This window comes from Thermobia domestica, chromosome 12, assembly GCF_964235325.1.
Source record: "Thermobia domestica chromosome 12, izTheDome1.hap1.1, whole genome shotgun sequence".
In the NCBI taxonomy this organism is placed as follows: Eukaryota; Metazoa; Arthropoda; class Insecta; order Zygentoma; family Lepismatidae; genus Thermobia; species Thermobia domestica.
This window is the reverse complement of record NC_137465.1, coordinates 68735441-68879619: the sequence shown is the minus strand read 5'-3', so window position 1 is coordinate 68879619 and position 144179 is coordinate 68735441. Positions and strand designations below refer to the sequence as shown.

At 35.9% G+C, this 144179-nt stretch overlaps 3 protein-coding genes across 4 annotated transcripts; all 3 read right to left on the bottom strand.

The window, feature by feature from the left end:
• Window positions 1–46914: 46914 nt before the first annotated feature.
• LOC145665991 (uncharacterized) lies at window positions 46915–48837 on the bottom strand. The gene has a single exon (XM_081733097.1). It carries the CDS (start codon window positions 48835–48837, stop codon window positions 46915–46917), a length of 1923 nt encoding a protein of 640 aa, XP_081589223.1.
• An 877-nt stretch (window positions 48838–49714) lies between these two features.
• LOC145665990 (uncharacterized) lies at window positions 49715–50425 on the bottom strand. Its single transcript, XM_081733096.1, has one exon. The coding sequence runs from the start codon at window positions 50423–50425 to the stop codon at window positions 49715–49717; it is 711 nt and encodes a 236-aa protein (XP_081589222.1).
• Window positions 50426–62442: 12017 nt separating this feature from the next.
• LOC145666496 (uncharacterized) lies at window positions 62443–112365 on the bottom strand. 2 transcript variants are annotated; one of them, XM_081733760.1, is made up of 5 exons: window positions 112240–112365; window positions 93948–94143; window positions 86172–86353; window positions 74912–75025; window positions 62443–62940 (listed from the first exon to the last, which is right to left on the bottom strand). In XM_081733760.1, the coding sequence occupies exons 2-5, from the start codon at window positions 94116–94118 to the stop codon at window positions 62769–62771; spliced, it is 639 nt and encodes a 212-aa protein (XP_081589886.1). In that variant the 5' UTR covers window positions 94119–94143; window positions 112240–112365; the 3' UTR covers window positions 62443–62768. The 2 variants fall into 2 exon arrangements, with proteins under 2 accessions (XP_081589886.1, XP_081589887.1); XM_081733761.1 differs by lacking the exon at window positions 74912–75025.
• Between the last annotated feature and the right edge of the window lie 31814 nt (window positions 112366–144179).

Sequence of the window (144179 nt, the reverse complement as noted above, 5' to 3'; positions counted from 1 at the left end):
TTAAAACAGTGTATCTTGAATAATTCAAAAACTCTAATACAAGAACACCTTGCAAAACGTGGTTAATTAGTTCCATAAACTTTCATGATGTGCAAAATTACGCTCTTCAGTGGAATTGGTTTAACACAAACATTAGAATAATAAACAGGTAAATTAGAAAAGAATTAACAATAAAATTAATTTATAACGAACAATAAAATTAGAATAATAAATAAGATCAAATCTTTATGCTACATCAGTATTTTTTTCTGTTCAACAAATATATTAAGAAAGTGTACATAGGGTCTAGTAAGATAATACGAAACCAAAAACCATACTTTTGAGTGTACAACAAAAACTGTTTTGGTTAGAAACGTGAAAAAAATCATTACATACATTACACAAACATCTTTGAAAATAACTCAGGTGCTTTTCGTTTATCACATTTCGTTTTCCTGGAAAAGAAATGAAAACATGTGTTTCGAAACAGCCTCTGCATTTAGTGCTAGTTTGAAATAGCAGTGGGGCTATTGTAAAACACCCTCGTAACTTACAGGATTGAAGACTCTAAAAAAAATACCGGGGGCTATGCTTTGGATGTAATGTTTCACATGACAAAACTTGGTGTAATTGGGTGATATCAATAAAAATAAGTAACTACTCCTGAGAAGTCCTGCTCGAGAATCGGAGAAACTACACCTGGAGTAATCTCCTCCCTCAATTTCGTATCAATAAAACAAGCCACTACTCAGGTCTAGTCTGCTCCAGATTTATGAACGTTTACTCGCGCTTCCTCTGCACGTAGCACTGAGTCGTATCAATAAAAGAAGTTATTACTCATTTCTCCCATTCATCGCGCAGTCATTTCGTTGTTTTTAACCTATGGCGTGTATCTTAAAAGCCATGAAACGGACAAGTAGCAACGATAGCTTCAATCAAAGTGCATTTGTGGATATTCTAAAAGAGTTTCCAGTGGTACTTTCAAAGTCACAGCTACCAGAAAGTAAACGAAGGAAAGCCGAAAGTTTGAAGGTAATTACACTGAAATGCAACGAAATATCAAATACATCTACGACTGAGACACAAATTCAAAAGAGAATCTTTAATATTCTAGCGAGAATAAAACAAAAATAAAAAAGAAGAAAAAAAACGGGAAAGAAGAAAGTAATATTGAAACCATGCGAATGAACCTATTTGAGCTGACGGATGTTGATTGGAATCCAGCAATATTAAGATTAACGCGACAAGCGCATTCACGTGTTGTCCAAGGTCTTTGTAGATTGTTTGGCTTTAAGAACGAAATCAGACACTTGGCTCCTTTGTTTTCTTTTTAATAAAGTCCAGCCACCCACGTCATAAATCACGTCCATCTGATTGCGTTTTCCACACCATACGTGTCCCATTCTCATACACCGTTTCTATCAACGTTGAGTTGAGTTGATTATTAGTTTAACGTCCTTTTCAGTAGCGTGCCTATATGAGACAGAACCCACTGATTAACGTAGAATCCAAACCACATGAGCTCCTGCCGGGAATCGAACGCGGGTCTCCTATGCCAAAGGCATGTACGCTAACCGCTTAGCCACGAAATAGCTCTTCCTATTAACGTATTACTCTCCAAAATACTAGGTTTCTTTAATGCCACTTGTGTATAGTCAAGTGCTCCGATAGCACCCGGAAATGTATATTGTTCTTGCCACTCTGCCTTTGCTGTTTGTATATTACGCACACTTCCGGAAACAATCCATTTTCAGGTAGTCATAGACAGTACTTTGAGCCACACCAGAATCCCCTGACATTCCGACCTTGAATCCCGGATCACTCACGTAACGCAAGAAAACCAAGGGCACCGATTTCTCTGTAAATTGGGGGGGGAGGGCATTCAGATGTAGAAGGTATATATATCAGGATTTTAAGACAAATTGCACTCTAATTATGCCAAATATTGTATATTCATAAATACAATAGGGGGCCCACATGAGCTTTGGGAGGCCCGGGTCTCCTGGCCCCCACAGGATCGGCGCCCTTGAAGAAAACCCGCATCTTTTCATCATTACGTAGTCCACCACCCCGAATTTCGGTTGATTCTCCTTATAAAATGTTGTGCTTATCACTACATTTTCTTTCATAAACTTATAATGCTTTTTGTAATCTCCATTTCCAACATTTCTATGCAGTTTATAAGTTTTTCTACGTAGTAAAACAATCATATACTCTGCCATATTTCGCACGGAGTCACCTATTTAGCTTGCTCCACAAATTTGGAGAAGTTACTAGCATCACAGAGGAGTCTTTGATTTTTATTGATATCAAACGCGTAGTAGTTACTCGGCTCGAGAACAGAGGTGTGGTTACTTCAAAAGGGCGGGGCTTCTCCGAGGTCAGCCGAGACGACTAGTGCTCAGTTCTCTTTTTATTGATACCAATGCGAGTAACTACTTCAAAATTGGGCGTAATGAGTAACTTCTCCGTTTTATTGATATCTCTGATAGTTACTCAGTTATTCCCTATCAAAAATTAAATAAATAATACATAAAATAAATAAATAATAAGTTCCTTATACTTACTTTATCAGTAATAACATTGCAAGTGATAATGGAAAGCAGACTTGGAGTTAAGAAAAATTACTTTCATTTTGTTTTCAACTTTTTTTTTTTCATGAAAAGTTGTATATCATCCAGAAAATATCAGTTATAAAATCTCATGCCGTTTCGTGATTGAACATGATTCCATTAAACGCAGAAAAATGAAAAAAGAAGATAAACCTTTCACAGCTTGTACTGAACAATAAGCGTAGACGCACACTTCTGTTGCATAACATGAAAAGTTCCAAGGTTATCATGTTCTCATTGGAGTACCTTACAAACAAATCTAGATTTTACACTTCAAACACATGAACAATCTTTCCGAAACAATACTTACCACCAGGCACGTAGCCAAGGGGGAGGGGCCCCCTTCGAGACCAGAAATGAAAAAAATTAGGGAAGGACGAAATAAAATAAAATGTAAAAAATAAGGATCAGCGTTAAAAATAAATAAAAAAAACTACAGGAAGCTTTTGGTTACTCTTTCTTATGACAAAATTTGTATTACTTGCAATACATGGTTGCGAGGTGGGTGATAGCCTATATCCCGGAAGAGTCATAGAAATTTCTAGAAAAGTTGCGGAATTCTCAGAATTTCTTATACTAGTCAGGGAGATTTCAAGCTTCCGAAAGCATAGTGCCGTTATGTAACAGCGTGGAATTTTTATCATAATTTTTCGTCATCACATCCTTGCAATGTCAAACATATTATTTCAAAAACAATTTTCTACTGCTCCTTTAACCTGTCATTAGAAACAGACAGTAGTTGACGGAATAATAAAAACAAAAATATATGTGGAAAGGAAGTTCTGTTAACATTTGATTCAACAGAAAAAGGAACGCAGATATTGCAAAATATTGTACAAACATTATTGAGTATGTACTTTTTATAATAGTGAATATGTACTTTTTATAATAGTTGAGGTCATAATGAAAGGAAAATTGTTATATTTGAATAAACAGAGGAAGAATGTAAATATTGTATAATCTTTTTCAATACTTTTATTTTTTTTTAATTTTACTCGAGATTTCTTCATAGTTTATTAAAATACTTACCAACATATGCTCACAAACCAATATATGTTGATAGTAAAGTATTTTAGATTGATCGAGCTCCTGGGCCTTCAGAATTTCATGTTACGCCCCCCCTCCCCGTTACGAAATCCTGGCTTAACGAACCAATATATGTTCCAGTAAAATTGTTTAGAATGATCGAGCCCCTGGTGTGATGACCACAGTATTTCATGTCACGGACCCCCCCCCCCTTCACGCAATCCTGGCTACGTGCCTGGTTACCACCATCATCAGACATTACCATTGCGGGAGTAGGCAACATGTCAATGATATTCGACATTTTAAGGAATTAAATGTCAGTTTCGACAAGTTAAAATGTTTTCTTGTTCATATCTTGTGTTTAAGGACCATCACTTGAAATTCATCATGAGGTAGGACTCTTAATGCTGTCACAATGGGTGATATGCATAAAAATGAGATCTTACTCTTTGCTCAAGATTTTGAGATTAATCTCAAGGTTGTATGCATAAAAATCGAGACATCGTGATGTCATTTGAGTTTAATCTCAGGTACCTGACTGAATGCTCGGAACTGACAAATCAAACTGTGATTTCTCACTTTTCATATGCATAAAGTTGAGTATAATCTCAACTAGCTGAGATTAATCACCCAATTTTGTGAACTACATCAGTACCTAGTTCACTTGTCTCACAGTGTGTTAGAGTGGGTCGAAATGGCTGAATTTATGGATGTGTAGCCAAGAAGAAAAGTGTACAAAGTTCGAAGAGACTCTGATGTGTATGACTATAAAAGTCTATGTAGATTTGAAAAACAAAATGTACAATGGAAGGCACAGCGTTTGCTTGGGAATTTACTGGAGACCAGAAGTGAATAATGAGTAGAAGAAGAATTTTTCGTTCTCGCGTTGCACTCTCAATGATAAAAAATACAATAAATAAACAAAAACGTTAAAAATAATGGCTCCACTTAGCGTAGCAGATAACTCTCTGGCCTTCTGTGCGAGCGGTCCCAAGTTCGATTCCCGATGGAGGCACTCTGACATATTCCCGGTTGGGCCAGGAAGAGACTTGGCCTGCAATTGTACTTTATTTCTTGGTAACTACTGGCCAGATCTGGGCCAAATTCGATGGACAAGTGGCCCATCCTCTAAGAAATAAAGATCCCTCTATTTGGTAGTCCGGCATGGCCAAGGACTGGCTAGGCTCGACAACAGGCTTTGTTCCACAGTTTTACACGCCGGAAGCTTCTGAGTTCGATTAATCTCGGCTTCTTAGTATATTATGCACGTAATTTATGAAAAAGTGTGTGATTCTCGAAGTATGATGATCCCTCCTGTCATCGTCAAATGACGTCACTATTTTTTTTTTTATTAGCGTACCCCTCAGGCCTCGTGGAGACAATATCTGTACGTGGGATTTATTGGGATTGTCCTGTTTCGTCTGAAATTATTCATTCAATTTTTCGATAAGCAGTTCAAATAATTTAATCATTTTTTGCATAATCATTCACTTTCAATATCTAGTTTAACCTAATGGCAAATGGCAAAACTATGAGACGTTAAACTATAAATTTCATTTTTTCTGAGACATTCTGGAGACACTAGACCAATCAGAAACGACCACGTGACAGCAACGTAGATAAACTATGAACCAATAGCTAATCCATCAACCAGGTACATTGATTACACCGGCCTACGTTTTCAAACTTAAAAAAAAAAAAAAATTAAGAGGCGATTTAAATGCACTGAAGTATGCTGAATTCAGGTTTGCAAACAGTTTTCCGCCATCACGTCAGGTTTTTTCTGTTATTTGTAAATTCTTTATATGTTTACGTATAAGGGGAGCGAAACAATTACTGGATTATGTTTGATAGTGCTCTGAGCGTTTGGTAACTGCATTGAATCAAGTAGTCTAGGGGTCACCCATAGGTCCTGTTGGATCGAAAAGGTCGAGAGCAAATTTTTACTTTATTTTATCTAATTGTACTAATGAATGATTTCTTGCTTGGTCATATGTTCTGAAAACCGTGAGCTATTTTTTTAGCAATATGACCGCCAAGTTCAAAGATCACCAAAAAATTACCTTATATCAGAAATCTTTGAAAATATTTAAAACGGTTGAGTATTTTGAAAAATAGCCTTCTACAACAGTTGTTCAGAATTAAATTTTGAGAAAATTCACTATTTTCGCCTTTCTGTAAGTGGCATAGCGTGATAAAAAATTTAGGGGCATTTTTTCCTAAGTTATCTTATAAACATCTGGACCATACAAATATCTACATGATAGAGAACTAAGTAGATATTTCAGGGGAGAAACTTGGGAGCATTTACCTGCCTCTTACACCCTCTCCCCTTCCCTCGACGCGACACTCTTGCCTCAAACCTAATTTTATCACAAAAATGCGCGCAAAGGGAAATACTGATATACTTGTATAACGTTAATGTGTATGCCATATTTTAGTTACTTTTACAGCATTTAGTTAAATATAAGTCACTGTAGCTTCTCAAAGGTTTTATTTCGTTTAGTAGAAGAAGTCGTACTGCTTTTAGCAAAGCTAGTATTGACTACTAGTTGTTTTTGTATATAATCTACATTTTTTATATCCTCTTTCTCTAATATGTGTTCTGAGTATGAATCCTATTTAATTAAATGAAAATAATTTTAATCTGCAAAGATACTTAAATTACACTCTTGCTTATAAGCTTATGGTTTCCTAGAAGGATTAAAATTTAATATTGCATTTCTGAAATATGTTTTAAAAATATTCATTTTGTTATTAGTATTATTAGTAACATTTTTGTCTTCATACAAAGAACTTACTTCCAGTTGATTGTATCGCTCCTTTATTTTATCTTAGTTTCTGTTATACCGAGCATTGGCGATAGAGAATACTGTAAATTTCGCGACGATAGATTAATATAAAAAAAGAAAAAAACAGTAAGTTGTTCAGTACTCTGGCGCGAATAAGAAACCCGAAGAGTCAACAAGAAAACAAGAAATTTGACATCATAAGGGAAACATCTGCAAAGTATGAGTGTTATTGACATAGCCAGGGAGAAAGAATATCCACTCGATCGCTTATTGTGCTATGAAATAACTTGAACTTCGTTCTTCCTAACAAAAGACGGTTTCCTGTCCAAATCAGACAAATCTGAAATGATACAGGAACTGGAAAAATAATTCTCTGAAATGATTACTTCAACTCTCTCTGTGTCTTCTTTAACAACTCCAGCCGTATTTGACTTCATGCTTCATGTCCGTGTTGTTGCTGCATCGACTGGAAGGTCATTGATGACGTTTGGACGTTTTGCACTTCATATCTTGCGTAGAATTCTATCGATAGCACAAGCATCAGGCAGAATAGATATATATTGGATGTGTATAAAGCAGTCTTGGGAAGTAGCGTAACGCAAGTAACGCGTTACTTGTAACGCGTTACTTTTTAAGTAATGTTTCCTAGTAACGCGTTACATTTTTTCCAAAGTAACTGTAACGGTAACGCGTTACAAATTTTTAAGTAACGTACCTAGTTTGCGTTACTTTTTTCGCGTTACATTTCGGATAAGTAACTGCAATATATGTATTTTTTTTCGGACACAAATATTTCTTTCCTGTAAGTGAATTTCTCAGAATGAAACAATCGAGCATGAACTACATATGTCAGTGACCGACAGTCATTGACACACAGAGTAACAGATAAGTTCGTAGTGCCACTTGCTGTTTTTGGAAGATGAGGACAGCCTCAGGGAAATCACGTGTACTGATTGCAAGCACCTGGAAGATTTTGTCGTAGATTTTGACAGCTCCAAATCAATACATTCAGTGATACCGGTAGTCTATTTTACTTTGATTGGTGTTGTTTTTATGAAGATGGAGAACGAAAATATTTTACCGTTCGAACATTTGAAAGAATACTTTTTTCTTAAGAGCTGAGGATGATGGTAGATAGAATTTAAAAGTAAAATTTCTGAAGTCCCCTGGTGGAAAATATCAACAAGTAGAGTGCCATAATTAACGATATACAGTAAGAGGTTAATATGAATAAACTGTTCTGATGAGCAGGCCTACTTTATTACTAGAAAATAGTTTGCTGATGGTATGTAATATTGGAGTTCTTTCAGACCAGTTTGCTTATCCTAGAGTCCCGTTGATTATAGAGTTTGAAACCAGCTTTAAAAAGCATGTATCGACTTTAGAATTACTGGCAAGTTTTGATTCACCCCGAGTTCATATGTTCTCATTTTATTGATTGTAGTGTTATGTTTCTCTATATTCTGTATTTTTAATTTTACATAACAACATTGTTATTATTATATAAATAGTTTAGCAGTATAATAATACGCAACAATTTTTTTCTAACGCATAAGGATGAGCACAAGTCAAGATAAAACTCGATTCGACTCGAATTCAAGTCGAGTTTCGAGTCAAGTCAAAGGTAATATTCTCGAGTCGAGTTCCAAGCCGATTCAGTTTATCGCGTCGAGTTTCGAGTCCAGTCGAGTTTGTTAAATGGCTCGTTCGTTTTAACTCGTCTTGAAATCATGGCCTGATTACACTGGAAAGCGAAAACCATAAGAAATGTAAGCTAAGCAGTAATATGGAATGCTTTTAGTGTTGCTCACGAGAGGGGACACTGTTCGCATCTCCTCTCGTCTCAATAGCGAGACCACAAGAGGTTTTTTATAACAAGCTCAGCTCTGCTCGGCTCAACTGAGAAGATAGCTCGAGCCGGCTTGCTTGGAGTGAACCATCGACTCGAACTGGCTTGGTTGGGATGAGCCATCTGCTCGGTTCGGCTCAACTGAGCCGAGGGCTCTAGCCGAGTTGGTTGGGTGAGCTTTTGGCTCGGCTCACTTCTCGGTTCAGGTCGATAGTGATTGAGCTGTGAGCCGAGCTGCTCGAGGCGTTGACCATTCTAAGCCCGGGCCGAGCAGATTTGAAGATATTTGGCCAGTGCCTTATAATTTTTAACAGTGTTTGGCTCAAGCTCGAATACTCAACCTAGACCCAAATTCAGAATGTCGTGAACAATGTCCTTGACTCCTAGACTTCACGACTAGCGAGGTTGGCAATCAACTAGTTTTTAGTATTCAAATACAAACCGCCTATCTTTCATGTTTATATGCGGTGTTCTTATAATAATAATAATAATAATAATAATAATAATAATAATAATAATAATAATAATAATAATAATAATAATAATAATAATAATAATAATAATAATAATAAGTTGTAATAGTAGTAGTACTGTCATAGATAATAATTATATTGTCTATGTAATATATACTTGAAGAGAGTACTCGAAAGTCGAGTTGGAGAAAATTTTTCGAGCCGAGTTCTCGGGTCAAGCTCAAAGATGTATGTTTCTAGTCGAATCGAGTTTCAAAGAAAACTCGCTCGTACTCATTCCTACGAGTAACGCAGTATGGCATTTTATCAATGTTACATTATATGAAAATGTTCATATAACAAGTAAAAATTTGTTCTTGTGTATTAATAAAGCGATTCAGAAGTGCAATGATAATAATAATAATAATAATAATAATAATAATAATAATAATAATAATAATAGCGGTGGTAATAGTAGTACGGAAAATTGAAGTAATATTTTTTTTTCACATATTTAAAGTTTCGGACCTAAAAGTAACGCGTTAGTAACGCGTTACTTTCGAAGTAAAGTAACAGTTACTTTTTGGGGCAAGTAACGCGTTACTAACGCGTTACGTTTTAAGAGAAAGTAAAGTAACTTGTAACGCGTTACATTTTTACAAGTAACTTACCCAACACTGGTATAAAGAGGATAATGTAAAATCGCACGAACGCCTCAGAAGATGCGAGAGTCAACCCACTGAAATTACCATCAATGGCGCGAAAACTCTCAATGACAAAAGATATGCATGCATTCTGGACATCTTCCCAAAATTAGTGCAGACTGACTGTTTGATGAAATAGTTATGAATTGCGAGGGATGGATGGGTATGTTGGTGGGTTAGAAGTTTGTGGGGCAAGATGCATTCGAATATTAAATGAGGAAATAAGCGATGTTCCTGATTTGCAATGCAAGCTAGAAGAAGCTGATGAGAGGATACTTGTTTTATATTAAGTATGTAATCTCCAACTCCAACATTAAGTGCCTAATTCTTGCATCCTCTTATACTGATGCTGTCATTTGTGCCTTATATTATTACCAGAAAGACTTCAGAAGTCACAGATTAGTAGAATGATGAGTATTATATGGGGCTGGGATCATTTCACGGTATGTCTCCATCCATATTCTTGCTGAATGTTTGCGGAGTCCCGTGATTGATGTGTTATCGGCAGCCCACGCTCTAACTGGACGTCACACTACACGTTGGCACTAAGAATTCTGCTGTTACCACTGCAAACAACATAGCACAGTATCTGACTGGATTCGGCAAAGAAGAATTGTCAGAAATTACGATAATGTCTGGATAATCCTTACTAGTGCAGATGATGTCAGGTAAATTCTCATCGATGGATAAATATAGAATTCACCAGTATGAGGCGTCTGGATTTTTCCAAATTACCGAAAACCTTATCTTCACTACATATTCACATCAGAATAGCTACAAGTGGTACCACACACTTGATTAAGCCTCGGAACTCGACCCATCTTAGTATGGCTACACAGGCAATGATGGCGAATGGATCCCAAAAATGATACTTGTGTGAAGTAGCTGTGTATTAGATGTGAAGAGACCACGTGATTATTGTGTAAACCCTTAGCTTAATTCGCTAAATTCAATTATTTATCAAATTGCATTTATCAACGACAGAACTATGAACTCTAAAATTCATCGGAAGAAAACTTTCATTAAGATTGTGCATTCCCAGACAGCCTCTGTAATCACATATTTGTTAATTTTCACTTTCGAAATTGTCAATAAACTCAACTAGTTTCCTTCTTGCCTTTCCGCATACCTTTAAGCATAGCCTGACACTTCCCCGTTCATTGAACGCCAGAGTAATCACTTTTCAGCCAGACAAAAGCACGGAGAACACATCGACAAGGGATATTCGACACACGGTTAAGATAGGTGCAGGATTGACGAGAGAAGAGGATCGCATCGTTGTAGAACAACCAGCTCCATAACTCAAGAATACCATTCTGTTGGTTCGTCACCGCAGATACATAGAGCTTAAGTTGAGACTAGTGGAATGAAGGTGTAAGACGACATCCTAAAGACGCATCCATTATCAAGAGAGAACTCAACGCCTCTTGGCGTTGAACAGGATAGTGATCCAGATGTTGACTGATTCCAGTTTGTCCGGGTTCCTCCAGAGAATGACGTTCATCGTTCCAGATGACCAGGACGACCCCAGACTTGTTGGACTTATCAGGCTAGTGCTCATTCCTTTATCTTAGTTAAAACCTTTCTCTTTGTTTTACCTTTCCCAGAGCTAGTCATTTTCAAAATAGAAACATTTGAATTTCATTTAAATTCAACCATAATTTTACAGTTATGTACCGTGTTGTGCATTAGTTTCATCCCCATTTTGTTGTGTTCATGTAAAAAGTATTCTGAGCTACAACTGATGGCACAGCACCGGCACATTTAGAACTCTTCCTATCGAATTTCTATTCCTCTGCTTGCAAAAATGGACAAGGAACACATCTTGTAAGTTTCATATTAATGTCATGTCTTGTCAATTCTGCAATTACTAAAACAGAGAATGTAAAAAGCCCTTCAGTTAATTTTCATGTTATAGAATCACGTCTATTTTTATAAAACTCATCTATATGCACCTATTCGTGTAAAAAATGTATATATTCTAAACAAATAACACCTCAATATCACTTTATTTGTTTATCGATTGCAATTATGTTCCAATTTAGTGTTGTACCCTGTAAAGAAAAATGGAAATAAGGTCTTTGCTTTTACGTTCAGTGTAATCAGTATTTGAAGTGATGAGTAAGGAAACTATTCGTATAATTAAAAAATAGTAAACAAATATCAGTATATATAACTTCAAACTTAACATGGTAATAAGCGAGAAAGTAATTTAAGTATCTTTGCAGAATAAAATTATTATCTTGTAAGAAAATAAGATTTATATTCAGAACTCAGATATAAAAATGTAGGTTATATACAACAACAACCAGTTAATACTGGCTATTCCAAATACAGTACAACTCATTCTACTAAATGAAATAAAACCTCTTAGTAATTACAGTGACTTATATTTAACTAAATACCGTAAAAGTAAATAAAATAAAATGTAGCGTACACAATTACGTTATACAAGTACATGGTGAGTCAAAAGTCCTTGGACACCTGTATAAGTTTGAAAATCGACGGGAAAAGTAAAAAGTGATGATGGGAACAGAGGTTTGATGAGGGGCCGCAACTTTTGGATTGTATGTCATTCATGGCCGCCATCTTGAAATCCGCCATTTTGGATTAAAGTCAATTTTTTTTAAATGGGAAGGGGATGTATGACACATCAAATACCACTAGCTTGAGCTCAGGAATTTAGTGATGTAATTTTTTTTTTTTTTTTTTTTTGTATCTTGTACAGTTTAGAAGTTATTAATGTTCAAAGGTGGGAAATTACCTTAATACTGAATGCTACAACACCTGTTCTACGTGTTGTCCATCCCGTGCAATGCACAACTGTAGTCGTCGCAACCACTCTGACTGCACACGGAGGAGAATGTCTCCTGAAATTTGGTCACAGACTTGTTGGATGCGTTCCTCCAGGTGTCTCAAATCACGGATTGTCTCAGCATACACTATCTGCTTAAGATGTCCCCATAGGTAAAAATCAAGGGGCGTTAAGTCAGGGGATCTGGGCGGCTACTCCACGGGACCACGGAGACCAATCCACTTCCCTGGCAGTTGTTCATCCAACCATTCACGGCAGTTGTCCATAGTGTGGAGGGGCTCCATCGTGCTAAAAATAAGATGGGAAAATGCCGTCAGCGTTCAGTGTGGCAGGGAACACAAGGTCCTGCAGCAGCATCAAATACTGTGGTGCAGTTAAGGTGTTTTAAATGAAAAATGGCCCAATGATGCGGGTGTCCCATATGCCACACCACACCATCACCTCCGCTGGACTATGTTCTCGACTCGGGTCAATCCAGTTCGGATTTACGTCACACCAGTATCGACAATAATGTCGATTAACCTCCCCGTTCAAAGTGAAATACGCTTCGTCACTGAACAGTATGCCCTTGGCAAACGCAGGATCCAGTTCGTGTTGTTCAGTAGCCCACATGCAGAGCTCTAACCGGCGATCAAGGTCATCCTCGTTCAGTTTATGTTGCATGTACAGCTTGTAAGGATGCCACTGATTGGCGTGCAATATCCGGACAACGGAGGATTGGCTTATTGCACATGCTAGGGACACACGACCGGTACTTCGTTTAGGATTTTCACAAACGACGCAACAACCGCCGTTGCAGTTTCCTCATTGGTGGCAGTCTTTGGTCGCCCACTACTTGCCCTATCTTGAACAGAGCCCGTCTCCCGGAATTTGGTGATCACGTGACCCACCGTGCTGTGCGATACCGGTTCTCTGTCTGGGTGCTGTCTGTTGTAGTCAGCTGCTATTGTTCGGTAGCTGCGTTCCCCTGATATAAGGATGATTTCGATCTTCTGTTCACGTCTCAGACCCATTTTAGATCACCTGGAACAAAGAGAGAACTGAGTCAGTATCAGGGTAATTTCCCACCTTTGAACATTAATACCTTCTAAACTGTACAAGATAGAAAAAAAAAACAAATTACACCACTAAATTCTTGAGCTCCAGCTAGTGTTACTTGATGTGTCATACACCCGCTTCCGATTTAAAAAATGACTTGAATTCAAAATGGCGGATTTCAAGATGGCGGCCATGAATGACATACACTCCAAAAGTTACTGCCCCTCATCAAACCTCTGTTCCCATAATCACTTTTAAATTTTCCCGTCGATTTTCAAATTATGCAGGTGTCCAAGGACTTTTGACTCACCCTGTATATCAGCATTTAACTTTGCGCGCATTTTTGAGATAAAAGTAGATTTGAGGCAAGAGTGTCGCGTCAGGGGAAAGGGGAGAGGGTGGAACAGCAAGGTACATGCCCCCACGTTTCTCCTTTGAAATATTTACTTAGTTCTCTATCGTGTAGATATTTGTTTGATCCATATGTTTATAAGATAGTTTAGGAAATAGTTCTCCCCAATCTTCTGATCGCGCTACGCCACTGGTCAAAAATATAAATATAGTAAATTTGCTCAAAATTTAATTCTGAACAAGTTTTGTAAAAGGTTATTTTTCAAAATACTCAACCGTTTTAAATATATTTAAAGATTTCTGATATAAGGTAATTTTTCGGTGACCTTTGACCTTGGCGGCCATATTACCAAAAACACTCACGGTTTTCAGAACATGGACCAAGCCAGGAATCATCCACTAGTACCATTAGACAAAGTCCAGTAATAAATTGCTCTCGACCTTTCCGATCCAACAGGACGTATGGGTGACCCCAGCACTAAAGGATTAATAAGTCACTTTAAAGGTAATAAAATATGCAAAAGTAAAATACAATCTAACAACCTGTATCTCTGTGTGTGACGTTACACTCTGAGTTGCCAACTTACTAAATTTATCATTTTTCTATATATTTGTGTATTTAGGATTTTGCCCCTCGCGACAAATCTTGCTGCATTTTCAAGTATGTTTCATGCTCTTGGAAGCGAGGCATGTGTCATATATGTAGGATAAAGAGGCCAGTCAAGCACAATCCAACATTTTGTTTGAATGTGTCGATCAGGTTAACATTTCTTCTTATGTAATTACATGAATATTATGAACAAATAAAGCATTCTTCTTGAAGTGAAAAAACGGATTTGTAACGAAATTGTACTTACCTATATTCAGGCCAGAAGCTATGGACGTTTCTTTTTACTGGTGAATGATCATTCCTGGAGTTACGTTTATGTTGTTCAGAATCTTCTCGCTTCAACGTCCAAGTACTCGGCCAACATGGGTATGTCCCATCGAGCTTGATATCTTCCCTCAATTTCTTTCACGTCCTGATGAAATCTTTCTCCCTGTTCTTCACTATGGCTTCCAGGTTTTTGGGAAAATAGTTAAGATGGGAAAACAAGAAGTGTCATTTCAAACTCATGTTGCAATCGAGAAGACGAAACTTTTCTAACGTGCCTGTCAAAATTTCTTCGTACTGGGAGTCTTTCACAGTTCCAAGAAGCTTTGCAACCATTTCTTTAAATGCATTCCATGCCTGTAATTATAAGACATTCATGCTGTCCGTAAATGTAGAGTCCTTCTTGAGTTTCCCGATTTGTGGCCCATCAAATATGTCCTCTTCACATAAGCCTCTGATAGATGTGGAAACATACGAGCAAGATATGTGTAACAAGAGCCGTTCTTGTTCAGAGCTTTCACAAATTGCTTCATGATACCGAGTTTGATGTGCAAAGGGAGAAATAAAACTTTCTTTGGATGAACTAAACTAGTATGTTTCACATTATTTGTTCCTGATATTAAAATTTCTTTTTCCTTCCATTCTTTTTGAAACCAATGCATGTCTCTTGCTCTGCTGTCTCATTTACATAAGAAACATTTGAATTTAGTGTAGTTCCCTTGTTTGCCCAGTAAGATACCGATAACTTTCAAATCCCCACAAATTACCTTGTTATGTTCTTGGTAACGACTTTTTGCAATAACATTTGAAAGGTTTTATAAGTTTCTCTGAGACTCAGAGAATATACTACAGGAATTGATGCATATTTACCACCATTATGTAGCAACACTGCCCTTAGGCTATGTTTCGACGAGTCAATAAACAAATGCCAATCGTTTGGATCGTAGGCATTCTCACCTAACTGGTGGATCAAAGCAGGAATATCAGAGCAATAAACTAGTTTATTCTCTTCAGCAACGAAATCAATAAACTCTTTTTCACTATTTCTGTACCATTAAAATGTGGTAACCGGAACCAATAAGTTCTTTTCCTTTAATCTTGATCCAAGCAATTCACTTTTCCCTTTTGTAAGTCCTAGGTGTCTCACTAAATTTTGTAACTCGCTTTGAGTAAAAACTTGAAGCATCATAGCTTCATTCAGTGTGAAATCCTCATCTTCAGTTGCAGACGACTCTAAACTAGGAGACTTCTCAACGTCTTTTAGCTCAACAGGTGATGTAACCATTTGGAACATGTTTAATAGCTGAAGGTAAGTTCGGATATATAATCTTTTTCCTGCTCTTCTTGTTAAATTCCTTTACCTTAACCAAAAATAACAGTCATCGTAGTGATTTTTTGGTTCTTGCCAAACCATTGGTATCCCAAACGGCATGGACGCACGTTTACCCATGTACGAGTTCTCAATCCTGTAACACATAAGGTACATACGAAATGGGGAGCCCACTCTTTATCCTGATCACCAAGCTTTACTTGGAAGTAAGCAAAATACCCATTTTCCACGGTGTTGTCTGTGACCTGTTGTCATGTAACATCCACAGATATAGCAGAAACTATCGGGATTGTTTACACAACGTCTTCTAGAGCCACTTTGAACAACTTCCATGTTGAAAAAACGCACTAAACCACTAGAAACTAAAATAGAACTCGACTACTTGTTTGCCGGTTTCCTGAACCGCGCACATAACTTAGCACAGTACTAAAGTGGCCTTTAGCGGATACTGAATGTACAACTACGAACTCTTTCCTATTGTCTATGCTTTAACTAATCTCAATTGCTGTGAAAATTCACGTCATGCAAATATTAGCAACTGAGAAACAGAAATATTGGGAGGAAAAATTAGATGATATTCTCTCACAGCGCAGCAAAGAAGGGCGATACAGATACTGCAAAACATGAATTTTATATAAACTGTACGTGATAAGGCAAAATAAGCAAAGTTTTTATAATCAGCTACTTTTACAATCATTTTGTTTTTTTAAAAAAATAGCACAATTCATCGAAAGACAAAATGATCACAGGCCTGTATTTTCGCAAATGACAGTAAAGCAGTGTGACCACCCAGTAAAAATATTTCGTACTAACCTACGCAGAGAAAATGTACTAGATCTGGGGAAAAAGTACTTAAACTTTACCTGCTTCCATTTCACTCTATTTATGACATTTTTCGATATTAATATTTCATTAGAAGGTTTTCAGCAGCTCGCTCTTCCCTGTGGGTAGAGGAGTGACACCCACATTCTTGAAAGAACCCCAACTTTAAATTTCTTAGGTCAAAATTTGATACAAACCGTGCAAACCAATTACAACCTCCTAATTTTGAGTTTACACCCTTAAAATAAAAATCGTGCAGAATCCCTGCTTAATTGTCTTATTAGAACTCACTGTAAATACACTAAAATAACACAAGCATGACAAATATAGAGAATGTAGGGCCAAAAAAAGAAAAGGAAAAGAAAAAGAAATATAAAATAAGCTTATTGAGAAAATCGAGTCTTAATTCTGTAATAGCCTACTGTTTAAACGGATCACAAAATACGTAATAGTGTTTACTGTAGCGATTTATTAGTTTTGGAGGAGGCACCTAAGTCCCACTTCCGCTATTGTAAATACCACTGTTGAAAAACATCAAACAGAAAAATGTTACCAGGATTTGTTGGTGAACGTATTAGAACACTAAAATATTATAAAAGGTACTAGATCTAGTACGAAAGTACTAGTGGTGGTCACACTGCAGTAAATTCGTTAGATGTTCATACTGGCGTCATCTGTTAGCATCGCTACAAGGTAAATCATGCTTCATGAACATTTAGTTCTTTAGTAATTTATGGATAACAAAAGCAAGTAGACTGTGTTTATTTGTTATGTTGCTAATAGATGGCGTATGTTTAAACGTGTTCTAGCTTTAATTGCTATTTTGAACGCATCAATATAACTACTGCAAACATTTGTAGAACAATGCTTTGTCCTAAAATTTGTCTATGGCAATGACACATCTTTGGTCGTAGCGTTTGAAGGATAACTCGGAGATAACATCATAAGCTATAACATTTTTACTCGTAATATCTGTAGAATGGATTTTTATAATCAATGAGTTTCATGATCTACTTTCAGAGACTATCATCACATTCTAGTGAAATTTGTAGGACCACTGCAAAAGCATGTTTTGAAACAAAAAAAAAAAAAAAAAAATCACACACTTGATGTAGGAGTGGTGAAGTTACGTGTGACCATATATATATAACATATGTATGCTTGACCATTTTTTCTATATCAAACCAGGACGAATTGAGGTCGAGGTTCTCAATTCGACCTCCCCCTCTCTTTTCTCTGAAGTACTTTAAAAACTTAAAAACTGTTTATAGAATAAAATAATTTAAGGCATTAGAATTTAAGTTACCTACTCTAATTAAACCAAATAAATCTAACCTAACTGAATCAACCTGAAATTCAGCCCTACCCTAAGCTAAATAGAGTCAAAGCGACTCTATTTGAAGCTTACAAAATTACCCCTCATGAAACTAATGTAAACTAACAATAATAATAAGGCCTAAGTAGACCAAAATATACGAGTAGTTCCTTAAAGTATTTCGAGGAGTTTTATAAAAAAAAAAAAGACACATTCTATTTAGTCTATGTATCTTATTATCTTTAAGCTAAACTAAAAGAAGAACATTTCAAACTAACATTGGTAAAAGGGATTGAGATAAGTTTTTTTTTTAATGAATGCAATATCTAGCGAACTTATCTTTTTGTTTTGTTATTTATAAGCTATTCGAAGTTTGCGACACGTCTATAATATACTGAGCCTAGAGGAGGCTTAGGCAGGGCACCACGTTTGCTCTTTGAAGTTTCATGGAGGCTGATGCAATCCTGGGGTGATACTAGCAATATATTCTTGTTATTTACTATGAATGTGTTAAAACACTTTAGAATATTCTAATTTATTTTCAAAAAACAAAAGAAGAGAAAAAAAGAAAATTAGTGAAATTAAAACAAAACAATTCGTTTAATTTCTGTGTAACGTTGAATCTAAATTTAACTTGCAGTTCTACCCTCTCTGAAAATTGTGACTGTTAAAATATGTTCTCTTTTCGGAAATTTGTACCTTTTTATTACAATGCTTTTATTAGCTTACTTTTCTGTTAATTTCTTTGTTAGGTCAAATGTTGCAACCTAAATTTTACGTATTTTCATATAACAAGACTTATGAAAATTTGTACAGATAGCCTTGATAAACCCGAAGAAATACAATATTTTCATATTATTTATCCTCTGGCTTATAGTTCTGCTGTAAACTTAATTAACTACAAATACATTTAGTTTGCGCATATTTGTACGCAATGTCAAGTTCTTGCTTTATTTTTAATATATGGCAGAGTAGTTCAATACTTTCCATAGACCTTTTAACGGAAAAGTTAAAAATTACTGCCTTCCATAATTGCTCTTTCACCCATCCAAAGCAAACGTTCGTGAGTAATGGTTAATATGAGGCCGTGAAAATAATGTTTTTATCTTTTGCAAAACTTTTGAATGACATTGTAAATCCCCTAAGAAATTCTTAGAAAATAAAACATTTAAACTCATATAATATTTTCAAGTTAATGAAGTTATGAGTAAAGAATTAATTACAGAATATTGAATAGAGATTAAGAAGTTAATATGAACCAATTTCAGAAGTCCTTGGCGTATAAAGCTGAGGAGAACAGCCTCTGTTGCGGAGTCGAACCTGGTCCTAGAGAAGGTCGACTACAAAATATATTATTTTTATTTCTCAAAATATATTATTTTTATTTATTTTGCTATTTGTCCATTAATACTAACGAGAAATAAAGTACCACATGCAAGCCATCAAATATAACGACGCTTATTCATTAGACAATGGGACACTTGCTAAGCAAATTTGAATTAGGTCCGGCAAGTAGTTAGAGAAATATAGTACCACACAGAAGTCAAGTTAAGCCGAGCCGAGTTTGTCTCCTGCTGAGCTCGGTCACTAAATATAGCAAGTTTTATTTCTTAGATGATAGTCTATTAGTTCACCAATTTTCGTTCAGATCTGGTCCGTACTTGCCTAGAAATACAGTAACATATTTAAAGCAAGTCAAGTGGGTCCCTAGCGGATATCGGCCACCAACATATATCAATCTGGCGAGAAACACCTGACACATCCAGAATGAAAATATAAGCTACTGTGTGATTACGCCGGGAGCTAAGAAATAAATAATAACGGTTAATTTAAAAAAAACTAGGAAATAAATGCATTAAAATGCGTTAAGAAGGTGATATTTGAGAAGTAAAATATCTAAATGGAACTAAGACAATAAGCTTTGGTGCATTTTAATGTGTAAGTGATATTTCTAATTGTAGACTTCTGATAATACCATTGCATCACTCTTAGGAAAGTTGTTCAATATTTTTGTCTTAATTGCATTTCGCTATTTATCCCACCAATATAAATATATTATTCTAATACTTTTTATGTTAAGTAAACTATCCTATGGTCAGTACTGTAATCTACTTTAGGATATTGTATCCTATTCTATTCGTATTAAGTCACCTCATGGGTATGTGGTTAGCGTACTCACCTTCAATACGAGAGATTTGAATTCAACTTTCGGCGAGGCGCCTTCGGATCAGAGCTCATGTGGATCGAACATCATTTACCTGAACTATATGTCTACGTCTCATACAGCTTCAGTGTTGAAAATAAAAGTTAACTTAAACATGCTGCTTCTCCCTCATTCATGTGTTAAGACTTACAATACAGAAAGTAAAAGAAAAAAGTGTGGCGTGGGTTTGAACCTTCAACATTGATATCTAGAGTTTAGAAAGTAAATAAGATTATTTTTATTATATTTTTTGCCGGAATTACATTTATTTATATTAAAAATAAACAACAGCTTCCTTCCGGATCAAGAAAAAGGAGGGACTGTAATTGCCTGCTGTGTGTTTTCAAGGCTTCACATTTTTTTTTTTTTTTTTTGTATTGGCTTTTTATACATCACAGCTAATACCGCTCCAAATACATGGTTATTTTATTGTTATATTTAATGTTCTCTTATTTTTTGTTATTACAATGATCGATTAATATTTTTTCTGATTTTTTAGATATCAAAAAGGGATTGAAAGTTTATTTTAATAAGAGTATGGTAACAACCAAACGGAATACAGAATACAAATCTTTCAGTTTAACGTCCCACAGTTATGCCGTTTAGGCTAAAGGAGACGGTGATTATGAGAAATGAATGAAATGGTGGAATGAAGAAAGTGGGAGGAAATGAGAGAACCCAGAGAAAACCCACGGTGTTTATATACCACAAAATTCACACGGCGCGAGCGGGCATCGAACCAGGAACCCCAAGCACTGGAGGTGAACGCTCTACCACTAAACCACTACGCCCCCGAACAGAGCACAGAGTATGATATATTGATCAAATCTTTTGGATCTACATTTCAAAATGACGATCTTAAGGTGAAAGATTTATGGGAAAGAGAGTAGAATACAATAGAATATGTTGGTTGGATTGGAGAATTCTTTTCAGTACTTAATCTATATCACACATGCATCTACATCTTAAGATGAAGTTGAAACCATCGTAATACGTTGAAATGTTCATGCTCTTCTGCGAAGACTCAAACCCGGGATCCCGTTCAACAAAGGAGCACACGTTAGTATCTTTTGTCTCCAAGGGTCCTCAAGGAGGCATTTTCTCTCTGTGAACTACTTAAGCTGAAATTCTTTTTGATATTATTCGATAACACAGAGGAAAGAAAACAGAAACTTCAAGAAGAGTTACAAAATACTGTTCAAAGAGATTGGAATTCTACTTTGGACACTGAAATAAATTATAAATACCATAGTTCAGATAAGGAATTAATAGCATGAAGGGTTACTTACCAAGAAAAAGGCAGTTACAGTTGTCCATGCAGTTGTTTCATCCTCCCACTTCTGGTCGTTTCTATGATCATTGCAACTCAACGTAAGTGTATACCATCATGCATATGGGTCAACACAATTCTTTTACACACTTTGAAAACTGGGAGGTGCGCGTCTTAAATAGAAACAGTGAATTTCGAATGGAATGAATTTAATGAAAGATGTGACAGTTCAAATAAAGAACTAAAGATTTTAATGCTTACCTAGTTTTAAGTCAATAGGTGACTAGAGACGCAAGTGCATTTTATTTATGTACGCTGGTTCTCTGTGGTGAAATTTTATACCAACTTATATTTTGTGTTCAAAACATATGACGATACATTTCAAAATAACTGGCATTTTAGTTCTTTTTTCGAATTTCATTCATCTTGATATAGGAATACTATATGTCGATATAGAGAACACATTATCACATGAATAAGTAACAGCATCATGTTAGTGATTATATGATTTAATTTCTTTATTTATTTGCTTGTTACATTTCTGGGTTTCTTTTGAACGAAAATTTTCTACATTTGTCTTACAAGCATAAGGTTGCTGTGATTGAAATATCCGTATGACGTGTGTCACTTAGAAAGGCCACAGCAATTGAAAACTACAATACCTGGTCAGTCAAACCTGGTGTCTTTGCTATCGATCAGCTAAGGATTTTATTCCAGGATGATTTAAGTCTGCAGTCTGCGCTGCGAAGAAGTCCATAACAGCACGTAGCATGATTCGACCCTGCCCCAACGATATTCTCTCCTACCAAAAAGTGATCGAAATGTCAGAAGAGGCAGTAGCCTACCTGGTAGGACACAGGAAAATATAGCGACTGAGAAAGGACTTCAAATACCAACTTATGTGTTTTCTTCCGTTGTCATTCAACAAGAATATATCATTTGTGTTGAGCATTATGGGCTCCTTGCGGACAAGTTTGCAATACATTTCATGCAATTCAACACTGTAACGATCTATAATGATGACTTTACTTAGACGGAGAAATATATAATGCTTCAGCCCACCATAGACCACACCAGCCAAAACACTTTCTGTCGAGTTTAGAAACAGTTCGAAACCGTTGACCACCACCATGGAATGGTATTGAGAGTGGCGACGATTTCTGTTTAACTTTGGGGGAGATACATGGTCAAATATCAATTACAAATAATAATAATAATAATAATAATAATAATAATAATAATAATAATAATAATAATAATAATAATAATAATAATAATAATAATAATAATAATAATAATAATAATTTTAATACAAATACCGCGAACCTAAGCAAATTTTAGGGGCCTGGACTCTCTCAGCTCCCCGAAGATAGATGCTCATGGATGTTGGTACAATTGATTATAATCTTAGTATGAATAAAATAAAACTTTCGATCAACTATTTCTCAATATAAATTAGATATGAATACCTAGAACCGGACAAGAATTTTAAGGTTATTAAAGTCTTAATGCAAATATTGAAGTTTCAAACCAAGCTGAAGGTAAAATGTTTAAAATGTTTTACTTTGAATGTTAGTCTTACACTTTAGAGCGGAGAGATACATCTTTCTTGCTCGTAAGTCTCTCTTTTGCAGGAAAACATTCTTCATTGATTTTTTTAAAAATACATCCAGTCTTTGAAGTCACAGAACTCAGAAACAAAAGGCTTTCACACAACGTTCTGCATTTTGGTAGAAATGATTGCTTTACCCAAGTGCATTCAAGTTACTATGAAAGAGTTGGGACGGATCAGGAAGCAGAAATAACAATAAAGACAATGCAAATAGGAAATGTTTTTCAATCTTTCATTGCAAGGTGAACTTTCTCTTTGGTTAAGATCTTTTGAAGAAAGGGCGAAGATTCGAGTTCCAGTTTAAATAATTTATAAAGTCCAATCTCTAGAATTTGTAGGGTAATATAAACCTTCATATATAAAATATAAAAAATGTCTTCTAGTTTGTAAAAGGAAACAGACACCAACCAAGAAAACTTAATAATAATAATAATAATAATAATAATAATAATAATAATAATAATAATAATAATAATAATAATAATAATAATAATAATAATAATAAATATTCATTCTACGTTAAAGACTCGCAACAGATAAGTACTGTGAAAGCGAATGCAATTTGTTCTGGATTTCTATATTAATTTTCAAATGCTGTTTTAATCTCTTTGAAACAAGTGTTATTAGAAATTCAAAGATGTGTATTTATTTAAAAGATAAATCCACATTTAATTATATTGGTAGGATTAATAATATATTTAAAACAATAATTTATTTTAATTTAATTCTTTGCTTATAGGTAGAGCCATTATAGTTGCGATGAAATAATATTAGCGTTTCAAGCTTCTTCTGCGGAGGAAAAGACACCATTCTAAACTATAAAATTAGAGCACTGCTCTAAGAACACCATTTATCGGAAACGTCACTACCCTCTTTTGTGGTAAGCTGGTGCCATCTCCCACTCTAGCTATCAAGATGGCTTCTCAGGAGACACCAATCAAATCTGAGAAAAAACTCACAATAGTCCAAGATTCCTTTTATCAGGGGGCAAAATAATCAGAGCAACGATCAAACCAGAAGACTTTCTTCTGCCTTTAGACAAAAAGAAGCAAACAGCCGCTCCAGTGGAGTTTAAATATAAAACCAACCATTTAAGCAGTCAAATGATTCGCAACCATCAACACTGCGTTGGTCGCGCCCTCCACCGTTACGTGAGTGGTCGCGCGTTCTACTATTGTAGAACATCAGTTTTTTTCTATAGTGTTGTGACTTTTAGCAATATTCGGTCTTGGGTATGTTAGTTATATTATTATACAGCTTTTAAAATATTTTTAAATTATTTTGTTTGATTAATACAAGAATATTGACAAAAATAAACATTAGGTATATCTTATTTAACATATTAACAATTTCGAACAAAAAATCTAATAAATATTTATGTATAAGTTGAAGTAACAGCATAAACCTTCTTCTATGATACATCATACAGGTAGAAAGATTTGATGTACCCTTTGTGAATGATTATCTACTCCAAGCAATTGTCACACACGCTTTTCTGATGGTCTGGGCACACCCATCGCTGGCATTTCCCAAAAGTTTTTTCTTGTTGAATTGTTGAAGGAACTGCCACAAAAGAAACGTTTTCTTATTCCGGGAGCTCTGTCTTATGGTAATGGAACACCTTGGCTGAAGCCAAGGTGAAGTCTTCTTCTGTGTCGAAGCTCTTTTGCCAAGGATTCCATGGCTAAACGTTGGCTTTCAAAAGTTAGATCTTGTAGAAAATTCTTGCGTCTGACATTCTCATCGTTCTTATTTACTCTAAATATATTAAGATCATTAACACCAAGTACGTTCATCATCAACTAGGCATGAAAATAATGCGTTGTGGGCCAAGCCTACGAAAAGGTGGTGTTATATTCAAATTGGGAGTTCATGAGTTCCTTGGGGTATGGGATCTACATACAAGCAAGAAGGTTCCAACTTTTCTCTCTACCAATATAAAACGCACGTATGTCGTGAGAAGGTGGTGTAGCAGGACCCGTGACTTCAACACTGGCTTGTACTGCAATGTTTCCTTCTTCTTCCGGTACAATGTCTGGTACATCTTCGGTAACGCCGCACTCAACTGTTCATTCAACAAAATCTTCCTCGAGCTCCTTCATGTCTTCGACCACTTTCACAGTCACTTTCTGCCTCCTCTAACCAAAGACGCACATGTTGTCTGTTATGTTCTGACATTTCAAATATATACAAGCACGTATTCCATAAAAATAACGTGAAAATGTAAAACGAAATAAATCACTAATACGAAACAAACCAGTACGTCAATAGTCGCGCGATCTACAATAGTAGAACACTGATGAAATCATGTAACAAATCGGATCATGTGCAAGAATAAGTGCTGAAAAAAGTCTGGAATGCATAAAAGGTTGTCAGAGAAAGGTATATAACCGCTCAAGGTCGCGCGTGTTGCCAACTGCTCAGGATTTTAAAAATAAAACACCTGTTCTACAATAAGCTTGAACATATAATAAATAAGTCACCATTGAAAAGAGATTTCACTCTAACTTTCAACAATGTTTACACTTGATAACACTTGTAACAAATGAATTCCTCATCATCGGCGTCGACGAAGACAATGATCTCGTCATATACCCATACACTGCAACGTTTACAGCTTAGCATGTCATCGATCTATTCTTCGGCACATAATGAACGATATACCTCGAACGCTCAGAACCGCACGAAAATGTGCTTTGAATTTACCCAAAACAGTTGTATAAGCCATTTGCATGCATTATAATGAGATATTTACATTATGAAAGACACCAATGTAGAACTCGAACCTGAGAACCCACATTGTCAACAACTAGGCCCAATTATAATAGACTGCCCTACTACAGAGGCTGGCATTGACCAAGAAAGAATAACAAACTCACACACACTCAAGTTGCCAGTTTCTAAGTATTTAACAACGTATACATGTTTTGTAGGGTAATGAGGGCCAGTAGATTTTTAGTGGGCGTTATTTACCGACAGTGTTCTCGTCATTTTATAAATCACTATTTACAAACATGTTTCGGACTATCCCAAATACTAAACACTATGATCGTCACAAATATACAAGATATTTTGCGTTAGCTTTATTCTATACTCAAGAGATGAATTTATCTTGCCTCTATAAATTATATCATCACATGGAAACTGACTTCTCAATGATTCAATACTGCCAGCGTTCCGTCTAATCAAGGACAGGAGGACGACCTCTCGCAAGCAGGCATTGTGTGAGTAATCGCTACTTGCAACATTGCCAGATTTTTCCTACAGTACTTCTAACATAGAAAATTTTCCACTGGGCCTTATTTCCATCCGGGCCATATTTTCCGCAAGTACCTTATTCTACACTGCTTTCTATATCTGATAAACATTTCAGCAACGGGCAACCTTAACCCGCTTGTAATCATAATGCCTCTGCTAGTGATAAAGGATAAGGGCATTAGTTTCTTCGAGAACTAACTTTGCTCACATTGTACATGAACAAATGAAGGTGAAGCACAATATATATAATATTGAATATCCAACTTAATGGCAATGCTTTGTAATTTCAAAACTGACTGAAAATAGTTCTTTCAGCCAGGAATTCGAATTTTTAAAATAAAAATTACTGTTTTTCCTCATGTGGAATATATGCAGGTAGACAAGGAACAAGATAAACATTTTCTTAAATTGTACTCCTTTTCCTTGAAATGATTTCAAAAGTGTGACAAGAACAGATAAAACATTGAAGTAGTAATTTTTCATGTCGTTCTAGGAGCAAAGAATAACCCGTATCTCAAAGAGATTTGAAAGACAAGAAATCTTTCCGAGTGTTAAAACCCTATCGACGATTAAAAGTGTATTGAAATACTCGTACTTTAGGAAACATCCTCGAGTATGTTCGGCAGTCTCGAAGTAGTTCAAAATTCTTTTGCCAAGAGAAGATGGCAGAGTGACAAGTTGCAAAAGCGTGCCTGTGATACAAATAAAACATTTAGCATTCGACAATTTCTCTTGAGTGGTCTGTCGTAAATGTGCGAAAATGCTTGATTCGAACCCTGGGTTTCAACGTGGATTTCGAACAAAATTTCGTTTAGAACCAGGGACGTCATTTCAGACTTCGCTTGAGGGGGGCAAGAACACCATCGACATTAGACTTCCACGTTTTGTACTAGTATATTAGTAGACATCGATTAAAGTCTATGTATTCTTCAAACCCTTGTGGGGGGGGGGCAATTGCCCCCTCTTGCTCTCCCTAAATAACGCCCCTGTTTTCAATCTAAAGTGAAGGTATTTTTTTTAAATCGGACGAGCCGTTTGGGCTGTACCCTCCTTATTCACCCAATGTTAACTAAAATGCAACGTTGCCATTTACAGAGAGGTGGATACATTTTGCAAGAGTATGGTGAATGAGAGCGTGTTTGAAATTGGGGCTGACCATCGACACGTTAGCATAAAAGACAGTAACTTCATTCACTTATGTTGTGGGTCCAGGTAAATGGCAACGTTGTATTTTCATTTAACATTGGGTACATAAAGAGTGTACAGTCCAAACGGCTCGTCCGACTTTTTAAAAAATAATCATTCACTTTAGATTGAAATCATCATATTTGGAGACGGTTTTCCCTCTTACATTTTGTTGTAACTCTGATAATAACAGAGTTACCCTATGTCAGGAGACTTTTGAGACATCCTATATATATAATTGTTAGAGAAACACATGGATCCGTCAGATCCACAATTTTTTTTTTTGTCCAGAAACACGCATAAGCAAATTTGAAACATCACAAATATCTACTTGAATTTTCTTTATATTTTCTGTCAATCGTTTGTAGTTACCAAATACATGATGCTTGAAATTGATCGACCTGTGTGTCTAAGAGCAAAACCCATGATCACAATGTCTGTGCTTATCAAAAGTGAAACTTTCCCCCCACATTCACTATATGTTTTTGCATATGCTCCATAATTTTAAGGACTGATATAGTGGATGCATTTGCTAAGAGATTTAAAAAAAATATCCAAATACTCTCATGTTCTTCCCTCTCTTGCATGTAAATTTTAATGTTACGTAATTAAACTCTAAACAGTTATAGTAACACAAACGACATCACCGAGATCACAATGTCGGAAATGAAGAAGTAGAAGCATGTAAATATTTACTTTTGCAACGAACTTGACAAAACTGTAAATTGAAAGCTATCGTGAACCATGACTAATAGGGTGGGCCGATTTTTTTTTATTTCGATTTGCTGAGTTACGAAAAAGTTGCCTCGTATTAGTGGTAGTCACAACAGAAATTTTGGAATCTTTTTGGTCAACCCCTTCCTTTGCCTCATCGGCCTTGGATATTTTTATAGCTGCGCCTATGCAACCCGCAAGACACTACGAAGAAAATTGTGCTGCAGATTTATTTATTTTTTTTTTTTAATTCGATTGGCCGGGTTGCGGAAAAGTTGCCTCGTGTTAGTGGTAGTCAACACAGAAAATTTTGATTTTTTTCGTCAACTTCTTCCTTACCAAAACCCCTTCTTTATTGTAATGTCGTGCGGGTTGACCAAAAAATCCAAATTTTCTGTGTTGACTACCACTAACACGAGGTAACTTTTATGCAACCCGGCCAATCGAAATTAAAAAAAAAAACACTTTTTTTCGGCTCATCCTAATGACGAAACATAGTGTTTTCAATAAGTATTGTTAAAGAAGTGTAAAAATTAGTCTGAAAGAGCTAAGAGTTCCCAAAACACGAGAAAGTAAGCGTGCAGGAGTCCCACATTAAGAAGATGCTCATCACATTCCATCGGTATCAATCATAAAGAAATTCCCAAAAAAAAAAAAAAAAAAAAAAAAAAAAACCAGTCAAACAGAGTTTTTGAAATCCTGAAGTATCTATGAACAAAAATTCGACGGCCCATTCACAATACCGCCAACTTGCCATATGGTCCCTTTTCATTAACACTGCACTAAGTCACCGACATTTGGTTGTCCATCGGCTATTGATAACATCCCTTACATATATTTTCCTATTTTTCCTCTTGAGTTCTTCCATTTCACGAAACTGAAGTTGGTTGAAAAGAACCTAGTTTGATGTTGTTGCAAGCATTCAAAGAGTTTCAACGTCAAGAATGTTCTGTAATGTTTGGAAAAGTTGAACGAGCGTTGTTTGTGGTGGGTTGAAGCACAAAAAATATATTTTGGATGATATACACCCAAAAGTTAGATTGCGTCTGCGGTTCCTATTTTCTTATACTAGTCTAGAAAATTATAGGAACACTGTATATTGTTTGAGTTAAGTGTAAATTAAATATTCATAACCTATAAATAGTTAGGTTCAACCTCCGTGGTGATAAAGGGTTTTATTCACCCGTTCTATTCTTGCCCAATTGCGGCACAGGGGTTTGACCAAACCGTGTGAAATGGGGATCTGAGAATATCTGACCGCTAAAAGCAGTCAGAGCTGATTATACCACATTGTACAATAAATAGTACATTATTAATTATATATAATATTGCGTTGAATTTAAGTAGTATATCTTTTCCACAATTCAGCTTTCCAGTGCATTATGAGTATATTATTTCAATGAATCAGTTAGTGTTCACTTAGCGTTGTCATATTACAAGAATCACCACACCAAAATGTAGGTTTGATAATAGACACATAAAGAAAAGCACATAACTCTTCTATCTTTATTGTGCGTAATATATGTTGAAGCTTGCCGTGGGCATATCGGAGAAAAAAGGAAAGCAGGGCATAAGAAGGAAACAATTTCAGATAAACATTTAAAAAAAAGACAATGAGGACGAAATAAGCAAAGTTTATTTTGTAGTTGTTGGTCACTTCAACATGATTTTCAGAAATTACGCAATGTGAAATATTTTCCCATTCACCCCTATCTAATGGATCATATCCTTAGACCTGCTATACACTATGAGATAAATCCTAGGAAATATCTTACTATTTATCTTAGGACAAATGTTACGACATACCTCGTAGGAAATCCTACCCTTTTGTGCCATACGGTATCCGGTCAAAACAGCACATGAAAAAAAAACGTGCAAGGACAAAAACAGTGCATGCAAATACCGAGTGGACAAAAACAGCGCATGGACAAAAACCGCGCAAGGACAAGAACAGCGCCTGCAAATACCGCGTGAGCGAAAACAGCCCATGCACAGAAAACATAGATGAGCATTTGGCACTAGGCTCGCTCGCACTCGAGCTCAATTCTTTCAACTGGACTCGCGATCACTTACCTCTATTGGGCTCGCGTTTCCGACCACTTCCCTCGACTGTTTTCGCAATCACTTGCGCTAGCGGCCACTTGGGCTCGCACTCACCTCTCTCGACTGGGCTCATACTCACTCGGGTTGCACTCACAAGAACGGGTCAAGGTATGAATTAGGTTGAGAACCACTGCCACAGGCTGTTTACAATTTTTATAGACATCCTTAGAAAAGATGAGTCAGCAGAAGTCTCATAAGTTTGACAACGGAGATATCTTTACTGTGTTTCAGGTTGAATAATTGACAGGCATTCTACTTACTTAAATATATATAAAGACAAAAAATGCATGGACAAAAACCGCGCATGGACAAAAACAGCTCATGCAAATACGGCGTGAGCGAAAACAGCCCATTGACAAAAACCATAGATGAACATTAGGCACTAGCCTCGCTCTCGCTCGAACCCACTTCTTTTAACTGCGCTCGCGCTCACTTACCTCAATTGGGCTCGCGCTTCCGACCACTTCCCTCGAATGCTATCGCAATCACTCGCGCTCACAGTCACTTGGGCTTGCACTCACCTCTCTCGACTGGACTCGTAGTCACTCGGGTTTGCACTCACATGAGCGGGTCCACATAGGAATTAGGTCAAGAACCACCTCCACGGACTAATTACAATTTATAGACATCCTTAGGAAAGATGAGTCAGGAACAATTACAGCAGAAGTATCTTACGTTTGACAACCGAAATGTCTTTACTGTGTTTCAGGTTGCATAATTGACAGGCACTGTTTTTAGTTAAACAGATATAATGGCAAAAACAGCGCATGCAAATATAGCATGGACCAAAATCAAGATGGACATTTTGCACTAGGCTCGTTTACGATCGAGCTCACTTCTTTCAACTGGGCTCGCGATCACTTACTCAATTAATCTCGCACTCACTCGGGCTCGCACTCACTTCCCTCAACGGATTTCGAGCTCGCGATCCCTTCCTTCAACTGGACTCGTGACCAGTTCCCCAAACTGGGCTGCGATCACACAGGCTTGCACTCAATTCCCTCGAATGGGCACGTGCTCACTACCTCTAAGTGGGCTTGCGCTCGCTTACTTATATAATTGTGGCTCGGGCTCCTGCATAATTGTAGAGCCAACGCCAGTTGAGCACGAGTGCCGAGTTCTCGAGCTTCGGGCCCATGAGTTTGGACATCTATAACAAAAACAGCGCATGCATGGCCCGTAATGCACATACTTTTTCCCAAGCAAACGTCGTACAATTCTTGATATCGTAATAAATAGTATTATGTTTATCTTTTTATATTGTGTTCTGTTTGTAGGTCAAGTCATCGGTTCGGTTTTGTATATACATAGCGGATTGGTATACAACTTTTCCCTTTATATCTATTACGTCTATCAAAACGAAACTTGATACATTCATTTTTTAACCCCTGTAGTATTTTTCAAGATACATTTGGATTTTGTGCTTTTATCTGAACCACTCCAGAAAACCAAATTTGATGGGAGGTATTTCTAAAGGGAATTTTTCCCAATTTTCCGTTTTTAAATACGTTTAGGGCGCCAATACATAGCACCTCTGGAGAACTTGTTTTATGCTGAAGAGAATGAACTATAAAGCATGACTTTACAACGAACAGTATTGATTCAATATCTTTTTTCACTGTGAGTCTACAATTTTTTATGCTAAGAGGATCAATGGGCTCCAGGGACTTATTCCATTGTTCATGGCACCTAACTTTTAGTGCATGAACATATTTTTGGTATGTTTATCGAATGGACTGGGTTTGATTCGGATGTCCGGAAAACACATACATGTATGTTCCTTGTGAGATTCGCATGTCATTTGAATACGACAATGCGGATACTGGATTGTGCTTCCGTTTTGGTTTTACCCGGGGATATATCGAGTGCAAGCATACAGTTTCTTTCTGCGACACGCGCAATGGCGATGTTAATGAAGGAGTCCTCCGGCCCAGAAAGATTAACACTCACTCTTCCATTCATTTAGCTACACTATTATAAACAATTTTTATTTCGGTATTCTCCGTTTTGTTTACTATTTTAATCATTTGTCCTAGTATATTGTTCTGTTATTACTTCTGATTAGTCATTTGTTATTTTGCTTAATGTCCTATAGTCCTTCTCATTAGCTATAATTTCGTTTATTTCTTTCCTTTTTATTTGATTTCTTCCCTGTAGCCATTCTTCCAGTAATGGACACCATAATACGTGATGTTCTGATGCGCCTATTTCTTCGCATTGACATGTTGGATGCTCTATTTGTCACATTTTACGTAACGCGTGACTTGAAAGGAGCACTTCCCAAGTATAACACTTCGATTTTCATAAAATTTGGCAGGTAGATACTACACATGAAAAAAATGAATACGTGTTCTTTATGTTCTGGGGAAAAACGGTTTTACGGGCAAAAGATTCCACCAAAAATTTTGAAACTTGACTCCCGAAAGGCGAAAAAAAAGTCGATCGAAGTGAACGAAATTGTGCACAGATATTGTAGACGTAAATTGAGGAAATACGTGTTTCGTATTTTCCTGGAGAAAACGGTTGAGTGCGGCATGGACGCCTCCAAACCTTTGATCACGAAATATCAAAAATGCTAGTAACAATATGTCAGAAATGTCTAAAGGAATGAAGAATCAGGATAAAACTTTGTATAGGGATAATAAGCAAAAAATAAACGAATACGAGTTTTTAATTTTCTGCGGAAAAACGGTTTTATGTGCAAAAGCCGCGACGAAAATTTTGGAATTGACCGCCCGAAATGCAAAAAGAAGTGGCCCGAAGTGAACGAAATTGTGCAAAGATGTAGACGTAAATTGAATTATTAAGTGTTTCGTATTTTCCTGGAAGAAACGGTTGAGTGGGGCATGGAGCCAATCAAAGCTTTAATCACAAAATATCAAAAATGCTAATAGCAGTATACCAGAAATGCCTAAAGGACATGTAGAATTGGGACAAAACTTTGTGTAGGGACAATAAACAAAAGATAAAGAAATACGAGATTTTTATTTTCTGCAAAAAACGGTTTTAAGTGCAAAAGCCGCACCCAAAAGTTTTAAATTTTTCCCCCGAAAGGCAAAAAAGTGGACCGAAGTGAACGAACTTGTGCACAGATGTTGTAGACGTAAAATAAGGAATACGGGTTTGGTATTTCTTTGGATAAAACGGCTGAGTGGCTCACTAACCCTTCCAGAACTTTGATCACGATATATCAAAAGTGCTAACTACAATATGTTAAAAGTGTCTAAAGGACATGAATAATTAAAAAAAAAACTTTGTTTAGTGATAATACCTAAAAATACACAAAATCTTTTTTTTTATTTTCTGCGGAAAAACTTTGTGGCAAAAGTTCTCACCCAAAATTTAGAAATTTGACCTCCGAAAGGCAAGAAGAAGTGGACCGAAGTAAATGAAATTGTGCACAGATATTGTAGGGGTAAAATGACAGAATGCGTGTTTCGTATTTTCTTAAAAAAAAACTCTTCGGTGGACCGAGGATTTGGGTGGCGGAAGGAGTACACCGAAGTGAACGAAATTGCGTGTAGATATTGTATATATAAAACAAGGCCTTCCATGTTTCACAAGTATCCCCTTCCGATTTTTTCAAATTTTCCAGATCAGCAATAAACACAAACAGCATAGCGTATTTTACAGTATTTCAGGAGGCGCCTTTAAACCTTACATTGTTTTTCCGCATAAACAAAAACATGTGTGGATTTATTTCCATCTTGCTGTTGATATGCTAAATTTGAAGTAAATCGGATAGGGACATTTGAAAACGGCCTTATTTACACATGTAATATCTACACACAATTTCATTTGCTTCGGTCCACTTCTTCCTGCAATATTACTGTGATATCTTTTTCCGGAGGGGGCCTTGGCCCCAACACAGTTTTAGCCCACAAATTAAAACACATTTCGTTTATTGTTTTGCAAATTCTCCCTACACGAAGTTTCGTTGCAATTCTTCATATCCTTCAGTAACTTCTGACGTATACTTATTTTCACTTTTAATAGTTTGTAATCAACGGTTCAGAAAGTCTGTGGCCCACCCAACCGTTTTTTAAGAAAAATACGATACATATATTCTCTCATTTTACATCTACACTATCTGTATACAGTTTCATTCTCTTTGGTTAACTTCTTGTCTTTCGGTCGTCAACTTTCAAAATTTTGGGTGGGGGCTTTTGTCCCCTAGAACCGTTTTTCCTCAGAAAATAAAAGAAAAATGTATTCGTTTATCTTTTGCACATAGTCACTACACAAAGTTTCGTTGCAATTCTTCATGTCCTTTAGGCACTTCTGATATATTATCACCTTTGATATTTCATTATCAAAGTTACGGAGGGGTCTGTACCCCACTCAACCGTTTCTTCCAGAAAAATACGAAACACGTATTCCCTAATTTTACGTCTACAATATCTGTGCACAATTTCGTTCACTTCGGTCTACTTTTTTTGCCTTTCGAACATAAACTTCAAAAATTTTGTGTTTGGGCTTTTGACTTATAAAACCGTTTCTCCGCAGAAAAAACGCATTCGTCTGTTATATTTGTAGTATCTTTCTGCCAAAGTTTTATCAGAATTGGAGTGTTACAATTGAGAAGTGTTACTTGTTAATATAGTCATGACTGGTAGGAATCAGCAGTAAGATAAAGTCAATAGTAAAGTTTGAAATACTGTAATTCAGCGCCATCCAGTCAATAGTCGGTTCAGCGCAAGAGCTAGTGTGATTTGCTAGGTTAGTCAGAATTATTGCCTTAATTTTTGCTTTGGAAAAGGATTGCATTGCGGGCCATACATGTACTGCTTTTTTCATAGGTGTCCAAACTAGAGAGCTCGACATTCATGAGCTCGGCACTCGCGCTCAGCCGGGTTCCGGCTGAATAATTGAGCACGATCCTGAGCGAGCCCAAACCTCAATGAAATGAGTAAGCACGAGTCCAACTGAGCGAGAGCCCAGTCGAGAGAAATGAATGCGAGACCAAGTGAGCGCGAGCCTCAGTGAGCGCAAGGTCAGTTGAGAGAAGTAAGCGCGAATCCTAGTGAACTCTACCCCACTTACAATTATTGAGAGCGAGACATTCCAGAGAATTGAGTGCGAGCTCAGTTTGTGCAGGTGATCGCGAGCCCGAGTGAGCGCGAGCTAAGCTGAGAGAAGTGATCCTGTGCGCGAGCCGTAGTTAGAGTGAGCATGAGTGAGCGCGTGCTCAGTTGACAAAAGTGAGCGCGAGTCCCAGTGAACATGGGCCCACTTACGATTGAGCGCTAGCCACTCGAGTGAATTGACTGCGAGCTCGTGTGAGCGCGAGCCCAGTTTGGTGTAGTGATAGTCAGCCCAGTTGAGAGAAGTAAACTTGAGCCCGTGTGAACGCGAGGCCAGTTAAGAATAGTCAGTGCGAGCTCGTGTGAGCAAGAACGAGTGAGTATGAGTCCTGTTGAGAGAGATCAGCGCGAGCCCCATTGAGGCAACTGGTCGTGAGCCCGAGTGAGCGCGAGCCCAGTTGAAAGGAGTGAGCTCGAGTGCGAGCGAGCTTAGAGCAAAATGTTCATCTATGGTCCACGGCAAAATGTCCATGGACTGTTTTCGCTCACACGGTATTTGCATGCACTGCTTTTGTCCTTGCGCGGTTTTTGTTCATGCGCTGCTTTTGTCCACGCGTTATTTGCATGCCTTATTGTGTACTTGCGCTGTTTTGAACCATGCGCTGTTTTTATCCTTGCACGGTTTTTGTCCATGCGCTGTTTTTTGCCCTTATATCTATTTAACTAGGAATAGTGTCTGTCAATTATGTAACCTAAAACACAGAAAAGACATTTAGGTTGTCAAACTTAAGGGACTTCTGCTGGAATTGTTTCTGACTCATATTTTCTAAGAATGTCTATAAAAATTGTAAATTCCTATCTTGACCCGCTCGTGTGAGTGCAAGCCCGAGGGAGTACGAGCCCAGTCCAGGGAGGTGAGTAGGAGCTCAAGAGCGAGTGATTGCGAGAACAGTCGTAGAAAGTTTTCGGAAGCGAGAGCCCAATTAAGGTAAGCGAGCGCGAGCACTGATGAAAGAAGTGAGCTCGAGCGCGAGCTAGCCTATTGCAAAATGTACATCTATGGTTTGTGTCCATGGGCTGTTTTCGCTCACATGGTATTTGAATGCTCCGTTTTTGTCCTTTGCGGTTTTGTCATGCGCTGTATTTGTCCAAACGGTATTTGCATCAACTGCTTGTCCACGCGGTATTTTAATGCGTTGTTTATGTCCACGCGGTATTTGTTCCTGCGCTGTTTTTGTACACGAGGAATTTGTATGCACTGTTTTTTCCTTGCACGGTTTTGTTCATGCGTTACTTTTGTCCACGCGGTATTTTAATGCGCTGTTTTTGTCTTTGCGCGGCTTTTGTCCTTATATCTATATAACTAGGAAGAGTGCCTGTCAATTATTCAACCTGAAACACAGTAAAGACATTTGGATTGTCAAACTTAAGGATTTCTGCCGCAATTGTTCCTGACTCATCTTTCTTAAGGATGACTATAAAACTTGTAAACAGTCTGTGCCAGTGGTTCTCAACCTAATTCATATCTTGACCCGTTCCTGTGAGTGCAAGCCCGAATGAGTACGAGCCCAGTCGAGAGAAGCGAGTGTGAGTCCAAGTGACCAGAAGCGCGAGTGATTGCGAAAAATGTTGAAGGAAATGGTAGGAAACGCGAGCCCAATTGAGGTAAGTGATCGCGAGCCCAAGTGAGCGGAAGCCCAGTTGAAAGAAGTGAGCTCGAGCGCGGGCGAGCTTAGTGCCAAGTGTTCATCTATGTTTTTTCCATATGCTTTTTTCGCTCACGTGGTATTTGAATGCGCTGTTTTTGTCTTTGCACGGTTTTTGTTCATGCGCTGTTTCTGTCCTTGTGCGGTTTTTGAATGTGCTGTTTTTGTCCATGCATGGTTTTTGTCCATGCGCTTTTTTGTTCACGCTGTATTTTACACGCTCTGTTTTCGCCCATCGATGTTATTGTTTGCTTGGTTTTGACCTAGAACAGTGGCATACACGCAAGGTCGCCCATCAGGGGGAGGCAAGGTGGGGCGCTTGCCCCTCTAGAGGAAATTGCACTTCAGAATATCGAAAATCCAATAGAATTTTTACATTAGTTACAGCAAAATTTGAAACTACTTTTGAAACGTCACTTATACTTGCCCCCCCCCCTTAGAAACCACAACATGGGCGCCCTTGCATACACATGAAAATTTTTTTCTGTTTCTCATTCTCCGAAGAGATGCCAGGTCTCATAACGCATACTCTGCCACCAATGTTTTCCAGTACCTTCTGTCTTACATGTCTGTTTTTATAGAGCGTTGACTATGTATTATATAAAAGGTATGCCCCTCGTATGTATTAATAAGTGAGCAAATAGCAATTTTGCTGCAGGGAGAAAACACATTTGTTTTCACTTTCTCTCACCTGATATCGCTTAAATCTAAATGATATGAATTATCTTTCCAAATAAAGCGTGCTCCAAACAATAGAAATCTCATAGGATAGTTTAGATCATACGAAATGACATGCGATCTAATGCCATACACGTTGGGATTTAGACTAAGAAAAATCGAATGATACTTCCTAGGATTTATCTCATAGTGTATAGCGGGCCTTACTGTGACGATAATTTCTTATTTTGGATTCAAACAAACACCTTCTACAGGAAAAGAAGAATCACATTTCTTTGAGTTCCTGCATATGAGGAACAGCAATAGGTTACAAGTAACAAAATACAAGCTACACATAGTAGTATTATACTAATATACTGTATAATGGGACCTTTTCTGATTCCAATTTACAAGACAGGTGGAGAGTGTTAAAGGGACCAACAAATGAGCAATTTCTACATTGTATATTGTAATGGCTTACATGTTTATTCGAAAAAAAAAATTACTGTTACGATTAGTGGAAAACTAGTAGCGCCATTAGCGGCGTGTGCGACCCATTGGATATCCGCTGGAAAATAGATGAGTTAGATATACGTAAAAAAGACCCTAATGTATGGGCCAATACCATGAAGAACATGGAACTAGCTTGGTCTCGACGCAAACGTATATATGATAAGTCTAAAGTTGCTACTTCATATTCAGTGGGTGACCAAGTTTTATTAAAGTCGCATTATAAGTCGTCTTTGGCTGACAAGATAACCAGGAAATTGTGCCCAAGGTGGCTGGGCCCTTATCGGATCGAAAGACTATTGGGGACTAACTCAATTCAATTAAAATCTGTTGACGATCCATTGGATATTAGGAAGGCTCATGCTTCTCAAACTAAACTTTACCGTCAACCTCGTAACGCAGGTGTAACATGAGGTGTATTTCGATAAACAATAATAAACAATAACAAATTTTGGGTATATTCTTAATTCTGGTCTAATTATACATACATATATGTGTGTGTATGGATAATATTTTGGTTATATTATTATTTAATAATTGCAACTAGATGTTATGGCGTTAAATAGTCAGTTTTAATTAGTCTCTTTCAAATGAATGGTTTTTAGAGGATTTTAATGTGTTTTTGAATTTTAATTATATTAGAAAATATAAATATTGTTATTATGTTTTTGTCAATGTATTTGTTATTCTGTGCTAATGTCTGTTTTTAAATTCCAGGCCTGGAAAAATCCTTAAACCTTGAATGTTTGTAATCGTGGAAAATATCATATACTAGCAGCGTTCACCCCGCTTCGCTGCGATCACCCCGGAACGCAATAAACTTTGTTACTTAGATAATTTTTACTTTTTCGCTTTCAAGTGATATGATAAAAACCATAGAAGATTGCAGTAAATGTTAACATTATATCGCCTGTCATTTATGTTAACCCGCCCCGCTTCGCTGCGGTCACCCCGGAACGCAATAAACTTTGTTACTTAGATAATTTTTACTTTTTCGCTTTCAAGTGATATGATAAAAACCATAGTAGATTCCAGTAAATGTTAACATTATATCGCCTGTCATTTATGTTAACCCGCCGAGTGACACGGTCATGCGGGTTGCATATAAATACGTTAATTTTTATACCTATGATGAACTAACAAAGGATTTGTACGTTATGGACACTTGAATGGTCAATTATCTCAAGACACTGGTAATTAAAAATTAAAGTGATATGATAAAAACCATCTAGGGTCCAAATCCTAATAACCCCCCAAAAATGAAAGAAATTGGTTCAGCCGTATTAGCGTGATGAGCTAACAAAGGATTTGTGCGTTCTCTTTTATATAATAGATGTATTTTTGGATATACGTATGGATTGTAATAGGAATGAATACTGGAGTTGTAATCTAGATTGGTATGTCTCATATTATGAATATATGTACGTCGTGCATGACCTGTTTGGATTACTATGGATATTCAAAGTAGGTTATTTATTTATAATGTATATGCTTGGTTAATGGATATATATATATTCTATTTTCATTTTGTACAAGTAAGGTTATGAATTTCTAGGAAGGTATTGACCTGGGACTTTAGAATTTACTAATATTAGGTATAGATGTAGATAGAATGTAAGGATGAATGAATGTTTGCGTGAATGGATTATTAGGGGGATATTTTTATTTTCTTTATATATTATTTGGAATGAATAGTAGGATGAATTGGAATTAGTATTAGTAGAATAGATTCTTGGGTTAATTATGACTAATGTCGACAAATAGACTATCATCCTTCCGGAAAATCATAATGATTTTAAGGGGGGGTGTTAGTTGATGTAATGGCTTACATGTTTATTCGGAAAAAAAATTACTGTTACGATTAGTGGAAAACTAGTAGCGCCATTAGCGGCGTTATGATGAACTATCTTGTACATGATTTGGTGTATAACAGGCGAGCGTCATAATGAAGCTATATTACAAACTGGGAACATCAGACCTTGATAATGGATTACGTCAAATTACTGTACTAGTTCATGGTTACCTTCGGGTCTACGTTTGTGATATGGAATGGAAGTCAATTTTATAAAACACAATATAAGCATAAAAGTTAAGTGTATGTTTTTTTTTTAATTTGTGTATTCAACTCATGTGTAGTTCATCCTAGTTCTATATGGTATACGTTTCTTAAAAGTTATAGTTATGTGTGGAAAAATTAAATATGTGATATTTAAATTAAAATCTTTGGTGTTGTTAAGTGGGAAGCAAGTAAGTTGGCACAGTTTTCATATATTACGTACTTATTTAATCTGCAGTATTGGTAAGTTGTAAAATTTACATATTATATCGCTATTGTTTAAAATATTTAATTTGTAAGATAATTGGGACCAATTTGCATATATATATTTTTTTAGTGAGATGTAGTAACCAGCCCTTCAGGCTTTTTGTAAGGTCCTATTTGAACAAGATAACGCCAAAGTTATTGTTGGATCTACTCAATTTTGATATTTAATCATATAAATTTGTTATTAAATCACATGGATATAGTTTTTCTTTTTCCTTAATTAGAATCCACTGTGTTTTTAGATTTATAGATATATTTATGTATATGAATCAATTCACTTTGCAGTCTCTACAAGAGAACGGAATTTATCGTATTTGCGATAGTTTATGAGGATTGGTTAATCCAGTTCGCATATATATATATATATTCCTTTTGATAGATCCATACCTGCCTTTATTATTAATTATAAAATATGAAGGGAGTTTTAAACACTCCCTTTCCCAGGAACGATATCGAAGTCTGAACTTATATCGGGTAGTAGGTACGTTTCAATATACGAGGGTCATTCCGAAAGTAAAGAACGTTTTTGTATAAACACTTTAATAACTGATATACAAAGGCGAAATTTGTGTTACATACAATGTGATACTTAAGTTACTTTTTGACATAGTCGCCGTGTAAATTTAAACACTTGTCATACCGTGGTACAAGTTTCTCTATGCCTTCGGCATACACAGTTGCCGCCAAACTGTTGAACCAATCACTAACAGCTTCCTTAAGTTCTTGAAATTTCAGGAAAGAATTCGTGCAGCCCATCAATAGTGAATCGCCTATCCTCTTGAATTTTCCGCTCAGTTCTTCCATTGAGTTCGTCAGCCACAACAGAAGGCCGGCCCGAGTGTTCGTCATCGTGCACATTCGTCCGTCCGTCATTAAACATAATGCAGCACTTACGAACTGATGCTTCATTCATTACATTTCCATACACCTCAGTGATTTGTCTATAAATTTCTATCGGACGCACTTTTCTTGCATTCAAAAATCTTATCACACTAAGAAACTCACACTTGGCGGGATCCGTAATTGTATCGCACATTTTACAGTCGCACAGGGAAGCAATAACGGACCGTAGCGGATTGCAGCTGGTGCTAGACTGAGGCTAAAGCATGCCCAGGTCAATAACCCAGCGGCAGCGGGGGAACACGCGCAGGCGCTAGCGCAAAACGTTCTTTACTTTCCGAATGACCCTCGTATATTTCATTTTTCGAAATTCATTTACGAATGCGTATTTCAACTTCTTAAGTGGCAGACACTATTATTACATCAGTGGAAACATAAATTGTCGAAAACATTAATTAATTAATAAGGCCCATTCACAGAAACTCGACAAAAATAAACATATCAGCTCTTAAGATAGACTGTCATCAGAATATAAACATTCATTATTTTGTTAGAGAAACAAGATCAGAAAACTACGAGAAACAGATAAAATAATTGCAGAAATAGGCATAAGTGAAAACTTGTCTACTTCTGAAAGAGAACAATATCATGTAGTTCTTTCTCTGCAAATATTGAAGCAATTCTACCTTTGAATCTGTATCAAGGGAGAGAAATTTCACTAAAAGCATGAAATGTTTCTCCTGCCATCCTGTTTCTCCAACATAACAGAAATTTCAGCATTTTTGAATTATACTATTAACACAATATTCAGATCTGTCTTAAGGTTTTTTTTAATCAATAATGATCTTCCCTTTATAAATATACTTGGAATGTTTTAGTTGCTGGAAATGCTGAGAATTATTTATGAATTACTTTGATATTCACTAGTAGATTAACATAAAAATATTTTTTAATTATCCCTTATTTTTACTTAACAAAATTTAACGTTTTTTGCTGAAGGTGATTCATCATGTTGTGCAAATCACTATATTGCAACTGAAAATAATATACTGAAAAAATTTGTTGTTCCGATATTAATGGGTCTAATTTTAAATTAGTGATTACTTTGGGTTTAGTTTTCTGTTTTAATTTTCTAAAAATAACTTGTTTTTTTCAAAATACTGTGAGGTTTTTTTTTTGTTTTTTTTTTAACACCCAGGTGTGGCTACTCTCAAGATTTGATCATGAAATGACATATATATACTTGGACTGATGTTAGAAAATGATGTCAATAAAACATCCATTACAACGGGATATCATTTCTTGCATATGAGTATGCTTTATTAATGTATTTTTCTTTCATTTAATAAAGCAATATACATACGATTTGACTTCTTTATGTGTTATAATATTATTTGTGTGTTTGTTAGTTGACTAGAGCTTTGTGTGTCCTTCGGCGCAGAAGCTTTAAGAGGGGTGGGCCGACAGCTTAACGTGGGATTCGAACCACACGATCTCCCATCGGGAAACGAATCTGGATCGCCCATGCTAAAGACAGGTACGCTAACTTCCACAATAGAGTTCATATTATTTGTTTGTGTACCGTATATGCGAACATTGTAATATATATGCCTTATGTGTCATTCTTTTTTCTCTCGCAAAATAAAAGCCTTCCAGTATCAAAGAAAAAACACCTACATCTTTGCAATTTGCATAGGTCTACCAACAAAAAAAAAAAAAAAAAAAAAAAAAATAGATTTTTTATATTTATGAATTACACTAACACGTACACTCCTGTTCACATAAACTTGGCAACTCGTTCAGAGACTGTCCAAAAAAGTTAGACTAGATCCATCACAATTCCCGCAAATCTATACAGAGGGAATTTAAGTTACCCTTCTTCTAAAACGGAAGAAATACGTCACAGCAGAGTAACCAGAAGCATATAGTATGCTTTTCTGTCATATCTCAGTTATACATGTGTATATAATAGAGCATTTCTTTAAAATGCGACTTTTGTCTCTGTTCATACAAGAAGTGGATGGTGAATGACACAAGCCACTTTGTGTAGTTACGCATAAAAGTACTTTCACCTAAACAGCTTTATCGTTTCTGTAGTCCCATATAATTAATATAAGAACTTGCAACCCTACTCGCAGCACACAACAAGATGAGAGGCATGACGCAAGTAAGATTGTCAGACTTACCCACTCGCAAATAACAGTATATGGACAGATTTTTAAAATGAAGTTATCTTGCAGTAGATAAAAGAATTAAGTGAGAATGACTGTTCGAGAAAGAGAGAGAAAAGAAAAAGAGAGAAAGAGAGGCAACCAAGAAATTTTTGTCGCTTTTTCATCCACCACCTTCGTACATCGATATATCACCTAAGACGTACCTGGAAGATCAAAAATAGTTCCCATCAGCATCGACGACCTTCTGCTAAAGTTTTGGAAGGCCATGGATTCCATCGCGGTAGAACTTGGTGGGCCATGAAGCGAAGAAGATATCAAGTGCATTTGCACCTTTACTAAGGATTTGAACTAGCATCCTCCAAGGTGATTGTCCAAGAAATAAAACAGGTGATAATCGGACAGTCCGGGAAATATCTCGAATGCAATAGTGTTTCCAACCCAAGGCGTAGAATGGTGTCCCGGTTCATCTTAGCCAAGTAGGACTTAGCGTTGTCCTGTAACACGAGGATCCCTTTGCGATTCAGACTCCAGATTTTTGAGTTTTTTTCTTGAACACGGCACAACTGCTGACAGTACACAGTTGTATTGATGTTCTGTCCAGTAGGTAGCAGTTCTCAATGCACGATGGCGCGAGCAGTCCACCAAACACACAGGAGGACCTTCTTCTAGTGCAGTCCTGGTTTCGACTGTTTTGGAACCGTTTCATGGGATGCTAACTAATGGTGGTGGGGACGTGAAGCTACGTATAGGACCCACTTCTCATCACATGTCAATACCATGTCCAGAAATGGCTCCTTCCTCAGACGAGACAGTAAAGAAACACAGGTGTCTGTTCGCATTGCCTTCTGACCCGGAGCCAAATCACGTGGGACCCATCGACCCAACTTGTAGTGCTTCCCAAGTTGATGGAGGTGTTGCCGAATGGTTTCTCCACTCACACTGAATTGTTGTCCCAGTTTCTCACATGTGTGGCCATTGTTCGCTTCAATTACTGCCCGAAGATCTACATTTTGAACATGTGTTGGTCTTCCGGCATGTGGTGCGTCTTCGAGTGTTTCATCACCTTCCTTAAGCTTGTTAAACCACCGCTGCACTGTCCGCGTAGTCACGACACCCTCATGAAAGGTCTGGCATATCTTCTGCCCCACTATAGCGGAGTTTGATCGCAGTTTGAATTCGTCAGGAGGCCCTGTGTTCATTCTATCCTTACACAAGTTCAAGGTGTAACTGAACTGCCAAAACCAGGCAGTATGTTGGATATACCTACACTAACAACTGACCTTCGCCTTATCTCCATTCGCATTCAACTCACGGTGTAAGGGCCAATTGAACACAGACCTCCACAAAAAACGACAGAACTTTCTTATTTATCTTTATGGAAATAGAAAAATACCAAAAACATTTTTCAGTTAACTTTCTCGAGTTAGGGTAAGTTTGGCAACATTAACTCCATTGTTACCACGTTGTTCGTAGGTGGAAGTAGAACTCGACTTTGGACTTCATTCCATAGTAGTTTTCATCCGAAACCCAAACGAAACCCAAAATTAGTATATTTGCGTTGCGATCCCCAAATTTTGCAATGACCGATACGGAATGAGACCTCTTATGACCTGTGTTGGGTAGATTATAGTGGTATATTTTTGTATATTCGTTCTGTTTATCTTGTATTCTTGAAATATATTCCCTACTAGTCATTACAAAATTCTTCGTACGGCAACGCAACGCAAAATTACAAGTAATTGTTATAATTCTTTATCGATTATTGAGAACTAAATCGCTTATTGTGCGTTGCGTTGACGGAAACTATTACATAATGTGCTCGCTTTTTTCGATTTTCTTGTCGTTGTTGATGATGTTATTTGTTATTGTTAGTGCTATTCGTTAAACAGCCATTTTGTTACAAGTGTTGAGATTTCTTTTGTGCTGTTTTATAGACTGTGGCTTCGAATTCTCCATGGTGTTATAAGGAGGAAAAAAGAAAGGGAAAACTTCAATTAAAGTTTATTCATAATTCCGAAGTTATGTAGTAAAAGGGGGTACTGAAACTATGTCAGAAGCAGTTAAGAAGTCTTCTGAAGCAATATTAGGTGGAACCACAACTATAATGAAAGTTTGACAGAAATTCTATCGTACAAACTAAATGAAAAATTTATACTTTACACAAGAAAATGCCTAGGGCCGCATTCTGCATGGGTCTTCCCAAAATTTGCTGATCGCAACGCAACAAAGAAACAAGATTGGATTGGAGTTTAGCCTCCTGTTCAGCAGTGAGGCTATATCAGATTTGAACCTACATTTTAGCGTGAAATTCGAACCAAACCACATGAATATCCGCCAGGAATCAAACCCGAGCCTCCCACGCCAAAGATTGAATTGAATTGAATTGAATTGAATTGAATTTTCTCTTTATTTCAGCGGGCGAGGTTCAGCCGGAGGCTGCTCTGCCACCTAACCCTTGTCATCATTACAAAGAAAAGAAAGAAAAAAATAAAGACACAAATAAGATACAAGATACAAATAACAACATAACATGATACATTCAATAATACTAATGATAAATAAAACACTCAGTAAATGTAAATAAAAAAAAACAAAAAAAAAACTATACTCATACTGCTAGTCCAATTTCAAACTGTAGTAAACCTGTCATGTGTGCCAATGCTTTGTCTCTGATCTCTAAATAATAATGTTTGGAGTGATGATTTAAATAGATTATACGGTTTGTCAGTGATTGACTTTGGTAGGGAGTTCCAGATTCTTACTGCCGAGATTGAAAATGCCTTCTCCGTTATTTTTAAAGAATGCCGGGGCATATTCAGCTTATTGCTTCCTCGGGTATTGTAACGGTGAATTTCTGATCTACATGTTAATTTATGATGCAAGTAAGGTGGTGCTTTATGTGAATTTATTTTGTATAGTAAACAACAGTATCGGAGATATCGTCTTCGGGACATGATTAGGATATTGTTTTCATTAAGTACCGGCAGAATATGCTGAGACTTCCTGTAATTGAGAGAGAAGCGTATAGAGTAATTCTGTATTTTCTGAATTGCTCTAGTATTTTGAGTGGAGAGAGAACTACCATATATTGAATCGCAGTAATCGAACAGAAGCAAAATCAGAGTGTTAACAAGATATAGTCTTGTTTCTTGCGATAAATAGCCTTTCAGTTTATAAAGCTGTCGTAAGATGCGCTTAGCTTTAATACACTGTTCAGAAATGTGTTTATTCCAGCTAAGCCCTTGGTCTATTATTAAGCCTAGATCTTTAACAAAGGGAGAAAATGGAATACTGGAATTCACTACAGTTACTTTTAGGTCATCAGGGTTGATTTTGCTCAACTGATGTGATGTTCCTAATACAGTGAAAACACATTTTAATGGATTAAGTAAAAGACCATTCTTAAGACACCAGTTGCTAACAGCTGAAAGATCCTATTAAGTAACTCTATTGTGTCCATAATATTTTCAGGTGTACTACTGATGAAGATCTGGGTATCATCCGCATAGAAGTGAACTGATGAATGTTTTATGACTGTAGAAAGATCTGCTGAAAAGAGTGAAAATAATAGGGGACCTAATATTGAACCTTGCGGAACTCCTGCCTTTATCAGGGATGGGGTAGATACCTGAGTCTTTTCTCCTCTTAGTATTACTTGTTGCTGTCTACAAGAGAGATAGCTGTGGAACCATTTAATAACTGATTCCGAGAAGTTGTAATATTTCATTTTGGCCAGTAGGAGTTCATGATTTACTAGATCAAAAGCCTTCGAAAGATCCAACAAGACCAAAACTGTTACCATTGAATTTTCTATTGAATTCAAAATTGAATCTGTAATTTCTAAAAGGGCTGTGGTTGTGCTATGTTCTTTACGGAAGCCGGATTGAGTAACAGGCAATACTTCATTTTTATTGATAAAAGATGTTAATTGCTGAAATGCTACCTTTTCTAGTACTTTGGAGATAATTGGAAGTATACTGATGGGACGAAGCTCATCAAGCGACTGTACAACTGTCTTCTTGGGCAGTGGAACCACCTTCGCTCGCTTCCACAGTTCTGGAAAATAACCTTGAGTTAATGAATAATTTACTATGTGAGTAAGTGGAGTTAAAATAAACGGAACAGACAGTCGAAGCATTTTTCCTGTTATTCCATCAAATGCACATGTGTTGGATTTAATACTGTGTATTGCAGTTTTAACTTCTGTTTCGTTTACAGTGTGAAACTTAAACGTTTCAATATTGCTATTTAGTTTATGCGATGAAAACCAATGCGTTTGTTGATCAAGTACTTCAGTGCTTGTCTCAGACATTTTATAGACACTTGTGAAATGTGAATTTATAGCTTCAATGTCATTTACATCATCTGGAAGAATCAAGCATGAATCGCTTTTACCTACACCAAGATCACGCAAAGTTTTCCAAATGTTACGTACATCATTAGTAGATCTCATGCGATCAGAAAAATACGCAGTCTTTTCTTGTCGCACAACAGTAGTTGTGAAGTTACGCAAACGTCTGTAATCCTCCCAATGCAACTGATTCTTCGTTCTTTTATGTTTTCTGTAAGCACGGTCACGCAACTTCATTAAAAGTTTTGTGTTACTTGAAATAAAGGGAAGAGTGTTCTTAGATAGCCTTTTCGTTTTGAGCGGTGCATGGTTATCAAAAATGTCAAGTATAGAGTTTTGTAAAAATTCAACTTTATTATCTATTGTTTCCATTTGAATAATATCATCCCAGTTGTTATTTTGTGCATCACGATAAAACGATTCGGTATTAAATGAAGCGTAAGTACGACACTGAATTACTCTACTGGGAGTTTTGGATATTGTATGAAGCTTGAGAGTGACGTGAATTACGCTGTGGTCTGATGTTCCAATGGGTGGACTAACTCCAAACGAGTGTACCTGTTCCGGGTTGTCAGTAATAATTAAATCTAGCAAAGATTCGGTAGTTTCAGTGACTCTCGTGGGTTCATTTATTAACTGTGTGAAACCTAATATGTTAATAATAGATTTCAAGTAAATAGTTTCTTGTTTATCTGGACAGAGTTGATCGCAATTGAAATCACCAACAACGAATATTTGGTCGACTTGTGGATATAGTTCCAATACGGCATCTTCGATCGCTGACAATTCCCTATATGGTATGCTGGGAGATCTATATACAGCAGTAATACCAATTGACAAGTGGTTCACATTAACAACAAGATTTAAAATTTCTATATCTTGATAAACATCGTTAGATTGAAAGTCAACAACTTTCACTTTAATATGTTTTAAGTAGTAAATCAGCATGCCTCCACCCCTCCCTTTGTCTGCGAATGACTGAATATCCTGGAATCTCAATTTGCCTTGTACTTATAGAATCGTCCAACCATGTTTCCGATATAATTAAAATGGAACATTTTGTGGAGACAGCGAGTAGCCGTACTTCGTCAATTTTAGGAAAAAGAGAACGGACATTTGCATGCATAATCTTAAAATTTGACGAAGCAGCAGATTGAGTAAGGATCTGAAACCCCACATTGTTTATGTTTGTACTACCCATGTTCAAATACAAAGATTATAATTAAAATGTATGTAAAAAAAAACACCATTAAAGCAGTAATTGAGCCCTGACGAAACTGAAACGCTACACTGACACACATGACATGATGACTGCCTTTTCTACCGATAAACATAAAATAAAATACCATAGAACATAGATGACTAAACTTACAGTAAAGAAGAAATAACAGTATGGGAAAAAATTGCCTTATAAATGCAGTTCTAACATAGGCGTTTTTGTATTTGTCACTTAACGCACACTTAATAAAACAGTGCTTAAAATTTAGCATTTTCATCGTGTTGTTAAGTTGTTAACTTCATCGTGTCCAGTTGGGATTTGTAACGTGATGAGTAACTAACTTACAACATTGGTACAAGTACCCTTGTACAAGTTCAACTTCTATATCCACTAATATATTATAAATTTGTCAACTCACGGTACACAGATAACAAAAGAGCAAAATTGATTTCGACTTACCATAGTTGTCCTTTAAAGTATAAAATATATTTATAACATAGAACAGAACAGATAACTGTAACATAAATACACTTTTGCACTACCTGCAAGTTACACACTTTTGCACTACACACAAGGTCATCATTCACACACTGTAGAGTGCAAACGTTACAGCTCCTGTAATTGAGAAGCGTTCGTAACGTAGTTCTTTTTGCCATTGATGATGACAACAATTTTTCCGTCCCTTGTATACACATTCTTGGGGTCAAACTTCTTAAGTGCCTTTTGCAGTAGCTGCAATCGTGAACTACATAAATCTTCTCTTATTACAATTCCAGAGTTCTTTAGCTTCCGTTTCTGATTAAACACTTCAGCCCGTGAGCGATAACTAACAAATTTAACAATAATTGGCCGTGTACTACCAGGCTTCTTCTGTCCTACTCTATGAGAACGGCAAATGTCCCTTGTACTTAAATTTACGCCCAGTCTCTTTTCAAAGATTTCCAGTGCAAGGTTGTCTGTGTTTTCATTTATCTTCTCAGGTACACCGAAGATCCTTAAGCTGTTTCTACGCTGATATTGTTCTAACTCATCTATATTTTCCTGCAGATCACTTATTTTCTTGTCTCTTTGTACCAACTCTTTCCGTAAGTCCTCAATTACTTCAATATTGAAATTTAGCGTTTCTTCCAAACGTTCTATCACAACACGCGTTACAGATTCAATTATTGAATCAACGATTAGCTTCATGACTTCAGGTGTCTGCACCGTACGTTTCACTTCATCACATATATCCTTCATAATTTCTGACCTACTTGAAGCTGCAGCCGGTGACTTCAGTCCATTGTTTCTGCTGTTATAACGAGTGTTGTTAGCCATTTTGCACAGTAATTCTATTAAACTGATTATAATTACAAAGATTATATGTTCTGTGTGTTTCTTCTTGATTAAAACACTGACTAATTGTATTCACGCTACATTATATGCGAATATATGAATATAAATTATATGATTTTACTGGAGACGATGATATCAAACTTTCACTACGCCGCCATCTTGGTTTTTTTTTTGATAAAGATGCGTACGCTGTCCATATAGGAAGAAGAAAATCTACACAAGACTTGAGAAATATGACACGTTCATCCAAGCAGCAATATACACTGTAAAATTCATATATGTATAGGAAAACGAGCTTCCTTCTTTGCGAAAAATTCAACCTATTGTAGCAGAAGACGATGCAGCGCATGCTCTTGAACATAGAATTTAGATGTATGTCTCGTAAGCAATATTTTAAAGTGTAACTATATAATAAAACACTATCATTATACTGCTTAATATAACATATTTAGTGTTTGTGTAGTTTACAAGTAGTATGTGGGTCATTGTTAGTTGTACGTGTGTCACTGTTAGGATAAATGAAGCAACAACCTTGATTACCACCTTCATCAGATTGACAACGAACGATAATCTTTATAATGCCATATAAAAATGTCATTTTCTGGAAACTATTGACGAGAATTTACCTTCAAAGTATGTCATTTTGATCAGCTTGATGTGACTTAGCCATTGATATACAGTTTGTATCAGTCAATCATAATGTTTGGATGAATCTCATTAACCATACCATACACTTTTATCTTCTTAGCCTGCCTTCACACTAGGATATTGTGAACCTCTCACGTGAGCAGCTCAAGTAATTCTGTAGTGTGAAGGCATTTAATACGTCTGCGCCTCTCAAAATGTCGTGATACCAAAATGGCAGCCATGCTAAAGTTAGAAGAAGCTGCAGCTTTAATTTCCGCCATAAATTGCAAGAAACAAATAAAAGAAAATACAGAACAATGTGGATTCATCCTATAAATCGATCAAGACTGGAAGAATATTCTATTTACAGTCTGTTTTCTAAAATGAGAAAAAATGAAAAAAAAAATTTCAATTACTTCAGGATGTCTATATCTTCGTTTGGCGAACTGTAGATACAGGTATAATTATGCATTTTATCAGAGCTACACCAAAATAAGAAAATTTTCAACATCAAATATTTGAACAATTTTCTCCATTCAAACTTAGTTCACGCTCACGTCTGAAGGGCTCTCACAAGACGCTCACGTGTGAAGGGTTCCAGCCAGCTATACTGGCGGGGTGATTTTCATACCAGCTCAGAGCCACGACTCACTTGCACCGAAGCTCATGTGTGAAGGCGTACATTTAAAACAATTCAAAGCTTGCAGCTGCAGCTCACGCAAGCGGCTTACAGGATCCTAATGTGAAAGCTATCTAGTAACCAAACTGTTATCGTGCAGCATAAATTTTTAGGTTTCCAAAAACAACTAGTTTTCTTCGATTTTCTTGAAAACTTCACGTGAAGAATTACATTCACTTATTCCATTTTATTCAGGTCAATGAGGTCAAACGATTACTATATGTTGTAGTTTTGAACTTTTTCCCGTTAAATGCTAATTACGTTTTAGAACTTCATGTTCTGCTGTATGAAATAAACAAGTATCAATCATTTCTGGATATCTTTATCAAATTAATAAAGTAGATATGTTCAGATGAAGGCCCATAGGAGTTATAGTGATCACAAGTAGTCGTGAAGCTTGATCTAGATTTACCAATTTCAACACCCAATAGAACGGGTCGTCAACCTCCATTCATTAAATGTTGCCAGTATCGTCTCTAGTGCTATACAGAGTAAATTTCCTGAGGGTACAGTGTTGTCGGATTGCCGTTGTGTTTCGTTTTGTTGTTGATAGTTTGCTATTATTATTGTTACGTTATTATTGTGTTTGTCTTATGGTTCTTCGAATGTTTTTATTTTCGCTTGTTTAACATGACATCTAAGTTTGGCAACATAGTTGTGCACTTCTACTGTTTCACTTTTTCTCAAGTGTGTGTTCGGAAGGCAGCTCCAAGAATTCTTCCGATGTATCACACATGAAGGAAAGCAGTTCTATGTTCGTGTAGAGTCCATGCTTCACGAGTCGTCAGGGTTTCTATAACAGAGCACAAGAAACGAAAACAGTACGACGTTTGCGGTTCTATTTCTCTTCTAAAAAAATAAAACTTCTCGTCTGCTCGCACTACATACACTAACAAAATTTTATGTTTACATCAACCATAGGTTTTCTGAACTATAGCAGAATTCAAGATAATCTCTAGAACATTATAATCCTGTTTCAAATTTAAAATACAGAGTGTTGCACGTTCAAAGTGTAATATGTGGGTTTGTAAATGCTAATGAAACCATTGCATCATCACATTTTGTGCAGATTATGCTCAAACATCTACCTTTATAGACAGTGATTAATCAAAGTATGCACTTTACGACTTAGGCTTGTCACAAGTATTGGATTACAAACTTCTGGAGTAGGGTAAATCCTACCACACACTTACTTCATTTTGTCCTTAATGAATTTCCAAGTTTTCATACATATGAATGAAGGACTAAAGAAAACAAAAGATAATTGATACAAGAATTGTTGTAGAAATTGCATTTCCATTTTCCTCGCATTAATAGCTCCAAGTTAGCTCAAATAGGTAAAGAAATGTTTCAAATTGCTAGTAGAATATAAAACGATCTTGTATGATTTATGTCTATTGTAACTCCCATGTTAGCAATTATTCCTTGACTAGTATATTTGAAACTTGAGGAAAAAGTCTTACACATTTTAAACTTTTCGAAAACAAGTCCCTATTTACGAGGCGCTGGGCTGGCAACACTGATGAAGTTGAGTATACGCATGGACAGTCCTAGTATTCTGTGCTTGCAACAGAGACAGAATCGTCCGAATGGAGTTATGGACATGCGAATAGCAGTAAAATGTAATTGTTGCCGTAATACAAAACTCCGCCAAACGTGAAATGAGGTATGTCGTACGATTTCTGAATGCCAAAGGACAGAATTCAGCTACAATCGATAGGGAATTGTGTCAATTTTGAACCGATAGTAATGAGTGAATTAAAGATTAGGCAATGCTGCTGAGAATTTTGCGTAGGACGTTCTAATAGTCTAGCGGCGAAATTGAGTGATTGGGGGCTTAGGGGGTACAACATCACACATGAGTGCCAACTGATATATTTTGATTTATGGGTCCCTAGGGAACATGAAACTCCTTGTTGGCATTCTTGAATTTCTAAAATTACGCTAGGAGCCGCCATTTTGCAAAGTGATAGCAGTTGTTAGAAATGCACTACTTTATCTGTAAATATACATGAAAGGCACTCAATATGCATATATGTTTGTATGATATGAGGTTGTATAAGTTAGGAAAAATTATTTGAAATGTGATATTAGAATGCATAAAATATATTTTCAATATGGCGTCCAAGAATTTTCAAAATGGACGTAGTATTTTTACTTATTGACCTAGTCAAGTTTGATATTAAACAATACGTTTAAAGGGATGCGAAATTCAATAAAGATGTTTAAAATGAAGCAACAAGCATGTGAAACAAGATATTGTGGCTGACAAAACCAAAATGTTGGCCATTGATCCTTTCTTGGGAACGGAAGTGAATAAATGTAAAATAAATACATCATCGTCTATAATACTTTGTAAAAATTTTAAATGATACAAAGAAATAACAACTAATTATAGGGTCTATATGATATGAAACAACGCCGGTTTTAATGAGACAATAACATGAAAAACTTAAATGCAAAACTAGAATAGTTTCATTTGATTAATGACCAAGAAAAATGATGTTACACAATCTGCATCAACATCATCATAATCAACTATGTTACTTGAGTACGGATTTTTACAGCCTGTGGTACAGCTACATGCTCCATTAATACAAAGTAATTTTTAGCAAAGCATTTGTATTTCACGGTAGCACATTCGTTACACTTGTATGTCACAAGTTCATCGCAATTTGATGGCACGAGAACTTTCGTTGTAACGACCGATTTAATTTACCGTCTTGCAGTTTCCATCAAATGGTGGTCACCAATGACAGTTGTTGCTGGGCAACATCAGATATCAGCCAGTGAAATGCTTGGTAGCGAGCTCGCTGGATGTGGTAGTGTAGAGAGAGCATCAGCAGTTGGTGAAAGAACTTCGAGATCTTTACTTCCTTTCCAAAAACGTGGCTTCTGACTTCTTTATGTTCACAAGCGGTGATGATGGAAGGTGTAAGCTACAGACAAACTCCTCCGCTTTTCCCAGTGTGGCTTCGGTTAGTTCACCTTTCCTCAAAAGGTCAAGAAGAAACGGCCAGTTCTTGAAAACCATGCAGTCTTTTTCTCAATGCCATTGAAATTACTAACAAGTATCACAGCCTCTAATGCTATGAAAGGCTGCGATATTATGTCTCAATTCATTAGGCAATACAATATCATGGACAGCAATAAACCTAGGTTGACTTCTTGTTCTGGCTTTAAACCATATTTCCTTTAGGAGTAGATCTGCAAACTACGTCAAGAGTACAAGAATACCTCTGCCATTGGAAACAACAAGTAGACGTTTGAATACCCATGAAGAATTGGCACGCATCAATCCCATGAAGACATACTTTGGTGTTACCTTCTTTGTGGTTCGACTTTAGCATCGATACGTCCCTCTGTGTTGAACACGGAACCGCTTTTGCTTCAGTAAACCTATTCGATACTACTATTTCGTACGCTTCCATTTGTTTCTTATTTCTAATCAAGTGTTCAGACAATACCTCTGCCAAATTAGCTTTGTTCTCTGGCATACTTATGAACTGGTTATAATTCTTTATTATTGGTACGTCAGCATTACGGGAAAGAACTCGCCTAACTGAAGAACCTTCTGTTCCTTGTCTTGTCTTTCGAGTGATCGACTTGATGGAGATATCATAATATTGATCAAATACATCCTCTCTAGCAGAATTGGTGCTTAAGTTACGGAAAACTTTCTCTGAGTATCTGTCTGCATCCTCCGTAAGTGAAGAGCATCCTGGAATTCTTCCCAAGGCCTGCACAAGTTGTCCATCTATGAGGGTGCATGTTATAACTAGATGGTGGAGATAACGTCACTACCCTAGCTGCCAATATGTGAATGAGTTCGAACTTGCTACATGTAGTACGATCATCCTTGCAATCAGCAACAGACAATGGGACAGGAGTAGGCTCGTGGTCAAGAATAGATTGCAGATTTATTTCTCGAACTAATTATAGCAACCAGCAATCAATGAGAAGTGTCTAATTTTGTTTGACGTTTTCTTCTTTAGCTTGCTGATCTGTCACTAATATTCTCCAATGTCAACGCCTTGATATGTTTCAAAGACTTATGAAACTTCTAGGGTGTAGTCATCAATCGGTACTGTACAAAATTGTTAATAACGTCAGTTCCTCTTTTGTGTGTCGACAATAAAGATTCTGTAATATGAGGTGGGGCTAGATCACGTGTCATATAGACATCACATTTTCTTGATTTACAGAGAAAACACCGAATTTCTCAAATTCATGTACAAGCTTTCTAACATCCTGTTCATCTCTTTCGCATGTATATTTTGAAAGGTCCTTGGGTTCTGACCAACAATATTCATAATCCTTCACTCCAAGACCAAACATATCATAGGTCTCCTGTACGACCCGGTTGCGTTCGTTTACTGTTATACATCATCTTTCTCTTGCGCAATCGTTCCTGGTTATTCCGACCAACCCACCTGCAACTTTACTTACACGGTTAATGTGTTCTAATGCATGGTTAGGTCATATAGTGTTGAAAGCATTCTGTTTTTTTTTTTTTAACTGTAAAATTATCAGCATGAAACTGCCCAAATATATACGGATGAGTCTTAAGTAACAGTTTCATATCGGCTAAGTAGGGAGTTCCCCAATGGACTAATTGTAATGGTTGTAGGCAGCAAACCATTGAAGCATCTTAGTAAAGGATTAGATGTGAAGATCCCAGTTTCATTCTCCTTCTGCTCTAATAAATTGGAGTAATATTTTCACCATACTCATATATTGTAGCCAGACTTTTGATAACGATTACGCCAGAATACAATTATCACACAATGCTATAGTAGCGATTTCGGAGAAAAAGTTTTTACTTGAAATTGAGTCAGTAGTGCAACTTGTGAGGGTTTCAACTCAGTGCATAACTTTAAATTGATGAACAAATATTCATAATCTTGTTTCACATGTTGTTTGCTTCATTTTAAACATCTTCATTGAATTTCGCATCCCTTTAAATATGTTGTTTGATAACAAACTTGGGTAGGTTAGTAAGTCCATTTTCCATACGACGTCCATTTTGAAAATTCTTGGACGCCATATTGAAAATATATTTTATGCGTCCTAATATCACATTTAAAATAATTTTTCCTATCTTATACAACCTCATATCATACAAACATATATTAAATATACATATATTGAGTGTCTTTCATGTATATTTAAAGATAAAGTCGTGTATTTCTAACGACTGCTATCATTTTACAAAATGGCAGCTCCTGGCGTAACTTTAGAAATTCAAGAATATCAACAAGACGTTTCATGTTCCCTAGGGACCCATAAATCAAGATATATCAGTTGGCACTCGGTAACATGTCGTACCCGCTAAGTCAATTTCTATGCCCCTTTTCAGAAACCGCCGTCAGACTATAATGTTCATGATATTGTGCTTAGCGGAAGGCCTAGCGTTCAGACGAACGATCTGATGGAACGCAGTGGGATGCAATCGCCGGTTCGTTAAAAGAGTTTCCATAGGTTTCTGCAAAAACAGTGCATCGAATTGTGACTGTCAAGCAGGATTACTACAAACTAGGCGAGGTGGATGACAAAAAAAATATGGTGACACTCACAAACATCAAAGAATGACAGCTACACTTTTTTCCTTTCTTGCTTGGGGGAGTATAGAAACTACCTTTCTCCCACATAGAAACGGAATAAAATCTGAATATCGTATGCCACTGGTGAGTCAAAGCAGCAGTAAACGGAGTTGTGGTACTCTGGATCTCCTAAATCGAAGAAATTCAAACAAACATCAGTTCACAACATCACTGCAACCGTGTTTTGAGACAAAAAAGGTGTGATTCTTGGTAATTCTTGGAACCAGGATAAACAATTACAGTAAATGTGTTTGCTAGGCACGGAATAATCTATGATGTGCTATCCAAAATTGGTGGAGAGGAACGTTGCACTCTGAAATTTTTCTGATCCATGACAACGCCCGTCCATATACAACTGCTCATACTGTTGAAACAATTCATATTGAGGAACTATTCAATAAATCTCCTTACAGTTCCAACCTTGCCTCCAGCGATTTCTTTCTTTTAAGAAGTGGCTTGCATCGAATCGTTTCAACGACAGTAAAGTGCTCAAGTTCGGGACTCTCTGATGACAGATATTTATACAGAGTGTACGTATATGGAAGCTTGTGTCACGCTACCAGAAATGTTCGTGGTAACTACGTCGAAAAGTAGTCAAGATACAGTCATTGTCAAAAGTCTGAGCACACTATTGATTTTTCAGACTTTTTTCAACTAAAATACTCTGTGTCAGTATAAAACCATTTTTATTGGACTCGTTTCTGAAAATAAATAACGCTATTCGTATGAGGATGGTCTTGTTGATATGGAAATGAATTTCTTGAAGAAATTGCTTGGTAATAAACAGACAACTAATGAACAAACACCTAACATCAGCAATTGTTTGATGATGCACCATTTCAACGACATCTAGTGATGTGCGTATGAACCCCTGCCAGTAATGTCTCTACTTCAACGAACAGTTGTGTATGCAACATTCAAACGTGACGTAGTATGGCCAAATTGAATACAAATCTGTAACATGTGATCTTACTTACGTCACTCGAGCAAACCAGTTCAATTGCGCGAGGAATGTCCAAATACTATAAAATGCGGAAAAGAAAAAGTTAACTAAAAGTAGAAACATGCATTCAAGTGGCTATTTTGAGAGAAGAGTGCCATTTGCTTCGGGAAAAAAAAAATCAGTGATCGAGGGGTGCAATGCGTCGGACTCTTAAAAGAGGGTCAAAAAGTGGTTTAAATATTATTTGGAAGTGCACAAATCGACCAAATATAATAACTTCTCTTAAGGATAAGTTCAGTAGAGAAACAAGCAAACGGAATAAACATTACCCACTCCGGAAGATCCAACACAACTATGAAAGAGAAATTTCCAATCGGTATCAAATAGGATGGTGGTCCAGCGCCTTGAGATCTATTGTCTTGACTATAGGATTGAGGTAAAGAAACATACCTTCAAGCAGCAAACAATATAAAGAAGATTTCCCTGAGCCAAAAAATAAATAAATAAATAAAATAAAATAAAATAAAGACTGGAGCGATGAAATATGAATGATGGCATTCTGGTTCGTATCTACAGCAAGACACAGAGAAGATAACATCACTATTTGGAGATGCTACACAGACTTCCAAATTGAAAAAAATAGTTCGAATTAATAGAATAATTGACAAAAATGTGTTTCATAATGTTTAATTAAGGCGTGGAATTCAACCAGGAACATGAATTTTGTTTAATAACTTTTCACTACAGCAAGATTACCACCCCAAACATTCATCCAAGCTATCCAATAATTATCCGTAATGCAAAGAAGACGCTTACATCACCCAACAAATGGAATAAACGCCATAGCCACCGGATTTGTTACCCATTGAGCTCTTGTAAGATGAACTTGACAGGACAGTCCGTAATTAGATTACAACGAATACTGAAGGTCTTTGGAAGGCTTTTCAGCTACTGGAGTTGCATAGCTTCGCAAAAGTTGGATAAATTAACCAAACAAATGCCTGAAATTTGTAACGCTCTTATTAAGGCTACAGGTCTGTATTTCATTCCACGTATACATCTCAATAAATTTGTCTCAGTGGAAATAGAATGATATGTTTTATTTTTATATATACTAGCAATGACGTTTATTTTAGAGAACAAGTCCAACAAATTGGGTTTTGTGTAGATATATGCAATAATTAAAAAGAAAATCTGAAAAGTCAGTAGTGTGCTCAGACTTTCAAGAATGACTCATATACTCGTATACCAATTACAATAAATTTATTCTCCTAACATTTTCTTGTCTTTCTAAATATCGGTGCGTGTTTTGACATGTCTCTCATATGATTGAAGCATGAAATAAGTTGATTATTGTATTTTAAACGTATTTATGCTAACTTTCAAACAATATTTTTATGTTTGCAAGTCAGCAGTGACGACGCCAGAGGGGAAGCAAGGGGGGCGAGCGCCCCCCTGGTGGCTACTCCTGCCCCCCTGACTGCCATCCAGACTGCCCCCCAGACTCCTACAATCATAAAACATTCTACATATAGTATTTTATATCAGTATCATAACCAATCTCATTGTCAAATTGTAGTCTACTTTCCATGCATTTACTATGTGGCAGATTAGTCCTCAAGCTTTCTTTTTTGAGCATCTGGGTATGCACGCATATTTCTGTTCTCTAATTTAGCGTCTTTTCCGGTAAATTTTAGTTACAGTTCAATCTTATGAATTTTAATTACTGTGCCTAGCAAACAATAGTAGATTTGGTCGACTTGTTTTCTTCTTATTGGATCAACTTCGATTAGAAATAAAAGAAAGGTAAAACCAATTACATAACTTGTTTGTATTTATCCAGTTTTGAAGTTTTCAGTTTCATATTTTGTTTTATTTAAAGGTTTTATACTTCTATTTCCTGAAACATTATTCTCGGCTTTCAATATTCGGAGGATGAGCTTATAACAGCTTAATTTGCGACTACCAGGGCTTAATTTTTTGAAGGAAAAAAGAGTTGTGATTTCCCTTCCTGCAAATGATAATAATAATAAATGCATGAAATTAAATTGATTATTTATTTAGCTCCCAATAAAACGTACTGTCAGAGTGTTGATCTTTAGTTAGTAATTGGTATGCGCTAGCTCCCTTACTTATTTTGTTTCAAAGTACTGACATGACGTCTACCATATTGACTAGAAATGTACGTGGAGCTGCTGAAAAATTCGTAGCCCAACCCAGAAGGAGTGCAAGTAGAATGGTGAAGTTTTACTTCTTCTACACTTCTACACTACCCCGAGAGTCAATATACTACCTTGTACAGTGCTCCAGTTTGGCAGAAGTTAAAAAAATCTGGAGACTTCCTCGCACCACTGTTCGTAACACTACCCTTATCAGATCTAAAGTTCAATCAGATCTAAGTTTGGGAAATAAATACAGGCAATAGTTAGACGGAGCTAAACCTGGGGAATAAGGATGATGATCTAGACATTGAAATCCTAGATTATGCAATGCTAATTGTGTTCGCAGGGGTTCGATGGACAGGTGTATTCTCTTAAAGAAGCACAATTCCTTTCTTTTCATTTTCCGCGGTGTTGAACTTTGAATTTTTCTTTCAGTTTTGTGAGTAATGTAGAGATTCTGAATTAAATATCTGACCGTTGCGGAGGTAGTCTATGAGTACGACTAGAGACGCGCACGAGACGAGTCGACACAGGATTTTCCTGACAAAATTCGAGTCGAGACATGGCTCTTCCAATAGAGAAATATACATTTTTCGAGTCAAGACATCACTTTTACAGCACATTTTCGAGACGAGATAGCCACAAATCTTGTCTCGTGCGCATCTCTAAGTACGACTACATACTTATCCCAGAAGAATGTTGCAAACAGTTTTTTCAACCTACTTCTGTGTCTTGAACTTCTTGGAGAGGGAGAAATGAGTGCTACTACTCCATTGACTGTTGATCATAGTGGTACAACCATATTTCGTTCATAGTTACTATTCGTGAGCGAAATGATCAGCATTACATTCAAATTGGAAGAAGACTTCTCTTAATGCCGTCACTCTTTTATTCTCCTGACAGATTTTTTGGGAACCATTGTGTCAAGAACTTGCGCATACCCAAGCCATTCTCAATTATGCTACCGACGCGTTCCAAAGAAATGCCCACAATCTCTGACACAAGTTTTACTGAGACGGTAAAAAGTGGGGAACGGGGTTGCAGCCACACCTCAAACTATAATAAGTATATCGTGAGTTTACTATACACTTTAAAAAGTGTATAAATAATAGCTTAAATTATTTTTGTCAGTCAAAAACTGGGGTGGCGTAGGAACCTCGGCCCCAGGTTATAACTACCACTGGCTGAAATGCTGCAATTTTCAAGAATAAGGTCACAAATTGCATCCATGATTTCGGGAACAGTCACTGGATGTAAAGTCATCCTGGATGTAAAGCATAATTTGTTGAGAAACCGCCACGTTTGAACTAAGCCATCACTTCTTCACCACTGTATATAATGGAGGAGAGTCCCGTAGTGTTTCACTGACTTTCTCATTAATTTACTTTGGTGACTATCCTTGGTGGAACAAAAATGTTATAATAGTTGTGATCTGGATGTTCGTGAAATTCGCTGTTTGGGCACACATAATCACTTCAGATGCCTGAGAAAACAATAAGAATTTCATTATTAATATGAAAATTTGTTGAAAACATGTTTTTCAAAACTACAGTTTCATCTTTCTACCTAGTACCTACACTCCTTCTGGGTTGGATTACGAGATCTTCAGCAACCCCTCGTAAATTTATATATATCGGCAGTTGCATATGCCGATAAGACCAAAATATTTAGCAAAGGCAGGGTAGTGGGGGAGCATATAGTACTAGACGAATTTGTTACTTGTAGCAAACGCGAAAGTAATTCAATTTAGGTTTCAGAAGTTGCATTGAAAAATATTTCATGTGGAGACGTTACTTATTTGTTAGTTACAAATTTTAATTGAAATAAGTTTATCATATAGGCCTAATATAAAAACAACAACGAAATACACAATGTAAAGTAAGTAAAACATAATAAATGTCATTTTTGGTGTGGAAAAAAGCCGCCCCCCTCCCCGAAAATGTATCTGCCCCTCCTTTGCCCCCCTAGGAACTTACAGCTGGCGTCGTCACTGCAAGTCAGTCGTGTAAATCTTTAACGCAGGGATGCAAATAAGCAACGAAATTTTGCTAGCCCAAGAAAAAAGCTACTAGCTCACATCCAACAATAGAAATAATTTACTTAACTTCGGTATTTTAATAGTGATATTAAAATCTCGCCCGCACTAATGAACCACACGCTCCGGGCGAGTAAGGTGAATGGTTATTTGCATCCTTGCTTGAACTACACTAGGATACGTGTAAATATCCCATACGTAGCAAAACTTAAGTTGCATTTAAGATTCAAACATTTAAACTGCTTGGTTTGGAAACGTAATTGACTGATCATTTAATTAATTAAACTGACATTTTCTTAATTCGCTGGAAGAGTTTGTTTTTGCCCCAAATAGGGCATATGGACATCTAAAGAAAGTCTTGTCGCAGTCCCTCAACTCTGAACCAATTCTTACTGCATTATCATATTCATCAGGCACTGTAGAAAAAGATTCGTTAAATTGTGGATACCTGCAAGAAATGAAGAAGTCAGTTTGAAATTAATACAAGGAATAAGATACATTTTGTCTTAGTTTATTTAAATATTTCTAACAGATTCCATACTTGCTTATACCTCTGCAATTTGCACTGATCCTGTGACTTATTCACATTATCCTAAACTTTGAAACACCCTTACTACACATCACAAAGTATAGCAGAAACATCTTTCTGTATGAAAAAAGTATTTTACAAGTAATTTATGAACATTCCACCACTCCAATTTCCATTACATTTTCCTTACTACAAAACCCTGACTACTGATCATATGCTATTTAACTTAGTGACCATCTGACATACATAAATTCTTGGAAAATAAGTAAGTTAGGGTTGAATTTACTCTAGAATAGCCTATTTGCCATAATTTCACAACTTACTTCACCGTAATTCATTTATTACAGCATCGGATTGGCCTTCAGTTACCATCTCTCATGGGTCTCCTTCAAAGGAACCCTTTGTGTCAATATAAGAGGGAAGTTCCTGAAGTAAGTTTCGTCATTTGTTTTGAACTAGAAGATGGTATAGTAAGTGAGACAAACAATTATCATAATAAACCACACCCGTTGCTGGTTCAAGGATGGAAGCGAGCGTAAGCGGAGGTGGAATGACGCATGCACAGAGCATCGAAGAAGAGTAAGTAGCAGCAGACCGACGTGTCCAAGGCTTTTTGAGTATAAATCACGATGGCAGACAGACGTGTGCTGACAACGTGGTCGCCAATAGAGGTGCGTGCTGTTATCCGGTATGGCTGGGCACATGGAATTATTATGTCCATCATCCATGAGCTCTTACATACCGTGTATGGTGAAGAGGTCATGTCTCGTAGTAAAGAGATAATGTAGATCACTGTGCCTACAGCCCCGATCTTGCCCCATCGAACTTTCACTTGTTCGCTGTATTGCAACCTATACTCTCGGGACGTCACTTCCAAAACAATGCTGATTTGGAGTAGGTTGTGCGCAATTTCTTGCATCGCAAGGCACCGAGTTTTAAGGCGGTTTGTACCTCTTCGCTGAATCAAGTTTTCCCCTATCTAATAACATTGAAACTTTTTTCGCGTTTTTCTCACCAGGCAATGAACAAATCTTCACAAAAATTTGCATGGAATCAGGTTGATAATAAAGGATTCATTATATGAGCTTATAATTTTACTAAAAGCCTCCAATTAAGTCATTTATTCTCCCCTTTTTTCATGTGAAGATTTGCAACAACGCATTGACGATACTGCGTTCTCTCTTCTAGCAGGTTGCGGAGAGCAATTGCGGAGGTTACTTTGAAGTTTGAGCATTGTCCACAGCTGTAAGGGGACCCTTTCCAACAATGACATATTTATGGCATTTCAGTGAAGAGGCGTTGGAGTACGTTTTCTTTTCTGAAAGCAGAAAAAAATAAACACAGCGAGAACAAATCCATTCTTCTTTTACATTAGCTTTTCTCTCCGTCATGTATAGGCAGTTGTAAGCAATTAGAAACAAACTGTCTCCTTTGAATAAAGATACTATTAATGTATACAAAAGCGAATGCCACTTTATTATTATTATAACATTTTTTTACGAAACATAAATAGACATAACTTTCTTGACTCCAAGTAATAGCATGCTAATAACCTTGTAACTTTCCTATTCTATCTATACGTATATGAGGTATTTATTACAAACTTCTAAACTGGTAAATGAAAAACTACTTCTATAATAACGTATCTTACTAAGAGAACCATTTGTATTTTATTTATTATATTTCAATTTAAGATAAGGTGTAGGGTTTGTAACAACAAATAGTGCTCAAAATAGTACAAAATTATCTATTACCAGTTAACTTCAATTTTAGATCAAACATAATAATGAACAACAACACTAATATATATATATATATATATATATATATATATATATATATATATATATATATATATATAAGGTGGTACAATGAGAATTTAGGAAATCAATTGATCTGACTGAAGATTTATTTAAATCTATTTTATAGAATATTCTAGATTTGTTTAGCTATATTCTTGTTAAATGTAGATTATTTTTTTTAAAAAAAAATCTAGTTTTAATCTATATTTGTATTCTTTCTTTCCTCTCTCATGAAGTATACCCAGAACTTTTGTCAATTTTTAAAAGTTGATTCTTAGATAAGTTTCGAGAGTTGTCAGTAAAATTTCGTTAGCATCTTATTTGAACTACTTTTCAAAATGGAATGTGTACATTTATAACCAAAAAAAAAGAAAGTTTTTATATACAGGGTTTTCATAAAGTCTGGACGGATTTAATTTGCTTATAATTTTCATAAAAATGCTCATAATGAAATCAAATAAAGTGCAAACGGTAGCGGAAGAATTACATTTTTAGTTGGCAACACTGTTAGATAAGCGGCAACTCTGAACACGTTGAGAGAGGGAGAGGGAGGGCAAGGGTCAGTTTCTTACCAAATTCCATCCATTGTTGTTTTCATTGTTGTTTCAATGTTGACTGTTAAAAGTAAGTTGTAAGTTGTATTGGTGTGTGTGTCTTTTAAAGAAATAAATAAATGAAAAACTCCTCTGAGAAGACTATTGTTTTTACCGTATCAAAGATGGCGTCGGTGAAAGAGAAAGCGCAATGTGTTCTGTGGTACGCAGAGCTAAAATCACCAATTCTGGTGTGTCGAAAGTTCATCAAAGAGTTCAAAAAGCCGGCACCGACTGAGAGTGCAATCCGAAAGTGGCATGCTAAGTTCTTGGAGACAGGAAGCGTCCTGGACCGTCCTCGAAGTGGGAGGCCGCCAACATCGCCTGCAACAGTGAGCAGGGTAAGGGAAAGCATCATCAACAGCCCACAGAAGTCGATTCCTAGACGGTCCATGGAACTCGGAATTCCACAGACAACCGTGTTTAAGATAGCCAAAAAGACGACCAAGGCCAAAGGTTACAAAATCAAGATAGTCCAGGATCTGCATGATGAAGATTTGGACATCCTGTTCAACTTCTGTGACGCCATGCTCAAGTAGTTGGAACATGGCTTCCAGCGCCGCCTACGCGAATGTGTGGACGTAAATGGCGCCCAATTGGAGGTGTGGCGGTGAATGAACTGAGCTGGTGCAGATTACAGGTAAAAATTTAATCCTTCCGCTACCGTTTGCACTTTATTTGATTTCAATATAAGCATTTTTATGTAAATTATAAGCGAATTAAATCCGTCCAGACTTTATGAAAACCCTGTACTGTAATGCTGTAATCTCACTTTAATTTGCCATAGTATATTTTGCTTTCTTTTTGCGTGAATATAACATTTGAAACCAAATTATTTCTTTCAAAAATTATACATGAAATGAACATTAAGTTTAAAAAAACTATGACATACTCATTATATAAATAAATGTGAAATGTTACTATTTTGTTTGATTTCTTTGTATTGATACTTCGAGTGTATTTTTGGACACCTATGAACAAACTTAAAAAGTGGTAAAGCAGTATAATTTAAGCAAGTTACTTACTTGATTTGAGACAATTTTGGAGGGAAGAGTTAGAAATTTTACTAATATTTTTTTCTTTTAACTTTTCCTGAATTTGTGTTTAGCGTAGAGATGCAAAAAAGCCGGCTTTTTTGAATCGATGGTTTTTTTCACATAAAAAGCCGGCTTTTTTGGGAAAAAAACGAGAATTTTGGAAATTTTGGCTTTTTTCAACTTCATGATTTTTCCATCTAAATAGCTTTCTTATAGTATATTCTATAGTTAGATAAAAATTCCATGACCTGAATGTGATATTTCGCTCTGAAATTCACCATCAAGATGGATGGAGCACATGTTTACGAATTAAAGTTAACATGAAGAATGTAGTATTTGAGGGTAATTTTAGAGGCTACTTAACTTTATTTTAACTTTTGAGTTATCGACATCTTTTTTCTTCTCTAGTTTGTCATCCGTGTTTCATTTCTAAGAGCTTTTAGTACTCTAGCTTCTAGCGCAAAAGTTAAACTTGACCGTTTTTCTATTTATCCGTCAAAGCATACGTTTTTCAATATATCCGTCAAACCGTACTTCCACATTTCTGTTATACTGTAGCTGTGAAGTGATTTAGCAATAATTTTCCGGACACAACCTTGAATACCAATTTATACAAATAATCAGTAGCGAATTTAGAAAAGTACTTTAGGAGGGTTTTTTCTGATTGTTTCGTTTCCTAAAAAGTCCTAATTTTATTTGGGAAGTGCTTGAAGTTTATGAGTACAGGCATAACTAATATTTCGTTTCGTTTATATGTTTAGCAATAATCTTCCGGATACAACTTTAAAAATCATTTTATACTGAGAATCAGTGGCGGATTTAGAAAAGTATTTTGGGAAGGATTTCTTACTAATGTTTAGTTTTTTTAAATATTCGTAATTTTTATTTGGCGGGAGCTTAAAGTTTATGAGTAAAGGCATAAATAATAGATATTTCGTTTGTTGCAGACATTCCGTAACTTTGGGGAACGGGCTTCAGTCCGAAAGACCGTCCCCCTAACCTTCGCAAAACCGTCACTGCTGGTAATTAGTAATAATAACGATTTAAAAACAATAAAAAAGGAAGTCGCCCAACTCACAGTACACGCACTATTTCTACATTCACAGATGGAATGAAGAAAAGCTTTGTCAGAATGGTCGAATGCTGGTTGAATCCCGGACTTCCCGAGAGAAGCGCAAAAGCTAATCACTCAGTCATGTTTGTTGTGCAGTTGTATTTAGCTTAACTTAAATATATTCCGTAGTCTTTTTTTCTTGGGGGGGGGGGAGTTCCGTAATGATATGTTGAATCCCTCTTGTTAAAAATTCAGAAAACTTGAGGATTGGGTAAACTGTGATGGTGGTTCTATAAAACTTAACTGTAGAATTTCAAGAATATACAGAACCAAAAGCTCTAGATGTGCAGCCTTTAAGTGTATCATATAAATCTAAGTATTTCTCTTATGTTTTATTTTAATTTTATTTTGTTTCAAAAAGAGGGTATGGAATATTTTGAAGTAAAAATACTACATACTATTTTGCTAGTTATTTGTGTATTCTTTAAAAAGAAGTGTTAACTTTTAGGGTTGGCTGGTTTACACCAACTTTTTTTTTTTTTTTTTTAATAACTGGTTTAAATCACAAAAATAAAAAGAATGAAAAATGCGAATCGTGTGAACTTCATGGTGACGTTTCCAGATATCAAACTACCTGCAATAGTTTTATTTCCCTTTCACCTTTTAATCAAGGTGTCCCATGTTCAATTCTCGGTCGAACCACAATCCTTCTTTCATGCGTAACCCAAGTAGCGGTTCGGATGTCAGTTTAAGCGAAAGTCTTCTCCTTGATAACCTCGGTATTTCGTAAGGATGTTAAGCCTAAATATACGAAACAAACCAAATTGTATATTTCTACATGCCTAAATGCGTGTTGTTTTATAAAGAAGCCAATATTGCTTAATTGATAGAAATTGGCAAAATTTATCGATTACTTACGTAGCTTCCAACATAGCTTGGATTGGACTTTCAATGATATCTACGTACCGGTACTAAATTTGTAATTTAATACCTCAGTTTTAGCGTACTGATTATGGTACGTTGACCTTTAAATTTTACATGCAAAGCAATAACAGGATTTTCCCGTTATTGTCTTACATTTCAAGTAATGACGGGATTTTCCCAATGGCTAGGGCGGGAGATTCTCAAATTAAGAAATTTACTGACCGCACTTCTTTAAGCTTACGGGAGTTCTTCCGGCATAACCCCGCTGTTGCATAATAACATAAAGGCGAAACAAACTTAGGCTATTTCTGTGAATATGTAATATAAATACATAAAGCAAAAAATCTAAGTCAAAAAAGCCTGGTTTAAACCAAAAAAGCCTGGTTTAAACATCCCCCAAAAGACGGGTTTTTGGCATTTTCAAAAACAACCACGGTTCTTGCCAACTCTGCTTACTTTTGTATATAGGAGGTTAAAAAATTCTTATTATATACATTGGTTAATCCTGTGGAATTCATAATGTAAATATGTTGAAGAAAAATTGTTTGAAATATTTTTTCGAAATTCATAGTTTATTTTCGATGTTTTATATTATTATCAGCATCAACCACTAATTAAATGATTTTTTGTGTTATAGAGAAGCGATACAAAGTCTGTTTTATCAATTTAAAGCAGTATTTTGAAAAAAGCCCAAAATTTCCGAAGCAAAAAAGCAAAGCAGAAAAAACCGAGTTTTTTTCCAAAAAAGCCGGTTTTTTTCCGAGCCCTTGCATCTCTAGTTTAGCGTGGCCTTGTGAATTTTGTTTACCTTCTTTTTCAACGTAGAAGCTTGCCTAGGGGCTTATAGATATTTAAATTGTGAACAGGGCTTCGATTATATTTAGCATTTTGATTATATTACTTGTTTATTTATTTTTCTAATAACTTCATTTACACAATGTTGTGGCTTAATGTAACAAAGTATTCCATCACATACTTTTATACTCATACGGTAATGTTTTAGTTTAATATGTATGACATTGACAAATTGGTGTACTTCAGCAAAAAAGCCCTATATTTTAAAATGATGCATAAAAATAATGAAAAATTAAAATTATTCTGTTAATAATATGTGTTGTACTATTTGCATGTGTGTTGTAACTATAGATGAAATTTCGCGTTCCCCATCTGGAAAACAAATATTTCATATTTAGAATGCGTAAGTTACAAGGTTATTGTTATCAGGTAACACTAATAAGTACGTATTCCCTGTCATCAAGAAATAAGGCCCTATTCATATTTCCAAAAGTAATAATAAGCAAATGACGTTTGTATCTACATTAAAAGTATAGTCTATATTTCATTATGTATCGATGTTTTCTTGTGTAGTAAAAAAAAAAAAAAAAAAAAAAAAAAAAAAAAAATCCCTGATACTACGTACACTTCACATTCTCATACGAATGTACTCTGTTAGAAGGGTAATGTGTGCTCAGTTCTTCAATTTCCCAATTGCTTCACGATTATTTAGCATACAACATTCTATAGTACTATTCACAGTTGTCGAATACATATATATATAATTATTCCAAAATGCTACCTCCACTGGTTAACCTGTTTGTGTGAGGATACAAAAGGCAAAGAGCGCTGGTGTTTTCAATGTGAAAACCCAACTGGTGTCGGCAGCGCTGCCAGTCTCCGTCAGGGAAACAAACCAGCAAGGGGTAATCGATGTGGTGACCACACATTTTAACTAAGTTACTAGTGTCAAAGCTGCAGTGATATTCCCTGCTCCTCACAATCTCTTGTGCCCCGGATTTCCTATTATTATCATTATTATTATTATTATTATTATTATTATTATTATTATTATTATTATTATTATTATTATTATTATTATTATTATTATTATTATTATTATTTCACTTGGAAATTTGAAAATGAAATCTTTAGTTTTACGTCCCACAGATATGCCGGCTAGGCTAAAAGAAACGATGATGATAAGTAATAAATGAAATGGTGGAATGAAGAAAGTGGGAGAACCCAGAGAAAACCCACGCACACGGTGTTTTCCCTCCACAAAGTTCACATAGCGCAAGCTGGGATCGAACCAAGGATCCCAGGCACCACAGGTGAACGCTCTACCACTGAGCCACCGCGGCCCCTACACAGGAAAATTATCTCGTATCACACTCGTCTGCTAATTTATATTTGAATAACCAGGCACTTTGCTAGGTTTGAAAGTAACCACAAAACCCCGAATGAGACTGGACGAATATATTAAAAGCAACAGGTTCACCAAAGAAAATAAATAGCGCCCACTCCTTCTCAGTGCCATAAACCTGTCCTCGAAAAAGACGAGGTCTAGAAAATTTCATTTCACAGATGTGATATGGACAGAGTTTAAAAACCAGTTTTAAACGGCTAACCCGAATTTCTCGCACGCTGCTAACACAAACAAGAAGAAACAGAGATCGCACTGTTGCAAATCTTCACATGAAAAAAGGGGGGAGTGTATAACTTAGTTGGAGGCTTTTAGTAAAATTATAAGCTCATACAATGAATCCTTTATTATCGACCTGACTCCATGCAAATTTTTGTGAGAATTTGTTCATTGCTTGCTGAGAAAAACGCGAAAAAAGTTCCAATGTTATTAGATAGAGGAAACCTCGACTCAGCGAAGAGGTATTCTAGGATCAAAATATTCTGTGACAGTACCAACCGCCTTAACAATTAGTTTCTTCAAACTGATTGCACGCTACGACAAATGTCTTAATGTCTGAAAATAGTGCAAATTGTATAGTTCATGATGCCATGGTATATTTGTGTTTGACAATAAAATATCCGTGTGAAAAAACTGACAAAACTTGTTGCGGGATGTTCCATATATATATATATATATATATATATATATATATATATATATATATATATATATATATATATATATATTAGCTGAAATATCCGTTCCTCGCACGGAAAGAACAGACTTATGGACATATTGTGAACGTTCAGATACGTTCGTTAATGAGTGTGAAATAATAAAACCTTTGAGAAAGTAACCATGTTACAAGGTTCATTTCAAATGGGTGCGGCGATTTCTGAGATGGATTCACAAATAACATACAATATCACTTTTAATGTGAAGGAGGAAAAATGATAGAAAATGCTTCTTTCCTCTTAAAATAGGAGCTTTTAAGAACGCTGGGACAAGTCTGCTTATTTTTAATGAGTTTATGTGCTGTGTTTAATCTTAACTTAAGGGATTTATGTGATACTCTGTTCTGGGCAATACATTTGAATCATCTTTACATACCCTTAGTATAAATATTGAAAAAAAAGTCTTTCTTATTCATTGTTCTCGTATTAAAAGGAGTTTCCTGTCCAAATTTCATATTTCTAGATATTGGTGGGTTCTGAATTTTCACCTAATTACTTTCACACTTCCATATAATCATATACAAGGTGTTTCAAAACAACACCGACAAGGTTTTCGAGGTGATTCCTGACATCAAGATAAAACAAAAGGTATAGACCGACCTGTGTGCACAAATGATCTCTTTAGGAGTTATAGGTTGTCGAAAACACACACACACACAAAATGAATTTTAGAAGTCCATTGTCCCAAAACTACGGGACCTACCGTAATCGGATCAAGACTTCACATAGGAACTTACACGTGACCTATCAAAAAATCCATGTTTGAGGATCCTAAGGTACGCACACAACAATTTTTATTAGGCAGTTTGACTAATATGATGTTTTGCAGTACTCACCAAATACTTCTACAAAAATTATTGCGGAAGTACCGCAGGATTCTGAAACTTGGATATTTGAATAAGGCATATGCATTTATTTTTTTTTTTATGTTTTCGACAGCCTATAATTCCGAAAGGAAGCATTTGTCCAACCAGATTGGTCTATACTTTTGTCTTAACTTGGCGTCAGAAATCACTTCCCAAATGTTGTCGGTGTTGCTTTCAAACACCCTGTATATTACCCCCTTCCCCTTGCAGGAGCGGAAGTTTCAAGTACGCCGAGATAAATGTTTCCCTTATTTTTGAAACTAAGAGTTTATGTAACTAATGTCAATCTCCAACTTACATATTTTTTGAATAAATAATTGAAAATCTCAATATTATTGAAATTGTCCCCCTTACCATATTTAGAAGCAAATTCTTGGAAACGCTATATACATGTTTAATTATTTTTTATTTTATAAGTTGTATAAAGATTTTCAGAACTCCAACCTAAGCAAATCTTCACAATAGGGATTTTTACAATAAAGAGAGGGAAATTTGGATATGATAGTGATCACCATATTTTACTCCCTAAAGAGTCTAATTTTCAAAAATACTAAAACACGTGTCTCATTATTTGTATTTAAGAGTTTATATGCTGAATTTCATTACTTTTACCTAAACAAATCCCCACATGCGTCAATTTCGTAAATGAATAAAGGGAAATTTCAGTATTATAGAAATGTATTCTCTTTTTCTCTTAGAAGTGGAATTAACTACTCAAAGCTCATATTTTTTATTTCCATTTTTAGAGAAAAATTTACAAACCGAATTTCACACCTCCAACTTTTTTTTTAAATTTTAGTTTTAAGTTAAGAATTTACAAATGAATTTCACATCTAAAACTTGACTGTATTCCCAAATTCTACACCTTGAAAGAAATGAAATCTTTGAGTTTTACGTCCCACGCTTATGCCGGTTAGGCTAAAGGAGATGAGCCACTAAATGTATTTGTAGTTTACAGTAAGAGATTGCAATATAAGATTCCCCGAAGCTTTTAATACGGGTCAGAGAGGGATACTGAAATATGATGTCAAACCAAAACGTTTGTTTTTGATACCGTGACGTATCAGCTCATTTTTGTATTGTTTAAAGCGTTGTATCTCCGTAACGAAGAAATATTTTTCTGAGATTTTTGGTATGTGGTATGTTGAAGAATAGTTCTACACGATGATGTCTTTAAACTACAACTTTTGGTCAGAAAGGAAATGTCTATTGAGAAGTGGAATAGATTGCTAGAATTGTTAAAAAGATGAAATCTTTGAGTTTTACGTCGCACACTTATGCCGGCTAAGCTAAAGGAAACGGTGAAGATGAGTAATGAATGAAATCGTGGAATGAAGAAAGTGGGAGGAAACGGGGGAGTCCCGAGAAAACCCACGCACACGGTGTTTGTCCACCACAAAGTTCACTTGGCGGGGGCTGGGATCGAACCCGGGACCCCAAGCACGAGAGGTGAACGCTCTACCACTGAGCCACCGCGGCCCCAACTTCGACACCCTGTGAATAAATAAAGAGAATTTGCAGTATTTAGTAAATTCTCTCTCCTAGAAGCGAAATTTTCGAAAATGCCTAAATTTTCCTATTTTTATTTAAGAGTTTACAAACTGAATTTCACATCCTCAGCTTAAGCGGACCCTCACATTGAGCACCTTCTCAATACAGAAATAGAAATTTGGTTCTTATAGAAATGATCCAACTTTTCTCCCTTAGAAACAGTTCGAGAATGTTGAACAACATATTCTCTTATTTTTGTTTAAAAGTTTATATACCAAATTTTACATTTCTAACTTAATCAAATTTCTCGGCACTTCGTAAATAAATAAACGGAAAGTTGAATAGGTTTCAAATTGCCCTCTTTTTTCTATTGCTGCTGAATTATCAGAAATGCTGAAATACCTATTTTTTAAAAAAATAATTAAAAGTCTATGTAAGGAGCTTCAGATTTTGAACTTAGGCAGTTCCTCACATTCGGCACTTTCTGATTAAACAAAGGGAATTTTAAATATTTTATAAATGTTCCTTTTTCTCTTCTTTCGAGCGGGATTTTTGAAAACACTGAAACATGTGTTTCCTTACTTTTTATTGAAGAGTTCTCTTGACGAATTTCATCTTTCCAAATTCCGGAATTCGTAAGATACACTGTTCTTGGGGGAAATTTTGAACTCCTTTTGCCCCCTCTTAGAATGGGTATTTTTGGAAAATTTTGAATAAACACTAACGATACTTCCGCATTACTGATTTTTTTTTTTTAGTTTTGCAGATAATAGAGATTTTCTCGAAAGTATTACTGTATTCAGATGCAGAGTTACAAAAGATTTATTTTGCGTAAATGAATGGTGAGCCCAATAAAGTACAATATGCGGTTTTAACCTAGCAATGTGAGGCAATTAAAGAAACACAGGTGTAAAAAGTTAGGAACAACAGCAATGGGAATGTATGTGCTGACCACACAGAATCTAGTAGCTACGCGCAATCTGTGTTGAAATCAATGTTAGAATCCTGAAAAATTTCTTAATAAGTGAAACATTAAAGACAAATAAAACATGCGAATTTATTAAATTAAATTTGAACAATGAGAAGAATGTAATACGTTTTCAACTTCAAATTATTGTCTTACAAAAGGTCTTTGGTGCGCTGCGTAACAGCATTTCAAAGGAGTTTAAATTGGCTTGCATATTTATGTATTCACATTGTACTTTACCTTAATATTACAAGAACTAGTTCTCCTATGACGTCAGACGAGATTCTGCCCATAGCTGATGCTTCACACAATGCTTTCAGAACACATTCCTTTCCAGAGAATTCTTGACTGAAACTGAAAGTAATTCATTGACAGACTTTTTCTTGGAATTAATTAACTAACAAATAACGTTGATTAAGTTACTTTGGCTTAATTCGCTGAAAGCTTAAATTAAATTTATTATTATTGTTATTTAGTAGATAACAAATAAATAATCTAATGACAGACCAAATTTAATAAAAATGAAAAGGCGATATTACAAAGACTATGCAATATCAATAAGGACATTAATTTCATGCATAAATATTTTTGTTGTAAAGATTGCTTGGAATGCGTCCAATACAGTTATTAATGAATTGTTACTAAAATGAAATGAAATATTTTAGTTTACATCACACGTTGTGCTCTTAAGGCTAAGGGAGACGAAGAGTAAATCGAGTGAATGATAATTGAACAATTGGTAGAATGAAATGAGAAATGGAAGGAAATGAGAGTACCCAAGAAAACCTATGAAACTACGCTATCCACCACAAACTTTCTTGGACGGGAATCGATTCAGGGATCACCTGTACTAGAGATACGCGCTCTATCACTTAGCTTCCATGCCTCCCTATGATTTGTTAGTAAATTATGATGTAGAAATAAGACTACCTACTCAAATGTAAACGATATGTTGAGAATTGGTTTTACCAGCTGGAATGCATGTCTTCCATTAGTGGTGCAAGTATAGAGTTGATAAGGTAGCTCAAGCTCCCCCATTTCCGATGACAACTAAATAACAAGACTTGGCAATACAAATAATGTTATAAAATGTATTATGTTGCAGTAATTTTATTTTCTGTATTTCTAATTTCTTGAATACATGTAAACGATTAATGTGAGGATATAACTTTGAATGCAGCTGATAATTAGAAACCCACTCACACACAACTCAAGCAGAGGGGCCGCAGTGGCTGAGCCGTACAGTGTTCACCTCTGGTGCATGGGGTCCGGGGTTCGAACCCAGATCCCGTCAAGTGAACTTTGTGGTGGACAAACATTGTCTGCGTGGTTTTCCTCTGGGTTCTCCCGTTTCCTCCCACTTTATTCATGAAACCATTCACTCATTTCTCATAATCACCGTCTCCTTTAGCCTAGCCGGCATAAGCGTGCGACGTAAAACAAAGATTTCATTTTTTAAAACAATTTTAGCAATCTATTCTACTTCTCAATAGACATTTCTTTCTGACCAAAAGTTGTAGTTTAAAGACATCATCGTGTAGAACTATTCTCCAACATACCACATACCAAAAACCTCAGAAAAATATTTCTTCGTTACGGAGATACGACGCTTCAAACAATACAAAAATGAGCTGCTACGTCACGGTATCAAAAACAAACGTTTTGGTGTGACGTCATATTTCAGTATCCTTCACTGACCTGTATTAAAAGCTTCAGAGAATCTTATATTGCAATCTCTTGCTGTAAACTACAAATTAATTTAATGGAATAGTGAAAGGAAAAGTGCCAAATTAGTTAAAATATTTACTGTATGTAAACGTAACGTTTTAATAACACCTATTTTCCTAGTGTAAAATACATTAAAGGTCATCTGTAATGTTCTATCATTACAAATATTTTAAATACTTGTACACTTAAACAGGATTACCTTATTATTGTATTACACAAACCATTAAGAGTCTGAGTACTATATCATTCAAATTAAATCACGTGCAGATTGAGAATATCTAACAAGGGACATCACCCAGGTGTCAGTCCCCGACTTCAATGAAATTTTGTTTTCTGATAGAGGGCATGTATGCATTATTTGTGATGACAGAAATTTTTGTCATGGTGCATGTTTGTTTTATTTCTTTAAAAATAATTTTTAAGAGTTGTGATGTGGTTATTAGAGATTACTACAGAAGTCTCTTACTACCCTTCGTAAACGGAGTGTTAATAATAATAATAAAAAAAAACATGTAGATACATATAAGGCCTAGGGGGAAGTCGTATGGTAGGTATAACCTTGACGGCAGCCATCTTGAAATCCACCATTTTGAATTTAGGTCATATTTTTAAATGGGAATTGAGTAACATGATACATAATTTCTGGCTAGAATTTAATCAGGAAAACAATGGTGAAGTTAGTTTTAAGATGCACACATTTGGACAAAAGTTACAGGAATATTAATTGTTTTATACTTACTATGTGCGTTAAGTCCCTTACCTCCGCTTCTAACCCGCGTATTAATGATAATAAGTGAATAAAAGCTTCGGTAATACATATTATGCCTAGAGGCAAGTGTTAGGTAAAGTTAACCCTGACGGCAGCCATCTTGAAATCCGCCATTTTGAATTAAAGTGAAGTTTCGAAAAATGAAAACCATGGCATGTGACACTCATTTTTATAGCATTTTTTTTCAAAAAGGCAATGGTATGCTTATTTTTGTTCTATAGTTAACTAGTATGAATTTAGGACTGCTTCTTATATGCACCAAACCTCCAGTATTCGATCTTTTAAATTGTCAACACTCATAATTTTCATCGCATATTTTAAGATTTCAACTCGTACTTTGCAATTTTTGCCATGGCTCATGTTTTCTAAATTTATTACGTTTTTTTAAGAGTTGCGATTTGTCAATTCATGAACAGTGTTGGGATAAGCATCCTGCAATCTTTTTGAATTTTGAAGACTTGCAATGTAATTATTTATTTCAAACCACAATACATGAGGAGCCTATTGACCTATCTGATGTAAAGAAATACAAATGAAATTATAACAAATTGTTGTTATATGAACACAAAATAATCAGGAAATGTAGCTTACATGTTGCGCAAACTAAAAACAATAAAATATTTTTAATAAACACAACTTTTAAGGAAAGTATGAATGATAGAAAATATCAAAGAGGCATAATATGGCTGTTCTCAACAAGCTGTTTGTACCATGGACATAATATGAAAACAGGTAACTTGTTTATAAAGATGTGTAACTTAATCGAGTTCCAGATCAATGCTGATTACAATCTGTAAATGGACTAATATAAACAATTTACTATACGTATGTTTCATTGGCTAAAGCAAGGGACAGTATGAGTGACGATATTATGGTGAAATAATATTGGTAATGTATAAAGTAGTCCGATAATAGCACTGGTGATTTCTTACAAGGAACCCTAGGTATCTATCAGAGCCCGATTTTCATGAAACTTTGTATATAGAGAGAGTACCTCGGGAAACACGCACAGCCAAAATTGTAGCTGCAGAGTCCAAGACGTTGGGACACTAGGGCCCGAGAAAGATCAAAAGTGGAACGTCAGTACATTAAGGGCATGGTGAGAAAATGCACGTTTTTCTTTAAAACTAACCATTGTAGCGACACGAAATGAGCATACATGGATACGAGATGGTCTATATGATCTGTTAAAAGTTATAAAAAGAATATCCGCCATCTTGAAAGAGGCCATGTTGAAACTGGTACGATTGGTGTAAATGAGAAGAGGGTCATGCGATGCATTAATTTGAAAGTAAATAGCCACAAAAACCTGTTGGTGAAGTATGTTGTGGTATTACATTATTCCTGTGCTTCTGGTAGAGTGGTTTAGGTACAAGATAAGCAAAGTGTATCTCATGACACTCAAGCAGATGCAGGGTATGGAGCGCTATAGGTGGACTGATATGACGTTCTGATTTCTGTTCGAATTAAGTCAAGTCTAATAAAAAGTTACAAGCTAATGTCAACCATGACATTAATCTGAAGATTGAATTCGTCATATCAGCACATCCACACCAATTACATGTTGACTGTGACACAAATGGTGTAGTGCTAAAATTATATTTCGCTCGGTATTCTAGTTCCACTGATCCCACTCATAGCGCTCCATAATGTGCATCTGCTTGGGGTCATAAGATACACTTTGCTCATCTTGTACCTAAAGCACAGGAATAATGTAATACCACAACAGACTTCACCAATAGACCAGAAGCACAGGAATAATGTAATCCAACAACAGACTTCACCAACAGGTTTTTGTGGCTATTTACGTTAAAATTAATGCATCGGATGACCCTTTTCTCATTTACACCAATCACACCAGTTTCAACATGGCCTCTTTCAAGATGGCGGATATTCTTTTTATAACTTTTAACAGATCATACCGACCATCTCGTATCCATGTATGCTCATTTCGTGTCGCTACAATGATGAGTTTTTTTTAAAAAAACGTGCATTTTTTCACCTGTCCTTAATGTACTGACGTTCCACTTTTGATTTTTCTCGAGTCCTAGTGTCCCAACGTCTTGGACTCTGCAGCTACAATTTTGGCTGTGCGAGTTTCCCGAGGTACTCTCTCTATATACAAAGTTTCATGAAAATCGGACTCTGATAGATACCTAGGGTTCCTTGTTAGAAAGCTCATGGACATGATTATCTTAAGTTTGTGGGTCCTTGTGTTGAACTCGATAATAATTTAGGTTATTTTTATATGGGGAAGTGTTTATTTTTCATGTGTTAATTTCCTCTGGCTCCTTCCTGAACGCATAACTATAGAATCCACGACGAACTTTCATATCAGAAATTAGTACTCTGCTATCAAGTTACTGTGCTTTTATGTTGTTGGGTTTTCTTAAGAATGAATAAAATTCGTTTTGTAAGGTCGGCCGGTGACTCAAACATGAGAACATTAATTAGTTTATTACCTCAGGCTGCAAACAATGTCAATAATATTGCAAATTAGTACACTGCAACTTTGTCATAAAATATTCAAGTACCTATTCCTATTTTCAAATAATTGGTAATAAATAGATAGACAAACAGCTTTCCTTTTAAGGAAGCCTTAAATTCTGTTTGTTTTCTTATTCTTCATGTTATTAGCAAGGTCGTACACATTTGAAAACCAGGTATTGTATCTTTCGCTAAGCCGTTTCGTTCCTGAGTGGGGCAGGCATTTTCTGCTGTACCGACGTATGACGTACATAGTGGTCATTGTTTAAGTGCACTAGTAGCAGACCAGATTTCAATCTCAAATTTCGACTAGTTAGAATCATCACATAAGCGAAAGGAGGTGTTCTCCGTAATTAGCTAGCTTTGAAGTACTTTTTTAATGCAATAAAAAAAATCAGTCGAAATGCCCGTTGTATTAGATATCTTAGTAGCCTAGGCGTAACACTGCGACAATTTTTGTGATCTTTGCTCTCAGGTTGCCCACAATCTGATTTTATTTCATTTTATGTATTTATATATTTTATTCTGATCAGAATAAGTGATTGGCTTTAAACAACTAAAAAGTGCTGTACACTCCGTTGTCCGTGGTGATCCCGATACTTCACCCGCCTGATGCACTTTTTTTTTTTTTTTTTTTTTTTGGCTTGTTTACAGGTTAGATGTTATGAAGATTCATTCTAACGTTTAGTCACTACTAGGATTATGGCTAAGGGTTGATCATGAAGGCTCAGCTACAACATTCTTCATCCTTCCTAAAACTTTCAGCTGTTTGCTTAGACTATTATGTGTTCAAGAAATGAGCAGTCCAAAATGTAAGATGAATACAAGTTAGTCTCCAAAAAATTATCTCGCTCCTCCTGTCTTAATCTTCTCCCTACGAGTCTGTTTACTATCTTCTATGAGATCTGATCAAGGTAAACCATTTAATAACGTTAGAAAACATTGTCTTAAGATAAGTGATTGGCTTTAAACAGCCAAAATGTGCTGCACATTCCGTTGCCCATGGTGATCCCGATACTTGACCCGCATTCGTGAAAATGCTCGCTGAACCACACCCAGACATTGTAACTACAGTAGTATGACCTCGCTTTTTCTACACCTTATATACGCAAATAGGGTTACCATAATTTTGTAATTCCAAATCTTTCAAATTGGGGCACTTTGGTGGTAAGTTGACGTCCACTACTTCCATGGTATAGAGTATCTAATCAGCAAAGAGCCACTTTTATTTCATGCTGCCGGATGTATCAGTAATTATTTATAGGAACATGCATCTTACGAGGAAACGGTCTCAAGTGTAAACAACCGATTTGGCTGGGGTCCGGATATGTGTTACGGGTGACCAAAGTAGGAGACACGTATTTTGGCGTTTGGACCCATACGCATAAATTTCCGAAATACGGGGCCCCAAAATGGCCCTACATGCTATAACTAGGAAGCGAATGACGTTACTTGTATACAACCGATTTGGCTGGGGTCCGGATATGTGTTACGGGAGACCAAAGTAGGAGACACGTATTTTGGCGTTTGGACCCATACGCAAAAATTTCCGAAATACGGGACCCCTACATGGCATAACTAGAAAGCGAATGACGTTACTTGTATACAACCGATTTGGCTGGGGTCCGGATATGTGTTACGGGAGACCAAAGTAGGAGACACTTACCGGTAATTTGGCGTTTGGGCCCATATGCAGAAATTTCCGAAATACGGGGTCCCAAAGTGGCCCTACATGCTATAACTAGGAAGCGAATGACTTTACTTGTACACAACCGATTTGGCTGCGGTCCGGATGTCTGTTGCGGGAGACCAAGGTAGGAGACACGTAATTTGGCGTTTGGGCCCATAGGCAGAAATTTCCGAAATATGGGGCCGCAAAGTGGCCCTACATGCCATAACTGGGAAGCGAATGACGTTACCGCTACAGAATGTTGGCCTGGGTTGGAATATGATATAATATATCCAAAGGTATGAGACTTGTGTTTGTTGTTAGGTCCCACAAAAAGGAATGTCGAATGTACAGGGTCCGATATTGGTAGATTTTCAATACGGTCATGAAGTTGGCATATGTGATACCCATGCAATTCTGAACAGATGTTCAGCTGGAACGAGCCGTCGAGGGGCATCTGCTGATCACGAGGGTGTCAACGGAGCGAAAGAATGTTTGCCTTTTTCGCTTGTATTTCTATGGCTAGGATGTGTGGATACCGGGCGGTACACTTTTGTGCAAGAGAGTGAACATTAATATTGAATCGATACGGCGTGTGCTGTCAGGAAACCGGGCACAGTGGCGGCAGTAAAGTTTGCCGCCCTGTCAGGTTTTGTCGGAAGATAAACTACATGTCTTCGACTTGGGCTTATAATAGCCATATCCGGATCCCAGCCAAACCAGTTGTGTACAAGTAACGTCATTCGCTTCCTAGTTATAGCATGTAGGGCCACTTTGGGGTCCCGTATTTCGCAAATTTCTGAGTATGGGCCCAAACGCCAAAATACGTGTCTCCTTCTTTGGTCTCCTGTAACATATATCCGGATCCAAGCCAAATCGGATGTGTACAAGTAACGTCATTCGCTTCCTAGTTATGGCATGTAGGGGTCCCGTATTTCGGAAATTTCTGCGTATGGGCCCAAACGCCAAAATACGTGTCTCCTATTTTGGTCACCCGTAACACATATCCGGACCCCAGCCAAATCGGTTGTGTACAAGTAACGTCATTCGCTTCCTAGTTAAAGCACGTAGGGCCTCTTTGGGACCCCATATTTCGGAAATTTGTGCATATGGGCCCAAACGCCAAAATACGTGTCTCCTACTATGGTCTCCCGTTACACATATCCGGACCCAAGCCAAATCGGTTGTGTACAAGTAACGTCATTCGCTTCCTAGTTATAGCATGTAGGGCCACTTTGGGGCGCCATATTTCGGAAATTTCTACGTATGGGCCCAACGCCAAAATACGTGTCTCCTACTTTGGTCTCCCGTAACACATATCCGGACCCCAGCCAAATCGGTTGCGTACAAGTAACGTTATTCGCTTCCTAGTTATGGCATGTAGGGCCATTTTGGGGTTCCGTATTTCGGAATTTTCTACGTATGGGCTCAAACGCCAAAATACGTGTCTCCTACTTTGGTCTCCCGTAACACATATCCCGACCACAGCCAAATCGGTTGTTTACACTTAAGACTGTTTCCTCGTTAGATTTAAACAATGTGACTGAACTGTCTGTCGTGACATGGCAAGCTCTAGTAAAATTCAATTGCATTATAAATTAAGATTATGTATATATCTGTTAATGTGGAACTATCTAATTCCAAAAGTAATATTTTAGAATAAAGTAATGAAGATAAGATACACATTAAAAAAAGGTGATGAGATCATCCCGACTGAAAACCGAGACAAACTATAAACCGGAGTAATATTACAAGAAGAACCCTTAAACCGAGTCGTTCAGTCAAAATGGGACGTATAGTAACCCAACTTATACATTTTGACAAGTAATGACAGCTTTAAAATTGAATTCATTACTTTGTATTACTATTTCTCCTTATATGTTTCTTTTGTTGTGTTCCTTGTAAAATTCTAGTAGAAAATGGTACCTCGTGCCTCCATTTCGTTTGAGAAATGTAAATGAAACCTATATTGCAGCTACCAAGAAGGGCGCCATTGAAGTCATCTACAGCAACAAGGTTCTCCTTGCCGTGGCACGTTTTACGTTGAAGCTCTATTTTATCTACGAATCTGTAATATGGGAAGTGTGGGATACCCTGTATGTACTGCTATATATTCATATATTGAAGCTTAGTCTTAACTCAAAACAAGGTAGTAAGTTTTTTTTTTAGGAGGTTGAAATATAATTTCTGTGTAAAAGAGGTAGCCAACTCGTCAACCGCGGGATACAATTCGACCTGCAAATCGTGAGAGGTAGCCCATGATATTCTATGAGATATTATTTGTATCGGTCATTTAATGGTTACCTCTGGCAGGCTATTGAATACATGACTCTTGTCTACAAATGATCTTCAGCGTATTAATTGGCTACCCACCAAAGAGTGGGAGATCTAGCTTAGTCATAAATTCTCTGGAATGGTCAATTCCTCTCAGATGCTAGCATTGACCCACCTCGAAATTTCGATATCATAAGACTCTGAAATCGATGCAATTATACATACAGTAACGCGTAGATCAGTTGTGCTATAAGCAGTTCAGCTGACTTCTCTACAATATAATGATGCATACCTTATAGCAGCAATTACATACCTTATGTTACAATTGTTATCACAACATATTGGTATACGTAGAATAATGCTTAAAAATAAATATAAGTACCACCTTATTCTATTTTGAAATAATTAAAACAATGAAACAAACACTGCAGTTTCGATGTTGCTATTAAACTGTCACTATAGTTCTAAATCGGCAAATTCTCTCCAAGCTAGAGGCATGTATTAGTCAGGTGATAGCACAGGTATTAGTATATCTATTAGTGTGACTGTCCACCCTTGTGGGAAGCGAATATCAAGGAAATTTCGAACTTCCTTGTAGAAATGAGGCGGTGCACTGCTTTACTGATAGTAATAGTTCACGTCTTGTTGTTCGCCTTCATCTATCTGAGGAATTTAAAATTTCCAACTTATCAAGATACACGATACCAGTGACAGTGTTCTCCATGAAGAAAAATGACCTTATACTTTAAATTTGCTGAGGTCTCAAAACACATTTACCTTTGAACTGTAACGAGTTCAATGGTTTGAAGTGGGTTTTCGCTGCCGCAGATTCTACAGTTGCGGGTGTTATCCATGCCACTGATATGAAATACACTCTCATCGCTGAAGATAATTGTGTTAAGAAATGTCTCGTCTTCTTCTATCCAATTCTACATTTCCACACAGAATTCTCCACAAGCAATCTTATCTATACTAGTAATTTGCTGTACCATTTTGAATCTGTATGGTTTCAAGTGTAAACGCAAAAAAGGCATTTTGTGAAATATCTGTCTTGCGAGACATATGCCGCATTGGTTCATTGAGATCACGGACAAATCTTTCCGTAACCTGTTCGGCAACAGCAGCAGCAAAGGGCGGGCGATCTGGCGAACAGAACAACCAGTCTCAACATTATTCTTGTGCCAACTGTAAATTGTAGGAATGCTAGGAGGCTTCTTACCTTGTTCCGTACTGAATCTATGCTGAACAGCTGTTGCAGAGTTCGTTTTATGAAATAACAACACACGGAGCACGTTTCACACCTGTGGAAGTTGTTATTTTATGAATGCACCACGGTGGCACTCTCAGCGACGGAATGTGATACTACGGCATTACACGAGTCAAACTTGAAGTGTTTTGCTACAAATTTACCCGTATATCGGTTCTCTAAGTTATTTCAATATATTTTTATATGCTTTCAAAATTCTAATATCCTTTTTGACGCACAGTGTATATGATTGTACTTGTACTAAACTAACTAGTAAACTAATATAGAATTTTCATCTTCCATAGCTTATTTGAACTCTTGTTCTCAACTTCGCTTATTTATTATCACTAATCTTTTCCTAGTGAGAGAAGTGAATCAATTTGGTAGGCAATTAAATTATCATGATTATGATTATTATTATTATTATTTAAGTTATCAAAATTAAAATTACAGTTGTAAAATGTCATTTCTACCTACCAAAGCAGTTTTCGTTTATTTCAGTTGTTAACGCTCGGTAAAAAGGTTAATGTGATGCAATCGTGAGTAAACTATCACATTTATATTTTGAGTGATTTTTTATTTTTCCTAATAAATTTAATTTTGAGTAATAGAGAAAAATAATGCAATTCCTTTACTTGGACTGGTTTGTTAGTTGACTGCCATATTATTCTCACTTTTGTTGGAGAACACTTTAGTTCGACATTCGAAGTGAATCCATGTCTCAACTATCTTAATAATGAAGAAAAACGTTAGCTTCCAAAGAAACAGACTAGTCAAGAGGGCGGAACATATGGTACCACACTCTTTTCAAACAGTATGATCCTCCATATCATTGGACTTATAAGTATTATTTATGTCTTAAGCGGTTGTATCAAAATTTGATTGATGCAAGTGAATTTGTTAATTCATGTTTACAACATAAAATTCGCCTGATGCACTTTTTCTGCTTGTTTACCTTTCAAATATTACAAAGGTTCATTCTTAAGCGCATAGCTACAGGATTGATTAGAGAGGCTCAGCTGGAACATTCTTGATCCTCCTTGAAACTTTCAGCTGTTCGCTTAGATTAATATGTGTTCAAGGAATGAACATTAGAAAAACGAATGTGAATACAAGTTAGACCCCAAAAGTAATCTCGGCAACCCTATCTTAATCTTATGGGTACGAATCTGATTACTATATTCTTTAGGATCTAATTAAGGCAAACTATTTAACAACGTCAGAAAACATTCTCTCTTAAAACATACACAAAAATACATTTTGAATTCGGAATTAATTTCGAGAACATAATAAACCAGAATTGAAAAATCATGAAGAATGAGCTTACGTTTCCAGTAACCGCCCTATCTTACTGTATAGATCTCTTCGTTCTCTGCGATGAAGATAAATTTCTTGGTATTTCTCCAGAAACATTCGAGAATCGGGTAGCTCATATCCTATTTCTGCGGTTACTCCATAACTAAGGTCTCTGCCTGGTATATTTGCTCCTGTGTCTATTTCAATTTCAATCTGGAATAATCAATAATTACAAGCTGTGAATGCATGAAATATGACCTAAATTGAGCATGAAATATGCTGAAGCTAAACTGCATTTACTCTCCAGTACATACTTTTATAGAATTAATTTATAGACTTCCTGTACATATTCGTAACCTATTAGACGGTACTATTTACTATTGTTAGGCTTGTCTGATGGATTAATTATCATTATACTTAGATTAGTAAAATAAAATCTTATTTTACAATTAGATAAATAAAACGTTTGGTGTTCCATCTGTGTTGTGCCTTATTTGAACTGACATTTCCATCCATCTTATATTCTATTTGAACTCATGTTTTATGGTCCATTTTTCTTTGAAACGTCAGTTGAAATAAAATACAACCCAGGTCGAACATAAAAAGTTTAATTTATTTAATTATAAAGATATGCATGAAAATTATGTGGGACATAAAAATTATTTTATTTGAACCTGTAAAACGTTTCATGATAAACTTAAAAATCATGGTTTTGAGACTAAGTGTTTTAAGTTCATGCAAAATTTATAGGTTTGCACTCTAGAAACGAGTAAAGTTAAAATAAAGTTAAACTTGGCATGGCACAAGAAACATAACTCTTGTTACATAAACCATATTAAAATTACCTCCTATCTTACCAGAATCATATGAGGAAATTATCATGAGTTGTGCAAAATATATTACATATTTGTCGTTTTTATAGTTGCACGCATAATACACACAGTTGCATAAACAATTTAAATAGTTGTATATAACATTCCGTGTTACGAGCGAGCTGAACAGAGTATCAGAAGGATAAACAGCAACGTCGCCATTTGCAATTTCAAGAACGAAGAGTCTTAACAATTGTGAATATGCCCGAAGGAATAGCAAACCAGTTATTAAAACATGGACTCTACGTGAATTAACAGAGAAATGTGAAGGAAAATTTATTTATGGAAGTTTATGCATTTTCTGATAATCAAATGTCTATAATTTTCATTAGCTGTGTTCCTAGTACAAATAATTATATGATATGGTAGCACTGGCATTCATGTAACTGCTGTTAGAAAATTCATACTCAGAACATAATTTTGTGAAGGATTATAGAAAATACAATACGTTGTACTCGTACGTCTCTTGGTACAAATATCAAATATACCACGTAAACCTTTGCTTATAGGAAAAAGTAAGACTCAACACAAATTCACACTGTTAATTGCTAGATATTTCTGATATGGGATGTTACAAAAGTACACATACTTTTCCAAAGACTTGGTCTCTGAAGCCCACTTCTGTAGAACGGTGACGAGTTTTGAATATATTTTTTCTTCATCCTCGGCTTTCTTTCCTCTCCATTTGGTGAGTTTCATTCGTCAGACTCATCTAGCCAAGAGCGAACGGTACTATAATCTGACTGGAGGCCAGCTATACCTTGACTATTATCCAAAGGTGTAGTCAAACCTGCAAATCTTTCATTTCACATCTATAGGCGTAACACATCTTTTCATTTGGGCGTCAGCCCAGAGGCGGATTTTCGATGGTGGACCCACGGCTAGGCTAGGCAAACCGACGAAAGACAAGCATTCAGGGTTACTTCAAGTTTTCGATGGACCTTCCGAGAGCAACACGAAGTTCAGGATTCGAAAGGATCCCAGCCACAGCTCTTCAACTATTATTAAATCTCAGAAACGACGAGGTTCTCAGGCCTCAATTGCCTCTGTAACTTCAGCCATCTCTTCTCGTTTTGTCCATAGCCGATCGCTACGTCCATCTGAAGAGACAGACAGTTACGCCGAACGACTTTAACAATCACTACCACCGAAAAAGCAACATATACTTCTATTCCGGATCTAGGCCAAGTCCCAATACACATAGCTACATCTTCTAATCATACTGATGGATCTACCTAAGATTCAGTTCATTCCATGTTATTCACAAATTTCGACGTGAAATTCAGCAATGCGAAGTTTGTCGCCATCTAACTGCGCAAGTACCTCCCCCGGCAGCTATATCACAAATCATATATAAGAGGAATAGTAAAATTTTAAAGACACTGGATACAACTCCTCACTACGGTAGAAAACAAAGTGCCTATTAATGAAAGTGCCTAACACTTTTGGACTGAATGCGAAGATATAATCATTGAACTCTTCCATTCGTAAGCAGCCTCCACCACCAAAACGATCACCATTGTTATCTGTAGTTATTCCAGGGGTTGACCTCTCTTCTACAGATGAAGAGGTCCAAGAGGAACTCAAGCTAGAAGGCAATACCATTGCGAAAGCACTGCAAATTCGAAACGACCAAGGTCCTACTTACATGGTTCGTGTACTTACAAACCATCAAGACACCATCGACGAGCTATTGGCATCAGGAGCCTACATTTATAACCAGAAACACCGAGTAGAGTCATCAGGAATACCAGTTCCTATGCCAATCCGCTGTGCGCGCTGTCGATGCTCATCAGACGTTCGATTGTAAAAGTTCAAATAAATAATGTAGCTACTCTGCTGGTCCCCATAACACCGAGACTTGTAATAACTTGCAATTGCCACCAAAATGCGCCACTTGTAATGAACAGCATTCGCCTACAGTTACAAGTGTAAGGCAAAGAAGAACCCTATTTAGAACCATCCTGAACTCGTCGTTCCTTTGTGACCACCGACACCAGTTCAAACCACTCCACATCCGATTGATGCTCCTGTTTCATTAGACCAGTTACTAACGTTTCTAACACTAGCTCTGCAAAATATACATCCTTTCATTAGGCCTCATATCCTACAACAAATCATAATAGCAGTAAAAACCACCTTCCATGTCAATTTTACTGCAACTTATTCCGGCAATACTGTCCATTTCCATAAATCACATGCCACTACTCTCTATTAATATAATGGCTTTAACCTTTCTCTTTCTCAACATCCGATCACTACCAAAGAACAAAATTTTATTTGAACAGCTTCTTCTTGAGGAGCATGTAACAGTCTTGCTTAATGAAACATTTCTTACACGCTCTCGCTCTTGTCGTATACCACGTTATACCATACTCCATTCTGCAAACCCTCTACCTACACTTCGAGCTTATGGGGGAGTGGCCATAGGAATTTCTTCTCACATCCCTTTTCGCCAGCAACACTATACTGCAACAGTTGTTCCCGAATACCTGATTGCCACTGTTTATTTCAAAAATATCATAATCACACTGGTAACTATATATATCAGACCAAACCCTCCATTGCCAGAGCAGTTCGTACAATATATCTCCAACACTTTCAATAGATGGCTGACTTCAATATGCATAGCCGCAGCGATGGTGACCGGACCAATTTTCTTAACTTTATAACGACTCACACTACTGGAATTATTCTTGACCTTCCGCAAGCTACACGCCCCATCTCAAACACCAAGCCTGACATAGTCATCGCCTCAACAAACCTTATATCACATTGCAATGTCGAAATCCTTGATCTTCTGGGTAGCGATCATGCACTCATCAAGCTAGTCTATAAACCATGTTTAACTACAACTAGTTCTTCGTTACCATTGCGAGCTAAATGGAATCTGTATCGTACACATATTTCAGACCTCACCAGTGATCTAACCGAACCCACCACAAGCGACGATTTATATCAGACTATAGACTACATTACCTCTGCAATCCAGGAAGCCAGCAACTTGTACATTCCAACCACACAATCCGTTCCCTATCAACCTAAGCTTACGCCTCAATACATCACTATGATAAAACGTCCACGCCAGTTCTAACGAGACTATCTCCGCACTCGCAATCCAGAAGCACTCCGACATCACAAACAACTTCAACGTACAGTTCACAACTACAGTACGTCAAAGTATATAAAATTCGCTCCTGGGTGAAGACATGCAACAATCTTTCCGAAACATCGCATCCTACAAAATTCTGGACTCGCTTTAATGCATTGTGTGGGAAATTCACTACTATACCTTACCCTATTTTATTAAGCGACATACCTACTTCTACCGATCGAGATAAAGCGAATGCATTTGCAGATCACTTACAAGAAATTTTAACACCGTCATCTGACAACGCACCACACGCTGCAGACGGGTTAATACCTCATCGTCACAACTTCAACCAAGTATTACTCATATCTTACCTACTAATGCTGCTGTCTGCTCCCATCACTGTTCACGAAATCTCTCTAGTTCTTTATAATAAACAAAACACTGCACCTGATCTCGATAACGTGACATATCGCCATATCAAAGAATGCCTATCTCGCTACTGCTTCTTCTTGCGAATGTTTACACACTCGTACTGCACACTGGCTTTTTTCTTTTAGCTTGGAAAACATCTAAGAAGCTCATGTTTCCTAAACCACACAAACCTCAGCAGAATATTACATTCTATAGACCTATTCAACTTACTTCCACCTTCAGTAAGATCTTAGAGCGTATTCGGGTTAAACGATTACATCTTTTCATAGCCTATCATAACTTACTTCCAGTCACACAAGTAGGCTTTGGACCAGCCTTCTCTATCAATGATCAGCTACTCTGACTCACAACGCTCATTACACAACATTATATTCAGCTCAATCTTCCTGCTTAGTGTTATTTGACTAGGAGAAAGCATTTGACAAGGTCTGGCACCTTGGACTTATATACAAACTTCTCAAATTCCAGCTCCCAATCGTATCACCTATATCTCAGTACGAGGCAGTTTATTACATCCTATCTTTCTATTCTATGGAGTACCGCAAGGGTTGGCTTTTTCTCCTTTATTATATCTTCTGTACGTAGCTGATATGCCCCGATTACCAGATAAAGTCTATCTCTTCCAGTATGCGGACGACACGGCTCTTCTAGCACTTGGAACAACTATTCAACAGATCAACACTACGTTACAGACTGATATCGATGGCTTCTACACTTGATGTACTTTCTGAAGGCTTACTATAAACGCAGCTAAAACTCAGGCCATAGTTTTTTTTTTTTACCACCCAGACGAACTTCCAAATTCCGTAGAAATCCACGTAAACTCTCTCTACACGTTGATGGGGTGCCTATTCAACTCAGTAATACTGTTACATATCTTTGAATTACATGACCGCCATCTTACTTGGTTGCAACATCTGAAAACCGTTACTACTAAAGCCTACAATAGACTTAATCCTGACTGGTAGCACTTGGGGCCTTAAAGCACACACCATACTAAATACGTACAAAGTATTCTTACGACCAGTCTTCACATACGAATTTACTGCTTGGTCAGCTACCCCGCCAAAGTTCTAAAATAAACTTTTAATCCTAGAACGCCATGCTTTCCGTACAGCATTCCGTATTAAATTACCTAGTCCCACACAAGATCTGTATAGTCTAATTACCTTTCCGACTTTACAGTTCTACATTGAAAAACTGAGGCTCACTTATATCGCCAAACGTTTCGAAACTCGCCAACCTTTACTTCAAGATACAATGCTTTATTTAGCACTTCATCCAACACCTCACCGTTATTACTATCCTCCACTTTCGCTTCTCTTCACATTATATCACTATATTCTACCACCATTAGACCCTGCTTTATTTATTATCACAGATTATGTCATTCATGAACATCTTCCTCTCATTCACCCATCATTTCGAGCACAGTGATTACCATTATTTACTAATATGGGCCTCATACGTTTTCATTGCCTAGAGCTACTATGTCGTACGTATCATGCATGCTATACCTAATCCTTCGTTATGATCATTAATATTCTTTGCTTATAATATACTGTCTGCTTATTTCCTTATTTATTTCCCTATCAATAACAATCACATACCTCTGTATATGCAAAGTAACGTTTCTTTTCCATCTATTTATATAAATTATCTCATCTTAATTTTCGTGCTTCTATTGTTCTTATATTTTGCTTTATTTTCTCACTTATATATATTTCTATAATTACCATATTTATATTTATGTTGTGCTCAATTATACTTGTTATGTTAATGCCCATATGTTATTAAAGCTAAACCCACCATTCATGTATGATTATGATCGAAAAGATCATAATGTCCTAGTTCTAGTAATAAATAATAAATAAATAAATAAATAAAGTACTCTTAGCCTCCCATGCCTTACTCCTCTACCATAATACCTTCACTTCTCCCACCTAAGAGAGGATGTAGCCCTCCAAAAGGGAGCTAGCCTATGGCTAGCACTTTCAAAATAATGTTATAACAATCATGTTTATTGTAAGAGAAGCACAAAAAAGGGAGATTGTAACGACCATAAAATATAATCACAATGAGGAGTACCCACGTTGCACCAAGAAGCTTGGCGTTTTTAGAATGACTACAACAATATATCTCTTATCGTTGCTACAGCCACAATAAATCTTTTGATGGTCTTAACAACCGATCTATATGGTATTTCCAACTATGAGGTAGTTTTATAGTTACAAGTACTATAATTGACATAACTGTTACAATAATAAAAATGACTAGGACAGCAATACATTTTGTTCATCCAGCTATATTTTTTTTTAACAATATAATATTGTTCTCTCCCAGCTGTGAGGCCCATCGCACAGTATGACACTTCGTGTGTCAAAGACCCGCCACATTTTTATTCTTTGTCAGACTTGTCGCAGTGTAATTCTGCGAATTACATTAAAAATACCGTGCGACGAAAAATCCTCAGATAGTATTACTAAGTAACAAGAAAAATTAGTTCAATAAAGATCTCCGCCGCTATACACACACTGAGGAAGACCAGTGATGACATCATACAGCTCAAACCTATCCACTGCCATGTACATTCTATCATTCTAATTCTGACCTGTGGAGGTTTCGACCTCGACAATCGAAGATATTTTTAAAAAAAAAAAGTTAACACGATTCCTTGAATTTCGTGCCAAGTTTCATGGTTGATTGTACCGGAAATCCTTCAGTTGATAACGTGATATAATTATACAGTTCCAAGTGACTGGTAGGGCATTCTAAAGATGACCATTGGGTATATTGATGTCAAAAATTTATGTTTGAAAATAATTAACGATTCGGTGAATTTAGTGGCAAGTTTAATGGCGAATTCCAATTTTCCCTACGTTTTCGACTGTTGACGTCATAGCGTATATGAAGACTGACCTCCAGGTGATTGGTAAAGAATTCTAATGGTAACCATTAGGTTTCTTGACCTGGAAAACTTAAATTTGAAGACAAGCTGATTGTAATTAGGGAATTTCATGACAAGTTTCAAATGTGGTTCCTTTTTACGAAGAATTGCATCCTGATGAGATGATAGGACTTTTCTGGCAAAGACTGAACTTCCATGTTTGCCAACAGGTATTTTCTTCTGTTAATCATCCTCTATCAGGATACCAAGTTGCAATTCCCCCCTACGGGGGAGAGTGTTTCACCCATTGGCATACCGTCTAATATCATAAAATGTTTTCGGAATCTCAGCATCAATACCATAAGCATTTATTTCTAACAATATTTTTTTCATTGTGTTAAACACTAGAAAGTGAGTTTATCAAGGTCGGGACTACTTTGTTTTTGTAGAAATCTGCTTATTACAAAAAATACAATTATATTAAACCGTATACTTATAAAGCCATAAATAATATTTACTTACAGTAAAACTGCTACCCTCTGGAAATGCGAGATGTCTTCTCTTCCGCGATTTCTGGTCATGTTTGCTGCTTTTTATCATGACATCTGTAGAAAGACGCTGCAGACTTAGGTATTCATCTGCCATGCATTGTAGGAAATAAGTTATCAGGAAAAGCAAACAGCATTGCATCATATAATCACTCCAGCCCAACTTTCAACTAAATAGAAAAAATAATAAATTTATTAAACATTTAAGAGTGCTAAATATTTGTAATACCTTTGGTATCTAAGTTTTTAATTTACATGAGGAATATTTGTTTGAGTATACTTTTGAGGTTGACGTCAAAACTGAAGAAAGTCGTCCCCAAACGAAAAGAAAGATCAATTTCAAGGTTTCAATTATTTTATTTGTTTCATTACAAATGCCTAGACAAGTACTTATTTCACATCCTTCTGTCTATACCTTTGTCTACATGTCATTACATCTAGGTTATTTGTTGTACACAATTCTTTCTCGAATAATATTCTAATCCCCATCTTTTTCTGTTCGTAGTGGAGAACATCGTGTCTGTATGTTTTCTAAGGGGTTCTCTCGTTTCTTTCCATTTTTCATTCCGCCAATTCTTTGGTTATCATTTGTTGCCATTAATCATATGTCTGCTTTAGCCTAAATATCGTGGCACGTTAAACCATAAATTTAATTTCATTTCACATTTTTCTTCTTTTAATTAGTTCCAATATTGCTAATTTTGCACAGTGTTTGTTTTTTACTTCATTCTGCATTACACCCACATTTTGGAAGTCTCTAGCTGCATTTCGTCGCTTCTTAATAAATTACGTGTTTCGACTTCATATACACTCTCCACACGAAATATTTGCTTAGTTTTTTCTCCTTAACCCTTTATTCCATATGTCCTACCCCACTGCCCGTAATGCCGGTCACGCAAGCGCTGGTTCCGATGTCCAGGTCTGCAGCCCCGAAAACATCCTTACCGTTGACAGACGTGTGACATTACATCAGACTGGAGGTGGCAGTTGTTGCACAACGGTGATTTTTCTGTTCGACGCCCTCTGTCCACAATTGTTGGAAATAGGAACATCAAACACGGCCCATAGATCGCCACCGGATTGTTCTCCGGAAAGAAGTTTATCTTGAGTCCATCGGATGGTGGACGAACAAGATATTAGTTTTAGAAGTCATGTACGACTCATCAGAATTGAAAATACAGCTTATCAGTAAACAAAATGTAAACAAAAGTTTTATCAGAGGCATGTATTAACGAATAATTAATATTCAGAATTTCACAATGTGGATTTGTAAGATTATTTTATCGAAATTGCTATCGATGTAATAATTACATCACAATACATATGTAACATGAATTACGAAATTATTGCTGCAATGAAACGTATTAGCAGACATCATACAAAATCAAATTTGATATATATATTACAGAATCTCAAACAAATAAGTGAAGAACATACATAATAGGTTATATAAGAAAGTATAGGTAAGCAAAGCAAACCATATCCCCATGTACGCAACTTAAGCTGATAATTCGTTAGATTAAAGTATAATAAACAATGGAACTAAATTATCATAACCATAAGTATGGTCATAGTTTATGATGGAAATTCAATCGTCATAATCACCAAACTATTCAATTACTATTTGTTTATTATTATCAAATAGCTCCCTTCCATTTATTTACTTTATATATATACTTCTTTATATACTTCTTCTACAATTACTCATTTACGTATAATTCATTTTACTTATTATTCCACACATCATAAATTCCTTGTTGTTTTATTTATTATTCATTTCGTAGTATCTTTTTTTTAAAATAGCAATTACGTCATGTATATGATAGATGATGAAATGACGATATATATATTGTAAACTCCATATAATTATTTACTGCTGTTTATTTTAAAATACGGCGATATTTAGTTCCATAGTATTCAACGTACAGTAAAATATATCATATTATCAATGGATTGTTTATATCTACCTAAGTTGCTGTATTATCCTGGGATACTGAATATGATATGAAATGAAAACATGTTCTATCGGAAAAAACTGTTGATTTAGCTGTTAGACCTAAAGCTGAGAGTTCCAGTTAGTCTTATAACTTCATTAAATTTAGTACAGATTCATTTTGGGAAAGATTACGTATTCAGGAGGCTTCACCTCCTGGACAAGATTAAACTGCTTAGCTAAACATCATTTTGTAATGTTCCCCTTCAAATAGCTTTAAATATAATATGAAAAAAATACAAGTTACCGATGGTTTTGCTTCGTAGCTATAATTCCATTTTCGGTACTCACAAAGTCCATCAAATTTCCATCTAACTTGAATTTTATAAATTTTTTTGGAATTATATTTCTCCTTCCAATAACAAAACCACAGAATGTACGAAGTTACTTAAAAATCGACGTTTCACTAAGAACACTCAAACTTCATACATTACGAACCATTTTTTTTAATACGCATATTATTTAAATTTTTAACTTGCTTTTCTCTTTTTCGTATTCAGGTGCAGAATTTATACACATATCACCTAATGTTTGAAAACACTATTATAACTAGAAAACAAATTAGAAGTTCATTCCTATAAACTGGATTAATATTACAACAAAACTTGAAACAACTAAAACATGAAAGTAAATAAATAAAATAAACTTAAATATCAACATAAATATGAAATCGTACTGACATAACAACTGTGCAGTTTTATAATGATGATGACAACTGTACAGGTTCACTTTAGTGGAGCAGTACAGTTTTCCCCCTGATGAAAAATGAAAAATTTTATATTTTATGTAAAATTTTTCATAATTGAAGGTGTATTTCCTTTTGTTTGATATTTCACTAATAGAACAGCTTTCGTGTCATCAGATAAATTGTACAGCTTTAAGTTACGAAAGTTCTGTGTTCCTGCAGCTTGTTGGTCTAAAGTTTTTAGTGTGGCACAATTTCTCAGGATTTTATCGATTATATATGGTCCCACATAACAAGGCATATACTTTGCTGTTTCTTTCTTAAGTGCAGATGATAGATAATGAGTTCTTCGCATTACCCAGTCTCCAGTTTTGAAGGTTACTTCTTTAGAGTTTGAAGATTCGTGGTCCTTCTCGAGTATTGGATTTTGTACTGCTAACAGGCGGTCATTTAAATCTAGCGGATACAACTCCTTTGGCCACTGATATTGCCTTTTGAATGTTTCTACAGCAGAATATGACAGGCAGAGTTCTGCTGGTATTTGTTTAGTTACTGTGTTGACAGTGTTGGTCAACAGTTCCTGGACTTGCTTTAACATTAGACTCCAGTTGGATTGGTATTGTGCGCAATAAAGTCTCATCAATCTGTTCAACTTCCTATGGCGCCTTTCGACAATACCATTAGCTTGAGGTGTATATGGAGATGTCTGTCGATGTTTGATATGGTGATCCTCGCAGTACTTTTTCCAAGTACGAGACAAAAATTGAGGTCCCTGATCAGTGATAATACTTTCTGGGTATGGGAAGACAAAGAAGTAATTTCTCTCCAATGTTTTTATTATTTCTGCTGTATGCGACTTCTTAATCGGGTAGAAACAAACAAAGCGTGAATAAATGTCGACAACAGATAGAATGTACTGATAACCACGACTGATAGGTAGCTTACCTTCCAAGTCAAGACATAATCGCTGATGAGCATAATTAGCAGTCAAGTGATATTCCTTACTAGTAACCTTTCGATTGTTATATTTCGTTTTCGCACATTGCAAGCAATTTCTTATACATCTAACCATGTCAGATTTCATAGTTTTCCAGAAAAATAAGGATTTACAGAATGCTAAACATTTAGCCTGTCCAAAATGACCTTTATTATGTATTCGCGTCACTATCATTTCAGTCAAACTTTTTGGTACTACAAGCAACCAACCTCCTGTTTTGACATTTCGCACAAAAATTACAGAATGATGTAATCTGATGTACGTATTGTTAGGAGAGTTTTCCAATTTCTTTCTCAAGGTTTGACAATAAAGATCTTTTTGTTGCGCTTCCTGAAGTTCTTTATAGTTTAATAATATAGGGTTCTCTTTAAAAATAAAATTTCCATAGTATAGGAAAATATCTTTAGATGGATGATAAAGATGTTGGTTTTCCACAGAATTATCCGTAGAGGCTGCGATTTCGTCCATTGTATTGATATAATATTGCGTTACGGAATTCGATGATTCTGGCGGGAATCGACTTAAGGCATCTGCTACGAAATTTTCTTTCCCTGCTATGTGCTCAAAAGTTAAGTCGAACCTCTGAAGTTTCAATATTATCTTCGTAGTTCTAGCATCTAAGTTCTTGAGAGAGAAAGCATATGTTGCAGCATGGTTGTCACAGTGAACAATCGTTCTTCGTCCAAGAATAAAACTGGAAAATCGTTCACAAAGGAACAAGACTGCTAGCAATTCGAGTTGGAATATCGACATAGACAGTTCATGGACTTTTACACGTCGGCTAGCATAAGCTATTATGGTAGGATCAGCAGAATTGTCTTGATATTGAGCGAGATAACCTGCTAAATTTTCATTACATGCATCACTAAAAAGATGCCAATCAAGGTCAAAGTTTGGTTGTCCTAATGCTGGCGGTTCACTTGCCAGCTGTCGTAGTTTATCAAACTTCTCAAACAGTTCAGGTGTAAATTTAAAAGGAACATCCTTTCTCAACAAAGCATATAAAGGTGCTGTCAATTCAGAAAATTTCTCAATATGGCGATGTCTCCAACCTAATATTCCAAGAAAGGATTTTAAGTGTTTTCGTGTCTTCGGCACTGTAAAATTTCTGATGGCCTCATTGGACTTTGGGTCAACTTGTATTTTATCACCACTGACGATGTGTCCTAGAAACTTTATTTCATTAAGCACAAACTTGCACTTCCTGAAATTTAAGGAAAAGTTAGCTCGATCGAAGATATCAAATACTCTTTCTAAATGAGCGAAATGTTCGTCCAAACTAGAAGAAAAACATAACACGTCGTCCAGATAGACAGTAACAAATGACCTCGTGCTCATATTAAAGAATTTGTTCATCGTTTGTTGGAATACAGCAGGAGAGGAACGCAGACCCATAGGAAGTACTTTCATACAGTACTGACGGCCTAAATAGACGAAACTAGTGTACATATAAGATGATGGATGCAAAGCCAGACCGTAATATCCAGATGTACAATCAAAAGATGAAAATATATTTGCACCTGACAGACGTGCCAATATTTCGTAAATGGGCTCCACTTGAACTTTAGGTGCGATTACTTTCTTGTTCAATCCCCGCAAATCAAGGACTGGACGAACGCCTCCTGAAGATTTTCGCACGCAGTGCATGGGGTTTCGGTAAGGAGAGGATATCTCTTCCGCGATACCATGTTGCACCCATTTTCCAAGCTCTTCTTCGAATTCTTTTCTCATTGCCTGAGGAACGCTGTACAATTTCCCAACTACTGGTTCTTCGTCAGTCAACTGTATCTTGTAAGGTTCCGTTCGAATCCTCCGAGGGTACTCGGTGAACATGTGCCGGTATCTTAACAACAAACACAGTAATCGTGACTTCGTATCTTCTCCTAAATCCGCTCTGTCGTTCACGAAGTTCTTCAATTCTTCTTCTGTTACATTGGGTTCCGGTATTCGTACATGCTCATCATTTATAGATGGTTCCGGGACTATATAAGAATAACAACTATCATATGTGGAATTCGTATTTGATAATGACAGCTGCATAAACGTTGGTTGCGAAACATCGATGGTTACGGATTGACCTACGTTATCTTCAAGAGTAATCTTCTGATTTCCATTATTAATTATACATTTGAACTTTTTAAGAAAAGGACTACCAAGTAATAGATCCGGTTTCATATTTTTAACTACAAACACTGGAACCTCAAACAGATGATTTTGAATTTTAACATTAATTATTTGTAATCCTTGAACTTGGAAGTTTTCTTTACCCACAAACGTTCCCAAACATACGTTAGAATACGGTTTAAGTTTAGCAGATGGAAATTTATTTGTTACTTGTTTCCAAATTCTTTCTGACAATAAATTGAGTTCAGCTCCTGAATCGAAAAGACAAGTTAACGGAATGCCTCCAATACTGCCTTTAACAGATGGAGACGGAAAACAATCTTCAGGGTTCATAGTTCTATTTGTATCTTCATCAATTACAAAGTATACCTGATAGTATAGTTCTGTGTCATATTTAGAGCTAATAGCACACGTATCTTGTTTAGTAAGGGGTAAATGTTCATTTACGCAACCGATTTCCCCCTTTAGAATTGGTTGCGCTAATTGTTTACCTGACTGGTAGTGTTGTTTAAGGCAGGCGATATGGTAGAATGCTGTTCCAAATTTCCATTTCCTGAGGAAGTCTTTGGTTCGTTTACACTACATGTCTGTGTAGCGCTTGTTTTTCCGTATGGCCTTTTCCATGGCCTAAATCCATAGCTTCCTCGGTATTGTCCTCTTCTATTACCATATCTCCAATTATCATTTCCTTGACGATTATAATCTGAAGCCAACGTGGGACTTGGTGGCTTCACATTAAGCTCATTTCCAGCAATATCCGTCTGTACCGAGGAATCAATTCGAAATCTCTTGGCATAATTCACCTTTGGAGATCGAAGGAAAGGTCTTCTGTTGTCTCGGTTGTGACTGTACCTACTAAACGAGTTGAAAGTATTATCATCTACTTCTTCTATATCAGTTAATCTCAGCATTAAGTCATCCAAATTCTTACTTGGTGTCGCTCGTAAAATTTTCGCATCAGCTGGTGGAATGCTGTTTAAAACTAGGTCCATAAGCTCGGCATCATCAGGAGTACTCGAAATACTCTGATATCGCTCAACAAGATCCCACGCGAAATCAGAAACTGAGGCATACCTTGACTTGTCATAACGCATGTGTTGGAGTTGTCTTTTATGGGCGCGCTCTAGACGAGGTGATAAATACTGTCGCCTAAATGCTTTGACAAAATCCTCGTAAGTATTAAATTCCTGGCGTAAGCTTCTGAACCAAGCGCCTGCACTTTTTGTTAGGCATCGTTGTGTTATAACTAGCTTCTCTTTCTCATGTAGCTCAAACAATTCAATTGTTTCCGTTAACTCCTCTAGAAATGATTTTGCAGCTCCGGAATTCTGTCCATTAAATCGTGGAAAATCACGTAAATCTTTATATTTGATCTTAGTTAAGCAAGCAGATGAGGTATTAATTCCGGGATTATTTCGATTATTACTTGATATCAACATGTTTTCCGGCAGATACTCTGAATTTGACGTATTAGCGACTGGCGTATCTTCGTTACTAATTGGTGGTGAAGTAGCATTACTATAATTTATCGTTTGATAGCTGGGAACGGTGTTTGTATCTGGATACAAGGTTGGGCTGACAATAGGCTTAAGGGTACTCACAGTATTAGTAATTGTAGTAGTAACTATTGTGTTAGTGGTTGTAACACTGGGTTGAGCTACAATTGAAGCCTGATCATTTGTGAGTACTTTCACTTCTTTCTCAACCTTTTGCAACCTCGTCTTCATTTCATCCTCTAATTTTCTCAAATCATTTGAATTCTGGTTAACTACTTTCTTTACGTCTTCGTTTTCCTTTATAAGATTCTCCAATCTTGACTCGGAGACTTCCTGACACTCTATGATATCTTCCAGCTTCGATTCGATATTCTCAATACGATGTGTGCGTTCTTCTTCTCTTTGCTTAATATCTCGGATTTCTCCATCCAATCTTTGTACTGTCTGGTCCATATCTCCTCGAATCTCTTCCCTCAGTTTCCTAATATCATCTTTCAACTCTCTTTTCAAGTCATTGTTTATATCCACTACTTTGTTAAACTTCGAGTTAACTTCACACTTCAGTTCAGTAAACTGTTGTAATATCAACTTAAGGATGTCATCTGGATTTGAGTTCAAAGCCTCCTTTGGTTTTCCATTATTATCATTTGTATTACCACTTTCTGTCTCATCTCCTATAATTAGATTGTCATCCAATTCTTCATTTTCATTTCCAGTTTTGTGTGCAACAACAACAACATTCTGGTTCTCCATAGAATTTTCAACTTCCGTACTCGTTACATGTGTTTCTTTCTCTGTTCCTAATTTCAAACTGTCTTTTCCTGCAACATCAGTTACTCTACATTTCCGACAAAACCATCTAACACTTTCTTCACTAAAATGATCATATTGATCATCAGGAATTCCAACACACGAAAAGTGAAACCAGCCTTGGCATTCATCACATTGAATGGCTTTTCCATTTTCTGACACATTTATCTGTTCGGCTGATACACTAACGTTACAACACGTATACACTGATTCACTGTCCACATTGTCCTTACTTTTCGAACATAACGCCATTATACACTTTTTCTTAAAAATCTTCTCCAGTTGGCTATTCCTCTGAATACAATCTTCCCCTTTAATTATGTAAATCTCTCTTCATTACAAATAAATTTATTTTAATTTAAACGGCATTTGCTTACCGAACTTTCTTCAGAGCGTACTAATGTTGTCGTAACTTCTCGACGGACTTCTTCCAAATTCTTAGCTCCAAATTAAGGATACCAAACATCCTGGCTGGGTCGCCACTCTCTGTCCTACCCCACTGCCCGTAATGCCGGTCACGCAAGCGCTGGTTCCGATGTCCAGGTCTGCAGCCCCGAAAACATCCTTACCGTTGACAGACGTGTGACATTACATCAGACTGGAGGTGGCAGTTGTTGCACAACGGTGATTTTTCTGTTCGACGCCCTCTGTCCACAATTGTTGGAAATAGGAACATCAAACACGGCCCATAGATCGCCACCGGATTGTTCTCCGGAAAGAAGTTTATCTTGAGTCCATCGGATGGTGGACGAACAAGATATTAGTTTTAGAAGTCATGTACGACTCATCAGAATTGAAAATACAGCTTATCAGTAAACAAAATGTAAACAAAAGTTTTATCAGAGGCATGTATTAACGAATAATTAATATTCAGAATTTCACAATGTGGATTTGTAAGATTATTTTATCGAAATTGCTATCGATGTAATAATTACATCACAATACATATGTAACATGAATTACGAAATTATTGCTGCAATGAAACGTATTAGCAGACATCATACAAAATCAAATTTGATATATATATTACAGAATCTCAAACAAATAAGTGAAGAACATACATAATAGGTTATATAAGAAAGTATAGGTAAGCAAAGCAAACCATATCCCCATGTACGCAACTTAAGCTGATAATTCGTTAGATTAAAGTATAATAAACAATGGAACTAAATTATCATAACCATAAGTATGGTCATAGTTTATGATGGAAATTCAATCGTCATAATCACCAAACTATTCAATTACTATTTGTTTATTATTATCAAATAGCTCCCTTCCATTTATTTACTTTATATATATACTTCTTTATATACTTCTTCTACAATTACTCATTTACGTATAATTCATTTTACTTATTATTCCACACATCATAAATTCCTTGTTGTTTTATTTATTATTCATTTCGTAGTATCTTTTTTTTAAAAATAGCAATTACGTCATGTATATGATAGATGATGAAATGACGATATATATATTGTAAACTCCATATAATTATTTACTGCTGTTTATTTTAAAATACGGCGATATTTAGTTCCATAGTATTCAACGTACAGTAAAATATATCATATTATCAATGGATTGTTTATATCTACCTAAGTTGCTGTATTATCCTGGGATACTGAATATGATATGAAATGAAAACATGTTCTATCGGAAAAAACTGTTGATTTAGCTGTTAGACCTAAAGCTGAGAGTTCCAGTTAGTCTTATAACTTCATTAAATTTAGTACAGATTCATTTTGGGAAAGATTACGTATTCAGGAGGCTTCACCTCCTGGACAAGATTAAACTGCTTAGCTAAACATCATTTTGTAATGTTCCCCTTCAAATAGCTTTAAATATAATATGAAAAAAATACAAGTTACCGATGGTTTTGCTTCGTAGCTATAATTCCATTTTCGGTACTCACAAAGTCCATCAAATTTCCATCTAACTTGAATTTTATAAATTTTTTTGGAATTATATTTCTCCTTCCAATAACAAAACCACAGAATGTACGAAGTTACTTAAAAATCGACGTTTCACTAAGAACACTCAAACTTCATACATTACGAACCATTTTTTTTAATACGCATATTATTTAAATTTTTAACTTGCTTTTCTCTTTTTCGTATTCAGGTGCAGAATTTATACACATATCACCTAATGTTTGAAAACACTATTATAACTAGAAAACAAATTAGAAGTTCATTCCTATAAACTGGATTAATATTACAACAAAACTTGAAACAACTAAAACATGAAAGTAAATAAATAAAATAAACTTTAATATCAACATAAATATGAAATCGTACTGACATAACAACTATGCAGATTTATAATGATGATGACAACTGTACAGGTTCACTTTAGTGGAGCAGTACACATATCTCTGAATGAAGTGTTACAATCTATTATTTAATATTTTGCGTGGAATGTTTTTCTTTATACGGAGAGAAAAGATTATAATAATAATAACATCACAATGAAAGACGATTAGAGAAATGAAGGGTGTGAGGCAAGAACATGGTAACCCACAATTTTGAAATTGCTGCGTTTTGCAGCACCCGATAGAGAGTAAGGAATACCGCTTCATTTAACCTTATCCGTTTAATCGTTCGTGTGTAGTTTTATGTGAAAAATCAGATTTCCGACTTTGAAAATGAATTGTGAAGCAGAAAACCTCTAATTTTTTTTAAAATAGTAAAATTGTGGGTTACCATGTTGTTGTCTCACACGCTTCAAATTAAAAATATGAGTACTGAGGGGAATATGGGTAGCTGAATAAAGTGAAACATCAATATGGAAGTGTAAAGAATAGCGGAAGAGAAAACCACAATATTACGTAATCAGAAAAAGAAACTGATTAGGAAATTGAGAAAGTTCTTAGGGCCGAAATAAAAAAAAATGTAAGGAAAATTACGAAAGGAAAAATTCCATTTTATGGATAATAATATACTTAGATAAATGTCGTGTCAAACATTAATGAAATTTAATTTGGAACATATGAGCTGTTGTCAATGGAGAATATTTTGTTTTGAAGTTTGTTGGATGAATTTAACGATGAAGTTAATAATAATAATACAGAAATGCTAATTGTCAATTTCTCGACTGCAAATCTCACAATCAATATGGAGACTAGTTGAATAGGCTTACTAATACTTACTTATTTTTTTTTTAAATCTACAACGACATATTACAATCTTAACGAACTTTGGAGTCGGTAGGTTTCTTTAATTAATTTGAAATAAGACACAAATGCTTAATTTCATAGGGTTTGAAAAATAATAAATTTGGAACACAAACAGAAAAATGTCTTAGCTTATACCGTTGCATATATAATTTAAATTAATGATAATTTAAAATTCGAAAGTAAAATAGATGCTATCTGCACATTTCAAAATTAGTAATATATTTATGATTCTTACTGATATAAACATACAATCTAGTAATTTCAAACAACAGTTTAAATAAGATTTTATGGTGATAATAATAACTACAGAAATGAATCCTGAAATAAAAAAAATTGCTAAAGATATTTAATAAAGATCTCGCTTTTATTCATGTTCAAGAAAGACCATTGTATTGAAAATGAAACTGTTATTTTAAAGCAATGGTTGTGCATTTCTAACTGTAGAAGTAGAGGAAGTTATTTTTATTCATACTTGGTTATTTTTCATACATCATAATAAGATATTATATGTAACTAAAAGAAAATAACCAGAATTTTTTGTTTCAAATGCCATGTCGGTTAGTGTCGAAAATTCATCTCTGTTACTGACAAGATTATAACTCATTATTCTCAACGACGAAATGTATCGAGTACCTCACTAGCATCTACCTTCAAATCCAACACCTTCAGGAATGTAGGAAACTACTTGAAGTATGATACATCGAGATCCAGCCTACAAAGCCAGAAATAACTACGTTGAAACATCACTGAGTTCAATATGGCCAGCTGGCTGTCATTAACCCTTAGTGGGCTAGAGAGATAACAAGTTAGATTCTTTGAATAACAATAAACTTAAATAAATAAATAAATAAAAATAAAATAAAATAATTAACGTTCCACGGTTATGCTATTAGGCTAGTGGAGATTATGAAAGATAAAGTGAAAGTAAAGTAAAGTAAAGGTACAGGTAAAGTGAAGATTATGAAAGAATTGGCGGAAGAGAATATAGAAGGAGTCTCGAGAAAACTCACGGACATGACGTTATTGACTACAATCTCATATGTCCTATGATCGTTCCATTGACCCCTCACACTAGAGATAAGCACTTTCTATAAAATAAGGTACAATTTTGAAATTGAGCGTTTTTTTAAGCAACTGCAGATTTTGTTTCTGTTCAGTGATGAAAATGCATCCAAAGATTATGCTCCGAGCCTAAGAGAAAATGTAATGATGATAATGAATGAAATAGTGAAATAATGGTAGTGGGAGGAAACGGAAGGACTCTATCAAACAATATGCACACGGTATTTATTCACTACAAGGGTCACTAAGCGTCAGTTGGGATCAAACCAGGGACTTTACGCACCAGAGACGAGCGATCTATTACTGACCCACCATAGCTCTCAAAATTTAATATTTGATTGTGTTGTTCAATCATATTTTCATTAGGATCATGCACTGAGATTTATAAGATTGTGTTGTTGCTTTTAGTACATTCTCCTCTATCCATTACCTGACAAGATGACTCTTGGACGGAAGAGCTGTTTTATGTAACAATGTGATAACAAAAATGATTATTTTGTTTAAGTTCGTTAACTGAATCGGTTAACATCATTACGGGCTACGGTGACTTTAATTGTGACTATCTATATTCCACATAGACATAAGAAATACTTTTTATTTACTTATTCATTTATTTTTGCAATAAGAACCTAGAGCGATTCTCTCGTGCGAGTTTTATAATGGAAAACTGATTAGTGTATGCTTCAATATCAGATTTATCTTAATAGGTTGTGTTATTTTACTCATACATTTTTTAGTTTTACAAAAAAGAAACTTCTCGTTATCTATTTTTCAAAAACTACGCATAAAGATTTTCACTCATTCTCACCATTTTGTTTAATTCAATGAAATATATCGATTGTTATACACACCAAAAGTACATGCTGGTTTGTTCTAAGGCCCATATTTCTGTCATTTCAGGAAAGCAACTGCCGTGTCAGAGACCTTCATCCTTCGTCTGAAACCAGTCCAGGTTTTGTTTACTGGGTGGCAGCAGTTGAACTACAGTACCTGAATGAATAAGATGTGTTTCTGACTCTGCCCAGGAGCATGGAATTTTCGGTTGAAGAGCATCGTGTAATTGTGAAATTCCTCGCCGCAGCTGGACGTTTTGCACCCGATATTTTTCGCAAATTGGAGGGTGCGTGTGATGATAGTGCTTTTGCAAAAAACAGTGTTAGGTAGTGGGCGTGAGTTCCAAGCAGGACGAACGAGAGTGAAAGATGAGCATAGGTCTGAATTCCAAAAACAGCATAAACTGACGCTAACATTGCCCATGTTAAAATTTTCTTCATTGAAGATTTATGATACACTGGGGCTAGCAATGGGAACAATAGAACGAATAGTTACAAACCAACTGGGTCTAAAGAATGATTCTCCTCGCTAGGTTCTACGAATGCTTAATTAGGATTAAGAAGAGGCAAGGATTCGATCAAGTGTCGCAAATTTGACACGCTTCAGAAAAGAGAGATACGATTTCTTGAAAAATGTGACAATGGATGAATCACAGATTCCACTCTTCAACCCAGAAACAGAAAACCAATCGGTGTAATGGAAACTTACAGATTCACCACGCCAAAAATAAATAAGTAAATAAAAAATAAATTTCGAAAAAATTGCGTCCAACGAGAAGGTGCTGCACGTTATCTTCTGGGATTCCCAAGGAGTGATATGGCCTCACCTTGTTCCGAAAAGTCATACAATTATGAGCGAGTATTTTCGTACACTTTTGCATACAGAATTTTTACCAAAATTGACTAATAAACTACCACAAATGGCAAATCGCAATTTTATCTTCCACACGGACATTGCACCACCACACAGTGCTAATGTTATGACTTCGTTCTTGACTGACCACGGTATTAAACTTCTGCCACCCCACCCCACTCACCAGATTTAGCCCCGAATTACTTCTGGTTGTTCCCAAGCGTCAAGGGTGCCATTTTGCCAATACATCATCCCTGAGAAGTGCTATTTTCCAGTATCTGAAACATACCCCGAAAGATGACTAAGTCATATTCTGAACAAAATGTATGTAGCGATGACAAATGTGTATCCATCCACAAAGGGAAAGTTTATTGAGAAATAGACTTAGGTGAGTTCCCTGTATTTCCTTGTTTTTGGAAATTAGAACAAAACAGCATGTACGTTTAATGTGTACCTCGAACGTTTCATTTTTGGACTTTTTTTTCTGTTAAACGCTATTCATATTGTAGAATATTCACTATTTACTTCGCGATGGTTTCATGAATACGGAATTTTTCTTTGCTTTTTAACCTACCAAATAGTTAGGAGTCTTTAGCTTCATTTTGTTATTTTTCAGAAAATACAAGTGCTACCTAGAAACACAGTTCATTGTTAACTCATCACGTGAATCACAATATAAAAATAAAATGGTATTTCTACAGTACAAGGCAGAAATTAGAATAATTAAAAAATGCACGTAAAGCATCTAATTAATTACTTCTATACACAATGGCACTAACTTTTGCGTTCAGTAACAGATGAAATAAAGTCTGGACGTTCCGCTACATAAGCTTTCTCTCTGAAGCACTAAGTCAGAAGTGATGTCAGCTTCTTATTAATGTCATTATAAACTTTATATATATTTTGAGATGGTTTTGATAATTTGTTGCTTTTGCGTTCACTGTTCATGTATTCATATTATGATATTTTTAAATATGTATATTGCATTTTAAACTATGTACTTTTGAACTAATCAAAATAATGGATCTTATGGACATTAAATACATTGCGAAATTCTGATTATTTTGTGAATTTTTATCCATGCTTTCTAGTTTTGGAAATGATACACGAACATACGTGAAAATAGAATTAATATAACCATATGTTGAAAGATGTTAAAGCAGTACATTTGTAATTGTGGGTAGGATGTGTATCACTGCTGGGACTGTTTTTATCAATATTAGAAGGAGATACAATCTAATGTTTGCTTAAATGAAGCTATAAACCCACGTTCCAGTTCTGCAGAACTATAAATTACACAGCCACAAACACACAAAAGAAATAAAAGTTGTGTGCAGCGTCCCCAGAGTATACATTCCATATATTTAGTTACATAGAATTTAAATTTCGAAACCCCAGGACGATTGTTCACGTCAATCTTTTTATGGGCGAAAAACTAGCGATTTTGGATAGGAAAGATACACGTAACACAGCCACACAAAAAAGTTCTGTGCAGCGGATCCCAGCGCTTGCTTTCGATGTATTTTGATGCACAGAATCCAAATTTCGAAACCCAAGGATGATTGACCGTATCAATTTTGTTTTATGGGCGAAGAACTTGTGTCTTCCCTATTCAAAATTACTCAAGTTTTTCGTCCATAAAAGAAATTGACACGATCAATCGTACTTGAGTTTCGAAACTTGGATTCTGTGCATCAAAATACATCGAAACCAAACGCTGGGATCCGCTGCAAAGAACTTTTTTGTGAGGCTGTGTTACGTGTATTCTTCCTATCCAAAATCGCTAAAGTTTTTCGCCCATAAAAAGATTGACGTGGACAATCGTCCTGGGGTTTCGAAATTTGGATTCTGTGTTATCAAAATACATCAAATCTATACTTTGGGGTCCGGTACACAAAACGTTTGTATGTGTGTGTGGCTGTGTTATTATTGGCCACGGACCACACATTTTTAGCGCCATGAAAGTTCGCTTTTGTCGATTTTCTTGGAAAATATGCATTAGAATTTACCCATAATTATGTCATTTTGTTAAGCTTGATGTACCTATCAACTAGTGTATGTCTTATCTTTGGACAATATTTTGATCAAACACAAAATAAAGTTTAAGAATTAGTTATAATTTTGCGCTATATCTCATTAAGCATACTACCTATTGCCATTTTGCTAGTGTCGTAAAGATCTTTATATACACTCATCTCCAAAATTATTGTCGCATGTATATAAATAAGTTGTTGTAGAAATAAAATTTGATAACAAACTCGCCAGGTATTTCTTATAATGTTAGTATGTGTATAATCGGCAAAGCCATGTATGTGGAAAATTTTATGTCAAAAGAGCAGTAAATAAGAACAATAAAACGAAAATAGAACTTTCTTGTGCATTTAGCAATATTTTGTTTTACTTATTCTAATTTTCGTATTTATAATTCTTTTCCTACGAAATTTACCACAAATATACATTTCCCGATTATACACATAATATCAGTATTAAAAGTACCCTGCAAAATCATTATCAAATTATATTCTTACAATAACAGTTATAGGTATGCGAAAATTATTTTGGACATGAGTGTACATCGATATTAGTCATCTTACTAGGTGGCGTGATTTTTGTTCATCATTTTTTTAGGTTTACAAAATAATTTAATTTTCCAATTTTCTCCCAACTATGATGCAAGAGCTTTCACACTGACACATATCATTTGTAATACTCACTGAGATCAATCGACCGGCACGAGACGTGTGAACTTTGGACATTTTTTTTTTCGTTAAATGCTAAAAGTATTGCAGAATTTATTTATTTTTACTGAGAGATGATTTCTAGAAAAGTGTTAAAGCAATATTTTTAGTATTAATTAATATAGAAGTTACAAACCTTTATCTTTCCTTTGAAGAGGCCTTAGAGTAGGGAAAGAAAGGAGAAATCTCCTTATTTGTAAACTGAACGTTGCACGTAAAGATAACTGAAGTAAAGCGGCTCTTTACTCGATTTCGGCGTTCATTTATCTGCATACTCCTCCAAGATGTCCGAACCGTTATCAATCAAATTTGACATTGTGATTCGAGAGCACCAATAAAGGGTAGCATGTCTAGATCAGCCATTCCATTGAGGAAAAATAACCCATAAACGGGATTTTCATTCACTTAACTTTGTAAACACATTTGGCTCGCGAATTCTCATTGTAAACAATAAAAATTAGAATTTTCAGCATTAGAAATATGATAAAGCAATTTTTGTTTTGTCCTGCGAACACAATTTTTCAAAGTAATTATGGTTTGGCTAATGTGTAAAATTCAACTTTTTGGATGTCGAGTTCGTTCTCGAAAACAATGGATGCACTAAACAATTCTATGATAAATCAATAATGGTCGATCGCGTCTCTCCAAAGTTGCAATTGATACATAGCTAGTTTATCTTTATTGACGATATTAATTTAGTTGTTTTGTAACAACATACATGTTCACAATTTCGATATTTATAAATACAATTCTTTATTGCGGGAAAAGCAGTTTCTGAGTTAACTATGATTCACATTCAGTTAAAACAACATACCACTGAAGAAAGTGTTTCAGTTCATGTCATCAAAGATATAGCATGCTAAAAATTTAATAATTTTGGAATGTTGAATTTTGTAAAAATCTAAATTATATCTACCTTTGCCTTAATTTTTGTAAAAAAGCATATAATTCTGATTTACTACACTCTGCTTTTCAGTATTCATTCCGAAACATTTTATTACCCTGAAGTAAAGTATATTCACTAAAGGGAATTTGAAATTTATTTTTCACAAATGAAAAATAAATAAATAAATAAATAAAAGTAAAAAAAATAATAATTGAATTCAAAACGTTATATATTCATGCGAAATTGACTAGGGAAAAATATCAACCTTAAATTGACAATTTCAACAGAAAATATTAAACCTAAATGCTTATGAACCACAGGCCAAACTTAATGTATGTTCTTGGATATGTTTATTAAGTATAGTGCAAAACTCAGAATTCCACCCAAATTTAAATCAGTTCTTTGTATTGGTAATTGATGTGGAAGACCCGAATTTGATTCTCTGTAAGATATTCGGATTTAGTGTTAATTACCGCTACACATTTGACATAATTTTGGTACTGAAGAGAAACAACTCCAAAATAAATAACAATTGAACTTCAAAAAATAGGATGCTATATTTAGGATGAGTAGCCAAGAAAAATTAAGTAATTAGAAATAAACATAATCCCTCTTACCCTTAATTAACCGTTATCTTTCTCAATGCATTATCATTGAAACTAAGTTATGTGACAGAAACAAACGTATGAGCAACTGCTGGTGACACTTCAGTATATACTTCTGAACTTTGAGGAAAGAACGTGATTGCACAGCCAATTAACAACTTTGAAAAAATGTTCTCAAGACAACCTTCAAGCCTAAGTCAACATTATAAAGACATTTTTTTTATCTCAATAAAAATATTTCTGTCATGCTTATATGAACCGAAAACGAACACTGTCTTATTTTGTCAGTACCATGTTAATCATGTAGACACATATTTTGAAACAAACCTTTGAAAAAGATAATATATTCCTTATAGACACAACCAGACGTGTATTTTAGACATTAGTGAAACCAGACATAAAGGAGTATTTACGAGGTATGTAGATTCGCGTTATATTTATTATTATCTTTAGGATAATTAGGTTATTCCGTTTATTATTAGAAGTTTTTATTTTCAATAATATTCTTTGCAAAATAAGGGAATATTTCATTTTTATTGTGGTTAGCTAATGGAAACTAATAAACGTACCAGATGAATATGTAATTACAACTCTAAACTTGTTATAAAAGGAAATAAACCCTGGTAGAGTTATTGAAGATGATCATACAAATTTTACATTTATGAATGAATATATGCTTGTAGTAGAAGTAATGAGTGTTATTTACTCTCTCATGCTTCAAGTGACATGTTAATGTCACCATTTTTTGATTCTCCTAAAAAACAACTTGTTTACCATAAAAATACTTTTAACCTCAAAAATATTTTATTCTTTTAAATTAATAAAATCTAACCTCAGCACATATTTCCATGTAAAAGTTATGGATAGCCATTTGTTAGTCACTCTGTTACCCGTGAACATGGTAACGGATTTTAAAAAGATGGTAAAAAAAAACGATTTAGATCTACTGCGAAAAAACAACAAAATTCAAAAATTCGTTTTTGTTCAGGAGTTGTTTACATGAAGTAACGGACAGATGGACATACGTACTTCAATCATAATGTTACAAGGCTCACTAGAGTGACCGCTAATAACTATCTACATGACTAATTCCAGGCAAACACCTCTATGTGTGTGGTAATTTCAAAACCGACTTATATTCATTCAGATTCTCTAAATCAGTGGTTCTGAAACTTGTTGTTACTGCGACCCACATTAAATAATGAAAAGTACTTTGTGGCCCACCTATTACTACTCAAATATTCATTGACATTCTAGGTAATGATGGTGTATTTCAAAGCAATTACATTTTGTAAACTATATCTCTAATTTATTATTTCCAAAACTAAAAAAGAAAAAGAAAGAAAAGAAAAGGAAAACTACATGATACACAAAAAATAATTGAAAAGCAAAATCTTTGTACTGCTATGCGATGTATGTAGAGATATATGCGATGCATGTCCTTGTTTTCGACATTTATTAATAACTACATTGGTATCTACGCTGATCCTAGTTCAGGTGCAAGGAATTGAGACTTGCAGCCGGTTTCTGTATTTGTCTTGATCCCAACAGTCGCTGAAAACCCAGTTTCACATAAATAGGAAGAACTAAACTGGAAAAGCACCTTCAAAGCTTCAGTAGAAAGTTGTGGATAGGTTTGTTTAATGGGAAGCCAAAACAGTGCCAGTTTTTTAGGGTTGAAATTCATATGAAGTGAGCTATCTTGAGATATGTCTATTAGCTTCTCATAAGCCTTCACTGATATTTCAATTGAAATGCCACTGATAACAAGTTTGCAATCCACTTTTGTTGCTTACACATATCTTCAAGGAAGTGACATACAAAATTTTCTTTCAATGTCTCCAAATGTGTCGATTAGAGATGCAAGGGCTCGGGAAAAAAACGGCTTTTTTAAAAAAATCTCGGTTTCTTCTGCTTCGCTTTTTTGCTTGGGATTTTGGGCTTTTTTCAAAATTCTGCTTTAAATTGATAAATCAGATTTTGTTTCGCTTCCCTATAACACAAAAGGTCATTTAATTAGTGGTTGATGCCGATAATATTATAAAACCTCGAAAATAAACCATGAATTTCGAAAAGATATTTCAAACAGCTTTACTTCTCAACATATTTACATTATGAATTACAAAGGATTAACCAATGTATATAATAAGATTTTTTAAATCTCCTACATACAAAAGTAAGCAGGGTTGGCAACAACCATGGTTGTTTTTGAAAATGCCAAAAACCCGTTTTTGGGGGGGAATTTAAACTAGGTTTTTTTTGGTTTAAACCAGGTTTTTTTGGGTTTAGATATTTTGCTTTATGTATTTATATTACATATTGACAGAAATAAGTTTGTTTCGCCTTGGTGTTATTATGCAACAACGGTATTATGCTGAAAGAGGTCCCATAAGCTTAATGAAGTCCTGTCAGTAAATTTCTTAAATTGAGAAACTCCCGCCCTAGCCATCGGGAAAATCCCGTCATTACTCTAAATGTAAATAATAACGGAAAAATCCTGTTATTGCTTTGCATGTAAAATTTAAAGGTCAACGTATCATAATCAGTACGCTAAAACTGAGGTATTAAATTACAAATGTAGTACGTACATATTATTGAAAGTACAATCCAAGATAATGTTGGAAGCTACGTAGGCAATCAATAAATTTTGCCAATTTTTATCAATATATTTAAGCAACCTTGGCTTCTTTATAAAACAACAGGCATTCAGGCATGCAGAAATATACAATATACTCTAAATGTAAAACAATAACGGAAAAATCCTGTTATTGCTTTGCATGTAAAATTTAAAGGTCAATTTATCATAATCAGTACGCTAAAACTCAGGTATTAAATTACAAATTTAGTACGTACATATTATTGAAAGTACAATCCAAGATAATGTTGGAAGCTACGTAGGCAATCAATAAATTTTGCAAATTTATATCAATATATTTAAGCAACCTTGGCTTCTTTATAAAACAACAGGCATTCAGGCATGCAGAAATATATAATTTAGTTTCGTTTCGTATGTTCAGTTTTAACATCCTTACGTAATATCGAGGTTATCAAGGAGAAGACTTTCGCTTAAAGTTACATCCGAACCGCTACTTTGTTTACGCATGAAAGAAGGGTTGTGGTTCGACCGAGAATTGAACATGGAACACCTTGATTAAAAGGTGAAAAGGAAATAAAACTAATGCAGATGGTTTGATGTGGGGAAACGTCACCATGAAGTTCACACGATTCGCATTTTTCGTTGTTTTTATTTTTTTGGTTTAAACCAGTTGTTTATTTAAAAAAAACAGCTGGTGTAAACCAGCCAACCCTAAAAGTAAATACTTCTTTAAAAAATACACAAATAAGTAGCAAAATTCTATGTAGTATTTTTACTTCAAAATATTGCATACCCTCTTTTTGGAACAAAATAAAATTAAAATAAAACATAAATTAAGAAAAATACTTAGATTTATATGATACACTTAAAGGCTGCACATCTAGAGATTTTGGTTTTGTATATTCTTGAAATTCTAGTTTTATACAAGCACCATCACGGTTTACTCAGTTCTCAAGTTTTCTGTATTTTTAACAAGAGGGATTCAACATATGAAGGGTGTGAGGCAAGAACATTGTAATCCATAATTTTACTATTTTAAAAAAATTAGAGATTTTCTGCTGCACAATCCATTTTGAAAGTCGGAAAGCTGATTTTTCACATAAGACTATACATGAAGGATTAAACGAAGCAATATGCGTTGCTGTCTATCTGGTGCTGCATAACTCAGCAATTGAAAATGTGTTAGTTACCATGTTCTTGGCTTACACCCTTCATATCATTATGGAACTCTTCCCACCCCACCACCACCAAAAAAAACCAAAAAAAAAAAAAAAGGACTACGGAATATATTTAAGTTAAGATAAATACAACTGCACAACAAACATGACTGAGTGGAGCTTTTGCGCTTCTATCGGAAAATCCGGGATTCAACTCAGCATTCGACCATTCTGACAAAGCTTTTCTTCATTCCATCTGTGAAGTAAAAATAGTGCGTGTACTGTGAGTTGGCCGACTTCCTTTCTTATTGTTTTTAAATCGTTATTATTACTAATTACCAGCAGTGACGGTTTTGCGAGGGTTAGAGGGGCGGTCTTTCGGACTGAAGCCTGTTCCCCAAAATTACGGAATGTTTAAAACAAACGAAATATCTATTAGTTATGCCTTTACTCATAAACTTTAAGTTCCCGTCAAATAAAAATTACGAATGTTTAGAAAAACTAAACACTAGTAAGAAAAAAACCTCCCAAAATACTTTTCTAAATCCGCCACTGGTTCTCAGTATAAAATGATCTTCAAAGTTGTATCCGCTAAATATATAAACGAAACGAAATACTGTATTAGTTATGCCTGTACTCTTAAACTTCAAGCTCCTCCCAAATAAAATTAGGACATTTTAGAAAACGAAACAATCAGAGAAACCCGTCCGAAAACGAAACAATCAGAGACGCTTTGACGGATATATAGAAAAACGTAAGTTTAACTTTCGGGCTAGAACCTAGAGTACTAAGCTCTTAGAAATGAAACACAGATGATAAACTGAAATGATCCCGAGAAGAAAAAAATGTCGATAACTCAAAAGTTAAAATAAAGTTAAATAGCCTCTAAAATTGCCCTCAAATACTACATTCTTCATGTTAGCTTTAATTCGTAAAACATGTGCTCCATCCATCTTGATGGTGAATTTTAGAGCGAAATATCTCCTTTAGATCATGGAATTCTTATCTAACTACAGAATATACTATAAGAAAGCTATTTAGATAGAAAAATCATGAAAATGAAAAAAGCCAAAATTTCCAAAATTCTCGTTTTTTTCCCAAAAAAAGCCGGCTTTTTATGTGAAGAAAACCATCGATTCAAAAAAGCCGGCTTTTTTTGCATCTCTAGTGTGGATATTCCAGAAATTACGGAATCGTCTGCGTTTACTTCATTTTCGATCACGAAAGTTTGAAATGTTTTGAGACAGTAATAATTGTGGTTTCCAACTCTGGTTACTCTTCCAGAAAAGAAGCTTCCTCATGAAACCTTCATCTCATCAACAAACGCTTCCAATTTCCATTTTCTGAATAGTACTTCGCAAGATATGTTTCTCCATCTAAATAAAATTTTCATCATTAAAAGATAAAAACTTCTCACGACCCACTAATGAGTCTTGACCCACACTTTGAGAAACACTGCTCTAAATGTATTCTATTGAATCAAAATTATGTTCGTTAAACAGAGAAAAATAAATAAATAAACATACTTGGTAGCAAACTACCGATAATCTATTTATTCTTTCTGTTGTATTAGTGTTAGTTACGTTTCTTCTTACTTCCCTGTAGGCTATGAAGATGACGTAAAATTTAAAATAATGATGGAAATAACGAGTGAATTAATAAAGTGGACGTAAATGTTATGTACCAGTAGAATTAGTGACAAGGATAAAAACAAATAATTTTGAAGAAGAGAAAATACTCTTGCTAATGTAATCGATCATTAATATGCATTGCTATCGGCTTACAAATTATTAAACCAGGGATGCAAATAAGGAACAAAATTTTACTAGCTCAAGAAAAAAAGCCACTTGCCCATATTCTACAGTAGAAATCATTTACTTACCTTCGGTATATTAATAATGATATTAAAAACTCACCCGCTCTGATGAACCACTCGCTCCGGACGAGTGGTTATTTGCATCCCTGTACCAATCTCTCTAGGTACACTCATGTACAAAATGATTGTCGCATATCTGTAACTGTGTTCTTGTAAGAATATAATTTGACTATGATTTTGTAGGATACTTTTAATACTGGTACTATGTGTATAATCGGAAAATTTATATGTGTGGTTAATTTCATAGGAAAATAATTATAAAAATGAAAATTAGAATGTATAAACAAAATGTTGCTAAATGGACAAGAAAGTTTTATTCTCGTTTTATTGTTCTTATTTACTGCTCTTTTGACATGATATTTGCAACATACATGTCTTTGTCGATTATACACATACTAACATTATAACAAATACCAGGCGAATTCGTTGTCAAATTATATTTCTACAGCAACATATTTATAGACATGCGACAATAATTTTGGACATGAGTGTACATGAACTATTGAGGGAAGGCGTTTTTGTCTCTTTCTTAGCGTAATGAAGAAATGAAAATGACGTACATCATGGATTTTTATTATTTTACGTGTATATAGGCCTACTGTATATTTCACATATGAAACTATTCATAAAGAAAAACAGGTGACACTCAGAATCACAGTATGTGGGTAGTCATACTTCTAGAAGTCAGACACACAATACCGGCGGCAAGGTTTACAGGCTCAATGGTAGAGCGCTTACTTCTGGTGAGTGCGGACCTTGGTTCGATTCCCGACCAAGTACGTTTGTGATGGACAACATCGTATCCGTGGATTTTCTTGGGGTACTTCATTTCCTTCCACTTTCTCATTCCACCAATTCTTCCATTGTCATTGACGTGTATAACCTGATGGAAAAAAATAGATGTTAGTGTTAAAATTGTAATACGTGCTATATTATTCATCGTTTCGATTACTGTGTGTGTGTGTGTGTGTGTCTATTATGACGGATCTATGTAATCTATTTTGTTCGATAACCTTATTTATTAAACTCTGCTGTAAAACATAATATTAAATAACAAATCAATTAGAGGAGCTTTAGCTTCATATACTTTATAATGTCTATTGTTTCTCTAAGCGTCGAGACTCCAAAACTTTCCTCTAACTGAACGATCACAGTGGTCCTCTCTCAACTTAAAGCAGTGGCGGCTGGTGGATTGTGGTTTCGGGTGTTGCAGTACGAACGATCGGAGACAGAAGATATAAAGTGGACTCATTGACTAATCAGCATAACTTTAGATGCAAATGCAATGTGACATGTTAAATTAAATAAAATTGTTTTTTAAAAATATTAAAAAAGCAAAACATTTAATCCGATTAATCACCTTATTTAATTGAGCTGAGCGAAGCGAAGCTCTTATACTCGGGTTAGCCGTTTGGTTGTCCGCGAACTCCTCCTAGACCGTTCGGCCGATCTCAACCAAACTTAGCACGCTGATAGAGTATGTCGTGCTGAGTGACAACATAGGTCGAAATCAAAAATCCGATGTACCATCGAGGAATAATCACCGAAAAACGCTTACTCCTAGACCGTTGGGCCGATCTCAACCAAACTTAGCACGCTGATAGAGTATGTCGTGCTGAGTGACAACATAGGTCGAAATCAAAAATCCGATGTACCATCGAGGAATAATCACCGAAAAACGCTTCCTGATTACGTAGTTTAAGCTCGCTCAGCTCATTTCATTGGAATCGGGTATATCCATTGCATTCCTAGTTGAGCTGAGCGAAGCGAAGCTCTTATACTCGGGTTAGCCGTTTGGTTGTCCGCAAACTCCTCCTAGACCGTTTGGCCGATCTCAACCAAACTTAGCACGCTGATAGAGTATGTCGTGCTGAGTGACAACATAGGTCGAAATCAAAAATCCGATGTACCATCGAGAAATAATCACCGAAAAACGCTTCCTGATTACGTAGTTTAAGCTCGCTCAGCTCATTTCATTGCAATCGGGTATATCCATTGCATTCCTAGTTGAGCTGAGCGAAGCGAAGCTCTTATACTCGGGTTAGCCGTTTGGTTGTCCGCGAACTCCTCCTAGACCGTTTCGCCGATCTCAACCAAACTTAGCACGCTGATAGAGTATGTCGTGCTGAGTGACAACATAGGTCGAAATCAAAAATCCGATGTACCATCGAGGAATAATCACCGAAAAACGCTTCCTCCTAGACCGTTTGGCCGATCTCAACCAAACTTAGCACGCTGATAGAGTATGTCATGCTGAGTGACAACATAGGTCGAAATCAAAAATCCGATGTACCATCGAGGAATAATCACCGAAAAACGCTTACTCCTAGACCGTTTGGCCGATCTCAACCAAACTTAGCACGCTGATAGAGTATGTCGTGCTGAGTGACAACATAGGTCGAAATCAAAAATCCGATTTACCATCGAGGAATAATCACCGAAAAACGCTTCCTGATTACGTAGTTTAAGCTCGCTCAGCTCATTTCATTGGAGTCGGGTATATCCATTGCATTCCTAGTTAGTAAGATCATTCTTCTCTCTTTGATTGGAACAAATCTGCCTAATACATGCTGGTTGAATTCTTGTATTCTTACTGTCAGGCCTTTTTTGATGGAAAGCATAATCAAGTGATAACCTTTCTTGGGACATTCAATTTTTTGAAAGTGTCAATTCTTTTTGATGTGAAAGAAAAAAACTTTTCTTGTTTTACTGACGCCATAGGTAATTAATATTAATTTCAGAAGCTTTATAGATTCACTAAATATTTTTTCTAGATTATTGTGAACAATTCATTCTAGCAAACTCATTCCTTGACAGTGATCCGAATTCCTCTTCAGTGTAGATTGAAGAGAGTTCGTAGCAGAGATTAATGTTATAAAAAATCTACATTGAACACGCTTTATTCACAATTTATCTAGGAAAATTTAAAATAAATTGTGAAAATGTAAATTTCCTTTTAAGGAATTTTATACAATTATTAAGAGTGGAAAAGGACTTCTTAAAGCAATTTCCTATAGTTGAAGTAGAGACTATATGTTTAAAGAGTGAATTTCATTTTCCAAATCCAAAATTGTCACGTAAAGATTATTAAACTTCTGTTCATCTGTTTCGATAATTTTAAAGAAATGGTAGTTACTGGTAAATACAATAAATTGATCAATGCCGATTGATCAATTTTAGTTTCTCATTTACAGCACAATGTATCTATTAAGCTTATTAGTGAATGTTCTAAGGACATACAGAATATATGTGTTAATGCACTTTTGTTCACGATAGTACATTTCCTTTCCATGGATATGTCCGAACAGAGATACTTCACGCTGAGACCTATATCATAGAAAATTTTGAGGAAGAGCCGGTGTTTTTTTTTTTTTTTTTATTTTACAGAGTTGGCAACCCTATTCATATATCAACACACACACACACACACACACACACATGTGCGTAAAAGAAAAAAAAACTTCATTCCAAATAATCCGTCTTGGTTGTTACGCAATGCACGATGAACACAATATACTTCCACATGAGGCGAAACAATGTCTATAAATGTCATACGTTCTGGAAAGCAACCTTGAAACCCGCCAGATATAGGAACAACATGTTAGCTGGGGGGGGGGGTCCAAAGTATTTGAGGAAGGTCCAATACGTCTACGTAATAACGAACCTGTCTTACACTGTACCCGAAAAGATAAGTAATTCTTAATTACTGTCACCTATATTTTTAGAAAAAATGATAGAACGATTATTTCTATAAGAAAAGAAAGAGTACATGATGAGGCGTAAAATAAAATATTTAGCGTACATCAATCATTTCTCTGTTAAACAAGTATAGTTCGTTAGAAAAGTCTACAAATGTTAGTCAAGTTTCGAAATTTTTGGGAGGTCCGGACCCGGTAGACCCCCTCGTGGCCTCTGAGCATTGCTAACTAGTTCCAAATTCAATGTGGCGTTCCCCACCATACAGTTTTATCAAGAGTATAAAATATACTTATATTATAAAAGAAATATGTATATACTAAAATACTATCCACAGAGGGGGGGATTCTGCATATCGACTTATTAATATTTGGTTCATAAATTACTGTAGAAGAAACCTTCATTATCTATATAAGCTAAGAATTAACTTGTAAATGCGGATCTACTTTAATTTGATTTCTGCTCTACTACATATTTTCTTTCTTATTTTGTAATTCTGCTATCCCTTTTTTTAATTGTCATTATGTTGATTTGCTTCAGTATAAGTACCGTAATTTAAAAATATGAATGCATAAAAACAAATTCCATTGGTTAATTGCTAGTGAAATAAAATTCAGAAAGCTTATTTAGTGCCAAAAACCTTTTCATTCAATGGAAACCATGCTGTGTTGCAGAAGCACTGCAACGACCAGACCCTTTAACTTCTGAGATAGAGAAAGGAGACAACATTCTCTCCAATTCCCGCGCTGAAGGAATCTGGTCGTTGTATGCTCGCTGCAACACAATATAAATTAGAGACTCTGTGACGGATTATTTTTCACTTTTTAAAACGGATTAACGAAACGGACAGTTACAGAAGTAAAAAAAAAAAAAAAATGTTATTTAAAGTATATATGGGAGTATTAGAAAGTATTTTTTCTGTTCTCTACTACTATTGCTAATAATATTTTTTTCTTGAAATACTTCGGTCGTTGCGCAACGCTGCAACACTAACATTAGCCGCCACTGACTTAAAGAATAAAGGATTGCTCCGAACAGTATAAAACATGACTGAGTATCACAAGTGTCGACTGCTCAAGTATCGCGCTTCCGTAAGAAGCAGAATATAATAGGTGATATGCATAAAGATGACTAAGCACTAGTGAGATAATCTCACCTCTCGAACGAGATTAAACTACAAGTGAGTTCTTAGTCGTAATTCGTATGCATAAAAAAGAACGAATAGGAATGAGATTGTTCTCACTGTGACGTTTCATACAGAAATGACGTAATGAATGTGATGTTTATTTCCTTCCTTTTTCTAAATCAGGAATTCACAGGTGTGTAGGAAGTGAAAGCATGTCAGTAAAATTAAAATCAGTAGTGTTATTTATCCCGCACAAAAGCACGGCTTTCTCTTCTGTTGGATTAGATCACTAGTGGTTCTCAAACTTTCCGACAGCGTGGACCCCTGTTCATTCGGGAAGTGATCTGCGGACTCCCTTGCAATGCTATCTGAAATTTTACATTGTATTTTAAAAATGTACTAAGTAGAATTACCACCGACAAGAAAAAGTTCAATAAATAGAATGCAATAAGTAATTTATTCTAAAGATACATGATTGTTACCTAGTGAACGAAATTTCAATTCAAAATACAGTAACTTTCAAGACTGAACATGATTTTTTTAAAAAAGGAAATCCACTTGAGAAACAACGTTCCCAAATTAGGGGGTCATTAATGTGAGGAATGAACTTCTTTGTGTTCTTCCATAACTGCATTGAACTCGGAAAAATTTTTTGTCCCCATCAATCTTAGGTCCGATTCCACACTAAGATGATTACACTTTCAAGTTTCAATACTTCAAAGGGCAGAAAAGGCCTGTTCACATAAGTAACTGGTAAGGAAATGCATCAAATGTTGCAATGCCTTTTTAAACAACTTTTCATACTCACAGTGCACACGCAAAGCAATTTCAGTCAAAAGTTACTCGCAGTGACGGATCTAGGAACATATTTTGGGAGGGGTTTCTCATTTTTTTTTTTTTAGAAATCCCAGTATTGGGGGAGGCTTGATGTTTATAAGCATAGGAATGACTAACATGTACTTCTTTTTCTTTTTTAAAAATTCTGAAATTGGTGGTATGGTGGAAGCTTTTCGTCACTTGAAGATGAAATCCATGAAATTCCGAGGTGTCGTGCAGTTAATGTACAACTGCTTTTGAAAAAATGCCCTAACAAAGAAGGAACTTTTCTCATTTGAACAGTCCTGTTTAACGGTTGACCAGCTTCAGGGCAGAAATTTAATAAAGTAGGAAAACATTAAATCTACAAACGTAGGTATAATTTCTAATTGCTTTTTTAGTAACTGAAAAAATACTTCTTGCATAACAGCTGTGAGTTCTATTTTATTAAAACACATCTCACTTTTCGGCGTTGCGGACCTCCTGGCTAGGTCCCACAAAATTGACGAACCAATTTGGGAATACTTTTGCATTTGTGATAGGGAAACAAAACGAGGTCCTCTCATGCAACAACCCGCATAGCTCAAAACGGGCTAATTGCTCTACCACTTTTTTAAAAAAGTTAACTGATTCACCGAACAAGTGGCAGTAACTTAATTTACTTCACTGTACAGTCTACAGTTTTTCCAGTAACTTCCTTAACGACAGGGACACGAACACAGAAACATCGAGAGCAGTTAAAATTTCAAAAGCTCTCTCGCCGGTAATCGAACCCGGGACCCTGTACACCAAAGGTGCACGTGCTAGTCACTAGACCAGTGGGGAGGGCAGCACTGAGGCACGGTGTTTGGTGTTTCCGCGGATTTTGAAAAAGAAATGGCAATCTCGGTTTCCCGAAAACTTCTAGAAGAGGTTAAAGAACGTGAATTCAAGTTTTAAAATAAGCAGGATAAATTCGATTAGCTCAGAAATTATAAGAAATAAAAAAAAAATGATCAAGTGGAATTTTGTTCCTCATAAAAGGTTACATGTAATCACACATAGAAAGTATTAGAGCGCACGTGTTGAAATCAGAAGTGGACGGGGCACCAGTGACCCTAAAATGAAGTCCGCTATGAATTACTAAAGAACAAGAAGTGGTTTCTCCGTACATCACCATATTTATTTATTACATTTATTTTTTAACATTTAGGATTTAGGATTTTAGATTTTTGAGCTTTCGACATCAAAGGCTATTTAGCCCGTCACATACATGAGGGATGACGGCCCCGGGCGAGCACACTATCCGGGGAAAGGGAAGGAAGAAAGGATTGGGGAAGGAAGGAAGCGGCCTGGGACTTAGAAGTTAGGTACCACCCCGGCATTTGTCTGGTGTGAATGAGGAAAAATGAGGGTCAAATAGCATATTGTTTGAAAGCTGTTGGGAAGTAAAAGAAAAAAAAAAGACGGAACATGTCTCGACTCTAAAATATCCTATTCAAAATGGCGGCCGATCAAAATGTCAGCAAAAATGCCATTGTCAAGTCTATGGCCAACCCCAGAAATCTGAAGTGGTGAGACAGATGTCAAAACATTAAAACACGTGTTCCATCATTGCAAAAGCACAATTATTTGAAGTGAAAATATTAGTCCCAAGGTCCCCCGCAGGGACGCAGACGGGGTTCGACTGAAAATTTTCAAATGGCAAGAGGGGTCGAGTAGCATATCGTTTGAAAGCTCTGAAATGAAAACAGATGGAATAAGTCTCGACGCTCTACGATAACACTGTGCAAATATCATGCGTGTTAGTCCTTCTCTCTGTAGTCGGGCTTTAGTGCGTTTTCACTTTCATTCTTGTACTCAACGGAAAGAAAGGAAAGACCCCTACTGTGAAATTCTGCTCTTTCGGAACAGTAATGGCGAAATAAATGAATAAAGAAATATAATAAAATAAAGAAAAGAAAAGAAAAGAACGTTTGACAACTTTGAGTAAAGAACTGACTAGTTAACATATAATTTACTATAATGGTACTTAAGATCGTTATCTGGATTATCAAGTATAAAATGATCCAACAAAAAAGTTTCTTGCACCAGGAACAGCGAATACGTGCAAGAGTCTCACAATGACAAGTGCCAATGCAAAATGGAAAGCGAATGCGTTCGGAGAATCGAAATGAGGATGTATGCCAGTTTTCAATCCAGCTTTTATGAAATCATATTGGTACTAGCCAATGTACCTTGGTGAGCTCATTTGATTATGCAAAATGAACAAGAGCACTAGGCGGTGATATCTTTGAAAAACTTTGTAATAACTGCGCTCGAGTTTCACAAAGTGTGTTGGCTTTTTAGGTAGTTTTCCCAAGTTCAAGACATCAAGTGTTTGACAAAACCTTGTGCAATTCTTCGGAATGTTTTCTACATGCAGTAAAATATCTTGAGGTAGATTATCTGCAACTGTTACATGATTAGTGAGTGATTCCCAATGGTCGAGCAAAACAAGATTCTCTTCTGTTGGTGAAGTGGCAGTCGTAAGTAGATCTGTGACAAATGTGTCATAACCAGCTTGTGTTATGATACCACTAGGTGGAGCATCAAGGATTAGATTTTCTGATTTTGTCATTGACGGTCATTGACAGTCATTTTGTCATTGACGGTCCAAAAATTCCCCTCCGTCATCATGTTTTTCTTACATTGTTCCTTTGTTCCCGTTGGGTACAAGAAATGAAAGAAGAGAAACTAATACCCGACTATAGAAAAAAACTAACACGTAAGATTTTTGCACAGTGATATCGTAGAGCGTCGAGATTTGTTCTATCTGCTTTCATTGAACAACAGCTTTCAAACGATATGCTACTCGACCTTGCTATTTGAAACTTTTGAGTAGGACTACGTCTGGGACCCTGCGGGGACCGTGGGACTAATATTTTTGCTTTAAATCATTGTACTTTTCCGAAGATAAAACCCACGTTTTCCTGTTTTGAAATGTCTTACCGTTCCAGATTTCTGGGACACAAACTTTACAATGACGTTTTTGGTGACATTTTGACCAGCCGCCATTTTGCATAGGCTAATTTTAGAGTCGACTTGTTCCGTCTTATTTCATTTCCCAACAGCTTTCAAACAATATGCTTCTTGACTCACCTATCATTTGAAATTTTTGAGTTGGACCCGGACCGGGACCCTGCGGGTGACCCTGGGACAACAATTTTGGCTTTGATACGTTGTACCTTTAAAATGTTTTCGTTTTCGTTTCTGTCTCACCGCTTGCGATTACTATGAGTGGCAACGAATTTCCTGGACAACCTGTACATTCATATAACTCGCACACGGGAAAATATTATTGCAATTTCTTAATAGCCGTCTTTAGTACTTTCGATTGGTGTATAAACCATCTTCCACTTCGATATATAATCTCCCTGTCTTCCTTTGTTAGTGGTTATGGCGTGGTCCTAGCTTTTCCTCTTATGCGGCATTTCCGGATGATCACGGTGAAGCATCCAGACGTAGTCGTTCATCATCCGAACATCCCAAGTGCCCTGCTATCGTCGTTTCATATTCTTGATATTCTGATGGAATCTTTCACCCTGTTCCTCACTTACAGCACCCATATTTGGAGGGAAAATTCAAGATGCGAATGTAAGAAATGTAACTTGAAATTCATTGAGGATCCCAGCATTTTGAATTTCGTCAGCATGTTCTCAACTATGTCGATATAATCTGGGCTACTATTGTTTCCCAGGAAGTTTAGAACCACACACTTAAAGGCAGTTCAGGCTTCTCGCTCCACAGCATTCATTGAATGAAGGAAACCTTCATCCAGCATTAGTTTGCGAATATCGGGACCAGTAAACACACCTTCTTTCGACTTAGCATTTGATAGATTGGGGAACTTGTTACATAGATTCTGTTACACAGAATACTTATATAAAGCCTTGACAAACTACTTTATCATGCCTAATTTGATGTGCAGAGGTGACAAGGAGTATTCTATCTCTTTCTACTAGAGGACCACACTTCATATTTTCCCCCTGGAACCAATTCCAACCTTTGGAGCCACTGTTTTTGCTCCCAGCCCGACTGTCCCATTCACAGATGAAACAAGGGAACTTGGTATATCCTGACTGTTGTCCTGGAAGCATACCCAATACTTTCAAATCACCATACACCATCCAATTGTGATCTTCATGATGTATGGTAGTAAGAAGCACTTTCATGTTATCATATGTTTCCTTGAGGTGCACAGAATAGCTGATAGGTATTGAAGCATACATATTACCGTTGTGCCACAGAACTGCCTTCATTCTTCCTTTAGATGAGTCAATAAACCATCTTCAGTCTTCTGGCGCGTACGGAATGTGCAAGTGACCCATCAAACCTTGTACATCACTGCAGTACACAAGTCCTTTTGAACAAAATATTGTGTGAATATCAAGTCCCTTTGTCTGTAAAATGTAACGGACGTACCGGGTGTTAACAAATCTCTTTCACACAATCTTGGTCTTAGGAACTCTGCTTTGTCCTTTATCAGTCCCACATCACGGACTAAATCATTTAGATCAGACTGTGTGATCAGAATAGGGCCTTCATCTATGCCTACCCCAAACTCAGTTTTATCTGTCTCCTGCACGGTATCTATGTCATCACTGTCATCCGTATCTAATAACTATAGAGGCTTGGTATAGGTATATCCGGGCAATGTGGAACAGGACGAATCGCTGAGCGAATGTTGTCCGGATACTCAATAGTCTTTTAGTTTTTCTTGTTGAAACTAATAAACTTTCAAGAGCAGACGTAGCAGTCGTCGGTATGATTCAGTTGTTCTCGCCAGACCACAGGAATGCCAAATAGTAACGAATTCTTCTTTCCTAACACTCACCGTCGTAAATCTTCTACACACACAACACACACGACCTATGGAGTCCATGGTTTGTTGATGTCGCCTAGTTTCACTTTTTGACGAAATCAGTAATGTTTCTTTGGTCTTTTTTTTCACCACAAATATAACAAAAACTGTTAGGATAGTTTACACAGCCACAGGTAGACATTGTACACTAACACTAACACGTGCTTCCTTCCTCAAACAACATAGTGAGGAACAGGAAGCGCCATTTCCTATGTGACAGTTCGCTGTGTGCCGCTAGGAGCGCAACTGTTGAACGGTTGAATGCGATGCACCGCTTCTGAGCTTCATATGGTGTTTCCGTATAGGCCTATAATATCATTATATCCCACTGTCATCACTGCAAATGTAAGCGATTTGTGACAAAACTGTGGCTGATACGATATCTTGAGTATCATTTTCGAATTCAGGAGGTCAAAATACTTAAAGAACACCCACATTTTCAAAAAACAAAGTTTTGTGACCTTGCAATTTGTTGCATTGTGTATCAAAGCAGCGTTGTCAAATCGTGAACTCTTTTCCTATTCAAATTTACAAGCTGAATATTATACGTGTGCAAAATGACCCCCTCTTAACTTACAACCGAACTTAATTTGGGCAATTCAAAATTTCAAGTGAAAAAATCAGAAACTCTAAAATTGTCTATACTTTTGCCAAAATTTTGACCCTCCCCCATAACTTTCGCTCCTTTCACTTGTGCAAATTGAAATTTAGTATGTAGACTAAGTAAGATGTGTTGAATCAAATAACATCAATTTTGAGGTGAGAAGGTCGAGAGTTATAAAATCCCCCTCTATTTTGGCAAAATTTTGCCCCCTCCCCCATAACTTTGGATCCCTTCATTTGCGCAAGTTGAAATTTAGTGTGTAGACTAAGTAAGACGTCTAGAATCGAATGGCATCAATTTCAAAGTCAAAATATCAAAACTGCTATAACCCATTTTTGACCAATGAAATATATCTAGGTAATAATCTGAGAACAGTTGAGCTGCAAGCAGGTGGTTTATCGTTGTTGTTAGGTTCAGATACAAGCAGTATTTATGATACAGTTTTGGCAGATGCAACGACTCGAAGTATGTGTACTGAAGAGAGTGTCGTCGTAGGTCAGTTAAAGCAAACAGGTTTTAGCACACCTGTGCTAAATAATTGCTGCTCTTCATTGAACGATAAAAGTAGTTTAAAATTTGACAAAGATGTTAATTCTGGAAATGAAAGAATCGAGCCATTTCTTCGTAATTTTATGTGTTTTACTGTAAATATGAATAAACTAACAGTATCAACTGCTAATGAGAACTTTTCAGAAGAGATAAAAAGTATTTTTTTTTTGACGGAACTAAAGATTAAAATGTTTTTGTTTTCTTGTTAGAAATTCATAGAATTATGAAATTCAACTTGTTTCCTTAGGACGCTTTATATATTATTGCTGTAGGATTGGGTAGTAGTCTCATTAAACATGAGTTGTCTAATTTTATAACGAGTTCAAGCCAGTGAGTAGATATTAGTTACTTATTTACAGCAAACAGCAAACAGAATATAAATATATTTACTGTTTATGAGAACTTGATGTTAATATAGTTACGCATGTTGACAATATGATAAACAGTTATATATTCATCATGGTAAAGAAAATACGCCTACATTGACACTCTTTTGAATAGTATAAAGCCCCAAATAAGATACGAACTTTTTAAAGTATAATCGCTCGTTATCTTTAGACTTTATGAAAAAAGAAGTTGAAGAATACGAATTATATTCACGAAATTTGTTTGTTTATAATAGTTTGGTTAAACATAAACAAACTGTATCTGTAGGAAAAGAAGTTATTCAGTGTTATTTTTGTCAAGGAGATCATCGTGTAACCTAGTGTCAAAATAACCTTTCATAATGTATTGCTAAATTGAACATTGATAGTTGTGAACGGGTACGTTCCGTTACCGAGAGTACGAGGTCCCAAGTTCGTTCCGAGTAAATAAGGTGAGTGAGAGTTCAACGAACGATGACTTTTCGGATTTAAGTGTTGTTACGACAGGGATACAAAATAAAGGAACAATCAAAACCGTAATGGCAGCATTTGTGAACGCATTTATTATGGGTAAACATTTAAAAGGAGAACTTAACAGTTGTAACTCAGTTTAGTCAGTGAATAAACAATATTTTGAACAGTGAAATAAAACTCTAAAATATCCTGTTTGAATTTATGAGTGATCCTTTAGTGGTGTAGATAAGGATCGACAAAGGATTGAGTTGAATTCGTGTGTTTACTTGTATATACATCAAATTTATAGAAAAACTTGCATACTTAAGTTCATTTGAGTAGATGGTTTGGAACCCACATTAATAGTAAGAGTTCAGGAACTAAAATTTATGCATGCTCAAATAGACTTTGATAACTGCAAATTATTGTTGAGATAATAACATGCTGCAGTTCCTCTCACTAATAATCTATCACTCTCCTCCCATAAAAGATTTTTCTTATTCTGCGTGAAGAGATTTACTTTGTAATGATGTTGCTACTGCATATGCCAATTTGTTTGTGAGATCAGATGGTTGTAGGGAGACAGAGATTTCTTCGTCATCAGACGTCCCCAAGGTATCTATCTCAAAACATATGGTGAACAGTATGGCCTCTTGGTGAATGTAGATCAGGACAAACGGACAAGCAGATGAACAGATGTCGAAATGTCACTTTTCTGGTATCTATGGGCTATAGAACGTGTAAATCCGTTAAAATATCTAATTCGCTTTTTTCACGACCACTATACTTTTCGTCAACCGAAAGTGAAAGTCAGAAAATAGTTGAGGACTATAAATGCTCTTATTTGAAGAAATATAAATGTTTATAATATAGGATCTTTAAATTTCAAGGACGAAGTTAGTATGGATAGATGTGTAAATACGAAAAATGAAGACGATTGTAGAGATAAAGGTGTTACTACAGGAAATAAAGCTGGAATGAGTTACCAAAGACAAAAAGATGTACAAGCTTTAGGAGAGACATAGCGTGCTGAATATTTTTTTTATTGTTCCTTATTTGCGTTGTGGTAATTGTACTAATACAAATTAACCCATTGTCGGGCAACAAACTGTATCATTCTCGAGCGTTGATAAGCGACGTTGTTAATACACGTCCAAGATTTTGGCAAAAGTATTGCTAATTTATCTAGGTTTAAAAGGAAAGTGATGTTCATGAACAAAGTAGTGATTCCGCATTTCTTTCAAAACATTCTGATTCATACGCATGATTGGGTGGAATTTTACACCAATCTTTCAGTTAGTATACTGAATGAATGTATATGGGGGAAAGAAGACAATGTCAGTTTCCTCAACTTCTGGAGTTTATACATGTTTAATAAACTTTTGAAAGATCATCAAATGAAACATTCTAAAATCAAAGACGTCACGCCACATATGAAATGAATAAGGGAAACGATACAGCTATTTTCAGTCGCACTTTAAAGTTTGTTTCATTCATATCTTCATGACAAACTTATTTTGTAACATATACTCGTGACTTTTTAATGTATACCTTCTGGGAATGTCTAATTGAATAATATGTTCAGAAATGTCAATAAAAAAAATATGAAGTTTAGCAATTGGTACCCAATGAGGACAGTTATTGGCATCATTATAAAACATACAGTACATGATAACATTGCCGGAAATACAGGCTTGTAGGCCTAATTGAAAGTAATACAAGTTATTCTATTTATTAATATACAAAAAAAAATATGCATTTTAGGCCTTGGATACTACGTACTATAAACATATTAAAACTGGCGAATGCACAATTTTTCAATCCGCTTCATTAATCCCATTCTCATCTGTGACCTATTCATTGTCATCCTGTAGAACGTAGCACACGTGATACAAAAATCCATCTTCTAAATCTTCTTTTATATGCTCCTTATGATACTTCGGAATGCAGCGACTGTGGTATTTGCTGTGGCACAATCCGTATTCAACCTTCGTCCATCCCGAAAACAATGGCTGAAAACAGTGTTTGCAGGACACCACGTTGCTTCGTTCAGTTGATGATGAATCGATGCCAATAAATGACATTATATAATTTCATTCGTATAGCTATTGGTACCCCATACGTTCATTGCAAGGACAAACAAATTGGTTCAAAATTTATCATTGGATTGATTGTAGACCTAATTGCTCACATGTCAAAAATATTAAAACGTTTAAAGCAACAAATTAATTGCATTCTCCTTAAGCTGGTTAATATCCTTAACAAAGAGTTAGATTTACCTCCAAAATTGAAAAATGCTAATTGCTTCCACTATCGAGTAGAGTTTGCTTTCAACTAAAAGATATCCCGCAAAACAAACTAAGAGAACGCGGGCAGAAGGGATCATAGTTGCCAGCTGCAGGAAGTTTTTACTAGCACGTATTAATTTTCTTTAGCGTAGAAAAACTAAGAGAAGTGCCAATAACTGTCGGAGTGCCAACGACTGTATGGTTTCCCCTATTTTATTAAGGAAAGTATTTTAATGAAGAAGACCTGTGGAAGAAGAAACCAAGAATGGATGACTTCATCCCAAAGTACTATAAAAAGCAAATGTTGCAGTTTCAATGTTCCCTGGTCATGTTCTTAGGATATATGGTAAACTAAATGGAATGATAAAGAAGTAATAAGTGGAATAAAAATTGTAATCGGAAGCAAAATAAAACCTTCAGATAACCCACGAATGAAATGCTGTTCGTAAAATTACATTAAAGGAGAAGCAGTTCAACCTCCCAAGCAGGATTTTGGTATGCATACATACATACATGTTTGCATATACAGGGTGCGGCACGTAAAACCGGCCCGTTGTAATATTTTGGTATATTGTGTTTTTGGCAACACTTAAATAATCTACCTTCCTACCAAGAGATGGCGTGTCGAGGTCGGATCGACTTACGTGACCTGCAGCAGTCATGTGCAGCAGCAGCCAGTGAAACTTGTCGAAACCAGTTGAGAAAAAGGCCTCGTTGTGTTAAGCCGGGTGAGTGTCAGTGTGTGATAATGCCGTATTCGATACCCGAGCGTGTTGCCATTGTTGAAGGGTTCATTCTCACTGGATCTTTTGTGAAAACAAAGAATTTGTTTCTGTAGAAATTTTCAGGACGTTTTGTGCCAACAAAAAGCACCATTCAGGAATTGATTGAAAAATGGTGAGAAGATTGGTGTTTGGTGTGCCATTTCCGCCACACGCGTTATTGGGTCCATATTCTTTGAGACGACAGTGAACAGTGACGTGTATATGGGAATCCTGGAGGAGTTTTATACACACTTGATCGAAGAGGAGCGTCAGTTATGTTACTTTCAGCTGGACGGTGCAACATGCCACACATCAGCTGCATCATTGTCCCTTGTGCATGAGATGTTTACACCAGAGAGGACAATCAGCAAAGGCTTGTGGCCTCCTCGGTCACCAGACTTGTCCACGTGTGACTTTTACTTATGGGGACTGTTAAAGGGAAGAGTATACGAAACAAATCCACACATAATTGAAGAACTCAAGACCAGGATGTCACCAATAGCATTACAACACAAGAACTGACAAGGGTATATATGAATCTCCTCAATCGTGCTCACATGTGTGTTGAAGTGGGCGGAGGACACTTTCAGCACCTGCTGTGAAGGCTGCTGTGAAGGTGAGTAGCCATATTCAATACATTACATTTCATTTATGTATTGTAGTTAATCATATTCAATACATTACATTTCATTTTATGTGTTCACTTTACGGGCCGGTTTTACGTGCCGCACCCTGTACATTCCTAAAATCTTGTTCAAGGGTGCTTTGCGCTCACTACTGCTGTTTACAAAATACATAGAATTACTGGGAACGAAGAGGCTAGTGGAGCGAAGTGACCAATGCTAAGGAAAAATTAGACCTGGCAACACTGCTATTAGACAAGTCAAATCAGACAAATCAAATTCAAACTTTCCGGAGTTTTGAAATTTGGCCAAATTATTTGTTGCTATCTAGAATACATAATAAAGTCCTGGAAGGTTGGGGTGTGTGGGGGTGGGTAGCTGTTTAAAGATGCTTTTCTACGTTTCTCGCATATATCTCCGTAGGTAACAATCCTAGCAAAAATTAGTCTATCTACAAAATTAATGTAGACAAAATTTCCTATAAGAATGGTCCTCTTCGTTTTTGTAGTAGGATTAATATTTTCGAAATTATAGGGCGAACAAAATATTAGTATTTTGGAAAGTCATTTTTAAATATCTATCATTACTTTAAAGCAAATTACGTGTACTTATGTAAATTTGTTAATAACTAAATTTGTTAAAAACTGACAGTGTTGTGTATTATGAACATTCAGATATGATAAAGATTGGTATTATCGTAATATTAAGTGATAACATGATAGTTTTATTTTGTCATACCACGAAATAACCTCGTGCACGAGAAGATGCTTGTGGTCGTTCGTACATATTTTTTCAAGGTAATACCAGTCAGCGAGAAAAGTGACGCTGGCCAGAAACACACATGTTGACCAGGAAAAGAACAAAGAGAAACTATCGCGATATTACCTATATCGCGATAATAAAAACCTTTAAAATACAAACAATTAATCACTTAATATTCCACTTGTAGTTATTTTATTTTATTTATTTATTATTATTGTTTTTTTACCTTGAAAGGTGATTTCCTCCAGGGCCGGCGCTAGAAGTTTTGCCGCCCTGGGCTGTACTTTTACATGCCGCCCCTTTATTATTTTCTTTCTTAAAATTTGCCGCCCCTGTATTGTTTTGTTTTTCAAATTTTGACGCCCACCAGACTTGCCGCCCCGGGCGGTGGCACGGCTCGACTCCCCGTCGCGCCGGCCCTGATTTCCTCAAATTTCCGGTTCTTCGGGCACCTTCTCATCAAGTTCCCATCTTCTGGTGAAGGGGAATTAGTACAGGGTCCTTCACAATTGCCACAGAGTGAAGTCCATTTTCTACCAGCCTTATGAGATTCGCAACGTATCCCACAACCAGTAGTGCAGTTGCAAAAATCGTCTTCAGGATTAAGAGAGGAACTTCAAGGTCCCTTGTCATTAGCGACTCTAGTGCTCCACCGATGCCTCGCATCTATCCCCAATCTTCAGGGGTGGCAGCTTTTTACCCAACCAGTTTTAAACTGGCAGGTATACTTTATATGCGTGCTTCCTCATTCACACCAAGAAAATGTCGAGATGCTACTTAAGATACAGGTCCCAGGCCACTTCCTTCTTTCCCCAATTCTTTCTTCTTTCCCTTTCCTCGGATAGCGTAATCATCATCGAATCACCATACATAACTGCTCAGTTTCACTTAGAAAAAAAGACTATTGTTTATTCATTGTTGACGGAAAGTTTTCTTCTTGTTCTTTTTTCTTTTCTCGATTTCAAAGGGTTACACCGAAAAGTTTACAGAAATAAAAATAAGGTTTGAATTACTGCATTGTAAATATTTGTTTAAAAAAATTTAATACAGTATGCTAAACTTGCAGTTACACAGAATTTTCCAAGAATTGTGCTATATATTTTAAATTATGCTCTATGCTTTATTTTCTAAAATTATGTTTTATTATCCTTTTAAAATTAGTTTCTTCTGGACCCTTAGACAACCACAACCATGTTGAAGGAATCAACCGTATGTGTAAATTGCTGTTATGCTTTTTATGCTTTTGGGTTGCTCTACCTATAACTTTGTAAATATTAATCCTAAGATAAAAACGAATAAAACCTTTTTGTAGGAAATTTTGTCTACTTTAAACTTGTAGATATACGAATTTTCGCTGGGATCATTAGTTACGGAGATATATGCAAAAACCACTATATGCAAAACTAGAAAAGAAAAACACTTTAAACAGCTCTTCCTTCCCGATCACTCCTGCTCTACTGGATTTTTAGTCTGTTGTACTATAGTCCAGTCAAGATAAGGATTGGCTCTGAACAAATTGCAATAGAAATGAAACATGTGACAAAATGATGCTGAACACATTCTAAGCAAACCTGAAAAAGTCCTCAAGCATATTCAGTCTGGAAGGTCGTTAAATCCAATATGGCCGCTGTTGGTGGTCATTTACGGCAGACATAATAACAAACGGAGTAATTATGTAACAAAATTACAGGCTCAAAATTCCTGATAAAAGTTGTTCACCATTATGTGTCCTTTTAAATGAGACATTGCACATACCTCTAATACACAGGGTGTCTCAAAATTCCTCTGATATTGGGTAACTCTGTTATTATCAGAGTTACAACAAAATGTAAGAGAAAAACCATCTCCAAATATGATGTTTTCAATCTGAAATGAAAGGAATTTTTTAATCGGACGAGCCGTTTGTGCTGTATACTCTTTGTGCCCAGTGTTAAATAAAGTGCAATGTTTCCATTTACCGGGAGGTAGATAAATTTTGTAAGAGAATGGTGAATGGAGGCATGTTTGAAATAGGAGCTGGCCATATTTAAATAAATATGCTTTTATAGAGTTATTCAGAAAGAGTTTCGACATAATTAGATCTAGTGACGGTCCTCGTTGATTGGTTGTATCGTAGAAGCAGTGTAAGTGGGGTGAAGTGAGTAACCCAAGGCTGGGCGAAGTTCGTATAAACAGGATGATTTCAAGGGTGATCTTGAGGAGAACTTCTCCCTGAGGATATATCAGATCTTGATCGCATAAATTACTAGTATTTTCTTAGTACTCTCTTTACCCCCGTGTACTGAGAGTCTCTCACGCAGGAAATCTTCTGAATTCATCATTGGGTATAGTTATGAGTGTATGACGGAAATGAATTAACATCTTTAAACATACTAAGTGCTTGCCTCATATATATTGTGTTGATGTTTCTCATAAAGGTGAGTTCGTTTGTGAAAAGTGCTAAAAGTGAGCATACATATGTAGTCAGTGGATGCTTTATTGCTGTCATTGCAAGGAATTCCTCCTATAAGTGAAACCTTCAAGAAAAAAGTATATAAAACCATTTATTTACTTTTCAAAACAGGTTATGTTTTATTTCTCTGTATCACATATGCATACACTCTGCTATTTATATACTTTAAGCATGAAAATGTGTTTTCAGGGTTCACAATGCGTCTAGGATACAATAGATACATTACCAGTAGTAGAATAATGTTATTTTAGTGTTGTTATAGTGTTTCCATTTCGCCTCACAGGCCAACCCGCTTCGCTCCCGCTGTTACGGTGGAGTAGGTAATTTGTACATTTCTTTTAGGTCATACTAATTCCTATATATACACAGTCTACCCAGTCGGAAAAGTGACTAGTGTCAAACGAAACGCAAGGCGTTGTGAGCTGGTAGGTGACAATAACGTTTATTCAAAATAAACACCTCCTGATTCAGTAATGCATTGACGTGATTGTAGATTTTGGTGAAGCAGTCTCTGTACTATTGTTTCTGAACTGCCTCCAGAATTACTGTCGAAACTTTATGGATATTTAGAATGGTGTCGAAAATTACCTTTCAACTTCAATGTGGTTAAGTGCTCGGAGAAGGTTGCAGAGCCTTAACTTCGCCACTTAAAATAAGTCATAAATAAATAAATAAAATGTCAGTTTCGGAAACAGACAGAAGTCACGTAAAGTCAAATTAGAATGATCGAGCTTCACAATTCCCATTCTAGCCATAAACTAGGTACCCTTCTACTCTTGTAAAGGGGTGCATTGTTGTGTAACAGAAACCATGAGCCTTGTAGCAGATATTCAGGCCGAACTCTACTAATCCTGACCAATATACGTTGTAAAACACCCACTTATAATCAGCATTCACAGTGTGATCCTCTGATCAGAAGTCATAGTGGAAAATGTCTTTTATATAGAAAAAAAGAAAAATAAACAGAGTTTGAAGTTTTTCGAGAGTCCCAATTCAATATGAGGATAAATTATACTAAAACTTCTGAAATCACCAAGAAAATTAGATTAAATTTACAGGAAAGTCATGATTTCCGGGTTGTCTGGATCCCCAGGACCTAACCTGCGTACGTCCCTGCTTCCTCCACCACAAACTATTGTTTACCACTAAAATACATTTCTGTGACCCAATTTCTCACTACTATAAACAATCAGAATGATTTGAAATATCTCTGTTACACTTTTCTCCAATTTGAAATAATTTTTAGTATTGGCGGATTGCTTTCTTGCCTCCTTTCTGATCGACATTCAGCAGATAGTGTGAGTCACAAGCTTTATAGCTTTGACGGAAGACAATCGATATGTCTCGCTACGTAGTACATAGACTATATATTTCTCTATAATAGCACTGTTGCTCTCGTGGCAAAAATGTCACCTTTCCCACTGGACAGACTTTGTATTTGCGTCATTTTACTTGTGTTAATTAATAATAGATTTGATATTTCTGCATTTAGAAGTTCCCAATAGTCACTACATACCAGGGTAATTTATAACTGAAATGCACTCACTTACCCCCGTTGAGTCTATAACATGATGCGAGGTTGAAGCAGGAATTTCCTATTTTTAATAGTATTTGTGCACTCGAGGTTCGTAGCTAGAAGGTGGCTAGAGGACTTGAAGCTCCCACACGACCGCTGTCAACCACTCTGAAATTTTCAATTTTTGTTGGCATTATGTGTGAATGAATGTAAATCAAAGTTAAGTGAGGTCTTAAAACGATGTTCTCAGGCCTTCCCCTGACAGTGTTCTACCTACGAATTTGTCGCAATTCTGACAGCACTAACTCTCCTATTGGTTTCTTAGAAGGAATTACGGACTGAATTTCGAATTATCTCGTAGCGAAGCGATTTACATACGCGCCTTTAGCGTGGAATACCTGGGTGAGATTCCCGGTGAGATTTCATTTGGTTCGGATCACACATCAAGTTGTAGATTCACGTCTCATATAGCCTTCCTGCTGACAGAGACACTAAACTCTAAATCAAACGCATATCTAGTCTGCTGTTATGCCCTTTTTTCTAAACATATTCTTACAATGTTAGTTTGCTGTATCATCAGTCGTTTCAAATGAGTAGGGCGATCTATTCCACAGATTGATATACGTATGTATATACATTATAAGTGCATTGTATAATATTTTTATGCTAACGATGTTTCTTAGCTCGACTTCTTTGAATAATATATGTTCTTTTAAAATTGTGATGATATCGTTACTCTCAGAAGTTTTTTTAAACGCTCGAATAATTGTTGCTAAATATTTTACTTCATTTTCAACATCAAGAGAATTACAATTACATTTTCTTCTTTCTAATTTGTTTCGTTCTTTCTTTTCTTTCAATAATGTTATTTTAACGTCATATTTTCAGGTTGTACTGTTAAAGTAGCTAAATATCTTATATTCTATGCTTTTTTTAGCACTTAATATTAATTGATGGTTAATAAGCCATTAATTTACTCTTTTAAATTTTCGTTTTCATTAATCTCTGTTTTACTACTAAATATGAATGAGATGTCGTCGGCAAATGATTATATATGTTTAGCTATTTTTAAATTGCATAAATTACTTTATATAAATTAAGAATAATATTCGTTCTAATACACTTCCTTGTGGAATTTCTTACTTTATATATGTAAAATTACTTTGAGAATTACATATTTGTGCAGCATATTTTCTGCCTTTTAGAAACTTATAAAGCACGATAGCGATATACCACTAATCCACAACTTTCAAGCTTAAGAAGAATACGAAAGAGATATACCCCGTATTCAAACACACAACTTTCAGTTGTTTCTTGGGTTAGCGTCCTTCTTAGCAACGAAGCTATGTGAAATGTGAACTTACAGCTTAACGTGGGGTTCGAACCACATGACCTCCCTACTAAAACAGAAATCAACCACTTGCGGATTTAACGTTGATTGCTATAAAGTGAAAACGGTAATAAACAGAAGCGGATTCCTGCAATCGATTAAACATTTTAAAAACACACATATCATTCCCATTCTGAAATATCTACTAAAACGTAAACCCACTTCGACTTCAGGTCTTAATATTTCTCTACATTAGGGTGGGCCGTAAACGGTCGGATATTTTTTTTTTTTTTTTTTTTTTTAGAAAATTAAAATTGAGTACCGTGCAGAAGTTGTAAAATGTTATATTATGTTTCTTCACCAAAACACAGCCAAATTAAAAGATATTTAACCGGGCCCTGGGGGCCCGAAATAAGGTTAATTTTGAAAAAAAAAAGTAGTGACCAATGAAAATATTATTAAAATATATTTTTAGAAAGTTAAGTTTCAGTACCGTGCAAAAGTTGTATAATATTATGTTATGTTTCTTGACCAAAATAGAGCCGGATAAAAAGATATTTAACCGGGCCCCGGGAGCCCGAAAGAACGTTAATGCTGGAAAAATATGGTTGTGAGTAGTGAAAATATTATTGAAATATTAGTTTTCACAAAATTAAGTTTGAGTACCGTGCAAAAGTTGTATAATGTTATGTTTCTTCCCCAAAACAGAGGCAGATAAAAATATTTCACCAGGCCCTGCGGGTCCGAAAAGTGTTATTTTGTTTTTTGAAAAATATGTACTATTATTTTAAGTATTTATAGAAAATTGGTTAAGATTCCTAATACTTTAACTTGACCCCAAGAATTTAAATGTTCTGATCTGATGTGCAGCTCTTCGTCTGATTGATGTTTAGTAGATATAATAGTACGGACACAAATGCATAAGGTAAGATTGAAAAATTTACCAACAAACACCAAACCAGCCCAGAACTCACCACGTGGAGGTGGCTACACAGCGAGTTCCTCTCACCTATTCCTCCCACCTACCCTCCTCTTACTTAAACCTCCTTATTTGAATCTTGGAACAAAATATTGAGATCTATGTTCGAAGCTTGGTAGATACTTTCGTGCTTCCAGTTTTGTGCGAATATAACCGTCTCTGAAGAAGATTCTGTTACTACCTTTACACACCTCTCCAAAGCCTGTGTGTTGAAGGGGAACGTGACAAACTGTGAAACCTCCTCTTTTCCACAATCATTTCGGTTAGTTCATCTGTTGATTCGTTAGCCGAAATTGAAGGTTTCGTTACTATTACTTCTGGCCAATCGGTCAAATCGATATAATCCGCATATTATTCAGTGCTTTGCCTATTGCAATTGTCAATTAGAACTATAGTTTGGCATTTTTGGTCATCAAAATAGACCCTTAAAATTAGTAGCTTTACACTGTAGACGGTTTCTTTTTTCTCTTTCCTTTTCTTTTTTTGCTAGTTTCCTACGGATTTTGTTTTTATTTACTATCTTGTCTTGGTTAGTTTTGTTCAGTAAATTCATATCTTCTAAAACAGCGGATACAATTTTAGCAGCCGACCTATTCGAGACACCTGTTAAATCTTTTGCGGTACTCATTTGTTTAGAGCTCTCTATTGTTAATTTAGGTTTACTTTAGATTTTATTCTCTAAACGATAGCTCCATGCGAACTCTTCATCGTCTGAATTCGGGGTGGAAGCACTTAATGTATGTTCGAAGTGCGGGATTGAGGCTAACGATTGTAACCCTCTTGTATTTGGTACCGCATCATCATAATCGATCTGTGTGTCATGCTTTCTTTTGAATCTATGGGTTTCTACTTTATCTATATTGCAACTCGTCATTTGTCTCTGATTTCTCTGATCTAATATGAGCTTCCACGGCGGTATTTAATTTGATTTATCACACTTACAGGTTAATCTATTGCAGCGTTTGCAAGAGAAAATATCAAATAGCTTCTGAGCACCGTTCTTAAATCTCTTTAATTTGGCTCTTAATGGAGGTATCTTGTTTCTTAATGGGGTTAATGATCGTTTTGCATTTTGAGTTGTAATTCAAAATCATATCCTTAATTCGCAGGCAAGACAATATCTACAGGAAGAGAGGCTCGCAGCCATATCGTTTCTAGTTTATTTGAATTCAGCAATGTTCGCCACCTTCGGAAAGCCAGTGTTGTGCATTTTGCATCCAGATGCGAAAAAGTGATATTTTCTTAAAGTTCGAGAGTTCTGAGCTGGGCTCAATACGAAGGTTTTTCGTGTGTTAATATGGTAATTATGAAAGTTAGTTAAGGTCTCAACAGTTATTTGCTTATATTAAAACCATGTATTTCATGTTTTATGTATTAATAGTATTGTCTGGTAAAATCTTCTTATTACCTAAAATCATTTTATTTGAACAAAAAATTAGGCACTTTAGGGCCACGGGGGCCCGGTTAAATATTGTTTTAAAATCAACATATTTGACATGGCTTCATTTCGTACCAATGCGCAACTTTTAATAACTACTCAATCCTGAATATCTGAAAAAAAATTCGGCCCACCCTACTCTACATGCATCAAAAAGGATGAAAGTTCGGTTTCAATGTTGATCGTCATAGAGTGAAAACGATACTATATAGCACGAAGCGATTTTCTCCAATCACTTAAGCACCCCAAGAATATATTCCGTCTACACTCTAATATCTCTACTAAAACCGGAAGTGATATAAATATACTACCGCTTATGATTGCAATAATAATTGAGAAAATATCACGGCATAAAAAACTAAACTCCATCACGTGGTGTACACGTGACACTATTACTTGTCCTATGTATAAAGGGAAAATGAAGAACTATTTCTTAAGCAATTATAAAGCTTGGGTTATTATCCAATCTGTATTCGTTGTAGTGTCTGAATTCTCATTTTCAAATTTTAAAATAATGAAATACTGGTTTGTTATGGAATCTGTGTTTGTCTTTGGTATTATTAATACTGTTATTGGTCTTTTCCTTTTTTCAATTTTCAAAGAAATGAAATGTTTTGCACTATCATAAATATGTACTCCTTTCAAAGAGTATTATTCTTCTCAGTGGCGTACGCAAGTGGAAGGACTTCGGAGTTTGAATTTCGCTTCCTTGAACAAGTTATTATGCAAAAATAAGCATTTGTTATATCCTTTAAATCCTTTATTTTGGTCTGTCTAAGCAAGCCTACACACTTGCGAGCAGCTAAGTCACGTACTTTATAGATATTTGAAATAGTATTAACTTAGGAACCTGATGAACCTCTACGTGTGCGACCGATTACGTTTCTCTTCTTTTCTTAACCTTTTTCCTTTTGTGCCTTAAACGAAACTTAGAAGTGCAGAACAAGCGTGAAGTTGCCCACTGAAGCATAATGAAAAAAAAAAAAAAAAAAAGTAGAACGGAAATTGTGATTCAGTATAGGGATGGAAACATTCATGAACATTGCTGCTAGGTTATAGTGCTGCCACCTACGAACTTACGATGTGTGAAATGACCTATCGAACCTTGTAATAAGACAAGTAATTTGGACCAGTTAACATCTATTGTGGTTGTGTGATGAAATTGTTTCAATATTGTGTTGAGAAGATGAAAAAGTGTAATAGTGTAATATAAGTGGTTTGTATAAGGAACCAGGAGAGTTCGTAGTGTGATTAATATTCACTAATTTCTAAATTCTAATCTGTTTGTTTTTTGTGTATTCTGGATTTAACGTTTTGGTGAGTATTGGTTGCCCACTTGTGAATGACCCTGATTCCTATTAGATTTGAAGGTAATGTGATTTGTAATATTTGATTGTATAATCTATTTCGAAGTAACCTATTGAGACAAAATTTAACCTGTGAATTTGATCAAAATTACTTAATCTATGAGAAGTTATAATAGTCATGTAATTTCACCTTCCGACATTAAACCGTGAGTTGATAAAACAGTTTCGCAAAGGAATCAGTTTTTATAGTTTTCGTTATACATACATATATATATATATATATATATATATATATATATATATATATATATATATATATATATATATATATATGTGTGTGTGTGTGTTGTTTGTTGAGTTATGTATTTAAAAT

Bases quoted from the DNA above. Each gene is read 5' to 3' on its own strand.
- LOC145665991 (XM_081733097.1), bottom strand. From the start codon at position 48,837: ATGCTGATTTACTACTTAAAACATATTAAAGTGAAAGTTGTTGACTTT.
- LOC145665990 (XM_081733096.1), bottom strand. From the start codon at position 50,425: ATGGCTAACAACACTCGTTATAACAGCAGAAACAATGGACTGAAGTCA.
- LOC145666496 (XM_081733760.1), bottom strand. From the start codon at position 94,118: ATGATGCAATGCTGTTTGCTTTTCCTGATAACTTATTTCCTACAATGC. The intron at 75,026-86,171 runs GTAAGCTCATTC...AATTACTTTCAG, and splicing joins ATAGGGCGGTTACTGGAAAC to TTTCAGTCAAGAATTCTCTG. The intron at 62,941-74,911 runs GTAAAGTACAAT...CATTTCTTGCAG, and splicing joins CTAGTTCTTGTAATATTAAG to GTATCCACAATTTAACGAAT.